The 111,094-nt window shown below is 47.0% G+C and overlaps 1 long non-coding RNA gene and 1 other non-coding gene across 3 annotated transcripts; one reads left to right on the top strand and one right to left on the bottom strand.

Moving 5' to 3' along the window:
• Positions 1 to 3,831: 3,831 nt before the first annotated feature.
• On the bottom strand, positions 3,832 to 79,624 carry LOC135918263 (uncharacterized). Of its 2 annotated transcripts, none has more exons than XR_011511713.1 (5): positions 79,495 to 79,624; positions 70,940 to 70,995; positions 55,259 to 55,336; positions 51,464 to 51,623; positions 3,832 to 5,347 (listed from the first exon to the last, which is right to left on the bottom strand). It is a non-coding gene; the product is annotated as an uncharacterized lncRNA (long non-coding RNA). The 2 variants fall into 2 exon arrangements; XR_011511714.1 differs by lacking the exon at positions 3,832 to 5,347 and adding an exon at positions 23,535 to 23,932.
• Positions 9,501 to 9,575, top strand: TRNAS-GGA (transfer RNA serine (anticodon GGA)). The gene has a single exon. It is a non-coding gene; the product is annotated as a tRNA-Ser (tRNA).
• Positions 79,625 to 111,094: the final 31,470 nt, after the last annotated feature.

Raw genomic sequence — 111,094 nt, 5'->3', positions numbered from 1 at the left:
GTGCAGCATTTATTTCACTACGGAAGATATTGTGCTAGCATAAAACGGAACAAAGCTTTCAAAGGTAATTAAATGGGCTGAAAAGTGCAGGGTACCCCGTGTCGATGCTCTGCACTATAGCTGAATGCTTCATAAAGAAGATGACAAGAATTATAGAAAGCAAAAGTGGAGCCGACGTTGGGGGTGCAAAAATGAATTATGCAAAACATCCGTATGTGTATGGACTAATCGACAGTTTCATCAGGATTGGTGAGAGACACTGCGTCCGAGTAGTGTGCTCAGCACGCAACAAGGCAAAAAGTATGTGCGCACGAGTAAACCCGGAAAAGAAAGCACAATGATAGATCGGGCACCAGACCCCATACTGCGACTTGGTCGAAGAAGTGGCGTAACCATCCCCCTGACCTGTGAAAAACAATACATAGACAAAGAAGAACATGTCTAAATGATCGGACAAGGGAGCACACATCATCACTTTCAGGGACCTTTGGCAGCAATCTAGCGTTGCACTGCAAACACTGCGAAATGAACAAGAAATTAAAAGATAGCCAAGTGCGCGCGTACACCACCAAAATGCATGATGTGCAAGCCCTTGAAAAGAATGACGATAGGCTAAGTCGGGAGATTCTGGACGCATTTTTACATAAACAATGAGGACCGCAATGTGCAAACACACCAGAAAAGAAGTCGCCTTTCTAAGAGAAGCCTCAGGTAGATGAAAAGGGATGGGATGTGATGATTAAATAAAATGAACAGGAAATTCGATAAAGACATTAGTCGAACGTGCAGCTGCGTGTACTTAAAGATTATGAAGTTTTACGTGCCAAAACCACTTTCTGATGATAAGGCACGCTGTAGGGGTGAAATGCGAAAATTTGGACCACCTGGGGTTCTTTAACGTGCACCTACATCTAAGTACACGGGTGTTTTCGCATTTCGCCTCATTGAAATGCGACCGCCGTGACCGGGATTAGATCCCGAGAGCTCGTGCTTAGCAACCGAACAGCATAGCCAGTAAGCAACCACGGCGCGTGGCGTCTACTTGTATTCGTTCCTTTCTATGTCGGTGTTCCGCACGTTCTACTGCTACAGTTCTCGTAGAACTAACCAACAAGCTCAGTTAAACACCCTTTTCTTATTGTAAAGTTCACAAGACCACCCATGCGGTCACACGACTCGCCGGCAGCATCATCGCAAGAATTATCTTTTTATCATCTGCTGCGCGGAACCGCCTTCACCAGGCGCTATTGGTGGACATTCACCATGAGACGGCGATGACATGGCAATTACTGTGAGCTCTGAAATTCGCCCAGAAAGCATATTGAAAGTTGCAATCATACATCTTGAAACAGCCCCAATCCGAGCAGAGCCGTGCGTCAGCTAATTACCGGTGCCAGGAGGGGCTTACTTCGACGACGGGCCATTCCAGTGCACTTCCCAGGGTGTTCTGCCTTAAGTCATTGCATTCAATGATCATTTCGAGAGGAGCTCTCCCTCGTACCGCTAAGACAGTGAGCACCGTGTCCCCTTTTCACTTTGTGATCGCGAGGTGCACGCCAGCTGATAGGCTGATTATTTCCCCTCGAATGCGGTGTCCTATGACGGCTTCGAACTCATCCTAAAACTTGGCACCAAACTGAGGGGACGAAGGGGCATACAAGGACGAGCGCTTTCTATGAACTGGTTTTATTATTAAGAGACATCAGACTTTATTACCGTACTAATATGCGCAGTATATCTCAGGATTCGATCTGAAGACCACATGGCGGTCACGTGAATCGTCAGGAATTTATAGATACGATTAAAGTAGCCACATATCTTTATCTAACAGTGCATGTGCGACTCACACAATCTTCTTTTTGCTTTGAAATGTGAAACGCTTCTACCATTTTCGTCAATGTTTCATTACAATGTCTGAATAGAGTGGAAGTGTTGTCAAAGCAGGGTGTGCACACACTCGTTAAAATGCAGGGTCAAATGTGTGCCAGTGAATCCTTATAAAACTTCAACAAGTGTTCACTTAATCCTCGTATCCTCGCTTAATCGTCCTTAATAGACGTACACGTCTCCGCATGGCACAGGGGTCGTATATACCACATTCTTTATGCATTCGAGAAACTGGTACTTGTGCCTTATACTAGTCATTGTTAAGATAATTTCTGCTTCAAACTTTTGTTCTACTTTTGAACAAGCACTTCCTATATTGTTTGTTTGCCCCACCCCCTCCCCCCAAAAAAGCACAAACACATTTTGTCCATTGTTTCCTCCTAGTTCTTTTATTCTCTGGGAGAGGCCATGTACATAAGGAGTAATAGATACCTTTGAATGTTCTTCATTATGCCTTCTTTTCTCCATAGTTCGTTCCTTTTGTTGCTTTAGCTTCTTCATTAGTCTGCCACAAGATGCCTGCGAAACTGTGTGTGGATAGCCATCATCCTGCAATCGGACAACCTGTTGACTGAATGCCTGGTTCACGAAGTGAAATCAAGAATTAAATAGCGCATACCGAATTCAAGCAACCACTATACCACTCTTGACTAGCCTTGAATTCCCAGAGGGGTAGTTCTGAAGTGGCTTTCCGGACCGGGGTCAGAAGGACCAGCAAATGTGATTTTTCTGAAATTCTAACTTTACATATCTAGGTTGTTGTCAACAGATGCTTCCGAAGTGAATGTCAGCGCTTCGCCTAATAAAATTAGGATATCTAGCACCCCTTCCTGAAAGCGTCTCTGTCTACGTTGGAATCCAAAATTAAATACTCGTCTACACGTCTATACAGCTTTGTAACTACACCATCTATTGCTCTGACCATCGCTCTGTCCACGCTACTCAGAAAAATGGTGATGTTGGAAGAACTGTTGCTGCCTTTCTGGTATCTATAAATTCCAGACAATTAGCGTGATCGCTGTGTGCGCCCTTGGCGGAATCCTGCGACGTATTTCGCAGATCTGTACTGTAATAAAGTCTGATGTTCCCAGAAACATAAAATCAGTTGTCGGGAAACGCTCGTTCTTGTTTGTCTTTCTTTGACCCCGTTTGTGTAGGACAAATTTTCACGCTGAACCAATTCCAACTAGGCAGGCTCACAGTGAGGCTCCCAACTCCAACTTGTCCCAAAATGGTATCGCAGATTTCGCTGATATAGACATCTTGCATAGACGAATGCTCTTTAAGAGGATAACCTGGCTGTACCGATGAGCGTTTCAGAATAACCCTGCAAATATATGTGCTCCAGAACGGTCCTATTATTGTATGCGCTTCAAAAGCCTCCTGTAGATAAGTAAAACAAACAATTTGTAGATGCTTCTTTCTCTCCGCTTCGGACTTGTCAATAGCTAGCCGCTCTCTGTATGAAGAGACGGATAACGGCGTAAGCTCAAAGCGTCACACGCCCCGGTAGCGCAGGACAGCCAACTTGTGCGGCGTCCTGGCGGCCTACGCAAGTGAGCCCTTAGAGTGACGCCTAAGTCATATCGGAGTCTTCTAACAATTTGTAAAGAACGTGTTTCAGCTCACCTTTATTTAAGTACGCACATCCAAAGCTGAAGAAGCTCCAAATAAAAACAAAAGAAACGTGGTTTGCTGCTTTAACATGGATAGAGCACCGGCGCTGCCGCCTGCTCGTCTGCCTTTATGTCTCTCGGATCTCCAGCTGCCTGTCTGGCCGTTCTTGTATGAGATTTGTTCGTAAAAAATTGAGAGCCGAGTACTTTTGTTTAGAGTGTACTTAGACACGCTTCCAATAAAATATAACGTAGGATTCATGTGGAAAACAATTGAAAACACAACTGCTTACGATTTGAAAATCGCTTTTATTTCGCTGCTGTGGAAACCGGCTGTGTTATACAAAAGAAGGAGTTACAACTTCCAAGACTAAGGGCATTCATGCTTTGTGTACGTCCTCAACGAAAGAGTGACGCTGAAATTAGAATTGACATTTACTTATCGCGCATATTGGTCTTGCTGTACTGATTGTGCATTCGGACACTCATGCATATGACTTCGCACTACATTTACTACTGTAGCTGCTCCGGAACTATTCTTGAACATTTGCTACTAAAGGTGAGTTAAAGAAAATTTGACAAACACAGCCAGTAATTGGCTAAGACCATGAGCAAAGCAAACGGCATAGAACATATTCCGGTGGGCACATCAGCGGCACTCAAGCTTGCGTTGCGTACAACATAATGACCATTTGTCATTTTAACCGACGTACTCTCGTTTTCGGTCGGAGGATGCGTGTGATTTGCCGCAAGAGAGCTTGTCAGAGGAGCATTTATTACCTCCATGGAGATTGAAGTTTCGCTTGGTTTAGTAACCTTTTCAGAGTATTTTGTAGTTGTGGCTTCAGGAGGCGCTGTGATATCAGGCACAGACGCTTTGGTTCTATTAAACCAGTTTTTTCCAGCACTACGGAGCGCCTGAATAATCGATCCGACATGAGCTGCAGAGAAATCGCTGAGGGCACTTCCGTAGGATGTTTGTTTTCTCTTCGAATCTGTCGAGACTCCTGCATTATTAGTATTTTCTGTTTGCCTTAAATGTTCCGTACTTGTACTAGCAGCTGTTGTTTCAGTGTTTAAAGTAGGCCTTCCTCCCGTCGTGGCCACTTTGGATGATGAAAGTGGGCTGTCACCTGGGATAGTGATATATGTTGGTTCATTAGGTGGAAATAGCGCCTGAGTTTTTGGCACATGGGTTTCTATTGAATGGGTGTCAAGATGTCGTGAGCTGTCACCAGATTGACCATTATTCTTGGTAAGCATGGTTGTATGAATGCCGCTAGTCGCTTTCCCATCCGTGTGTATATTTCCGGGTGCCTTTTCTAGGATGCTTGACTCCGACGTGGAAGCACTTGCTGCTACAAAGCGTGTAGAGTCTGTTTCATTTTGGTCCAGAAAGGCTCCACCAGTAGTTGGCTGACCACTGTACAGTATAAAAGATGGATACGGAGGCCCGCCACTGTTTGTGTACACGCTATGAGTGTAGCTTGTAGGCTGTGTCCCCGTTATTGAGGTGCTCGTCACTGGACTGCTTTCTGGAGACACACTTTGCGCGGTAACCGTTCCGTTGTGTGACGAAGGGTTTGTTGTTTTATTGAATATATTTGGTTCTTCTCCTATGGTCACTGTCTTCAGTTCTTCAACCTCGTGGGTAGGCGTCGATGCATCACTGCTACTTAATGACAGCGTCGAGATATTTTTCGTTACCTTTGAATGGTCAAGTTGGGCGGGAGACGTGTGGGGTAGTCCAGTAAGGGCCGTTGATTTCACGTTCAATTGCGGAGGCAAATCAGTGGAGATCGTGCTGAAATGTCCGGTTGCTTGAGCACCCTTCACGTGGACATCTGGAATAGTGCACCAAAAGGAAAGGATAACGTGAATGAATGGATGTGTGAGAAATTGCATTTTTGTCAGCTTCGTGCCATTATGAGAACCTAATAAGAAAACGCGGCGTCATTTCGCTAAACGTTTGCCTAAATGCGAATTTAAATCCGTGCATAAGAGCGCGTAATAAAAATTAGGTTTTTATGCGAATATGGCGCTGAGTGCTTGAGGCTGAAAAGGCTTTCCACGCAGATTTTACAGGAGCCATAGACAGCTATTACGGCGAACTGATATAATTAATTTTTTCTATGTCAGTAAACAAATCTGTTGTCAAGAAGTGGTTCTGTAGGCGACAAAACGACGGAAGCGTCAGGCATCAATAGCGGCGTTCGATTTGAGAACAGTGTACCAGAACTCGTGACGTATAAACTACCTTTCAGAACTTGCTAATTGTAGCTAATCGTCGATAGGGCAGTTAGCTAGGTTGCGTTCGAGCCTTAAGATGGAGTTTGATTTTAAGCTTTTTTTCAGTACTGTATGGCACTATGTCTTGACGCAGTTCATCATGTTCCATTTTCTTGTGCCGTGGCCTCGACTCTGTGCGGCACTGTGATGTATAGCTCAGATTTGTACGTAAGGAAATACATGGGTTTAATTATTTACAATCAATTACACTTCTTGGTAGTTTTGTTATTTGGCAATAACTTTGTTTATTCGGTAACACCCACTATATTTCAATTACTTCTTTTAATAATCAATTATATTGAATCAGTTTAATCAGTTACTTTATTGGCGAAACAAGGTGCAACAGGCAAAGCAGTTTTAATCAACTCAGGCAGAAAAAGTTTTATTTAATTCACGTCGAGTGGAAGTCGTCAGAATATGGCAGGAATATAGAAATAGGCGTGATCACGAGAAGAAAAGTTATCGAACAAGCATGCCTTGGAGAGCATACATCAGGCATAACGCAAATCATTATTGGAAGCTAACCAATGTCGTCGAAAAAGAAAGGGTACAATCAGTGAATTCTACCGATGCTAACGCATTAGGCAGAAACTTCAAGGTTAATGAAGAAGCTCGAGAACAATTTAAAGACCGCGAAATAGAAATATAAGGAAAATGTAGGGTTTGACTTGAAGAAGCACGAAGAGAGTGGTGTGTATCAGACAGCAAACGGCGATACCTGATCTCTACTTTACACTACGAGAAAATAAATGGACATGGGCATGCCATGTAATGCGTAGGGCAGACAACCAGTGAACAAATACAATTACACATTGGGTTCCAAGGAAAAGAAAGTGCAGTCGAGGACGGCACAAAATCAGGTGCACTGATGAAATTAAGACATTTGCGGGTGGAAACTCGATTCAGCTAGCGCAAGGCAACCGTAATTGTAGATCCCTGGAGAGGCCTCCGTCCTGCAGTGGATATAAAAACAGGCTGCTGCTGCTGATGATGATAGAAAATGACCATTATCTACAATTCCCACACTAAATGGTGATGCAATATGCAGATCAGTGATCTGCTTTAAACAACCAGCGGCTTGCAGGTATTGACACCTGTCTGGGAAACCGTTTTCAGTGGCCTTCATAGGTAGTGGCAGCTCTTGCTCAAATATCACCTTAATGCAGCCTATGTCTTCGCCATTATAGACAACAATGTTTGTCCGTTGAACGTGCAATTCTGAATGTGTAAAGTGTAGGACTCAAATACACCTTATTTTGCAAATGTAACACAGCAAGATCATTTTGAGGGATTAATACAATGCAGCGTTGTTTTAAACCATTTAACAGATTTGGTAACTCTGTAGAAGAACGTGAGGAGGAAACAACATTATTGAAGTGAAATTGCAGGGCTTTGTCGACAGCCGCTTGTTTGCGGCAACCTCCTCCACCCAGGCATTGACCGCTTTTTTTATTTTTTCTTCGGGGGGTCTCCCATGTCGTTTCTGAGTGAGCTGGCAGTAGCTCTCTGGTTGGGGGAAGAACCTCACATTCCCAGAGGATGTGGCTTTGGTTTGCTACGGCGCTGTTGTCGCAGTTTTTGCTTATTGGGTCAACCTCTCCGTTTGTGAAGGTCGCTAAGCGATGAGGAGTGATAAGGCAGTCAGCTTAAATACGGGGGAGGTGAGTGGCCTGCGCTTTCGTGAGGTTTCTTTGAGGTATAAGGTATGCTCTTCTGTCCCCTTCATATATTTTAGTAAGTTCGTTGTAGGAAGTCACTACTTTTCGTCTCGAGGGGGTCCTGTTCAACGGAGAAGCGCAACCCGGTTTGTCAACCATTGGGCCACTTTATACGCTTCCTCTGGTCGGGATTGAGCAGGGACCCAGACAAGCAGGGACCCAGACCCAGAAGTGAGCAGGGACCCAGACAAATGGAAGGTGAACACCTGCTGAGCCCGTTACAACTCATCGTTTAAGTGCTAAGTGGCTAAGGACCCGGAGTGAAGGCGCCGGTGAGGTTTAGCCCCACTAGTCGACAAATTGAAATTGCGGTTCTATGGCTCCATATCAAAGGCCAATTGCGGCATTAATGCCAGTAGATCGCCTGTCCTCTGAATTATTTTTTCAGTTTTTCATTGGACCCATCGGGGAGCGCCTTCCCGCTGCCTGAGCAACAGTGAAGCAACCCACGTAAGAGCACCGCAACCTCTAGTAAACACAATAACTTCCATCCAGTGCGCACACTGAGGGAAGTTTCAGTGTCGTTTTTGCAGGGTACGCAGAGCTGGAGAGGGCGCACTGAAAGTGTCAGACGAACCTCTTTATTTACTATATGTGTGCAATGGCAATAAAAGTAGGGAACGAAGGAAAGTGTAAGTGATTAAACCACTTTTTAGTAATTGCTCAATTACTTTCATGGGGCAATAATTGGTCATTGTAATCAATTGTCATTTAGAATGAAGTACTATTAGACACTTTTCTATCACATGTACAAGTCCGAAGCCGGCTCAAAGCAGAAGCTAAAGCACCGGATAGCATGTACACCCAGCATGCCTAGCGCAGCGTAGAATAGTGTTAAATCACTCTTTAGTCGCCGGTCTCTTGAACAGCAGAACAGTGTGCGACACCTATGAAAGTCTCTATGAAAATCAGTGATCTCTTGAAATGTAGGAAAGATTCCTGATTTACACCACGAAATTTCAGTGAAGAGCAAGAAGGGAAGACACGAGGGCTGCTTTTCAACTGAATGTCTATGTGTAAATGGCACACGTTTGCATTAAAATGTAACAAAGACTCTTCCGCCGCTATGGCTCAGCGGCGATGGTGCTGCGCTGCTAAGCGCGAGGTCGCGGCGGCTGCATTTCCCTGGGGTTGAAATGCAAAACGCTCGTGTACCGTGCATTAGGGGCACGTTAGAGATTCCCTCGTGGTCAAAATTATTTCTGAGTATCCCACTAAAACTTGCCTCATAAACAAATTGGGATTCTGAACGCAAGACTCCAGAATTCAATTCAATTTAAAGAAATAAGAAAAAGAAGACGTTCTTCAAAATATGGTGACAAAACAGAGGTCACAAGGGCAAGATCGGGTCATCAATAAAGACGAACTATTGATTACTTAGGACAATCGACGAACGCATTAAACAAGGCTGCTCAAGCTTTTTTTTTAAATTTCGGTAGCTGCTGACCCGTGTGCCACATGGGAATTGAAATGTGTACAAAGTAAGTGTGCCTTTTAACCAATTCAAATGTTTCTTTGGGTGGACATATTAAAATAGCGCCCATAATGCCCAGCGGCCTATGGACTCTTTACCGGAAGACAGTGGCACCTGCAAAACAAGATCATCATAATCATCAGCCTGGTTACGTCCGCTGCAGAGCAAAGGCCTCTGCCATACTTCTTCAACTACCCCGGTCATGTAATAATTGTGACAATGGTGTCCCTGCCAACTTCTTAATCTCCTCAGCCCACATAACTTTCTGCCGCCCCTGCCACGCTTCCCTTCCCTTGGAATCCAGTCCGTAATCCTTAATGACCATCGGCCATATTCCTTCCTCATTACATGTCCTGCCCATGCCCATTTCTTTTGCCCAACACGAAGCAAAGGCAAGTGTTCCCTTTATTCATTACTTCTCTCCACCTTGCGGGTTTCCGCAGAACTACTACGTCAAACACTTGCCTTTGCTTCGTGTTGTCGACAAATTCGACTTCGCCCTGCCATCTGCTAGCCGCCTGGTTAGCTCAGATGGTAGAGCGGCTGCCCCGGAAAGGCGGTGGTCCCGGGTTCGAGTCCCGGACCAGGACGAATTTTTCTTCAACTATGAGGCTTTTCTTTCGAGGAACCCGTACGGGTTCCCTTTGTAGCAATTGCTACGAACAGGTGGATGTCTCATTTTCCCTTTATTCAAATCTTAAATTTTGTGAACTTTCAGGAAACTAAACTTGAAGTATACAACCGTGTACTTCAGCAACTAAAAGCGATACCGCAATACTCTATGCTGTACTTTATATTTCATCTAAAGCGGAGAAAAATGACATATCATGCCTGAAATATACCACTCACTTCTGAAAATGACATTTGCAAAGCCTTCGCAAACATTGTCACAAATTCACATCAGTCGTAAATTCATACATAAAATTTGTTCGATTGAGATGCTCCAACGCACGCAGGTTATAAAATTGCGATATTTGCTTTTGGTGCTGAGTTACGCATTTGTAAACTTCATACTTCTATTTTCTTTTTAGGATTTACCGACTCCCATCAGTTCTTGCAAAACATGCCATTTCTTAAATGAAAATTCTGTTTGCTGCGTTCACTCTGATTTAACGTTATTTTAAACGCAATACTTCTCACTCAAATCGATTAAGCGATTTTCTCACAAAAGCATTCTTGCGTTTTAAAAGTATTTGAGAAGCCGGCATCGGAATTAGGCTCGAGCTAAAGCTTCCTCTTAATTCATTACGCTGGGTCTATAGGAAACCCACGAAACATTACGTTGCCTATGCGAAAGTCCGCGGCCGCTGTGGTGCACAAACAGGAAAAACAATCAACAAAAAAAATGCAGATGCTACGGACTGTGGGAATCAATGCAAGTAAAGCTTTTTGGTTGTTTACTTTGATTGACGATAATTAGCGGTGGGGTTGATGGCTAATGCTTAAGTTCATCAAGCTTCATTCCAACACGGGAATGGTTAGTTGACGTTTAACGTTACCTTGCGAGTACCACTGCTGTATCTCGGCGTAGTACACAGAACACGCAGAGCGACATGTTTGCTTGAGGCGTTGTTGTGTGCCATATTTTATGGCCTCTGAGAAGGTTGAGCATATTCATTGCCTTACATGGAACATCGCATCGTTAGAGGAGTATTAAACTTTAATTGAAATATAGAACTGTACGTGTCAAAACCATAATCAGGTGGACTCCGGAATAATTTTCACACCGTGGCGTTCTACAAAGTGTGCATAAACCTAGGTGCAGGAGCCTTTTTTTTTATTTGGCCCCCGTCATGATCAAACCCGCAATATCGAGCAATGCCATATCCGCAAAGCTACCGCGGCGAGCACAGAACTGTTGATTTGACATGTGACCGCTTGCGTTGTGTCGCCTAAGCTCTACGGTACGCTTTAAAACGGCTCTGCCTAAGTTCTCCGCTTGACAAATTTCCTCGGTTTTTATTTTTCATAAATAGCAGAAACGTGTCGTACCATCCCTTTAACTTAAGTTTCTCCGATTTGCTCGCAGCCGCTGTCGTGTCTATAGTAGTACCGGTTCCTTGCCTTCTCACGTTACTTTTGTCCTATCCCCGTCCCCCGTCTTGTACGGGAACTGCGAGAGCCTACTGGCAACGCTGTCATTCACTCGTATCCTTAAGCCGTAGGCTTTTGCCTAATCTCTACCATTCTAACTAGCTTCCCTTTGGACTTGCACGTTATTAGAAAGGTAAGCACTGCACTTTCTGCAAAGCTTTGGTGGGGCGGGGGGGGGGGGGTCACGGATAATTACAGCTGTCAAAAGGCTAATGTGGTGACGTCCAAGGAGCTCCAGAGGGCATCGTGCACATTTGACGGCGTGCAAACGTCCAAACATGTTTCTCGGGTAGCTTTTTCTATTTGCCGCGCCCCTGTCATCTATACAGACGCTCTGAACTACAGCCGACGCGGTGTGCCAGATAGCAGCAGCGGTGGGAAAATCGAAGGAAGAGACAAAGAAAGCGTCGCTTTGGAAACCAACGGAAGCTTCGTGGAAGCAGTTACCTCGGCCAGACATCTCATCCGGAATGCCGACGAGCTATCTTGTCTGGCCAAGTGCATAGCGAAATTGTGCATTCACTGCCTGTCGAGCAAATAGATGGTCATCTTCGAAATAAGGCTGATACAGAAGCGCGCTCGTTTTCATGTACCCAGGTGGCGGAACAGTTTCAGAGTGTGATTTGTTTAGTGTTTTCTTTGGTTGTGCGTCATGGCACACGTCACGGCACAAATTTCGAATTATTTTACGTTCATACGCCACGTAGTTGCAAGGAAATGTCCAGAATGCCTGGGTGTGAGCGCGCATGAAATCCTGAAGCGTGTCTGACAATGCCACCTTGACTACCCCGCCGAGCCCCTCCGACTTTGAACAGATAGTTCACGAGGAGCGCGGCACGATATAGAAGGGACCAAAGCTTCATTTAATGTACTAATTTTTCTTAGCTTCTAAAAGCGTTGCTGTTTAGGGGCATGTAATGGCAGTTGAGCGTGGTTGTTGTGAGCACGCGTCTGGCACGTCAAACGAAGGTTCCCCGCAGAGCGGACAGATGGCGCCACCGCCATGGAGAGCGTCCGCGAGGTGGCGCGCTGCTCTGCGCAAGCCACAGCGCACGCCAGGTGGTGCGAGTGGAAAGAGGTACATAAGAGAGAAAGGGCGCCCATCAAACGGCATTTCGTGCCATAGACACGGTCCATCTAAATAAGTAGTGAAGCTTGGAATGAAAAGCGTGCCAAAAGCTATCGCGAAAGATAGTTAACGGTGCATGATTGAAGCGCTGCTAGGTGGGGCGGGGGACAAACACTGGAACTAGAAAACCTATGCGTAAAAAATTCGCTAAAATGTTTAATCAGAGTACTGGCCTACGAGTAAATTTTCCGTTTGAGATATTCCTCTTGCACTAAAAGAACAAATGTTAATTTTTTTCTACTTCACATTTTATCAGTTCTTTCTTGACGACCCCTACCAACCAGTGATTCTGGCGCAAGACTTGGCAAGGCTGCCCAAACCAGCTATTGTGTCATGAAGAATGGCCTTGCTCATTTGAACGCCGCGGTTTCGTCCTTGTTTCCTTTTTATTAATTCCTTGCGTATTTCTTCAAAATGTGGCGTGCGCTTCTCTTCTAATTTTGCGTGACCGAGCGCGCTGCATTCGTTGGCGAAAGATGTGAATGCAGGTTTTTTGTTATTGTGCAAGTTCACGCTGTGGCATCCGACGCGCTTGTCTCGTCGTGACGATAAATGTGGATCGCCCCACGAAAAAACGTCGCGCTATGTTCGTTTACTTTCCGTAACACAGGCTCTGAGTGTTCGACGGGAAGCAAAATGAGAAAGTGGGATGCTATCTAAATCATAATGGGGGGCAATGTTGTCTGATAATTGTTGCATATGAATACATCGAGTCGCCAGGACTTACGAATGATTCTGTGAAAAGCATTCGCATAGATTGCTATGCCTTATGACTGTGCGGATCATAGTAACCTTCATTACTGAAAACAGGTTTTGTTTGGTCAATTAAATTGGTTGCATTATTCAATACGAATAAAAATGAAGTTGATAGTTTTCAAACTCTTTGGCAGTGTCATTTATTTCCTTCCTATTCGTTCAACTTCCTAAGGAAGCTACTGCAGCAATTGCCGTCAATAACAGCCTAATTACGTCCACATTAAGACATAGGCCACTCCAAATAGTTAAAGGACACGCTGGCTTTTCAACTGAGGCGAGTAGCAAGCTTGCCTCAGCCTCAAAACAAAAATAACTGCTGTCGTATCGGCCGTAATGCTGGAGGCTAAAGAAATTGAAACATTCGCGCAAATCAGCGTAAGATCTTGACGTCACTGTCATTTCCGGTTGTGACGTCACTTCTACCGTTACGTTTTTTGCTTGCTGTTGTCCCTACAATACGTAGATGGCGATGGTTACAACGAACCCCATTTGCTTGGCATGTGGGCTTCTATAGAAGCTTCGCTAGCAGTTTACATATACATTGCCATAGACGCCGAACGGTGAGGGGTTCCCAGTGCGCTCACCGGTGAACACCACCCCGTATCCGCTGCCATCATGGCTTCGTTGTCACGTTGCCACTATACCATCATAATTTCAAAATTGTTATCTCATTGTCGTCATGCCGTTGCCGCCATTCTGCCTTCACCTGCACCATGATGTGCTTAGAAAACCGACGAGCTCTCTAGCGTCGTAGAGTAACGTAGTTGTTTAAACGAGAAATATTTGTTGCTGAACCCTGGTGGGATAGCCACTGCCCGTCGATGGTCATGCTTCACAAAGCACAAATTGATGGCCTCCTGCGTTATAGCCTTCCTATCCTGCAGCAACTGTCCCCGACTAACAAGTAAAGCTTCGAAGTGGAACGCAACAATTGCCCGCGTGCCTGTCTCCGTCTGTCCAAGGGGTCATCTTCTACAGCAACAGTTGCTAAGGTTCACTGTTTAGGTCTTGACTTGCTTCGAATTCAGGAAACTACCTGCACACCTATGAGGCACCTCGTTCAATACAGTAATTATTGATTGAGTAAAACCAAAACACAAAACAATTCTGGATTCGGGCAAGCTGCTGGCAAAATTCGACTCACAATCCTCGAACAGGCGCCACAGATCCTGCCACTACAGTTCCCTCCGCGGATCCTACCTCCTTTGCGCATTCGGAAGTACATCCCTAGAATAAGTGCATGCCCCAAGCAGCTATTTTACAGGCAGCACTGGCCTCGATGTGCGTGAAGTGCTTTACTATGGCGCACATGTTTACTGACGGCTCCTCTACGCAACAGAGCTTTTCCTGTGATCTCGTTTGTGACGAGGGAGATATCTTTGTGGCGGTATTGACACTAACGTCATCAACATCGTGTGACCTGTATGCGATCAGGCGATGAAATACGCACTGCGGCAGCTTCAGCAAAAATGATGGATTCTGACAGACTCGAAAGCATCATTGCAAAGCTTTTGTACGAAAAGCACTCGCTCATGAAATTACACTTTGGTCCAGGACATAGCTTACCTACACTACTTGACATCTAACTGAACAAAATGGTAGCACTTCAGTGGCTTCCAGGAGATCGCAATTTAATTAATAGATAGTGAAAAGGTGGACGAAGCAGCCTGCAAAAGCTATATGGTAACATATGTAGCGTTCCTAACTAGAACGGAAACAGAAATGGCATAACTTAAGTGAGACGGGTGTCGTCCGCCATTTTATTCCAACTTCCTCCTTCTCACTTCTCCCCTAGCCCATTTATTCGTCTACTTTCATGCGTCCAGCGCAGACCGCTGGACGCATCGTGAGAACTGTATGCGATCAGGCGATGAAATACGCACTGCGGCAGCTTCAGCAAAAATGATGGATTTTGACAGACTCGAAAGCAGCATTGCAAAGCCTTTGTACGAAAAGCACTCGCTCATGAAATTACATTTTGGTCCAAGACAAAGCTTACCTACACTACTTCCAGGACATCGCAATTTAATTAATATATAGTGAAAAGGTGGATGAGGCAGCGTGCAAAAGCTATATGGTCACATAAAATAACAGATGCATTTTTTTACTAAAAGTCAGGCTTCAGTTTTTGCGATGCGCTATGCAATCAGAGAACGGAAAAGAAGATGGTCGTCATCTTCAGGATATTATATTTTTTGTTAATCGTTGACCCAGAACTCCAATAAAAACCACCACAATGTCTCCTACGGCATCTGTAGACCTTCTATCACCGGCTTTGATTAAAGGCTCCCAACACAAACACTCTTTTTTTTGCAATGACCAGGCTAGATGTCTACGTTGTGAGAAATGCGGTGCCGTGAAATCTCTAGAGCACATATTGCTTGAGTGTCCAGCTAACAGATAAGTGAAACGTCGATATAAAATGAACATGAAAAAGTTCGTCCGAGGCCCTTTGGCGTTGACACGAATGCTGAGTCCATGGCTTTGCCCATCAAAACAACGTAAAGCAAGGACTTGTGTTTGATTATTCAATAAACAGAGTTGCTCGCGAAACTATGAGCCACACACGCCATTTAATCAAGACTGCATCTTCACTTTATTCTGCATTAACCATCTTTTAACAAAATTACCTACATTCTTCACATCGAACACTTATTCTGCGGCCAACAAAATCACAAGGCCTGTACCTTTCTTTGTGTTTTATTTCTTCATTCTTTCCTTTTTTCTTTGTGCTGAACTAGTCGTAATTCTGGGTATTTCTTCTACATTCAATTCCCTGCAGAGCAGCATTTAGGCGAAAAAACGCTGGCGGCCCACTCCGCTTTTCGATGATCACCTTTCGCTCTCTCTCTCTCTAAACGAGAATCTTATAAAGCATTCTTTACACTGAAGTCTCAGTGAGAAAGCTCGAGAGAGAAACATCGAGAGTGAAAACACCTAGCCCACACCACACCCGTAACCCTCCTGTGTCTTTTCCTATTTTTTATTTCCGAAGTACAACAAATGATACTTTAACAAAGAACTATATGGTTACAAGATCGTTTAATAACGTACATGTTTTGAGCTGATGTACGATCGGCGTTAAATAAAACGCGAACAGCGGATCGCATAACTGCGCGTGGTCCAGTCATCAGCATTGAGAGGCGCGCATTTCCAGTTTGACTGTTCTGCGCGATGATGGTCCTCATGTACTGCCATATTTTCGTTTGTAGTCTGCTTCTCTTTTATTAGAAAATGAGAAAAGATAACAGCCCAGTAATCATGACTGGCCAAACTGTGCCTGGCGCACAACTGTTCGCTGATAGCACATACAATTTTGCTGCCCTGGGCGATAATCTTCGCCTTGTGGAGTGATAATTTAGCTTCAGTTTTCTTTGATATTTCGTTTCTAGCACTCAAATAAAAGAGAACCAGAACGAAAAGAAATATTCAGATCCCTTCCACCCTGTAAAGAGGGAAGCGCAGCGAAGCTTGGGCTATGGTTGGTTCTGCTGTGCAGGGATTTTCCTATGTTGCGGATCTGGCATGTGGAATTTTACTATGATAAGTTTAGTATGGGGCGAATAAAGAAACATCTACTCAAAGATACTGGTTGTCATAATTTATTTCGCGGCCATTGTAATCACTGTCTTCTGATCCCTGTGGTACAAGGTTTGCACTTGCACTGTGTTAATGTTCTTCTCGAAGGTTAGGTCGACGCACGATCGATGACAAGTGGTGGGTACGGCGGCATCGGTGAAACGCTTGGGGGCCAAAGCGCTCTAACATGAGGGCAAGTATCCACGCCCCGTCGAGTCTGCTTACATCGACATTGAAACCTCGCACAATGAGGATGGATGTATTGTCGGCGGGCTTAATCTTCCTGCTGGTGTGCCACAGTGGTGCCCGCCGAAGAGCGCGCACCCGGTATTGCGCAATGTCAGGAGGGGGACGGCGCTCGTGGCGAGGAGTGTACATAACTCGAAAAACAGGGGTTAGCGGTGAAGAGGAGCATAAATTGTTGGTTTATGCCCACGTAGACGAGGTCCACCAGAACCAAGTCATGAACAGCTTCGCGGTAAAAGAGAAGTGTCATCGTGCAGTACGGTCAAACTAGACGTGCGCGCCCGGCAATAGAGAGTTATAGCTCAGCGGGGCATCGTAGCCGCCACTGCGCATGTGCGGTACGCTGGGGCGACCAGCGCTTTCATGGAGCGCTTCGCTCGCTCCCTGTATTCTCTCCCCTGCGGAGCAAGCGAAGCGGACCAGCGTTGCTGCGAAGGGAATGGGGACCGTGCGCGCGAACACCAGTGACATCCCGTCGGCGTCGTCTTCAGACGTGGCGCTGGCTCACCTGCAGGCGAAAAAGCCCCGGAGGTATTGCACCACTGAGGAGGACTTTTGTGTCGTGGGAGAAGCTTCACAAACAAGTCGTTTGGCGGCGATTGCAAGCGAATGGCCGCGATCGAGAATCTGAAGGGAGCGCACGGATCTTTTCCCAGTAACTGCAACCTTGTTCGACAGCTGTAGCAGGTAAGCGCTCCGCTCGACCGAGCGAGGGATCGCTGAGCTAAAGCTATCCCTTTCGTGCGGCGCTTCGCTGCTCTCTCCGCTCGCCCACTCGGCGCGCTGGCCCGTAAATCCGCTGAGCAATAACACAAGTGCGAACATCACTGGTTCTACCATGACGTTTGCGCTTGAGAGCCAAGGGCACTAGTTTGTAATATAAGCGTAGGGCTGGTTTCACTGCCTAAAGAAATGCCAGCGAAATGAGGAACGACGAAAATAGTTTAGATGCTCTGCATTGATCGCGCATGTTTCTGCATGATGCTCGCCTTAATCAGGCGAATATGTTGCGCCTAGCGTCCACTCATCATGATATTGAGATGATTGAAATGTGAAGCTGCACAAGCTTGGAACACGGCAGTTGATTGGGCAGACGCAAGTACATATGTAGACACTTCGAGTGGCGCAAACACACCCGAGTTGTTGAATCAGCAGCTGCATACTGCTGCGCACACGCAAACGCATCGCCTTGAGCGTGTACTGGGAAAGCCTGTTCAGCAGTGAATAAAATACCTCGCGAAGCAGCTTGATCTGTGCAAGCCGCAGTAGTATTTTTTGCCTGCCGGTACAAAAGTCCTGGAGACATAACACTGAAATAAAGCTGTGGCAGATAGATGAACATCGTGTACATCACGCATACATGATTAGCGAGACAAAGAGTTCTAAATTTTGGGCTAGTACCCCACACTAAAAGGAATTTGTCCACCGAACCAGCCTCAAAATGCTTTCAACTAGAAGCAGGCCGCCAGCCCGAAGCGGCAAAACACGTGCGCAGTTACTCGCCGAAAGAGCACAAAAATGATCTGGTCCTGCCAGTTTCATAGCGTTCCGTCAGCGTTCCTAGCACAGCACACAATAATCAAGCCTTAAATACGGTAAAAATTAATGTGCAAGCACCCAACAATTTTTTTAATGTCTCACCTCGTGCAACTCAATGGGTGGCCCTGTTGGCGAACGACCAAACTGCAAAGCGTGCGACGACAGAACGAGCGAGCCCCGAGGAAGGCAAAAGAAGGAGAGGCTGGTTGAGGAGGAATGTCGCTACATTTAGTTCTATTCAGGGGTTTACTCCGCCCACTTCGCTCTTATGTCCCTTCGAACGAACGAGGGATCGCAGAACTAAAACTAGTGCGGCGCTACGCTGTCGTCTCTGCTCGCCCGCTGAGCCCGCTAGCCCGTAAATCCGCATAACTCTAATGTCAATGACTGGACGGCGGGCACTATGCTTTCACTTATGCTCTCCGCTGTTCCCGTTTCATTTGAAGCCGGTAGGACATTCGGAGGGTAAATATAACAGGACTTATACTTTTCATATACCTGTTTAATTTTTTTCGTTGAAGTACCTCTTCTTTAATTGAAGTTGAAAGATATTATTGATCACAACTGGAAGCTGATTTTATAGACATTTCTTTTGCGGTTGGATTGACAGTGAAGAGTTACAGTCAGCACGATGTCTTGCACATGTACTGCTTACCTCAAGGGCAACTTCTACGGACGTTCTTCAGATGCCCATATGACCTCGGTATAGCATCATTTCGTTACGCATCAAACTGTAACATAGCGCATTTGTTCCTAGCCAGCTTCAAAATATACTCCTATTCATTTCATTGGATGTGTTAACTGTGGATGACGAGATACGTAACCGAAAAACGCGTTGAATGTGCTATGACAAGAATAGTAATGAATAATAGCATCGAATTATTGCCGATTGATATACCGGCAACGCTGGACCGCAAGGCGTTTCTTTTGTCTTCATTGCGCAGTTTGGAACTTCTCATATTTTGAAAAAAGTCTGCAGAGGATCCCTCTAGTGCAGGGCGCTTCACTGTGTCCACTGACGCCGTAACATTGTCTGGCGCTGCAAAGTGCGGAGTGCTGACAGCAGCACTGGTTGTCTGTGCTTCGTGAGCCGAACTTTGCGTTTCATTATTCTGGTTTCCGGAGTACCCCTTAGCAACGGGTTCATCAGGATATGCTTCTATTTTTGAACCAGTTTCTTCTGCGAAGCTTCCATTGAACAATTTGTCCACAGTCTTATGGAAAGTGTCGCTTACTGATTCATTTTCAGTAGGCGGTGTATTTGCCGAGATTGAAGTTCTTGTTACATGATTTACTTCGGGAGGGGGTGTGAAAGTGATGACTGAAGTTATAATGCTTGTTTTCGTTTCTTCTGGAGTGGTTGCTAGTTTCGGGACCGGATGATCGATGGAATCTGTGCCGAGTGGTGTCTTCGCTTCATTGACGCCTCCTACCGCACTGCCTTGAACGGATGAAGGAACTACATGCTGTGGCTCGGGTTGCGTTGAACTTACAGGTCTGTTCGTGTCGGTGTAATTAAATGTCACCGTTGCATTATCTAGAAGTGCTCTGTCTGGGTGTTTATTGAGCGCAGCTGTTTCTATAAGAGGGCTGGGAGTCGTTACTAGATTGGTGACTGCAAGGGGGACGGCCGACTTTGTCGTACTTCCATGAGGAGAAATTTCCGCAGTGTGACTTAGTCCGACAGGTGGTGTAACGGCTGGGGCTGAATGTAGAGTACTCGTTTTTGTATCATTGGGAGCAGATGGTGGTTTCGGGACTTGATGAACACTGGTATCTGTGCCGAGTGGCGTCTTCGTTTCACTGGCGCCTCCTTCCACACTGCCTCTAATCGATGAAGGTACTTCGACGTTTGGCTCGTGTTGTGTAGAACTTTGAGGGGCGTGCGGGTCGGTGTGTTCAAGAGTCACCGCTGCGTTACCTACAAATGTAACGCCTGGGTGATCCGTGAGCGGAGCTGTTTCGGTAAGAGGGCCAGGAGTCGTTACTAGATTGGTAACTTCCTGGGGGACGGCCGACTCTGTCATACTTCCATGAGTAGAAATTTCCTCAGTGTGACTTAGTCTGACAGGTGGTGTAACAGCTGGTGCTGAATGTAGAGTACTCGTTTTTGTATCATTGAGAGTGGATGGTGGTTTTGGGAGTTGATGAACACCGGTATCTGTGCCGAGTGGCGTCTTCGTTTCACTGACGCCTCCTACCACACTGCCTCGAATCGATGAAGGAACTTCAACGTTCGGCTCGCGTTGTGTCAAACTTAGAGGGGCGTGCGGGTCAGTGTGGTTAAGTGTCACCGTTGCGTTACCTACAAATGTAACGCCTGGGTGATCCGTGAGTGGACCTGTTTCGGTAAGAGGGCCAGGAGTCGTTACTAGATTGGTAACTTCCTGGGGGACGGCCGACTCTGTCATACTTCCATGAGTAGAAATTTCCTCAGTGTGACTTAGTCTGACAGGTGGTGTAACAGCTGGGGCTGAATATAGAGTACTCGTTTTTGTATCATTGAGAGTGGATGGTGGTTTTGGGAGTTGATGAACACCGGTATCTGTGCCGAGTGGCGTCTTCGTTTCACTGACGCCTCCTACCACACTGCCTCGAATCGATGAAGGAACTTCAACGTTCGGCTCGCGTTGTGTCAAACTTAGAGGGGCGTGCGGGTCAGTGTGGTTAAGTGTCACCGTTGCGTTACCTACAAATGTAACGCCTGGGTGATCCGTGAGTGGACCTGTTTCGGTAAGAGGGCCAGGAGTCGTTACTAGATTGGTAACTTCCTGGGGGACGGCCGACTCTGTCATACTTCCATGAGTAGAAATTTCCTCAGTGTGACTTAGTCTGACAGGTGGTGTAACAGCTGGTGCTGAATGTAGAGTACTCGTTTTTGTATCATTGAGAGTGGATGGTGGTTTTGGGAGTTGATGAACACCGGTATCTGTGCCGAGTGGCGTCTTCGTTTCACTGACGCCTCCTACCACACTGCCTCGAATCGATGAAGGAACTTCAACGTTCGGCTCGTGTTGTGTCAAACTTAGAGGGGCGTGCGGGTCAGTGTGGTTAAGTGTCACCGTTGCGTTACCTACAAATGTAACGCCTGGGTGATCCGTGAGTGGACCTGTTTCGGTAAGAGGGCCAGGAGTCGTTACTAGATTGGTAACTTCCTGGGGGACGGCCGACTCTGTCATACTTCCATGAGTAGAAATTTCCTCAGTGTGACTTAGTCTGACAGGTGGTGTAACAGCTGGTGCTGAATGTAGAGTACTCGTTTTTGTATCATTGAGAGTGGATGGTGGTTTTGGGAGCTGATGAACACCGGTATCTGTGCCGAGTGGCGTCTTCGTTTCACTGACGCCTCCTACCACACTGCCTCGAATCGATGAAGGAACTTCAACGTTCGGCTCGCGTTGTGTCAAACTTAGAGGGGCGTGCGGGTCAGTGTGCTAAAGTGTCACCGTTGCGTTACCTACAAATGTAACGCCTGGGTGATCCGTGAGTGGACCTGTTTCGGTAAGAGGGCCAGGAGTCGTTACTAGATTGGTAACTTCCTGGGGGACGGCCGACTCTGTCATACTTCCATGAGTAGAAATTTCCTCAGTGTGACTTATTCTGACAGGTGGTGTAACAGCTGGTGCTGAATGTAGAGTACTCGTTTTTGTACCATTGAGAGCGGATGGTGGTTTTGGGACTTGATGAACACTGGTATCTGTGCCGAGTGGTGTCTTCGTTTCATTGACGCCTCCTACCACACTGCCTCGAATCGATGAAGGAACTTCAACGTTCGGCTCGTGTTGTGTCAAACTTAGAGGGGCGTGCGGGTCAGTGTGGTTAAGTGTCACCGTTGCGTTACCTACAAATGTAACGCCTGGGTGATCCGTGAGTGGACCTGTTTCGGTAAGAGGGCCAGGAGTCGTTACTAGATTGGTAACTTCCTGGGGGACGGCCGACTCTGTCATACTTCCATGAGTAGAAATTTCCTCAGTGTGACTTAGTCTGACATGTGGTGTAACAGCTGGGGCTGAATATAGAGTACTCGTTTTTGTATCATTGAGAGCGGATGGCGGTTTTGAGACTTGATGAACACTGGTATCTGTGCCGAGTGGCGTCTTGGTTTCATTGACGCCTCCTACCACACTGCCTCGAATCGATGAAGGAACTTCAACGTTCGGCTCGCGTTGTGTCAAACTTAGAGGGGCGTGCGGGTCAGTGTGCTAAAGTGTCACCGTTGCGTTACCTACAAATGTAACGCCTGGGTGATCCGTGAGTGGACCTGTTTCGGTAAGAGGGCCAGGAGTCGTTACTAGATTGGTAACTTCCTGGGGGACGGCCGACTCTGTCATACTTACATGAGGAGATATTTCCGCAGTGTGACTTTGTCCGACAGGTGGTGTCTTCGTTTCAGTGACGCCTCCTACCACACTGCCTCGAATCGATGAAGCAACTTTAACGTTCAGCTCGTGTTGTGTCGAACTTAGAGGGGCGTGCGGGTCGGTGTGGTTAAGAGTCAGCGTTGCGTTACCTACAAATGTAATGCCTGGGTGATTCGCGAGCGGAGCTGCTTCTATAGGGTGGCCGGGGGTCGTTACTAGATTGGTAACTGCATGGGGGATGGACGACTCTTTAATACTTCCAAGAGGAGAAATTTCGTCAGTGTGACTTAGTCCCACAGCTGGTGTAACAGCTAGGGCTGAATGTAGACTACTCGTTTTCGCATCGTTGGGAGTGGATGGTGGTTTCGAGACTCGATTATCAGGGGTATCTGTGCCGAGTGGCGCCTTCGTTTGATAGACGCCTCCTACCATACTGTCTTGAATCGATGAAGGAACTTCAAGGTTCGGCTCGTGTTGTGTCGAACTTAGAGGTTTGTGTGGTTCGGTCCGGTTAAGGGTCACCGTTGTTTTATGTACGAGTGTAACTGGTGAGGCAGATGGGATAATCGCAGGGTCTAGTTTTGGAACTGAGTGGGGCAAAATGTCGGTACTATGACGAGATTTCTGTGGGTTAATGTTGTGTGGTGGTGATTTTGTCATGTATTCTGTTGCTTTTTCTGTAACTGTAAGTGCTGCAGAACTCACAGGCGTTTTGTTACTAAAATCAGGAAATTTATCAGCTTTGGGGTTATGGCTGGAGCTTCCGAACGGAAGGGGTGGCGGTCTCAGACCTGTAGTCGTCGTGCCTTGATCGTGTGCGCTTGAGGAAATTTCTGGTTCTGCGTTGTTTTCTGTGTTTGTATATGTGGAAGTTTGTTTCGCAAGTTTTTTCTGAGTTTGCAATGATTGCACAGTTTTCAATTCCCTGTGGGGTAAGTCACTAGCTGTCTTATTTAGGACTGTTGTCTCTGCGTCTGCGCTCTCTTCTTCCGGCGGGCCATGGATACCACTCCCTGGTAGTTTCGTAACAGTGCTATGCGTGGACCCTACTGTGTTGTCGTCTGAACTATCTTTCCCAAAATTTGCAGCCTTTATGGAGTGGTTGGTGTGTGAATAGGAAGTTGATTCCGGTGTAGCAGTGTTTGTAGGCTTGAACTGTGACAGGTTTGGGTCTTCAGCGGTGATTGTCGTGGTCTTTTCGGTCCATGTATGCCCATTGGTTTGAGTAACATACAACAGGGTGCCTGCAACAGTGTTCCGAAAGGAAATGGTAAGTTTGATTAATACCTTTGAGAGAATTTATTTCTGTTAGCAAGTATCGTGAGGAGTCTATGAGACAAACATATAACGTAATCTCAATAAATTATATTTGCTCAATAAATCTCAATAAATTAGCAATAATGCTGCCTACACGCCCTTGCCTTTTATAGAATGTGGTGCTGTTTCCTGCGCGTTAAAACTTACTCTGCTGAAAACGTCAAATTGAAGCTCATTGAGACCCTTTTTATTGCGAGTGTTAGCCTTCTTGCTTCTATGGAACTTACGGACTTAAGATTACATGTATTAAAAATGGTACTTTTATATGGGAAATATAAGACCATTCCGTAACAAGTTCGTCTGATGGTTGTTTCATGAAAACCATTAGGAATAGCGGAGTCGGCTCTGTGCTGAGGTTTTCTCTTATGCAGTAGTGTTTCGTGCATAGCTTAGTCCTTCAACCCGCCGCGGTTGATTCGTGGATTTCGTGTTGCGTAGCTAAGCACGAGTTCGCGGGATCAAGTTCCGGCCAAGGTGGCCGCATTTCGATGGGGGCTAAAGCCGGGGGCCGATGGGGGCCGATGGGGCCCCAGGTAGTCAAAGTTATTTTTAAATTCCCCACTACAGTGTGCCTCATAGACAGATCGTGGTTTTGGGACTTAAAATTCAGAATTTTTAGTTAGTACGACGAACCTTGCTCAAGAACGCCGAAAAAACTGCCCGGTAGCGCTTCTAAACCTTGAAATGACGAAGTCAGAATAAACAAATAATCGCATTATCTCCTGGAGCAGCGCGACAGGCTCATGCAAACGGAGTGGTGTGATTAGCAAATCCTCTACTAAAAAAAGGAAGAAAGACTACTGAACAGCAACAACAAATATAGGTGTTTCTCTACACCTACATCAGTATTCGCAAGCGAACATTACCTTTTTTTGAGAAAGCAACTGTTATCATGACAGCAAATATTCTTCGCATGTGTTAATATTTTCACTAATTGCTTAATTTGTAGGAGCGCCGTAAAAACCTTTGACAATGTCTGACCCGCCCTGGTACAGACAGTTAACTATAAAGAGGGAAATCCTGTCTGACTTAAAGTACTAAAAGCTAACCAATGAATCAAATTTCTCAAAAAGGGTGCGCTTGAAAATTTCTTAGGTTCTGCGTGCCAGAACCCCAATATGATAGTGAGGCACTCCGTAGTCGGGCACTACAGTGTAATTCGGACCAATTGGAGTACCTTAACGTTCACCTACTGCACTATACACGACCATTTTGCGGGGTTTCGCCCCGATCTAATACGTTCGCTGGGGCCGATGTCGAACCCAGGTCTTCGAGCTCAGCAGCGCATGGACGTAGCGACTGCTCCAATGCGGCTGGTAGGACATCACAAAGTAAGTTTCCGTCTTGTAGATTGTCACAAAATGGGTTCACCTCTAGCCGTGCCCCTAGAGCACAACCCTCCTTACGCGCCCTTCCTGACGCGCCTGGGGTAAATATGTCCCGCAAGACAACCGACCGATTCTTGGCCTAATTGTCGGTCTGCAGTGAGGACAGCGCTGATTTGCGGAGATTAGAATAAAAATGTTGTGCGTCGGTTTTGTTTCCTATCATGAATCCAATATAATCAGCCCAATTTATAGACGCAAATAGGTTGTAAGCCTTGAAGAGTGACTTGCCTCGCGGCCAGTCAAATAGGCAAGTCAAGGCAGACTAGTTTCGCCAAGCCGGGATTCTCGACAAGAACGACGCGTGGCCAGAGGCCACCAGTGGCATCGGCAGCGTACAGCATCACGAAGAACTAAGAGCCCTATGGTATTCAAGCCGGATTTTCGATCGCATTCGGCACAGAAGCGCAAGAGCTCCAACGCTCGCATCGTTTTCATCGGTCTTCTTTTTTATCGCGTTTAATCGCTCGTTTATTAACTAATACGTATTTGTTTTTGTGTAATGTTGCAAGTATGTCTGCCGCGCTAATTGCCCTCTGTACTTATTAAACTGCCCCCAATTCTTACTTTTTTTCAATCGCAAATGTACACACCGTTTGCTTTGTTACTCATTTCACGGGGCAGTTTTACAACTAAGCTGTATGTCGCTAAGTTCTGGAAATATATGCATGCGTCTATCGAGTCGTGTAGATTAAGAGTTTCCCCCACACGTTCACGGTGCAGCCGCCGCTTCTTAGGGCACCTGTGTGTTGGCAGCGCTCCTTTACACCCATTGGTGGGGCGCAAAGGGATACTAAAACGTCACAGCCTACGCACCAATCGCAGTGTTTCGCTCTATCCTGCGTGCGTAAACCCTGGCGCAACGGAGTAGCTGATAGCGAGAAGAAGGAAGGGAGGGGACGAGCTGTCGATTGTTATCTCGATCGCTTGTTCGTCGCCGGAAAGGCTGGGAAAGGGCGCGTTCACTTCGGCACGAGAGCATCACTCTAGCGACGTTAACAGCACTAGCACTTTGGACTTGCTATTGGCAGCATCAGCGTACCTCGCTCTGAGGTAGAAGAACGTGCCCTCTAAGAGCGACAACGAGAGCAAAAGCGCGAATAGCCGCGATAGCGACGAGAAGCCGCTGTGGCCAAACGCGCAACGGTCGACGGGTCGGGACCACCAAGTATGTGCCATGCAGACGGAAGATGGGGCCGTCGTCGCGACAACGGCCCCGACTACGTAGACCGTCTTCGCGACGGTCTGCATTCCTCCGACTGTGTCTAAAGGAGACATCACGATCTTTCCGATAGACGCCTTTTGTTGGATCGCATCCATCGAAGGCAAGTCGATTGTCCTAGTGGGAGATTGTAACGTCGATCTAGCACACCCCACGGCAAGTGGATAGTATCCTTCCTGTTGGAACGGTGTATAATTCAGTGCTACGTGGACGTCAATGTGCCGACCATGCGTCAGCGGTGGGGTATATATTTAACCTTTGGCAAGAACGTGTCTGGCATAGAAATACAGCCGTTCGCGGTGTACTACAGTGACCACAGAACTATGGTCACTGTGGTAACAAATGAGACAAGATATAGACGATAACAACCACAAAGGTACGTGCTTATTCATTGAATCATTATGATAATAAACATGTCGATCAAAATACTTGCCAATATATTCATCCCAATACAGCTTCGCTGGTTATTCTTCACAGAGTGGACGGGCACTAAATTCTCTGTAGAAATCGTCAGCCACTCAAACTATCTTATCCATATTATTGATGGTATTTCCGGCTTTGTCTCTTAACGCATCTGATTGCTACCTATTCCTAGTTTCTTTTTTAGTCTTCCTCCGTTTCTGAGAGCATACTCAATTACATCCATATTTACTTCCTTATGTCCGCTGTCTTAGGCTTGTTAACTTGGAAAGTTCTGCCAGGTATATTCTAGCTGTAGGGTTAGAGGCGTTAATATTGCTACGGAATAGTATTACCGATGACGAAGAGGCGAGCAGTACGAAGACGACGACAACGATTGGAGGCGAGCGCGGGCTGTTGCCTCTTGGCCAAGTGCGGCGTATTACGTTGTAAATATACTTGTATATAGCTTTTCATTTGCGTCTTCTTACGTAACATATCAGTACGAAGACGACGACAACGATTGGAGGCGAGCGCGGGCTGTTGCCTCTTGGCCAAGTGCGGCGTATTACGTTGTAAATATACTTGTATATAGCTTTTCATTTGCGTCTTCTTACGTAACATATCTGGTGGAGGTGGACGTTCCCTGTACCTCGTCACGGAGCTTCGCAGTGGACGGTACGTCGAGCCTAGCTTCATGGCTCCCGGCGATGACAATTCGACTCAGCCGCCTCCGACCCCTCCTGCCACTTCGACGACCTACATCTCTCTCCCTGCTCCTCGTGATCCTGGCGTATTCTCGGGCAAAGATGGGGACGACGTCGACGACTGGATCAGCCTGTACGAACACGTCAGCCGCAATAACCGGTGGGACCCTACTATCATGCTCGCCAACGTAGTCTTTTACCTCGGTGGCACACCTCGAGTTTGGTTTCGGACGCACGAAGAGGAGCTCACCAGTTGGGATTCGTTCAAGCAAAAGCTCCGAGACTTGTTCGGCAACCCCTACGGTCACAAACTTGCCGCGCAGAAGGCGCTTTCCGGCCGTGTGCAGACGTCAACAGAGCCCTATGTCACGTACATTCAGGACGTCCTGGCTCTGTGCCGCAAAGTTGATGCACACATGCCTGAGTCAGACAAGGTATCCCACATCCTCAAAGGCATTGCCGATGACGCCTTCAACTTGCTCGTGTTCAACAACGTCGCGAAGGTGGATGCTGTTATCAAAGAGTGCCGCCGCCTGGAACTCGCTAAAAGCAGACGTATCGATCAGCAGTTTGCCCGTTTGCCCAACACCCCAGCGACTTCTTCCTGTGCCGACGCTCCTCGTCCCAACAACACCGGCGATATTACCAAGATCGTTCGGCGTGAGATTGAGGCCGCCTATCCGGCTGCCTTCGACTCCAGCCCCACCAACGCACCGGCAGTCACGGTTTCCCTGATCCAGGCAGTTGTCCGCCAGGAGTTCGAAAACATGGGCCTTCACACCATCTGCTCGGCCCATCACCCTGAAACCCATCCGCCTTCTTCGATTCCGCCCCGTCCCGCATCGTCTTACCCACCACGTTTCCGCAACCCAGCTGAATGGCGCACTGCTGATGACAAGCCCATTTGTTTTCACTGCCGTCGCATCCGGCACATTTCTCGGCACTGTCGAAGTCGCTGGACTTCCCCGACCCGGTCTGCTTATACTGCCTATTCTCGACCCTCGGGTGGCCCTTCTCGTCCTTATGCCGCACACTCCGATAATGCCGCCACTGACTCTCCTGCGCCGAACCGCCCCTATTCTCGTTCACCTTCGCCCCAAGAACGACAATCTCGCTCTCCCCAGCCCCGTCGCTCCTTTTCGCCGACTCCCTTCGGACGCCGCTCCCAGCCGGAAAACTGAATGATGCCGCGCCTCGAGGTGACGCTGCATTGCTCCCTACGCCGCCAAATCCTCCACTGGCGTTGCCCACTCATCTGAACCTTCTTGACGTGCAAGTCGACGGTGTTCCGGTATCTGCTCTTATAGACACTGGGGCGCATTTGTCGGTAATGAGCGCGGACTTTCGTACCCGCCTGAAAAAAAAATAATCACGCCCGCCACGACGCTTGTTGTCCGTGTCGCCGATGGCGGAACAGCCCCCGTAATTGGTATGTGTGCCGCCCGCGTCTCCTTCGCCGATCGCTCAACAGTCGTGCTATTCACGGTCATCGCCCACTGTCCCCATGACATCATCCTCGGCTTAGACTTCCTCTCCGCACATTCTGCTCTAATTGATTGTTCCGCCAGTACTCTCCGCCTTGACCTGCCTGTTCTGGATCCCGCTGAACCACACCCCAGTCGCCTCAGTTCCGTCGACTTTGTTCGCTTGCCGCCTACGGCACTGACTTACGTTGACCTAGTGTCATCCCCACCTGTCCCCGACGGTCACTACATCGCGGCTCCTATGCAAGACGTCCTCCTTACGCACGGGATCACGGTGCCTCATACCGTTTTATCTATTACGGCTAATTGCGTCTGCCTGCCCGTGGTCAATTTTGGCTTGACGACACAAGTGCTGCCACGCGGGATGTCTCTGGCCCAGCTTTGCTCATTCGAAGATCACTCAATAGCATCTATTGAGGTAGACAGCCATTCAGCCGATCCTCCTCTACCATCTCAATCGACAACTTGCACCATCGCCGACTTACAGAAAATGATTGCGCCCGACATGCCGTCCGAGCACGCTCGTGAGCTCTACCGCGTTCTGTTTTCCTACAACGATATTTTTGACTTTCACGATCGTCCTTTGGCCCAAACTACAACTGTTAAACATCGCATTAATACCGGCGATGCCCCTCCTATTCATCGCCGCCCGTATCGAGTGTCACCGGTTGAGCGTCAAGTTATTCACGCTGAAGTTCGCAAAATGCTTGCCAATAACATCATAGAACCGTCATGTAGTCCATGGGCGTCCCCGGTTGTACTGGTAAAAAAAGAACGATGGCTCATGGCGCTTTTGTGTGGATTATCGGCACCTTAACAGGGTTACCAAAAAGGACGTGTATCCCCTACCTCGGATCGATGACGCCCTTGACTGCCTCCATGGTGCTCGTTACTTCTCTTCTATTGACCTCCGCTCCGGCTACTGGCAGATTGCTGTGGACGATCTCGACCGCGAGAAGACTGCTTTTGTAACTCCGGACGGTCTTTATCAATTCAAAGTGATGCCGTTTGGTCTATGTAACGCTCCTGCCACTTTTGAACGCATGATGGACTCCCTTCTTCACGGTTTCAAATGGTCCATATGCCTGTGCTACTTGGACGACGTCATAGTATTCTCCCCAACGTTCGCTACGCACCTCGAGCGCCTCTCGGCAGTCCTGGACGTTTTTCGTCGCGCCGGTCTGCAACTGAACGCATCGAAGTGCCAATTCGGCCGTCACCAGATTACCGTCCTTGGGCATCTCGTTGACGCGAACGGAGTGCAACCGGACCCAGGCAAGATCCATGCTGTTACGCACTTTCCTTTCCCGAAGTGTGTCAAGGATGTGCGCAGCTTCATCGGCCTTTGTTCCTACTTCCGCCGTTTCGTGAAAAATTTCGCGGCCATCGCACGACCACTAACCGAGCTTTTGAAAAAAGACGCTCCTTTCCAGTGGGGCGATAACGAGGCCTCTGCATTCTCGCATCTAATCGACGTTCTCACAACGCCTCCCGTTCTGGCCCATTTCGATCCTTCTGCGCCTACCGAAGTTCGTACTGATGCCAGCGGTCACGGAATTGGCGCAGTACTGGCACAACGCCAGCGCGGCAACGACCGTGTTATCGCTTACGCCAGCAGGCTCCTCTCACCCGCGGAGCGCAACTATTCCATCACTGAGCGTGAGTGTCTGGCCCTAGTTTGGGCGGTTGCGAAGTTCCGCCCATACTTATATGGCCGACCCTTTTCCGTTATCACCGACCATCACGCGCTTTGTTGGTTATGCTCATTGAAAGACCCTTCAGGAAGACTTGGTCGCTGGGCCTTACGCCTCCAAGAATATTCGTTCTCTGTCACCTACAAATCTGGCCGACTACACAAGGACGCTGACTGCCTGTCTCGCTACCCGGTAGACGAGCCTGACGACGCCGACAGTAGTACCGCCGACGGCATTTTCTCTGTGTCTGCCTTCGCTAACATCGCCGATGAGCAGTACCGAGACCTATCGCTGCGAGTACTCATCGAGCGTCTGCGCTCTACACCTACCGACGCATCCGTTCGCCGATATGTCCTCCAGGGCGGCATTCTGTACCGAAGGAACTTCCTTCCTGACGGATCTGATCTTCTTCTTGTCGTGCCAAAACATCTACGACAGACTGTGCTCTTTGAGGTGCATGACGCACCTACTGCAGGACATCTTGGCGTAACCCGCACGTACGACCGCGTCCGCCGCCGCTTCTATTGGCCTGGCCTCGCTCGCTCCGTCCGACAGTATGTTGCTGCCTGCGATACCTGCCAGCGTCGGAAAACACCTCAGGTGCTACCTGCCGATCATCTCCAGCCGATCACTGTCCCTGTGGAACCGTTCTTTCGTGTTGGATTAGACCTCCTCGGTCCCTTTCCCACGTCATCCTCTGGGAACAAATGGGTAGCCGTCGCAACTGATTACGCCACCCGATACGCTATCACGCGGGCTCTCCCTACCAGTTGCGCCACTGACGTCGCGGACTTTCTCTTGCGTGACATTATCTTACTTCATGGCGCCCCGCGACAGCTGCTCACTGACCGTGGTCGTAACTTCCTCTCGAAAGTTATCGCCGACATTGTACGTTCCTGCTCCACTCAACACAAGCTGACTACCTCATACCATCCTCAAACCAATGGCCTGACAGAGCGGTTAAACCGTACTCTTACCGATATGCTGTCAAAGTACGTTTCCAAGGACCACCGCGACTGGGACATTGCCCTTCCTTATGTCACATTCGCTTATAATTCTTCCCGGCACGACACCGCCGGATTTTCTCCCTTTTATCTGCTCTACGGTCGCGAACGGACCTTGCCCCTTGACACGGCACTTCCTCCTGCTTCGATCTCAACAAGCGAGTATGCGCGCGACGCCATCGCTCTCGCCGACCATGCACGCCAGCTTGCCCGTGCTCGACTGACGGACTCGCAAACCACTCAGCAGCGTCAGTACAACGCCCGCCACCGTGACGTACAGTTTTCGCCTGGTGCGCTCGTGCTCCTCTGGTCGCCCTCCCGTCACGTCGGACTTTCAGAGAAGCTCCTTTCGCGATACACAGGGCCCTACCGCGTGCTGCGCCAGGTGACGCCTGTGACGTACGAAATTGCCCCTGTGAGCTCAACCTCGTCATCTACTGTGGCACCTAGTGATGTTGTGCACGTCAGTAGGCTCAAGGCCTACTACACTGTTTCCAAGTCCGGCCTTTAGTCGCTCCGGGACGGCGCTTTTGCCGCCGGGGGTAGTGCTACGGAATAGTATTACCGATGACGAAGAGGCGAGTAGTACGAAGACGACGACAACGATTGGAGGCGAGCGCGGGCTGTTGCCTCTTGGCCAAGTGCGGCGTATTACGTTGTAAATATACTTGTATATAGCTTTTCATTTGCGTCTTCTTACGTAACAATATATTGGCGATTCTTAATCAGATCTTTCATCTCCTGCGATGGCTTACAACCGATTTCTATTGCACACTCATTAATGATGCCTATAAGGTTGTCGTTCATTGCTTCAACACTAAGGTCCTCTTACTGAGTTAAAGCCGAATACTTGTTCTGTAGCTTGATCCGAAATTCCTATATTTTCCCTTTTACTGCTAACTCGTTGATCGGCTTATTATGTACCAGTTCCTTCCGTTCTCTCCTCAAGTCTAGGCTAATTCGGGATCTTACTATCCTACAGGTCGCTGCAGCGCACATTGCCGAGCACGTCCACATCTTTTATGATGCCAAGGTTAGCGCAGAGTATGAAGTCTATTTCATTTCTAGTCTCGCCGTTCGGGCTCCTCCACGTCCACTTTTGGCTATCACGCTTGCGGAAGAAGGTATTCATTATCCGCATATTATTCTGTTCCGCAAACTCTACTAATAACTCTGCCCTGCTATTCCTAGTGCCTATGCCATATTCTATGGAATATGGCTTAGGCACTAGGAAAGTGGCATAGGCACGAGAATATAGGCACTAGAATATGGCATAGGCACGAGCTATGGAAAGAAGAATGATAGGTGTAACGTTAAAGGGAAGCTGAAAGGTTTTCCAGAAAAAATGAGTGAACATGTGTACATAATGGTTTTCAACCCCCCGAATTCGAATATCGTATCGAAATTGAGCGAAAGAAAGCGCAAATATATTTTATTTCGACGAAAAGTGCAGCAGCGGACACGCCCAGCTCGCGCGTCTCGTTTCCGCCTGTGATTGGTCGGGCGACCCGTGACGTCAACTTTAGCGACCGACCGCTGCCGCTCCACATGAAGCGCGGTGCCAGGTAGTTTGGTGCCGTAATGGAAAATTAAGAGGTAATAGAAAATTTAGAGAGACTGCGTTTTTCTGAAGAGTTCGGCGTTGCTCCTTACATGTACGAGCCGATTGCAAAGAGCCGGCCTCTCGAAGAAGCAAACGATGCTGGTGCGAGCAGTGCTTTCGACGAGAACGAAAGCGAAGTCTTGGAATCTCCTAGTGTTGGAAATGCTCTTTGGTGAGTATGTTTTTTGCAAAGCGATCTAGTGATCTCGCCGATCTTTCGCCGATCTAGTGAGCTCGTTTCCGATCAAACAACTGCAGTGTTGTGTTCCTGCATGCCTCCTCGTGGAACGTAAGCGGGGATGCGATCGTCGGCATTTGTGCGCTGTCCAAAGCTGTCGGCAACCTACAAAGACGGTTCAAACGCGTGAAAAGATTCCCGGTTCATGCAGTACGTGTAGTGACCTTCATCTGTGCGCCATCCGCACACTACTCGTAACCGAAGTCGTAAAGGCGGCGAATTCCGTCGGCTACGTGAGACGGTCGGTTTCTCGCTGTGCGCGAGAGACGGGGGGAGCGTAGCGTCCTGGCGTGCGCCGGCTTTCCAGCACATGCAAACTCTACATTTGCACTGCGTTATGGTAGCTGCGTGCAGGCTGTTTTATAACACACGTGCAAATAGAAAATTCGCGGCGCTTTGCGACGAAACCTGCGTCGAGGGCGGGAAATAAACATGCACCTTACGTTCAGCGTGCTAACATGAAGGAGCTCGCAGTAAATCAAAATCCAGGTTTGGGCGAGTTCGTGTATTCATAAGGCCTTCCAACACCAGTTATCATCAGTCAGTCCGCACTCGTGCCGTCTTTGTTTTCGTTGCTCCGACCTTCTCGCGCTGCGTTTAGAAAGCCTGCTAGTGGAAATTCTGGTGATAATCGTCGTCACGGAAGTGGTTGGAGCACAGGTGTTGTTCTTGAGGCCTTGAAATTCTTTCGCTTTAGAGCAGCCTCCCACTTCCTTAAAAGCTTCTTGTCTTGTGGGAAGCAATGGAAGACAACATCGTCACGGCTGCTGGTGTTCGTGCAACCGTAGGCTGCACAGAAAGACGGCATGATCGGCCCACCACATCAGTTGATGCTGCGCACGTTGACCACCACTCTACATACACACAGACGCACCAACAAAGAAATGCAGGGTCGATCGAAGCAGATTACGACGGCACGCACGCAGAAACAAGCACGGTCAGGCACGGTCGCGCAGGCTGCGAAGGAGCAAAACACTAAAGTTGACGTCACAACACCGCGGTTTCCGGTCTCCGCTCGCATCGTCAGCGTCAGCAGCAGCGCGCGGCATTCGACGGGGGGCGGAGCTACAGCGCAATTTCAACCGACGATTACGTCGCTCCTATTGGAAAAAAAAAAGCCCAAATTTGACCTACATGGTTTATAAGGTTCCCGCATCCGTATATGAGCGTCTTATTGAATTCAACAGACTCTTCAGTTTCCCTTTAAGGGATAAGAGAAGAGCAGATTGGGTTAGGGAACAAACGCGAGTTAATGATATCTTAGGTGAAATCAAGAAAACGAAATGGGCATGGGCAGGACATGTAATGAGGAGGGAAGATAACCGATGGTCATTAAGGGTTACGGACTGGATCCCAAGGAAAGGGAAGCGTAGCAGGGGGTGACAGAAAATTAGGTGGGCGGATGAGATTAAGAAGTTTGCAGGGACGGCATGGCCACAGTTAGTACATGACTGGGGTCGTTGGAGAAGTATGGGAGAGGTCTTTGCCCTGCAGTGGGCGTAACCAGGCTGATGATGATGATGATGATGATGATGATGCCATATTCCCCCACTGCCTTGTCTCCAGCCTGCTTCGTGCCTACCTTGGCATTGAAGTCGCCCATCAGTATAGTGTATTTTGTTTTGACTTTACCCATCACCGATTCCATGTCTTCATAGAAGCTTTCGACTTCCTGGTCATCATGACTGGATGTAAGAACGTAGACCTGTACGACCTTCAATTTGTACCTCTTTTTAACTTTCTCAACTAGACCTGTCACCCTCTCGTTAATGCTACAGAATTCCTGTATGTTACGAACTATATCCCTGTTAATCAGGAATCATATTCCTAGTTCTCGTCTCTCCGCTAAGCGCCGGTAGCACAGGACGTGCCCGCTTTTTAGCACTGTATATTCTTCATTTTTCCTATCCTCATTGAGCCCTATTATATCCCATTTAATGCCCACTAATTCCTCCAATAAGACTGCTAGACTCGCCTCACTAGATAAAGTTCTAGCCTTAAACGTTGCCAGATTCAGATTCCAGTGGCGGCATTGAAGTATCAAAATCATTGTGAATGCGCTGCCAATACTGATATACTTTCATGACCCTGGCTGATGGGTTCTGCTGTTTTGCAGAATAGCTCACACGTAAAAAAAGTTAAAAAAATATCGTGACCGATTGTGGGATCGAACCTCAGTCGCGCAGCAAAGCAGCCTGAGGTTGGTTTCGAACCAGGGCGGGCAAACCTGATACGTATCTACTCATCCAAGTAGGTGCTTACGATACTGCTGGTCCATCTGCCCGCAAAACGGGAATTAAGAATACGCGCAGCTCGATCATGTAAAAAAATAGGAAACAAAAAAGGGAAACGAATACAACAGAGTTTTATAAGACACGTTTGATGAGAAGAAGCAAGAACACAATCTCATCACACACGCACACGCAAACACATGAATTATTTTTTCGAGTTTACCAGCTTACTCGATATGCGTTAATTGTTGTGTTTATATCACATTTCCTCAACCTTATTTCTCACTCTCCTTCCTCTTATTATCCCTCAAGAGAAAAGTGTATAACAGCTGTGTCTTACCAGTACTCACGTACGGGGCAGAAACCTGGAGACTTACGATAGGGTTCTACTCAAATTGAGGACGACGCAAGGAGCTATGGAAACAAGAATGATGGGTGTAACCTTAAATGAAATGAAATTGTTTATTTGCCATTCTGTACATTTACAGATGGAGGGACTGTAGATAAAAAGCTGTACTTCAACAGCTTGACGTGTCTACAATCCATGTTTCTGCAGGGAGGCAGCATAACATATGCGCACATACATACACACACATATATACAGCTGTATACATAACTTCAGTGACATGTTTCTCACTCACACTTTGCTTCATGTCAACAAGGAAATGCAACAACACAGATACATAACAAAAGAGCAGATTGGGTGAAGTAACAAACGCGAGGTAATGACATCTCAGTTGAAATCAAGAAAAAGAAATGGGCATGGGCAGGACATGTAATTAGGAGGGAAGATAACCCATGGTCATTAAGGGTTACGGACTGAACTCCTAGGGAAGGGAAGCGTAGCCGAGGGCGGCATAAATTTAGGTGGGCGGATGAGATGAAGAAGTTCGCAGGCACATATGGCCACAATTAGTACATGACCGGCGTATTTGGAGAAGTATGCGAGAGTCCTTTGCCCTGCAGTGGGCGTAACCAGGTTAATGATGATGATGATGTTTATCACTCTCCCAGATTCTGAGAAGCTGTGTATTCGTACTATCATTACTAGCCGAACACTTCCTAATGAAAGTAATATTTTTCGGTTCATTTCTTTTCTGTGTATTTTGTTTCTTTTCGCATGTTCGAATAGCATGCCTTGTATTTCCTGTTTCGCAGTAGGAAGAGCTTGCCGTATTGTCAGCGCCTGCTTGGATGTGTGAATCCGTTTCTATATTTGCATGCTCGAATTCTAAATTAACAGCAGCAACCCTACCATTTGTCTTTTTGTGACATGTAATCACATCTTTTCATATTCTCCTTTTTCCGCCTTTTTGAACAACTTGACTTCAGCTTACTCGGCGCACCCGCTTATTTTCTTCGTCGTCACGCATTGAGGGTGTGGAAGAGTGAGCTCCATGTACATAAACGCTCCTATGGATACCATTTGCTTGCCTGGCATAATAAAAGACTCTGATAAAATGCTGGCTTCAGCGACATTCCTTTTTCCACTACTGTTACCAAGTGAAACCCTTCAACTTTCACTCAAACGTTTTCTTTTGGATTTAGACAGAAGTAAAATGTGTGGGTAACGTGGAAGTCAAGTGTGCGCTACTAGGCAGTTGCATTTACGACACATGCAGCGTGGTTTACTAGAATGACGAGAAAATTGGTACTTTTGTCCTTGAAAGCACACAGCTATGCCATGCTACAACTCAAACAAGAAATCATCGACAACAAGACGCAAGACAGCAAAGTAATTCTGGGGCTCGATTTACAAAGCGCATTCGACAAAGTCAAACACTCAGCCATATTAGCACAAGTATCAAGACTCAACATGGGGGTAACGAGCTACAATTACACCCGAGACTTGAGCAATCGCACAGTGGAACTGCATGCCGGAGGCCTCGAGCTCCCCGAACGCGAGCTCGGCAGCACGGGTCCCTCGTAGGGTTCAGTCATCTCGCCGTTGCTCTTCAACCTCGTTATGATCAGGGTAGCGAGGGCAGTAGCGGGGACCGTGTCCGGCATACGATATACGTTGACGACATTACACTGTGGGCGGCCGGCGGCACCGACGCCAGCATCGAGCAACAGCTGCAAGCAGCGGTTACCGCCATCGAGCAGCACCTTGATGGCACAGGCCTCATGTGCTCGCCCCCCAAATCCGAGCTGTTCGTCCTCATGCGGCTACGACCGGGACGGAAACGTGCTCCCCCTCGAGAGTGCGATCACATCAAGATTGTGAATGCTTCGGGGCAACGGATTCCCGAAGTTCCCTAGATAAGGGCCCTCGGCCTGCTACTAAACAAGAGCGGCCGAAACGACAAGACTTTCAACAAGCTTACTACCAAGGCAATAGACGCCATCCGGCTCATACACCGAGTCTCGACACGACGGGCGGGCATGCGTGAAGACAGTCTCATGCGCCTTGTCCAGTCGTTTATGATCAGTCAGATCGCCTGTGTTGCGGCCTACCTTAAGTGGCAGATCACTGACAGGACCACGATCAACACGCTGATCAGACAGGCTTACAAGACGGCGCTAAGCTTAATGGAGACCACGAGTACGGCTCGGCTACTGCAGCTCGGCGTCCATAACACCCTAGAAGAAATAGCCGAGGCACAGCTCACCGCGCAAATTGAGCGCCTCTCTACCACCAAGAAGGGCCGCAGTATACTGACGTACCTGGGTTACAACCGCCAAGCTCCAAGCCGGCAACCGTGCGAGAACAATGAGGAGGCGCTGGCGCATGCCCACGTGGCCACCATGCCGAAGAACATGCACCCCGAGTACAACCAAGAACCGCGGCAGGCGCGGCCTACAGCCTTCACCGAACAACACGCCCAAGACCCTCACGCTCGGTACGTGGACGCAGCGGAAAACAAGCGGGAAGGCTTCGCCGTAGCGGCTGTCGCGGCGGCTGCCGGCACCACGACAACATACACTAGGAAGCACCGGCACTCCTCAAGGATCGGTCATATCCCCGCTCCTTTTCAACCTCGTGATGCTGGGTCTCCCGGCCTACCTCGACGAGATCGATGGCCTCCATCACGCCTTGTACGCAGATGACATCACCCTGTGGGTCAACAAGGGCAGTGATGGTCAGATAGAATGCACCTTACAAGCAGCGGTCTCTGCAGTCGAAACCTACCTCCAAGACACAGGTCTCCGACTATCTCCACTGAAATCGGAGCTTCTCGTCTACCGCTCGCGCCGCCGGCCCAAGCCTACAGCCGAATCGCGCCAATGTGACGACATAATCCTCTATACGCAAGACGGCTCCTGCATTCCCCGAGTCCCGAAGATACGCATCCTAGGCATGCATATAACAGCCAACGGGTCAAACATAGAAGCTATTCGCAAAATCGAAGGCAAGGTTACAGCGGCTACCCGCCTGATCAAACGCATTGCAAACAAGCACACGGGCATGAAGGAGGACAGTGTCATGCACCTCATACACTCTTTCGCAATCAGTCACATCACTTATGTGGCTGCCTTCCACAACTGGAATGTCACTGAAAGGGAGAAAATCAACACCCTTATACGCAAGACTTACAAGATCGCCCTTGGCCTACCGGAGTCCACAAGCACTGCTCGTCTGCTACAGCTGGGGGTATAAACACGCTTGAGGAAATTGTGGATGCGCAAAGAACCTCTCAACTCGAACGCATGTCTCTGACAGCCACGGGCCGCTACATCCTGCAGAAACTCGGCTTCAACTACCACGTCCAACACGTTCAGAAACAGGTCATTCAACCTGACCTCAGCGACACGCTGATTGTCGCCCCTATACCTCGAAACATGCACCCCGAATTTAATCGGGGCCGACGCCACGCCCATGCCAAGGCACTGCTGCGCTCCTTGGGTGGAAAGAGGACTACGCGCTTTCTAGACGCCGCAGAATACACACGAGAACACCGGTTCACGGCGGTAGTCGTAGACGTTAGCTCCCGGCTTACGCACGCGTGTAGTGTCGCAACAGAATACCCCGAAACAGCAGAAGAGGTAGCAATTGCGCTTGCGCTTACCGACCCCCTCTGCGAGGTAGTTTTTAGCGACTCACAATCCGCAGTTCGCAACTACGCGCGGGGGCGCATTTCCTCCGAAGCTCTCCAGATTCTAAGGAAAGCTGGTCGACAGCACTTAGATAACACCGCCATCATATGGTTTCCAGCGCACGTCGCCACCCCCACCGATGAGGGCCTCATTAACTTGAACGAGGTAGCACACCGCTCTGCGCGAGAACTGACCCGCCGCGCAGAATCGGAGACCGCCTCTTCGAGTTCAGAACTGCTGGCTCAAAACACGCGAGAACGGTTGGTCAGGTACAATGACATCACCAAGCACTACCAGCTAGACAGGCGGTTGCTGCCCCCACCTCACCCCATGCTGACACGTCGCCAGGCAGTCATCTGGCGACAATTGCAAACAAAAACCTTCCCCAGTCCGGTGCGATTGCAGCACATTTTCCCCGCGCAATACCCGACTGCTCTTTGCAAATTATGTCAGGCAACTAGAGCGACGCAGTCACACATGTTGTGGGAGTGTCGGGTTACATCAGCTACAATGGCAGTAGCTCCGGAGGCTCTTGCGTCGAAGTGGGCCGCCGCTCTGCGCAGCTCCAACCTCAAGACACAAGAGTGGGCTGTCCAGCAAGCCCGAGAGGCGGCGACGAGGCAAGGCCTCGAAGTCCCCTCATGGGAGACCTGAGCCCGGGTCGTCAAATTTGCCGGATTCAGAATAAAGTTGTTTCCACCCATCCACGACAACGGCAGCGAGCGTTGCATCGGAAGTTGCCGAGGAAGTTGCCATCGCTCTGGCGATTTCGTTATCAATGACTAGAGCAACGCCATGCGCAACTTTCCTAAGGGGCGAGTTTGCGCGCCGGCGGCCGCCATCATCGGCTAGCTCTGGCTCCAAGACCGCGGCAGCGCCATCCGTATCAAGTGGTTCCCGGCGCACGCCAGCGAGTAACATCCCCACCGAGCCACATCGAGCAGCTCATTCGGCGGCGCGAGTGGTTACCCTCCGCGCCCCCGAGAGTGACCGTTCCGTGTGGTGGTTCGACACCAAGGACCGAGGGACCAGTTATGGCGAACTCACCAAGTGTTACCGCTTAGCTCGACGGACAATGCCGACTCCCCACCCGGCACTCAGTCGGGAGGAGGCCGTCACCCTACGACAGATACCGACCGGATCCCTCCTCGCCCCCGCAGTACTACGCGTGCTTCACCCAGAACTCTATCCAAGTACTGTGTGCGGTGTGTGTGCAGTGGGTCCGGCGGACCATTGGCACATCATGTGGGAATGTGCAAGGTTGCCGACCGAAGCTAACTCCAGAACATACCCGCCCGAACTTCAAAGGGCAGTGCAGTATAGACAAGGACATTCAACTATGGGCCGTCCAGCAGGCCCGGGGTGCGCTTGAAAAGCACAAGCCTTATGACCCACCACAAGTGGGCCGAACTGGGGTAGTGCAGAGTAAGGCATATCACCGATCGGCGCTTGGCCCGCGTCACGACGCGTTAATCCGTCGGTTGCCGGCCCTTTATTAAAGTTATTCCTATCCCATCCTGTCCTAAAGCAGACTGCAATAAGACTGCAACCTTTTCGAGTTCGTAATGTTTCATGTTGAAATAGCTCGCAAAAAGGAGGGCAAATAGAAGTGACACACACCACAACCCTTCTTGTGTGCTTTGGGGGATGTTTCATTTCAAGATTTGGCATAGCGCTGAAAGCGTCTTGGAAAGCTAAAATGATGAGTTGCGCCACCACTGGCGTATACTGATGATGACAAACGGTGCTAACAAACCAACACCGTTTGTCAGCACCCCCGAAAAAAGCATTAGCTAGATTTATCTTGGCGCTTATTGTCATGCATGGAACAGCTGGGCAGTAGAAACGCTTGAACATATGTTCAGAGCGCTCATGCCAGAAGCAAAATCTAGGGGCGCGATCGGATATCGTTATTCGAAACGTGCGTTGAGTTTGCGTTCAGTTTTGCCTCGCATGAGTGGCCTAGCCCAATCGCGTGATGCAAAACTGAACGCAAACTGGTCAGTCACGTAAGGGAAAAGTGAACGCGAACTGAACGCACATTTAGACCAACGATTTCCGATTACGCAGGGTGTAATCGGAGATGGTGATTTAGTGCAGCATTAGCCTGCATTCACTTGACTTTGCGGCTTTCACAGCCAAAAATGCTACACGCCTCTGGAGACCTGATTCTTGCTGTGCGGCCCACGCATGCGCATAAATACCACGACGGCACGACAAAGGCGGACGCCTACACGCGCCTCCGGCGTCAGAATTATTGCTATCGCAATAAACAGCTTTACCTATGCGGTTAAGGAAAAAAAAAGCGTTAATCAGTACTCCGAGTGACGCTATACGCCTTTCTACAGCGTAGCTGTTAGCCTCTCGGAGGTCAGAATTTTTTGTGTCCGCATCCGTTAGGAAAAATGTGGGCCGATCACGGCGGCAGTGTAGGCCAGGAGCAGTACCTCGTACACGCGCAAGGCAGAGACTACAAGCATTCAGCAAAGTGAAGCCAACAATGCATACATTCTCTGAAATCACGCTTAGAAGATACAGAGCAGCACACGTTTCAATAAAGAACAGGCACAAAACAAGCATCAGAACCACATATATGATAATAAGGCGCTGATGACAATGGGAAGCACGTAGCGCTCCCCCTTTACGTTTCCCGGTAAAGATTACTGTTGCGACAACTGCCGTGCCGACGACAGCTTGCGACGTAGGGAGTGATGCCCTTAGCCTTTCGCATATAGAAGAGCCAGCCTAGCAACCGATTCCGGTCTTCTTGCAGCAGCATTAAGCGCTGCGGTGCGCTGTCAAAGTTACCAGTGCTTCCACTTCTCTAAATTAGCATTACTACCATTACTGTAAAGCAATACACAATTGCATAAACCCCGCAGCTGTTGTAATGGTAGTCTTCAAGAGCTTCGCTCGACGTCGTTATGTGCAAGGCCGGAATGGTGAGGCATTTTTTTTACAATGGCCCAAAAGAGGAAAAGATACCATACGACAGGTGCATTAAAGTGAAGGATAAGCGGATCCAAGAGTCCCGTTCTCTTTATTTACAACTACATCAAGGGAAAAAACAATGAAGTCAAGAACAGCACAGGGGCATATTTCCAGTTGTTTTTATTGAAATGAGAAATAAAAATGGTCAGGCTCCAGGTATATGCGTGACATCCATGGAATAACTTCACTTTTGTGTATCGCAACACTGCTCCTTCAGTGCACACACTGGCCCCCACCTTGTTCTCCTCACTTCTTTCGCCGCAATCGGCTGCTTTGGAAACAAACTTCCCTTTTCTGTAACCGATTTCAATTTTACGTGACCAGGTTGCTATTTTTGCCTATTGTCCTGCTTGTACATTCAAGCACCTACCTAGCTCGACGTATGTTTTCTGAGGAACTGGCCAAGAATGTTCACATACCGGGTGCGGCGTGCCCAACTGCCCATACCCGGTGGTCTAAGTTGTGCATTCAGGCACATATCCAGTGGCACACATACGCAATGACCTAAGTTGTATAATCGGCAGGACAGTAGCAGTCAGCATCGGCAAAGTGAATGGAAGAGGCAAATGAATTTCTTCGCACTGATAAGGACAGGGAAATCACAATGCAGGAACAGGCAACTTGCCGCATGTAGAAACTGCGTCCTCATCTTTAGCATTACGCGTGCGATGCTTTACGAGATGAGTTATCGGGGCGACCTTTGTACGTCCACTATTATATTTCTGTATACCGAATATATCTCGTCGTGGGAGTGTTGGCAACGCCAATCGTGGACATGGTAAGCTATGCGGTAGCGCGCGTGTAATCCAGTAGGTGCATGGGTTTCCCCAGGGATATGAAATTAAGGTGGGTGAACATATTGTGTGTGTGAACATACAGTGTGCAGAGGGTAGACGTAAATCGGTAATGATTGATATATTTTTTAATCGCGTTGTTGATGTGATGGGTAGAAATATCCGTATCGATGACTACGACACTCATAGGAATGGCTGGAAAATACAGGTGAAGGTTGGAGATGTAAATTCAAGACGACGAGAAAAACGAGAACAACCTGAAAAGGGGAGCCAACGTTCCCTTAAGTGGACTTTTTTTTCTTAGCGACATATGCTTTCCTACTGTGTATATACTGTACCGAGGAAAGCTTATATCGCCTTGAAAAAGACATGTCCAGTTGTCGAAGCGCTGGCTCCCGCTTTCGCCTTGTTCTCATTTTGCTCATCGCCGTAACAATGATTGGGAACGATAGCCTTAACATCAATAAAGCCGTTAGCAATAATGTTTTAGTGATCTTTTCTTTTGCAAACCATTGTTTGCTCATGATTCTAAGCCATTAATGTAAAGGGTATTGAGCTGATTAAAATTTGGGCACGGCTCCTTTAGCCGAAAGTTTACTAACACACATAAATGTAGAAAGTACGCAGTAGCCTTTTAGTCAGCTGCAGACCGGCTAGGAGCGTTTCCGTTGTTTGACAAGTAAAACTTCAAAATATTTTTTTAATGTTACGTTGCGTTGAATATAGCACTATTCGGCAAGAAGTTGTTGACATACGGTGAATATACCCCCGGATCACTATGTTCTTAGTATAAGTAGCATAAGCTGGTAAAAATAATTCAGTGTGCGCTAAAATCATATCTCATAACGGTTGCTTGTCTGCTAAATAAGCGTCACTCTCCCTTGATTATCGTAAATTTCTTTAAGTGATATCACACGGAATTTTCTTTGCCATTGAAAATCGTGATCGAACAGAAACCCAAGAATCTTTGCTGAAAAGCTCAAGTAATAATAGGCCGGTTTTAAGGCATTATTCGGGATCTCACACTAGGGAAAAAAAGACTTCGCTTGCTTACATCGGGTTAGGACACGATCGAGCCCTGTATGACCACGGGGTCCTGAACACGAACGTATTAAACTGAAAATCAGTGAGGCCGTCTCCTTGCGTACTTACGGCCCAGATCATTAACGATACGACTGCTGAAAGGCTAAGTCTGGACAGACATAGACAGGCTCAATGCTCCGGGGGTATCTAAGATTCTCAAGGGGACCATAAGGCTGTAGAGCGAACGAACACTGAAGTAAAGCCGGAAGTTCTGCGTCAGCAGAAAATTTGCACGACACAGAAGCTACTCGTAAGCGCTCTCGAAAACGCGCATGCAGCTAGGGCGCCGACAACACTGAAATATAGAATTGAATCTGATTAATACAAAGTACAAGATATAGCTACAGGCAGTTCCAAGTAAAATGCTTAGACAGCGGACGGTACAATACACTCATCAAACATAGCAACGCTGTGGTTGAGAGTCCTCAGAAATTGCACTGAGGGCGCTTAAGTCTTTGTCCGATCGACAATCGTGCACCCGAAAAAAAATCTACATTCGATGGCTGCTAATAAGAGGGCACAATTCCCCGCCCCTCCACACAAACACATCCACAATATTAAAAAAAATAACTGACCATTACGATACTCCCTAAAGCAAACTTTGAGCGCAGCTGTATACGTGTTTTCATTTCGCGATATATTGTCTGGTGAGGACAATCTGCCTCGTGCGACACGCTGCAAATGAGCGTAGTGTAGCGTGACTCTCTCGCTGATCGAGAGAACGCGAGAGGCAGCGCGCGGATAACGCGTCGCCGCGGTTAGGAGCAACCAGCGCAAACAAACCTCCGCTCGTGCTGCGCTTTCTTTTGACGCGCTGTCCGCATGCCTTATCGATGGTGTCTTCGGTAAACAGACGACGCAGGCTACTCTGACGCTATTTCGGAGGGATCGCCACCACAGAAAGCCCCATACACACTACCGGTAAAACACTAGTGCGTAGTGTGCCGCCGGCATTAAAACGGAGCTGCGGCAGAGCGGCCAAACCAACTGGCGGCGAGCCGCTGCGGCATTCACGTGACATCATGAAAATTGCGCCTCCTCTCTGTAGGTGGAAGATGTCCCATGCTTTTCCCTTCGTTTGCTGACAGGTCGGCGCTGTGTTTATGTTATTCTTCATTAACTCTTAACGCGAGTCATGTCTTACGAAGATGACGCCGTCATTGCCACTGATCATAGTGAAGTCGGTGTGCTCTCTTTTGTTGGGGCGTCGCGGCTTTCCAAAGTCAAGGAGAATGAGTTACTGGGTGTCGCCTCCGCGTCCTTGTACTCACGGTCCGTCTTGTCTTACAGAATTAGATATGGCGCACTGTCTCCAGAAACCTTATGTCTATTTGGACTCATTGTAATTCTTAAACCATGACAACAGAAGCATGCGCGAACGAGACCACACCCAACAAATCAAAGAAGTGCGAGCGAGAGCTGACGTGAGCACACAATAGTACGAAACGAGCGGTCCAGCTGAGACCAGACAGCAGTACACATCGAGCAAACGGTCGGGTTCGCATGACACCAGTTTCCCGCTCACACGCCACTAATGAGGACGCTCTTACTGGTTTCCACCAGTTCGCGGCTCGCGTCTTTAATGTCATGCTCCACGCTCATTCTTTCATCGTTCGCTATTGTGTTCGTTAGCTCGGTTACGCCGATCCTCGGCGCAGGTACAGGCACTTAAGAGCTGCGCTCTAAAAAGTCGCAGTTTCGCCCGAAAGGCGAAGCACCGATTGCAATAGCTAATGGACAGCAATACTAAGTAGGTATAGTACTCTTACAGACCGAACAAAATTGTAAACATAGGCATACTAAGTAAATCACCAAGCATGGTGTCACTCGTGCACAAACACAAATATCTCCCTCGATGAGCATGGAAACTGGCTGTCAAAACGCTGGAGTGAGGAAGCGTGGTAGCAGCAGGCGCGCGCGCTGACCATGACACCCCGAGTAGAACCCCCCTCTTCCCCCCATGCCCACGCGGACCTTGTCCCAGTCGCAGATGACATTCGAGATACAGAAGCCCGGGCGAGTTGACGAGGGTGCTAAGGCCTCCTGCAGGAGAACGCGTACTCTCGCCCCCCCCCCCCTCCCTCCCGTCCTCCCGGAACCTTGCTCGCGAAGGGAGACGGTGCGCTTCATGCCGGCTTTCCTCCCTTTCGTGCACCAGATCGAGCCGCGATCGCCGGCTCACCCTCGCAAGCTGTCACTCGCACATAAAGCATACGGCGCGCACCGACAATTTTATCGCCAATGAATTTTTACAGAACCTCACGGCGACACCGACGCCAGAATTGTGCTTGGAGTGTCTATACAATTCCTACCGCTACAAAATCTTCATTCAGGAATACAACATGCCACCGCTTGTTATACCCCTCGCGAGGACGTGCATTCAGAATTTTCTGGCGTTCTAGCAGCACACGTCAGGGATAACCAACCCATTTGTCTGTCAACGACTTTCAACTGCTCCTTCTAAAATGTCAAAGCGGCAGTTCATAGGTTGTTGCTGCACTGGCGATGTGATGGAGCAATATTTTCGCGTAGTCATATCAAATGTCAACTGCGAAGCTGCGTAAGCGTGCAGCGGCACCCACATGGTTAAAAGAATATTTAGCTGCGCGCGTAGCCGTATGTTTATTTTTTCATTTGGAAGCAGTAAGAACACCATGAAAGGCAGCAGAACCATGGGTAGTGCCTTGAAACATCGACACTATTACAAAATTAACCTATTCGTGAAGCGAAAGACGCTAAAGTGCTCAGAGAGGTTATGCTACATAGGAGCTGAAAAAATTACAGCGCAAGAGCGAGCACTCTTGCTAGGTTAGCTCGCTTGGCAGCGAGAAAACTAGATCAGATTTTGTCTGTTGACAGAAGAACAAAAAAACCTTTCAATGGTGGTTTTAAAAGAAAGAACATATGTACTTTACCGTAAATAGTAAAATCTTGTGAGGAAAAAAGCTGGTCAGACGACCACAACGTCGAATGAATTCTTTGGAATTCGTGATTTTCAGAACGCCACATTTGTGGACCACTTATTTAGGAGAGCGCGCGCAGTTGAACACAATTCTGAAAGTAACGATGTTTATGTCTTTGTAGAATCGTATATATATGGTAGTGCTTTTGAATCGAATAACTATAGAACACTTAAACAATATACTACTATCAATGTTGGGGTATTTAGCAAAAGGTACATAGAATACCATCAGCTCAAGTTTTCAATCTCTACGCAGTGGCGTTGCATAAGGAATCTCGAACCAATAGCAACACTTGTATGTTCTACCTCGGCAGTACATCTTTGGACGCTGTGAATTCTTATTTAGATCACCTCTAACATCACGTGGACTGGGCACACAGAACGTATCATTAACAATGATTACCGCATGCTCGGCTACATACGGCGTAACGTTCCCCAGTCCCCATCTTCTCTTAAGTCTAGACTCCATAAACCACTAATTCGTTCTAAACTAGAATTCGAGTCAGCGATCTGGGATTCTTTCTACCAAAACAATATTCCGTCATTAAAATTAGTGCAAAACAATTCAGTTCGTTTTATGTTTTGTAACTGTAACCGAACTACTATTGGGGGCGAGCTCTACCACTGGAAAAGCTGGCGCCACCGTCGGCGTGACGTGGCATGAAGGATCACGTGGACACAGCGGCCATGTCGGCTGCTTCAGAAGCGCTGAAGCGAGCTGAAAACGAAAGTTTTAAGTCCCATCTGCGCGGCGGTTCTGATTAAGTGGTGAGGCTTTACGGCCTTGGGTATCTGCTTGAGAACATTCGAAAGCACTATAATAGGTAGTGGCTGTCTTTGGAGGCGTGCAGCATGGTATACTGCTCGATGCCGTAGTGCCAGGCGCACGCAGCGGAAACCGGTGTCAGCCTTATTCACACGTAGCGGCAGGGCAAGGAGTTACGGGAAACTTGGCTCGCGAAACTTGGAACCGGCAGACAGCCATCGGCTGCAACTCGGGTATGCTGCAAGCGCAGACACGAGGAAGAATTCTGATACGGCGCCGGGACTGCGATGTTCGGTGAGTAGCAAGAAACGCGTACTGAGAAGCTCGCCCGCGGCCGCTGCTCGGCTAGTGTCATGATGGTTCGGTCTATGAACTTGTTGGTGCTAGATACTGGCAAGTTCACTGGAACGGAAAGGGATCGGTAAGACGCACTTAAACAATGCATGACATATGGTCATGTTCTTGTTATGAATAAATGCACTGGATTACGGAAAAGAAACAGAGGGAAATCGCACGCTGAGAACACCGATAAACATACAGTGCGACGCAAATTGAGAAATATTACTGAAACGTCCAAGAATTTAAAACACACACAAAAAAGATTGAATCGTTGCGACGGCACATCGCAGTCGCCGTAGGCGTTGAAGTCTCTATACCAAAATTATTTTTGAACAGTTCTGATAGCGTCCACGCAACAATGGTTGCTAGTGCACTGTCAAATGGTCATATGCTGTGGCCTAAAGCTCACGACACGGTGCGAAAACGCCCTCACAGCGAAAGCAAAACATTGTGCGCGGACATACGTGCAGACGCGCAGTCGGCAGCTGCGAGCCCGTGCGATCGCTGCATTGAGGCTTCAGTCTGTTATGCTCCTTCTGGTTATACAGACAGCCCACTATAAGAACATATTTCACATAGTTTTCTCTCAGCATTTGCCTACCTTTCACGCAAGAAGCCGGTCCGGGAGACTCCACCGCGGCTACCGCGGGCAGTGGCGTGCACTGTACGTATTCGGTAAAGAGATAGCGTCTGTAAAAGATGCTGTAGTTTAAATTTGCATAAGAATATTATATGGACTGTCAAGAACGTTCCTCGTTTTGAGAGTACTTACATAAATGTCTAGGAGGGCTGCCCCGTGGTGTTTTTATTGAGCGCCGTAAGCGAAACCTATGGGGAGCACGCCGTGTGATCCCTCATACTACGCAAGGGAGGCGCTTCCCACAGATGACAACTCCGTAAGTCTGCGCCCCCAACAGCTTCCACGAAAGCTAGCCTCTCCCTTTCTTCTCTAGATATCGCCGTAAACTTTCACGGCTTGCTTATCTTATAAGCTATACCATCACACCACCCTTAATTACTCGTACCGAATACGTACGTCGCACCGCATCGATCATCAGAAGGAAGTTGAAATTCAACCACGCAACCTTAAGTATTCTTTTCGCCTTTTATCGCACGCACTTTCCTGGATTGGAGCCACCTTCCTGCAGGAATTGTGGTAGTCTCTAGCAATGAAATTTTTTGAGAAACCTTACCTAGTATTGCATAACTAGGAAGAATTTTAATGTGTAATAACGAGACCCACTGTATTCGGTTTTATTTCTGTGTGTCTTTTGTACTACCACTCCCCTCTATATGTCGCATGGCCCTGGAGGTACATGAATAAATAAATAGAAATGTCTCGGAAGGGCTAATAAAAGCATGGCCCAGTGAAATAATTATGTTTTAGTGGGTCCAACATTTTCAGGAAGGCCGTGTAGTTCCAAGGGGCGATGCATGGTAAGTACGCCCCTCCACCGGGTACGAAGATGAAAGCACCAATCATTTGCGTCTTCTTCTGCTCAGTGACCGTCGAGTGACAGTTCGAATGGAATCAAACGCATTTGGTTTTGGACAGCCACCCGCTCAAAGAACGTTTACTGAAAATTTGGGATATAGAAAGCTTTACGCCAAGACAGTGCCTAGACAAGTTACCTTTCAACAATATTTGCGACAAAAAATGTTTCACTGATTTGAAAACTTCATACGACAGCGATCAATACTTGCGAAGGGACGTTGCAGACAGCGAAACTTGGATTTACAAGTAGGAATGACATCACACTTGGCCGCAAGGGTTTCCTTGACCGCAAGGATTTAGTAGTCTCGCATTCCCTTTAATGGCGCAACGATTCTATGGTTATCATTTCCATTTTGACTCTGCCGCAGTGCATGTGATAAACAAACTCTATCCCAATGCTAAGGATAATTTATTCTCCTTACTACCCACAATGCAGCTGCAGGTTTGACACTGATCAACGTAGTATATTGTTAAACAAAGAATTTGTGAATTGCAATGCTTCTTACGACGGCGTAGACTGTTGCATGTTACATGTCTCGTTTACAGAAGTGGTTTTTACGTAGCACCTCTCTGGTTTTCAGCAGGGGCCATACAGTGCAAGTTTGCTGCCGCAATGCGCTGTGGATACATTTAGTTACATGAATCCGTATTACGTGTAAAAGCCAAATTATTAAAGCAGCAATAGCGCTTTCCTAGGAGCAGAAGAAACAGTTGAACCTCTAAAAAACGCAGCAAAGCTTAATTGCGTAAGGAGGTATCATATCGCTCGCTTCCATACCTAAAGCAGGACATTCGTGAGATAGCGCCGCAATGGTCGCACGTTATAATTAGGCTATCAGTTAGTCTAAGGCTTTAAGTGTAGCATTTGACTTTCACTTCACGCTTCGATGCCGATGGTGACGAGTGTTGAGCATACATAAGGGCTAAAAAATAGGAGTCTATTTATCTAATCTTGCCAAACGACGCACAGCCGGCCATTTTTTTTTAAATAGGCGGTAAAGAAGTGACTGAAGTGTACTTTACCTTTTCTCTCTGTCTCGCTGTGCAATCCAACTTCAGTTTGGACATTGCCGCAGAGCTTCTGTGCATGAGAGCCTTCGTAACCTCCAGTTAACACTCTGAGGCACAAGCCTTGCTTGCAGTAGCCTCTTACCCCGAAGAATCTTCCGGATCCAGCAAGGTACTGAAAGGAAAGCTGCATAATTCTGAAAGCTGTCCAGAAGTAACTGTGGACTAGCAAACTCAAAATAAGTGTTACTAGTCGTTCACCGCGGTTCTACAAATATTTAAGGTGCGCAAATAAAGAACATCACAAGTGTCCTTTTTTGCGGATATTTTTTTATATCTAGTAATTGCGCATTGTTGTGCTAAGCACTGAGACGACCAGTCAACTTGTACTGTTCGTCTTCTGCATTTCTCACTATTTTTCTCTTCTCCTTTCTTATGATCATCTTTAAATCATTTCATCTTTAAAAATTACTTTCCTGCACAATAAACGCAATGTGGGTAAAGCTTCAATGAGAGTAATTATGGTACAGCAGCACGGGTTATTTTCCGGTTTTGTCACAGGTATGTTCTCTGATGATGCACTTAGCCGAGCTTTCACAATAGCACAGTGGCATTCCATTTATCAGTTTTGTATAGTTTGTGTTAGTTTTGTATCAGTTTCGTGGTGTTGAATAAAAGCACTGTCGCCTAGTCATAGCTAACCACTTCTTTGTCATTTTGTTGTTGTTGTCACGGTGACCTCCTACAGGGCGCGGTATTGAGCCATAATCTCTTTAACCTAACTATGGATGGCCTTGCTGAAATATTGCCCAAGACAATTCACCTATCAATGTCCGCTGATGATAGTTGTCTTTGGTCTTCTGCGGTTACTCGTCTTCAAGTGCGCGCAAGAATTCATCGGGCAGGGATCCGAACTTGTTCTATCTCCACAAACAGGGCCTGAGTGTGTACATGCAAAAATGCACGTTAATCGCGTTTACGCGCAAACCCATTGCACCGTACCCTGTTTCTCTCAATGGCCAGGGTATCAAATATCCGGAGTATCACAACTTCTTAGGTGTGATTATTGACCGGGGCCTTCATGGAGCTTCCACTGCATCTACCTGAAGCAGCGATTAATTTCTATTGTACTATAATGAGGTTCCTGTTCGGAAAAACCTGCGGCAAGTCGGTGCGGTCCTTGATGCAGCTGTATAGAGCACTGCTTCTGGTCTTTTTATGGTACAGCTTGCGGGTTTTGACAAACACATGTACAGCAAACATTTGTACCTTTGAAAGTTTGCAATACCAGGCTCCACAGACATGTCTTGGACTACCACGATGCGCCTCGACTCACGCAACAATCATGATTGATAGAGACTACTTGGTTCCGACATGTATAACGATTGACAGCCTTAGAGCCCACATTCGCCATCTGTGTCTCGTACCCAGTCACTATATTGCTACTTTGCCAGCAAAAAGAACTCAAGCCACATTTTCCACACATCAAGTCTATCTTCCGCCGGCCTTTACACCAGCAGCAAGACCACGGTTATCCCTCTCGTGCCTACAACAGCCACAAGTGCGCCTCACAATTCCGGGAATTACGAAGAAGCCCCGTCATTCAACAGTGGCTCTACGGCAGTTCACACTGTCATTACTGAACAAGGCATATGAACAAAGGAGGCGCATTTACACCGATGGATGTTTCTCATTCACCAGCTCCACAGGCGCTGTTATCATCACCGCCTTGCTAGTTACAATTAGTTTGAAAGTGTACCACAAATTATAAAAACATCTCATGCCAACGTAGTGAGAGAGAGAGAGAAACGTTTATTATACGAAACAGTGTCCCGAGCGAGGCCGGGTATCACGCTAAGGTGGGAAGGCTCCTTAGTCCACGTAGTAAACATTTTTTTTTCATTCATATATAGATATACAGCTTAAGAAAACCAAATTACATCAAATAACCACATACCCATACAAAACGGAAAACTCAAATGGAAGATGACATTTTATTTCACACCTTTTTTGACTGAACCGAAAAAATTTCGTCAGGTAGATCATTAAAGATTTTTGACCTATAGCCACATCGTCGTGCCTCACCATACCTATTTGATGAACAAGAAATATTGAAACGCTTGTTGTGCCTCAAAACTCGAGGTGCCACATATTTCTCTCTGAATTGGTCATTCCAAAAATGACGAAGAACAGCAGCTTGCTTAAATAACGACTGAAATGAAGGAAAACATAACGCTGAAAATAAATTGTCATCTCACATGTGGCCACAGCTATAGGCAACACTTTTCAATATATTTTTTTAATAAACTGTCAATTCGCGTTCGCCATCGCAATGCGCAGATAGTGAATTAGGTGATTCCGTATCGCAATATGCTGTATGTGAGAGCATGCACTATGGTTTCCTTTACCGATAATGGCGTGAAGCCTTTTATATTAAAAAAAACAACCAAGCGACATTCCTAAGTTTGCCACACAGATAAGCCAGATGATGCTGCCACGACATGCTGCTATAAATAAGTAAACCGAGATATCTCACACAGTCTACATATGAACAGGGGTACATGTACATGAAACGCAGTGCTGGTCATGCAAGAATACTGGAATGTTTGTTGCTATGGTGTTTAAGGGACTTGTAAAGCATATTAACTGTGGATTCTTGATATTTACATGAATAAAATTTTTCGCGCACCATTGCAATACGCTATGTATTTTATTTTGCAGGGCGCCCACAGCTTTTTCATAATTTATATACTTTGTTAATATTACCGTATCGTCAGCATACTGATAGATAGTGCCTTTAGAAATTAGCAGAGGAAGATCGTTTACAAATATATTAAAAAAATATGTGACAATATCGATCCCTGAGAACACCCGCTGTAAGCCATTGCTTAATACTGAGGGTTTCCTTGTCGGCCATAACAATCTGTGACCTACCACACACGTAGTTTCGCAGCACGTTGTGAAATCGTCCTCTGAATCCTATACAAATATGGTTTCGCTTGTGGAATGTTATGATTCACTGTGTCAAAAGTTTTTGCTATGTCTAGAAATAGGGCACAGGTTAATAAGTTGTTTTCAAATGCGGAATATACTTCATCTGAGAATTCTTCTAATAAGACTGTGGTACATTGATTCGCAACGAAACCAAGCTGTCTGTGCGATAAAATTGAAAACTTCAATAAGAAAGACGCCGTGCATTCATACAGGGATTTGTCGAGTGTCTGGAAAAGTACCGGCAAAATTGAGATTGGTCTGTAGTTTTCAACCTTATCTTTCCTACCTCCCTTTTATAGTGGCTTAACTATAGCTGTATTCAGAGTCTCGGGAATTACTGCAGTGTCTAGACAGCCATCAATTAAATATAGCAAGATGTTCGAAAGCACATCAAAGTTTCTTCTCCGAGTGCTTACTGATATGCCATTTATTCCTGGTGGTTTACTTTGGCAGAAACTGAAAATAATGCTTTTCAGGTCAGGCGTTGATAAGCTAAGCGTAAATAATAATAATAATAATAATAATAATAATAATAATAATAATAATAATAATAATAATAATAATAATAATAATAATAATAGGATTTGAAGTCTGGAAGGTTCCCAGTGGAATATAATTGGCACTCTTGTGCACTGCCACGGAATAACTTAGTTTTGACCAACTGGCAAATTGTAATATGCTTAGCAGAGTTCTTGGCCTTCCAGCGCCACCAGAATGTGGCGCCAGCGGCCGCCGAGCGAGCCCACTATCGTGCGACCAATATTTGCCAGCTGTGCCATTATTGACACGTAGAGGAACCGTGTATGTCGTACATACCCAACAAATGCTGCCATCGTAGTATTTTCCGTATCTTAGGAAGCCACATCTGTGCACGCAACTTTTCAGAGGCCTTTCCTGCAAAGAAAATGAGAAAGCGCAGGAGAAAAGAAGCGTAATTCAGTTAGCGGAAGTTGATAACTTGTATTGAGAGCCTGTTGCGGAAATTTAACACGTTAAATATACACTATACATTATAAAAGGACGATTCCGAAATCAGCATACCTTTTTAAAGGTACTTGTTAGGGAAACCACCAACTGCCTTTCGCGGCGTTGGAACTGCGTTCTCCCAACAATTTCGTGATACGTTTAATTATTCTCTTTGTAAAAACTAAAGAAACTAGAATTCAGTATTTAGATATTATTATAAATATCGAACGCTAAGTAGGCTGGAGCATATATTCGACAGCCAAAACGCTTTGCTCACGCACACTGTGGGAACCGGTGTAAAGAAAGCTTTGCTGAACCGACAATAAAAACTGTGCCTCACGAAAAGAAACATGCAGCGGATTTCGACGACGAACGCGTCTTTGTAGGGCCATTATCCATGTCGGCGTACCTTGTGGAGCAAACGTAAGTTTTGTTTCGGGACGATGTTCTTAAGCGATCGCTTTGCGTGCTTCTGCCACCTCTGTAAGCACTCTCCGACTAAGGCTTGCCAAGTTGATTAGTTCCGTTTTATTGCGACATCAACTATATGGACACTCCATGCGCATTTCTGCCGTCAGCGTCGCTGTGAGGTTCCGTATGAGTGAAAGCATATCAGGGTGAGCCGGCGAATGCGGTTCAATCTCGCGTGAGTGAGCGATGAACGCGGCCCGGATACGTGCCCTCTCCTGTCGGGCGTGAGGCAGGGAGGTCAGGCGAGGGAGGAGGGGCATTCTTCTCCGGCGGCTGCTGGTGTGCCTCGTCACTGCTTCGCATACAGAGTGGAGACAACCACGGCATCAACAAAGGCGTTGACCACGCATATCGCGGGTGCCGTAGTAGACTCCGTTGGCGGACGCCGTAGGAACGCGTTGTCGGCGCTCGTGTGTCATCAATGCAATCTGCGACGTGGCCGAAGTGCGCGCCCGCGCGGGCTTCATCTTCAAAACTTAGGACGAAAACTTTGTCGCCGGCGTTCAGCTCCCGAGGACGGCTCTTTCCGTCGTAGCGGACCTTCGGGCTGTTTTAGAGCGCAGCTCTTTGGCGTCCGTTCCTGGGTTTCGCGTCGTCGTCGTCGTCGGCGTTGTCGTCGTCGTCGTCGTCGGCGTTGTCGTCGGCCTCGTAACCAGCTCGCCGACGAATCTGCTGCTCCGCCGCCGCGCATGCGCGCTGTCGGCTCTCCGGGCGAGGGAGGATGATGGAAGGGAGGAGGAGAGACTGTGGAGGAGGGCTGGCTACACAAATGGCTCTTTGGCGTCCGTTCCTGGGTTTCGCGTCGTCGTCGGCGTTATCGTCGGCCTCGTAACCAGCTCCGCCCCCCTTTCATCCCCCCAGCGCTAGCAGCGACCGACTGATACCGCTTTCGTGAGTCCGCTACCGCACTCACGAAAGACGTCGTGCACTTCCTGCAACTCGCATTAACCGTCCATCGATCCACACCGATGTTAGTAGTGGGGCACTTTAATGTTGACATAAAGACAAACAGCAATTTCCTAACACTTATGCGGGAGAAGATCCCGTTCCTCTCGCTCGTAACGCGTCCCACGGCTGTGACAACCTCGCGAGGCACTTGTATAGATCTCGTCTTTGAGAATCAAGCATTGGTGTACCAAGTCGAACATATATCAGTCTATTTCTCCGACCACAAAGCTTCCTTCATGACTGTCAAGAACTGTTAGTGGAGTCTTTGTTAAAGGAATACGTGTGAAAAATAAAAAAAAATTCTGTGATAGCGCATACATGTGTTGCTCGATTTCTTTGCCTCAATCTATCGAAAAGGTGAAACAGCTTATTTGCTGCGCTCAAATTTCGCATTAGGAAGTAACGTAATCGTCGGTAATTTTTTTGACGTTTCTCAACTCTTCGTGTGGTGTTTTGCAGGTCTTCTCAAGGCGATTACGTAAGTCTACAACATATTTGTAAGTAGTTTTTGTTTCTATGTCAAGGGGCATATCTTTTGTCCATAGTTCTTTCAACACTGCACTAAGAAAAAAATGATTAAAAGGGCTAGGGAGGTTAGTCTTTTTGGGGACTAACAGACATGCGATGAACTGTTACTCCGCATGCGCTTACTCATTCGAGGACAAACAGTTGCCCTTTTCCGATGCTCCTCTAAGTAGTAGCGATAATTCTTTCCGATGTTCCGCTAAGGTTGTATTAATGAAATTAGGCATTTATACCCTGAATTAAAATTCACTTTGCTGAAAAAAAACAAGCGTGTCCGAAAGTAAGATTCAACTCAAGTCCTATCGCTCACAAGTCAGGCACTCTATCCCTTCAGCACGGTGGTTGGTTGACAGGACCGGATATTGAGACAAGGTTAAGCATCGTAACGCAAGTGCGGCAACATAAAAGCGACTCGGCATTTTGTGCATGCTATGGAGTGAGACTCTGACGTTGAGTGTACTTGCAACCATAGGCGACTGCAAAATCAGCCCGAGTGTTCTTAGGGTGACATAAACTAAGCCACAAAGCGACGTATACGTGTAGCACCCCAAACGGGGCACCCAAGACGACAGAGAAGGCCAATTTCTCAGTCGCTTAGCGTGTCCCGTTTGAGCTACATATCGCTTCAGTTAAGTTCGTAACCTCCTTGGAACGAAAGGAACTTAAGTACTAGTGACCAAGAAAATCTAGCCGTCTCTCAATGACTGGCGCGTTTAATGTGTATCGCTCACTTATGGTTTGCGCACTAATTAAGGGCATGGCTCTTCACATTCCAGCTTTTAAATTTCACGCAGTTTTCTCAAGAAGAGGCAAGGTGCTGCTTTGCATGTAGTTCAATAGACAGTGCATGAACTTCGAACTATTCACGATTTATTGACAATACCGTTCTCGCCGCATCGCTCCATGACACGGATGAAAACAGCGAAGTGCGTGCGGAGTAACTGTTGTCGTTTGTGCTCCCGTTGTTCTCTTTCTCACCAGGGGCTAAACACTTTCTCTCCGAAATTTGCACACGGCACGCACATTCATGCAGTTAGTCCTTTGAGGGACGAAAGCGCCCTTTTTAGGACTAACGGCCCAGTTACTCTCGTTTTCAACGGAATTTTTCTTAGAGTGCGTCATAGTACCTCGGACATGGCGGCCATATAAGAACTCGAAGGGCGAGAATCCTAAGTTCTCTTGTGGAACCTCCCAATGTGCAAAAAGAAGAGGAACCCCACAGAGCATTCATTTCAGTGTCGCATTGAATCTCTCAACGAGTCCATTGCACATAGAATGATTGGGGTTGTAGCAAGCTGATGAATGCAGAGTAAGCGGCCAATCTCTACCAATAATTCTGAGGTAAATGTTCGGCCCTGGTCACTCAATATTTCACGAGGTAAGCCAACGCAATGAGTCCCTTGCTCCACGATTTACCGGTCTCTGAACTTTGCAAGAGGCGCCCGCCCAGCTAAGCCTCGGGTACGGCCTAACCGAAGGCCCTGACCCAGTTCGGCGCACCAATGCCCAGCAATGATGGGACCGAGATGAATCTTGACCACGCACAAATCTCACTTCCTGATGAACCTGCCGTCGGAGACTGGCTCACTGTTAAGTACGGTCGGAAAAAAACATCGACTGCTACCAATGCACCCTTCCAACCCCGACTCTCACCGTTGCCCGAAACGACCTCAATGTAATCATCCGCCTCCGAGAGGGACTCAAGGTTGCCACCTAGACCACGCCTCAGGTTGCTGAAGGCATCAAGCTGGCATGTCAACGCCCCACCACTGAGCACTTACGGACCCGCACTGTAAGAATTGACCCAGTACAAAACGTCGCTATTGCTAGCACACCAAATGAAGAGCTAGCTATGAGCATCCCTCACGTCACTACAATTCACCTGGGCGGTCGAGAATTCGCAGTCACGGCATACGTGGCGGCGCCCGACAGCTCCGTCAAAGGGGTCATTGACGGCATTCCAGCAGGAACTCCCACAGAAGTCCTTCTTAACAGGCTCTATGCACCTGGCCGAGAAATATTACACGTCCGTATGCTCGGACAAACCGCTGCGGCAGTGATCACTTTCACTGGCAAGGCTGTACCCTTCTACATGCGATACTACAGCGGTGAAATGCGATGCAAACCATACCGACCAACCACGCATTTCTGCCGCATCTGCCACAAGTCAACCACCGGACCGATGTATGCCCAACTCCAAAAGCAAACGTATGGCCCCAGTGTGGTACACGGAACTCCACTCAAGACCACCCTTGCAACCCCCGGTTCGCCTTACGCCAGGGGCCTCTTCCTACGGCTTCCAAGGAGTGCCCTGATCTACTGAAGAAGGCATCCTCAGCATCCCAAAGTACCAGCCGCCGGGACTACTCACCATCCAAGTCTCGGTCATGTACAGAGCAGCAACGCAAGCGTTCCCGCTCCAGGTCTCGCTCCTGCTTGCCGAACCAACAAGGAGTGACCCAGAACCTCAGCGGACCTGCTGTGCTGGGATCACAAGTGCTGAGCTGGTCAGCACGGCTTTTCCCCTCTCATATAGTCCACCAAGATAACACCCTCTCATCACGTCTACACACACCACCCACTCCACATAATTCCTTACCCATACACAATACTGATATTCAACTGCAAATTCTAGCTGAATTACAGGCTATCAGAGAAGAAAACAAACGCCCTCATGAAGAAAACAACAAACTTCGCACGCACATTGCAGAACTATACGCCAATCCTACGGCCACTCAGCATTCCACACCAATAACCGCACCCTCAATGCCGTCATCTTCGCAACGTTCTCAACCCATTATTCTCGCGGAATCAGCAAAACCAAGAGAAATCGCACAAGTCGAGGAGAAAGTCAATGTATTGCAATAGCAGCTTCTAGCAATGCAACAAAGCATCCAGCAACTGGCAAGTGTAATTGAAGAAACGCGACTCGCAAAAGATCAGCGACGCAAGCAAGTGAGAGCACTTGCACAACAGGAAGTAGAGCATGGACACCCTGCCAATCCACCCGTAAGCCATGATGAATAGCAAGACCAACCACAGGAATGAAAACCCGCTCCTAATCGTGCAATGGAATTGTCGCAGCTACAAACGCAAGCAAGGATCATTGAGACTGTATATAAGTAATGCCAAAACGACACCAAGCGTAATCGCAATGCAGGAAACAGGCACACATCCAGCTTAAACTGGCTACAACACACATACCACCACGCCTGAAAGCCGCGTGGCCACACTTACAGTTAAAACGCTCACAACCACACAACACACAATAGACGGCAGTGACGTCGATCATAACCTAATATAGATCCTACCGCTCCAACGAGGCCGAAAAAGCCTTCTCATACTGAATATCTACAGCCCACCCAAGCAGAAGCAGGCCAAGTTCGACTACTTGATCACTAAAGCGATTGGCATAGCCGAAAACAATAGTCTGCTGATGGTAGGCGACTTCAACGCGGCTCACCAGGCATGGAGCAACACGACAGCCACATCAAAAGGCACTGCACTTCAGTACACGATACAGCAGCATCGTCTCACTATCCTCACCAACCCTGCTTGCCCCACACGTCTAGGAAACAGCGTCTCCCGAGATACATGCCCGGACCTCACCCTCACTAAAGGGAAACAACAAGCTACCTGGCACAACACGGATAAAACTCTGGGCAGGGACCAGTGCATACTTGCCACCACATTGAACGCTACGCATGCACGCCCCCCGATAAAAAAGACAACACTCACAGTTTGGACACCTTTTCGCAAAGAGCGAGCGGATGACTCCTCAACGGGCATTACGGATCTCGAGTAGTGGGCACGAGAGCTCCAACAAGACGTAAGCAGACATTAAAACCAGATCACACTCACCACAGACATACCGACCGCCGCACCTTCTTCACCTGTGGGAAGCCCGTCGAGGCGTTGTTAGGAGATGGAAGTGCCAAAAACATAATCGTAAACTGAAACTACGTATAGCGAAACTCACGGCAACCGCGGAATATTATACTGGGGAGCTCACCCGTCACAAATGGCGATAATGATGCAACAAGTTGCAGGGAAATCTTAGCACGGCCAAACCATGGTCGCTGCTACGCCATCTTCTTGACCCCACACAAAGCAAGGCAGTCAGCCAGCAAACAATCCAACTTATCCTCCACAACCATCAGGGTTCTGATGACGAAAACCTGGAGGAACTGCGGGCGCGGTACATAGGCGATTTCGAACCCGCACAAGGACAACCTCCAACGTATAGCGGGAGCGAGGATTTCAACCTCGACAAGCCGATCACTATCACTGAGGTGCAACAAGCACTCCGTGCACTCACACAAAACACCACCCCAGGCAAGGACAAAATAAATAACAAACTCCTGCGAAATCTGGAGGATGGCGCCATTCAATCTGTTACTGACCTCTTAATCATCATTGGGAAGCGGGTACGATACAAGCAGACTGGAAGCACGTGGACATCATACTCATTCCTAAGCCAGGCAAGCTCTCCAGCTTAGAAAATGTGAGACCGATATCACTGACTTCATGCCTAGGCAAGCTTCTGGAACATCTCATTCTGAACTGACTTGAACCTTACCTAGAATCCAGCGGTCTCTTTCCCGATACAATGTTCGCATTCTGGCCCCACCTTTCTACCCACGACATCCTTCTTCAGCTAAGGGAACAAGTCCTTCAACACATCTCACCACACAACACCGGAGCGATTCTAGCACTCGATCTCCAAGGTGCTTTCGACAATGTGGCTCACCAAACCATCCTTAAATATCTAAGTCTCACGAACTGTGATCGTAAAACCTACAATTACATACGCGCCTTTCTAATCAACCGCACGGCCACAATAGGCATTGGCTCACTCAGAACTCCGACGTTACCTACAACCCGCAACAAAGGAATCGCACAAGGTGCTGTTCTGTCACCCACCCTTCTCAAAATTCCTATGATGAAATTACCTGACAAACTCAACGCAATACCAGAAATCAGGCATGGAATATACGCCGATGATATTCCTAACTTCACCACCACTGGTGCAGAAGGAGTGAAACAAGACGCCTTTCAGCAAGTGATCGACGTCGTCCAGCAATATGAAAAAACAAACGGTCTTCGGTGTTCCCCCGAGAAGTCGGAACTATTGGTCGTTCGACAGAAATCACGAAGAAAACCCAATGAAATACCCTCCATCACACTTACCCTCGACGAAAAACAGTAAACCGCGTCCGCATTCTCGGCCTCCACTTACAACACGACTGTGGAGGCGAATACACCATCGAACGTGTCAGGCAGACCACCTTCTCAGTCATGCGAATGGTCAGCCGCATCACCACCAAACAATACGGACTGAAAGAAGACGACATAACACAACTCGTTCAGGCCCTGATAATCAGCCGCATTGCCTACGCTGCCCCGTACTTACCCCTCACTCCCAAGGAGATAGATCAATTAGATGTACTTCTTCGGAAAGCATACAAGCAAGCACTCGGCCTACCACCGACAACAGTGACACTCAAGCTTGAAGCCCTTGGAGTCCATAATGCAATACAATAAGAGAAATTATAGACGCCCACCTCAAAAGCCAATGAGAACGCCTAGCCCTGACACCAACAGGAAGAACAGTCCCAGCGCGCCTAGGCTACCCCCTACACGACAAAGGCCTCGAAAAAGCAATCGATCTGGTCCCCAACTTCCGGGAGCAGATAAAGTTAGCCCCTATCCCCAGACGCAGGCACCAGGAACATCATGCCGGTCGTCGCCAAGCACGTCCAAAGACTTTAGAGAAAAAATATGGAAGTCTCCCCACCACACTATACACAGATACCGTGCAGTACCCCCAAAAAGAAGCCATGATGGCCAGCGTTGTCGACCATAGCCTTCGAGGTGGTGTCGATGACGGTCCGCACTGCCAGCGCCCTCGTAGCGGAGGAGACAGCCATCGCCTTGGCCATCCCCTCTAGTCTGACCAACGAGTACATAACAATTAATACCGACTCCCAGGCAGCTTGCCGTAGCTACGCGAGAGGCAGAATATCTTCGATCGCCCACTGACTCCTCAAGCAAGCCTCGACGTTGAATTAGTGTGAACTCCAGGACACGAGTCCTTCCGTGGAAATCAGCGTGCGCACGCTGTAGCCCGAGCTCATGCCTCCCGGGCGCCACAAGAGAGGGGTACGGCCCCTTCTATGGAGCCCATACCTTTACAATACAACGCCATACTACAACACCACAGACTGAACAGATGACAATACCCATCTCCACACAAGACCCTCTCACGTGATGACTCCGTAACATGGCGATAATTACAAACCAATAGATATCCCCATTTAAGCAGACTACACGCAATACACCCTACACTATACTCATACTAATGTCCCCTTTGTAACGACTACGGTTCCCTGTATCACACCGCATGGGCGTGCCGCAACGTCAAGGCAGCCCCGCAAATACCCAACCCCACACCCGAGCAATGGGAGGCCGTGCTGACCAGCTGGGACCCTCGTAACCAGCAACAACCGGTATGGCGGGCACGGCAGACAGCAAGAGCCGCAGAGCCCTGGACTAAGGGCGCCTCCCGCACAAGCAGAAAGACAACTGCTTGTCCTTTCTTTTTTAAATAAGTGTTTCTCCACCTCTTCCTCTTCCAACGCTGGGGAACATTTCGAGCAGCGCTTCAGCTACCACTTTGGTTTCTATTGTTGGCAAATCTACAGCATCAGCATACCATGCAGCAAAATGCACCATCGTGAGAATATATTTGTTCCCGCTCTGAGAACAAGGCTTCAACGACCCCATGACATGGATTCCAACTCTTTGGAACAGGGTCTCAATAATAGGCATGTGGCCCAGAGGGGCCCATGGGACAAGGTGTTCTGGAATAGTTCTCTGACATATATCGCAGAACTTGACAAACCTCCTTATGTCTTCACTGATACCTGGCCAGTAGAACTCGGCGGTCACTTTCTTTGCCTGTAGTCCTTTTAATTCCCTGGTGACCCGCAAGGAGACCATGTCCTAGCTTCAGCACTGTCGATATATAGGGTCTCGGTACCACCAGCTATTTTGCTTCTTTTGCAGATGGAAATTTATGTTTTCTGTAACGCACATTGTTTTCGACTATATATTCGGACTCATGTCCAGCATGGGAGGCAAACCGTTTTCCCAATCCGTCAATGCACTTTCGAAGCGTAACATCTTGCATGCGGTGTTCGATAAACTTTTTTCGTTCCGGTTGGCTCATATTTGCAAAAGGCACAGCAAAGAGATCTTTCATTCCCTCTGGCTGTACTCCACAGGCCACTTGAGAAGGCTGATAAGGCATACAGGTTTCTCTTGACTGACAGGCTTCATCTTCAGACTTGAGAGGTTCTTGTGCCTCCTCCTTTTCCCTGACCGACAGTTCTTTATGTAGAAAATTGGGACTTCCCTCACAGAACGGCTGCCTTCCAATCCAGTTGTCTATCAGAGATACCCCTTCGATGTTTGCAAGGACGGGATCCCACAAGGGGTTATTCCTACATTTGGCAAATACATTTCCTGAGAAGAACGGTGTATCGATCTCAATTGCAGCCTCTGGAACGTATTGCATGGTTCTGTCCAGCAGGAACACAGGATTGCACTTACGAGTAAAATTTTCACTTGGTACAAGACCTTTGCGGACTATCACCGTGTTGCAGACTGTATCTCGAAGAACACTAATGAGTCTATCTCCCATTCGTCCCCTCCTCACCGGTAAGTTACCGATAGATGTGGCATGTTTCCCGAATGCTGCATTCACGAGCGGAATTTTTTCTCCCGTTTCCAGCGCGACAAATGCTTCCCCATCTTGAGGGTTTATGACGCAGGAGGCTTGAGCGGCCCCGCTTCTGGTCTGCGGACAGTTGTCAGTACGGCGGCGAAATCGTCCACTTTTTTTTACACAGGTCGATTAAGTATTTTGTTTGGTATATGGACGGCAATCCGCCGCACTATGTCCTAGTATGTCGCACAAGTACCATTTCTTTGTACACAGAAATCCGAACTTCCATCCGGAAGGTTTACCTTCTCTGTCGGTACAGACCTTCTCATCGGTGCCGGAAGCTTGCCTAGGATCTAGGGATTTTTGTCCGTGTGTGTCTAGGCAATTATCTCTTGTAGCTACTACTTCTTTAAGCGAAAAACATTTCCTTTCTTTGATGACAACAACGAGACCCTTGTGGCAGCGATTCATGTACTGCTCTATTATAATCTTCTCTCTCAGAGCCTCGAATGACATCTCAATTTTGGTTGTTTCAATCCACCTGTCGAAATATCCTGAGAGCCTTGCTGCAAGCTGGCGGGCTGTTTCTCTATCTTGCGGCATAACTCCTCTAAACCTCTCACGGTAGCCATCACTAGTCTAACAACGATACTCCTGTAGAAGGCTCATTTTCAGCTTTTCATAATCTAAGGACTCCTCTGGGGACATTCGGCCTATAATAGTTGAAGCGCTCCCCGAAAGGCAAATACTAAAAGCAGAAGCCCAGTTCTCTTTAGGCCACGCCTGAGCGGTAGCGACACGCTCGAATCTTTGAACCTAGGCGGCTAAGTCATCCCTTTTTTCAATAAAGAGTGGAATAAGCTTGTGAGGGGTGATTAAGTTTTTGGGCGGAGCTGCCACCTGTTCCTCAGCCATGGCAGCTGCACAGGACGGAGGTAGTAGCACGCGAAGCTTTTCAAGGTGCAACTTTTCCTGTAAAACCTCGCGCTCGAAGTCGACCTACGGTTATCGCCTTCAAGTGCCTGCGCTCTCTCGTCACGTGCTTTCTTTGCTTCCTCCTAGGCCCATACTCTAAGCTCTGCGCCTTTCAAACCAAGCGTTTCACCCACTGTAATTAATTTATCCATGCCCTTTTTCTCTGCAGCACTCAGCTGCTATCCCTGACTCTGCTGCTCCGACTTTCTTAATAACTCAGAAAGCCTCCGTCGCGGACGCCATTGTTAAGATGTGGTTCTGGGAGCAGGTTTAACATTCTGGGTGTCAGTGATGCCTCCGAGGGCAGCAAGGAACGAACGGCAACAATCGCCGCACACAAGAGCTTATTAAAACATCCAAACAAAAAGTACAGGTACAGGGCATGGGTCAAGCAAGATCAGCGTCCCTATACAGCGTTCATCGCCTCTACCTCCACGCACTCACACTTCGGGGTTGCATCGCTCGGACGCTGACTGCTTCCCTAACGGTGACGTCCGACACAAGCCAACGCATCTTCCTGGCTCCTCTTTTCATCTCCGTCTCCCTGCCGACGGTGTCTCTTCGCCTTCTCTAGGCTGCCTTAGCCACGCGTTTTTAGCAGATTCGCTGAGCGCTGTGTTCATGTACTTGCCGATTCGTCAGCGTTTTGCTTCTTTATTTCTCCTCACTGCACGTGCGACCCTGGCCATTTCGCGCTTCCACGCTCGAGCGCGTGCAAAACCACGCGGAAGGTTCACTCTCGGGGGTATGCCGTGACACTGGGTCCAGTTTTTGGCGCCGACTCGGCAGGTGCGCTACCTATTTCACCACAGTAGGAAACCAGAAGCTGGCATAGAGCTGCTGCTTGTTAAGAGAATAGGTCTGCAGTAATTATGCAAATAAATTTGCGTATAGACAAATTGTATCCGGCGGGCAAGCTGAATGATCAAATCAGTTGTGTACTGAAAAAGTCGTGACATGGGCATCTGCTATAGCACGCGGCCTGGCAAACGGTATGCCTTAAAGCAGAACTTGCTTTGGTAGGACACAATATCCATTGATGTTCTAATTGCTTTTTTTTGTTTAAATGCGTAAAGGAGCGTTTTCTTTAAAAAAAGTTGTAACTGGAATGCTAGCGAATTTCATCGGGCACTGAAAATTCTATCTTGAAAATGGTTCGCTCCTTAGAATTCATTCCAAGAGAATACCCCTTTTGAACTCACTATCTTTAATCTGTAAACTTAATTATGAGTTGTCAATTGATTTTATGAGAAGTTAATTGGCGGAATTGTGCTAATTAGTCAAATGAGCATTTCGTTTCTTCGTTGAAGTAACGGCCACCTCACCAAGTAATTTCGACGAAGGGCTAGAATTGTGCTATCTGCCACAGGATTCTTTTTAAATTTCTTTTGCAGCCCCCTAAAAATATTCTATATGTCGGCACGACAGTGAAACTCACATAGAAGCTCATAGGTCCTGCAATGGTGCCTTGGAAGGATGAATGAATGTTGTGAGCACCCCGTTTGAAACTAGGCAGTGAGTTGCGCCACCAAGCTCTTGATTATTTTGTTTAATGCCCTACTTATCTTTTTACAAAAATAACACACGAGTAATTCCCAGCATCAAACTTCCTGAACCACTGTTCGGAACTTTGTTGTTGCATACCTCCGCTGTTCGTGGCCTCCCTACTTTTCTGCTACCAAACCTCCAGTCGCTTTTAGCAATCTCTATAGCAGACATTTTGCTTTCCCCCTACTATGCCTAACTAAAGGACTTCAAGGAAGCCAGGTTAGCCTAAAGCGACAGCTGGGCAGATATCTTCATACTCTAATAAAACAAGTTCCATCGTTTCATTGGCTTTACCACAGCAAGCACAAGCTTCTTCTTCGTTGGTATAGCTCCCTTTATAACTTCATGTTCTAAGGCATCCTGATTTCGCGTCGAAAAGTGAAGAGCTTCCCTGTGAGTCCGCATAAAATGTTTCTTCCCTTATTTCGTTTTTGCGTCTTAGATCGTTACTGATGCAAGTTTGTTTTCCATCACCACCACCCATGAGAGTGTCTGAACCTTTCTTTGCATTTTACGACGTCCTTTGTTGCCGCGTTACTTACTATAACGGTCGCGTACTTGCTAGTAATTTTCCTAGTTTTTTTTTCTGCTGTGAGTCAATAGTTCTTCCTAAAAAATATTTATATACTGTCGCAACACATTTACCTTATTTCATTTCCCTCGATAATTTTGAGAAATCAATTTTACTCTGTTCACATCAGAACTTGTCGAGCCCACGTCACCCTGCACAGCATAATTTGTAGTTTTTCTGTGAGCCTCCAATTGGAGGCGTCCCACTGAACTTTGGTTGCTATCAAGTCCTGATTGTACCATTGACATGAAGCAACAACCGAATTTCCAAATATAAGCACTGGAACCGCTACGCGTTTCCATATACCCCGGACCACGTCGTACCTATCGTATCCCCACAGCGCTGCGTGTTTTTATTATAACCGTATTTCCCGTGCCCTTTACTATCATTTTTTTCTGTGTTTCCATACACATATTGCTTTTGTTGATCCATACACCAATGTTCTTGTGTTCTTTTACTTGAGCCATTTCGTGTCCCTCTATAGGCACTGTCTGTTCAGTGTTCTCATTCAAAACACGAGGCAGCGCTCGTCGTGTGTTTTACCCCGTCCGTCGTTTTTTCGCGCTGTTACCATTATCAATACCATAAAACCGGATTTTTGAACGCAACAATTTAACCGTAAACTGTTACCTTTCTGTCCGCTGATATTAGCTTGAATTTGCATATCGCTTAGCTTGTTATCAAGGAACAGAATGTCTTCCGAATAAAACAAACGTGGAACTGCTACTCTGCTCTGGCACCCTTCAGTTTGTATGAGCAATTAAAGCCGGTATTGATTCCATCTAGCGCCCTTTCCATCATTACCACACACGTCAAAAACAACAATGGTGATAAAGGGTACAGCTGTCTCAGACCCTTGTTGATATCAACTTTGTCCTTTCTCCTCATCCCTTCCCAAACAACGCAAACGGTAATTTCTCGGTAAATCTCCATCAAAAGCTGTATGTAGTTGTTTCCTAAGCGTTCCCCTTCTAAAATACCCCACAAGAAGTTGCGGTTCACGATCTCGTACGATCCGTTAATGCCTAAAAATCCGTATAAAACGACATCCTTTATTCTCAAGATATTTCAGCACGCTGAGTGAGAACAAACCAGTTATGATCTAGACGCCAACAGATTCTGAAGCTACTCTGAAGTTCTCCCGATTTGACATTATGTTCTGCACAAGCTTGCAGTTTTAATTTATTCGCCTGCATTGTTAGCCTGCCAATGGTTTATTGACTGGGAGTGAGAGAAAAGAGATGAGAAAGGCAGGGAGGTTAACCGGAAGAGATATATCCAGTTTGTTACCCTGCCCTGGGGAACGGGTAAGGCGAGACAGAAAGACCTTAAGAAAATAGTGCACACATATGTCTGTTGACTGAAAGGTCTATATGGTCCAAGGTCTAAATAAGTGAATTCTATGTTTTCCCCCCTACCTTTAAAGGTAGCCTGCTTTGCCGCCAACTGTGTGGTATTCGCTTCTGCTGTAAGCTTTTTTCTACTGCTTTCAACAGCGCTTTTTTACCTTTTGGTCTTAGTGTATTAAACTAACGGGAACCTAGCTTGACCATGTGGCTGTGCTTCTGTATCTGGTTTTTTGTTCATGATCATCACTTTTGCTAAAACCACCTTGTGTTTGTCCTGAAAAGATTAGGCTGTTACTTTGCCGATTTAATTTGTTGCTGCGTCCACTTCACGTTTGTTTCCATTTTCGCCTTTTATCGGACGGCGTTGGGAAATTAGCGACGGCAGATATTTTATCAGGGTCAGGTCGGACACCTTCACGACTAACAACGTGACCGAAGACTTGCACTTCATCAAAACCAAAATGACACTTGTCAGGTTTCTAAGTTAGACTAGCCGAGCGTATTGCTTCAACCATATAGGCTGTGGCATTATGACGCCCGTATCCACTGAGCACTTGATAGAGGGTAGAAGAAGAAACGGGCATCAAAGTGCTCGAGTTGTAAGAAAGGTTTGTTTATCAGAAAGCAAAACTTGGCCGCATGTGAGCCCCCGTTGCGATCAAGCAAGCAGCAATGTTTCGAATGTTCTGGGTAATAACAGCCTTAATGTTGTCATAAAAATCTACTATGAGAAGTCGAATAAAGAATTAGAAATGAAAACGTTACACGAATAATTAAGGCAAGTTTCAGCAGCAGAGAGTGCATTGAAGCATAAGGAAAGCGACTAGCCAGAGTGAAGAAAGAGAAAGAAGTCATAAGGGAAATGCAGCGAAGCGAACCTGGCTGAGCCCTGTAGATTACCCTCACTGGGAAATGAGGAAAGGGGATTGAAATAAAAGAAGGAAGAGAGAAGTTCGCACTTTGCACAGTTACACGGGTAAGAGTTCATCACTGAGTTGGTCACAGCCGGTCATGCAGGCTGGTGCATTAAAAAAACGCAGCAGCGCCTTTGTAGCCTTGTGACTAGCAGATGCATGAGGCCATGGGCCCAGTATCTTCTTCAGTTAAAAGCAGTCTGTCATCTCAGTGTTCCAAAGCAGTCCGAAGGGCACTTCTCTAATCTTGGTATGTGGGGCAGCCACACAAGAGTTGTTTGGTGGTTTCCTTCACGCCACATGTGCCGATATTGACAGCGTTCACCATTTAAATCAAACTAGCCAAAGTCTGGAAAGTAATAAAGTAACGCTAACGCTGACGTATAGCATGTGTTTCTGTTGGCCACGCGATGTAGTGTATACCTACGAGAGAGCGTATTACATCGCACACTCGTCTAAGAACACAGAGTGTAAAGAAATGTAACGTGCGGATTTGCTCACCGGCTGTGGGTTGCATAATGTAGGGCAAAACAGCCTATTCAAAGGTCCGCCGTATGCTGTTAAAAAAAAGAAATTCAATTAAAACATAAACGCCTCGGTGATTCACAAGCACGTTTTATTGTGTGCAGCAAACTTAGAAACTTGCATTTTGTACACACACTTCGATGCTGTGTTGCGTCCTTATGTTTGCTTGTTTTGCTCTACGTTATTTTCAAATATTGCTCATAATAGAGCTTGCGGCCGAAAATCGTTTTCTACGAAACGTTGGTCAGACATCAGGTTATCAATATATTTATTTGTACGAGCTTTCCTTGCTGTCAGTTGGTATCCACTAATATTGTCGCTGTCGCCAATAGTAATTCGCATCAACCACAAATCTTGCGCTTTCCGCCTACTGAGGTTTCATTGCGTCCCTATGGTTAAAGTTCACATCATTCCTTCTGGGCTCTGTGGGGTGGGTATGCGCTAGTGCTATGAGAAGCCTGCCGCGTCGAAGGAGTGACAATGTTTAACGTACTATGACGCTTAGCGATTTTCCATTTTGCGCGTTCTTCTCTTTCTTTCGTAGGGTACTGTGAAATGTGGAGAGTGTACCCCGGTGGTGTACTAAGCGTGAACTATTTTGACGGGTGCACACCATATTGCGGTTGACCGAATGAGGTCACTCCATCATCGTCACTTATCGCCAGTGTGCTTAAGTGGTGCCTCTCAATGTTGCTTATGCAACCTCTCAGCGTCGTAATGAATGTTAACTCGATGCTCAGAAGCTTCAGCTATGCCGAGTGTGTTGGTGTCACTGTTTACGTCTGTGCAGGACTACTTGCAACTAGTTGGGCATAAATCGTCATTTCAAGGTTAAACGTCTCTGGCATGGTATGTCCACGGAAAAAAAGGAGAGCCTTGCGAAGCTAACAGATTCTAGAAAATGTTTTTGCCCAGTTAGCTGACCACATAAGGTATGAGCAGAAGCGATGAGACTGTGGAGCACTGCCTTTGAAAGTGATTAGCTTTCTTTGGCTACTTTAGGCATAGAGCCTGCCTGCCTGCCTTCCTTCCTGCCTGCCTGCCTGCCTGCCTGCCTGCCTGCCTGCCTATCTATCTATCTATCTATCTATCTATCTATCTATCTATCTATCTATCTATCTATCTATCTATCTATCTATCTATCTATCTATCTATCTATCTATCTATCTATCTATCTATCTATCTATCTATCTATCTATCTATCTATCTATCTATCTATCTATCTATCTATCTATCTATCTATCTATCTATCTATCTATCTATCTATCTATCTATCTATCTATCTATCTATCTATCTATCTATCTATCTATCTATCTATCTATCTATCTATCTATCTATCTATCTATCTATCTATCTATCTATCTATCTATCTATCTATCTATCTATCTATCTATCTATCTATCTATCTATCTATCTATCTATCTATCTATCTATCTATCTATCTATCTATCTATCTATCTATCTATCTATATCTATCTATCTATTCGCTTAGGCTGTAGGCTGAGGTTGTGCCCAAACTGGTCTACCAGCTTAAGCCAATAGGCATGTTCTCCTGGTCGCGATGCCGTCGTGGTCATTCCGTCGTTGCAAACTGTGATTCTCGTCCTGCCGTCATGGTCATGCCAAGGTAAATATACCTGGTAGCGAAGCTTCCATAGAAGCCCATACGTTCAAAACATGGCTGTCCATCGGCGGTCCATGGGGCTTAGCGCCATCGGTATGTGGTGCGAGCACTTCCGGCGGAAGAAAAAATAATGTGACGCCATGTCCGTTAAAAGCAGAAGTGACGTCATTTTGTTTTCGAAGGCGCGAAATTTGTTTTCTTGTTCTTCCTTTGGAGCTATATATACAAATGCCCTGCCATTCGACTTGATGGGCATTTCGAGCTTTCAGCGTGGAAAGCGATGCAGGAAAAGGCCAGCCGTACGGTTTTCGAAATCGCATCCCTGCACAGAACATACTTTCTTTCGAGGCCGACGAAAGCTTTAGGTGTAGAGTGCTGATCCTATTGTTGGATGCCAAGCCCGTCGGCCAGCGCAGTCGCACGAAAACAACTACACAAATATCTGGCGGTCGTAACTCACTACTTTTGACTGAAAAGATTAAGAAGCAATGAAGCTACCCGCATCACCAAATTCAGACACACTTCGACAAGCAAGAAAGCACAAACTGTGAGGGGGGCGTATTTCAACAGGTGATACGAGTGCGCCTTTCTGCCCATTTCAAGACGTGCATTGCATTGCGAGTGATAGTGGTGTCAACGCCCCCTGTAGCGATGGGCGCTGAAAAGAAATGCATTTATTAATAATATTGAAATTAAAATTGTATTTTCTTAACTCGTCACGAATATATAAAGTTGACTAGGAATTTTATTTTCGTTGAATGAATCTAACTGCGTCTCGTTTGAATTAAAAAACGCGTTTTTCTTTCCCAATGTTTGTTCCCTCCAAACATAGTCGCGCTTCAATCGCTGCTCCCATAACCCCCCATGCTGATGTCGGTGTCAATCTGTACTGAACCACTTTTCGCCCGAAGCTTCGCGACCTATTTGAATCGACCTTGGTCATGCTTTCTTACACCGACCCAGAGCCAGATTTTGGCGTGACACACTCGTCCACACGCCGTCAATTGGCCATCGTCATCACTTCAGGCCATTGTCTACATGCCATCATCACTATACCGCCTTTGTCGTTTTTCCAACGTCATCTCTTCTTCCTCATTCTATCGTAGTCATGGTGTCATCACTGAATCGTGCTTGTGCCGCTGTCGCCATACCATTTCCATCATTTCCTCATCGTCATAAAGTCGTTGTCGTACAGCGGTTGTATCGTCGTCGTCACGCCGTCATGGTGGCACCATCGTTGCAATCCCATCGTCCTCATGCCTTCGTCGCCATGCTTTTGCCGTTACAGCATTGTTGTCATTTCAGAATCGTCATACACTTTTTGCCAGGTCCCCGTCATACGACGTCTGTCATTTAATCGACATCATTCCTTCTTCGTCATTCCATCGTCGTCATATAGTCGCCGTTATGCAGTCATACCCATGGATGACCTTGAGCAGCGAGTGTGGTACAAAAGGTATGCTCAGAACAGGGAAGGGATATCCCCTGTAGCCGAAGCAACGGTAGTCGCCGAATCACCGCAAGACACTAGACGTAAGCATGGCTTTAGGGATGCGGAGTGGTGATACATAGTTTAAGTAGTGATCCCATTGCCGTAGACAGTCATCATGAAATCGATTTTGCCGTAATATTAAACATATCTTGCGCCGGCCCGGTGAACCTAGTCGTCTAGCATCTTAGGTCACTAGGTGTGCGCTCTTGATGCGGTCGTGGTCATTTCATCCGTATTATTTCAGCTGCGTCATCACATTAGACTCTCGTCCCACCGTCGTTATCACGACTTCTACACCGACCCAGTGACCCACGTTGTCTAACAGGTCGGGCCACTAGGTATGTGTTTGTGCACAAGATGCCTTCGCAGTTGTGGCGTCGTAGTCATTCCAGCTTTATGATCCGACTCTTTCCATACCATCGTCGTCACGCCATCCTAGCGCATTCGCTGTCATACCGTCATTGTAACCCTGTCGTGGTCGTTCTACATACGGGACTCCAGTTACATCATCCAACTGCCGTCATGTTGTCACCGTCACCCCAGCGTTGTTGACGTCATCCAAACGAGATCTTCCTGGCTCAAACTCCACAGGTCCAGCAGAAGGTAGCTGAATTGGCATTGGAGGATCTCTCCGAGCAGTTGCTTTAAACAGCGCGAGCCTGGAATTGAATGTATGGCCTCGATTGCCGCCACACACCCGGGCCTTGGACTGTAAACGCAAGCAACGGCACTGAACCAAAAAATTACAATCGAGCTCTGTCATCCAAGCCATGCTATAACAAATAATCGATACCCTGCAGCTGCTACTGTCTGGTTTAAGTACGCCAGTGGCGCTAACACCTGCAAAAATTATGGAAGCTATAGACATTCTCCTAGCTACAGTGCAGTAACCTCTACATCTGCCCCGAGGATAAACCTCCTGTTCTGTGAAGTTTGGACGTAAACGTTCCACAAACATTGTACTCTTCATCGCTCATCATCGTATCACCATACTACTACTCTAATTCTTCTTCACATCCTATCTATGTGAATTTCCCAAATCCCTTCCCCAGCGTGGAGTAGCAGGCTAGATGCTCTAGACTCGGGGCGACCTATCTGCCTTTCCGTCATTAAAATTATGTATCTTCTTTGTTATGTTATCGAATTTATGCTGTCGCGATTCAATCATGATTACGGGGCCCTCGTCATGACATCATCGTCTATGCGCGAGACAGTGGCTATCATACATTCGTAGTCATACCGTCGTCATTACGTCGTCGTGGTCGTGACAGTCTTATTCTAGCTTCACACCACCGTCATCAGGTCAACGCTATCATATACTCATCGTCATCCCATAGCCCTAATGTACCCGTCGTTACGTTATCATCGGTACACCATCGTTCTCATTTAAGAATCGTCATCCCATTGTCGCCATGCCTTCGTTGTCATAGCACCTTTCTCGTTCTAACGACATCACTAGTTTGTTCAGTCGACGTCATCATCTTAGGTTGTTGTCACTCAATCGTAATTCTGCCTCCATTGTCAGGTCATTGTCGCCATTACGTCGTCTTGCATCATGCATCTGTTATCATACCATTCTCGGCATGCCATCGTGGTTCTGCCACGGTCATCGCTCCAGTTTCGTCACATGACTCTCGCCATGCTGTCGTCCTCACGTAATCGTCATCACGCTACCCTAGTCATGCACGATTTACCATACAGTCATCGTAACACCATTGTTCTTATATATTGATCGTTATCACACTGTCTTAGGGCAGGTAGTGACGGCGGATCGGGATCATGAGACGGAAATAATCAGAAGAACAAGAATGGACTGGGGTGCGTTTGGCAGGCATTTTCAGATCATGAAAAGCAGGTTGCTATTATCCCTCAAGAGAAAAGTGTATAATAGCTCTTTCTTACCAGTACTCACGTACGGGGCAGAAACCTGGATGGTTACGAAAGGGTTCTACTCAAATTGAGGACGACGCAACGAGCTATGGAAAGAATGATGGGTATAACGTTAAGGGATAAGAAAAGAGCAGATTGAGTGAGGGAACAAACGCGAGTTAATGACATCTTAATAGAAATCAAGAAAAAGAAATGGGCATGGGCAGCACATGTAATGAGGAGGGAAGATAACCGGTGGTCCTTAAAGGGTTATGGACTGGATTTCAAGGGAAGGGAAGCGTAGGAGGGGGCGGCAGAAAGTTAGGTGGGCGGATGAGATTAAGTTCGCAGGGACGACATGGCCACAATTAGTACATGACCGCGGTTGTTGGAGAAGTATGGGAGAGGCCTTTGCCCTGCAGTGGGCGTAACCAGGCTGATAATGGATGAATGACCAATCACATTGACATCACACGATTTCCATGCTATTGTCGTCATTGTCATCGCCGTTAGTAGTTATCATGCATAAGATTCCATACTGACGTCGGGACGCTATGGCAGTCGTTGCATCGTCATTCAAAATTCCACTTGCGACTCTGGTCATGTCATCGTCATCCTACCACTGTTGTCACGCCAACCTTAACGCTGTCTATTTATTATCGTCTTCCCTTCTGTACCGTCCTCCAATGGTCGTCGTGCCGTCGCCATACGACCTTTATTGACCTATCGACGTGATTACGCCTTCGTCATCCTATTGTGACGTCACTGTCGTCAATAAATCATGATTACACCGCCGTTGTGCTGTCGTCGTCGCCACTGCGTCGTCATGAGACAGTCGTTATGTTGCCATGCATCAGTTGTCATGCCATCGCCATAATTCAAACGTGTCCGTACCATCGTCGTCCCGCCATCTTCGTGATACAATCACCGTCATGACAGTGTCCTCGTGTCGTCGTCATGCTGTCGTAATTGTACCATGGTCTAATTTAAAAACCGTCCTCTCATTGTCGTGATGCCACCCTCGTTTTAACACCTTGGTGGTTCCATCGATGTCATTCCTACTTCATCGTTCCATCGTCGTCACTGCGTCGGCGTCATAGAGTCGCCGCCATGCAGCTATGTTCATGGGCAACCTCATTCAGTGAGTACCATAACAAAGTGGGGCGATACCGGAGTATGTGATATATAGCCGAAGAAATGAGTCACCGAATGATCACTGCGTATGTTAAATAAATGTGGCTCCGGAAATAAGGCATGCCGCTACATTAATCTGATAGTAATCGTAATACCGTCATAGGTATCGTGAGATCAGTTCTGCCGTAATTTATTTTCTCTTGTCTTCTTGGCGTGGGATAGCTTGGCCTTATGGCTTTTCTGTAGAAGAGTTGTCCATGCCCAACGCACCATAAGGTCTCTTTTCAACATTCTATGTGAGAGTGGCTAAGACGATCGCATCTAGAACCTGTGATACGAGCAGACAGTGCGAAATGTGTTTGCGCGATAACCTTTTTTGCGGAGGAGATGACTTCTGCGTGTATTTTATTACAGCGTGCATCCGCTTAATGCAAAAAGCATATATATAGCTTATTGTGCCATAAAATAAGTACCTACCACCAACCTTTCCCTCTATCTCCCACTTAATTCCCCTTTCTCCAGTGACGAGTTGCAGTCTAGAGACACGCTTCTTCAGGCTGGCCCCTCCTCCCTTCTCTTAATTAAAATCTACTCCGGCTCCTGTACGTAGTTCGACATGTGTTTTCTGCGAATAGAACGTTGTGCAGTTGGGCGCTGGTAATGGGTGATTTCTTTTGTCTCTGTCGTGCGCGCTTCCCTTAAACGTGAACCAGCTCCAACAAGCCCAAGTTTCCGTTATTTTCACTTCAATTATATCTCCACTTCCCGAGTGTCTTGCTCAAGCTTCAACATTGTACGTGTGCGATTTATAAATGCAACTTGAATGCCATTTCAAAGTACAATCGGAGAGAGGCCAAAAAATATGTGTATGCAGTCGACGTCAGGGCTGATGCCATATTTTTCTTAGTGCGCTATCCATCGCAAGTGCAGGGTATGCATATATCACCAAGTTAAAGGCATCACATTGCAGTGATTTTTTGTGTTCATTTGGTGCGGCGATTGATGATGCTTGACACTGAAAATTTTCGGCCGCCCTGCCTTTTTTTTATTGCGCCATCCTCGTCTTCTAAAACCAGTTGCACTGCCATCATAGGCCTTGCCGTTCCTCGTAGTGCGCAAGAATTAGAGTTATACTTGAAGAATAAATCCGCCAATACATAATATACAAACAAAACAGACTATGTCATCCAAGTACATCCCCCATAGCAGAAATATCAAGAAAAGCTTTAGCTTTGTGGTAATATCGGCAGGTACTTGTAAGACTCAACTTGTTGCTACTGCATTGTATCTCGATAGTGGGATGCCGGCAACCGCTTTCCGGCGCCTTATAAACTCGTGTCGTAACTGTGCTCGTGCTCGGGCACGATATAAGTGTCCCCTGTGTAAGCAACTCCTTTGTCCCGTCCTTTCAGCAGTAGAGCGAGAGCTCGACGTAGCACATGGGAAAGCTTTAGAATAACGATATTTATGTAGTTAGAATCATATTGACGAAATGTGAAGTTGCCGTTTGGAGTCGTCATAAATTAATGCCTTCAAAAGCTTTTACTTCAGTGCACAACAGTGCCGCTGCACAGACGAGGTCGAACGGTATTATTGCACTAGAGGCAAACCTGCACCTCTCGAGAGCAATGCCAATGTGCCTACAACTTTCTCCAGCTGTTTGAAAAAAATTCACTTCGTACGCTAGTCTGAGCAGCTCCGATTTCATATCTGTGAACATCAAATCAAATTTAATCAATATTTTTTACCAGTCTCGCAAACCAGTGAGCAGCCGTCACTTACGTACTTGTGGCAGGCCACGCGTTTTTATTAGGTCCTTAAGTACGGTGAGAGTTATAACTCTGAAACGTGTTGCAGTATCAGCCTTTGTCCGATGGTGGTAATGAGCATGCGCAGCCTGGGAATGCTCTGCAATCACACTAACATCCTCAAAAGAGGGCAAGAAACACATTTTGCGGCTTAGTGGCTCCAGTGTCTTCCTGCTGACCACGAAGTCACAGATTATATCCTCAGAAGTGGTGGCCACATTGTCTTACAGCTTGGAGGCGGAAATGCCTGTGTATTTAGATTTTGGCCACCGTTAAAAGGCCACAGATTAGGACGACGCGGCTTGCTGAGGTCCCTGTTATATAGTCCAAAAACCTTCACGAAGCGGTGGTGGCGATGTTGCAGCCCGGTGGTGTCCTGATTGGCCTTTCTGTCTCGCAATTTGAGCTACGCAATAGGCACAGGGCCTAATATGTTGTTCGGTTAGTCAGAGAAGATGATGAAGTGCTCCTGCGCGTACAGCTCTAATCTAGAGGCCACTAACCGTGACATGACTCATTGCGAAACTGTGTAATTGGAACGGTAAACTTAACCAATATAATCAAAAGCGCGAACAGTAGTACAAAGTTGTCGAGCGCACTTACCATGCGTGTCAAATATCACCAGGGCTGCGAAAACAGAAAGCGTGCGCATGTTATTGGCGCGTTCTGTTGAAATTCCTCATGAAGTGGTCTACCGCAAGGAAAGAAAAGGAAAGAAAAATATCCAAACTGGTCAAACTCGCGGCTTGAAACGTAGCAATTGTCCTCTGGGTAAACGTAAGTAAGGGGGCGGCGCTCCAGTTCTGCACCTGTAGGAGTTAGTCATTGTGCTGCAGCACATGTGGATATCGATCATTGTTTCCTTTTGTTACAGAAGCCCGCGTGAATCTGGCCACGTTTTGATTACCTGTTCATTGCACAATAAGAAGCTATGGTGACCCGCGGCGCCTCAGGTGCGGGAACCATAGAGTTTTATATTGCTATATATATAGGGAAATCTGGCGCTGCGATCGTTCAACTATCATGGGGATGATGGGAAGTACAGGCTACGGATTGGTATTCTGTTGACTGGCCAACTAGTCTACAGGCATTTTTTGGCAGTTATGGTCTCTCTCCAAGCGCACTTGCTATAACACGCAGTGGGACACTCCGCCGCAAAGCTCTCTTCCTTTGTTCTGTTGCTCGAAATAACGATAGCGCGCTGGACCAGCGGCTGGACCGATATTTGTGTCCCGATGTTGTGTGTAAGCCCTGACGAGAAAGCGCGGGGCATCGTAAACTCTAAACAAACGTGTTTTGACCATTTTGACCTTGGTTTGTTAAGTGTGTTAGGTTGGCCCTGTACCGTTACGTGCTTTATGAAACTTCAGAAAAAAAGAAGGCACTACTGATACAAGACATAGACAGTCATGCTTCTAGTGGCTTGACAATCAAGTTAGATTGAGGACTTTATTACGCATTGCTCGTTTACGTGCTCCTTCAAATGTATGTTTGAGGAAATTTGAGAACACAAACTAGGTTGTGGTAGGACAGGTTGCTGCTTCCTGGCTGTAGTCTGCTGTCACAAAATGGATAAGTGCTAAGCGACGCCATAACAACTGCTGGCGCACGCTTCAGAAACGGTACGTCGATATAAAATATAATGAAGCATACTCGTAGGAGGCCACAAGCGTCCTAGCTAGCACTGCAGCAGATGTGCTTAAAAGTACTTCAAGACGTTCAGCAATCGTGACAGCCGACGCAGCCTTTCGAAAAAGCGAGAGTTCGCAAGTGCCTGTCGTTAGCGAGGAAAGTCTCGCGTGAGCAGCGAGCAGGCGTCGTAGCACACGACACTTGTAGCATTCCTCTCAAAGGTGCAACACTTCCTCCCACCAAAAAATTTTTATTTCCATAAAAATTTGCTGAGTATTTTTATGTAAGTACATGCTGGGTTGATATTGCTGTTGTAAAAATGAATAAATAATTATTCGCTGGCGCTAAATTGGGAGCAGAATTGCAGAAGAATACATACCCTGGTGCGCCCTGGTGGTAAACTGTGCTTGAATCTCAAAGTCATACAATGTTTACGTAATGTGTTGTGCATTATATAAGATACTGCAGAAATAAAATTAGATTTTACGCGATAATATTTGAGTATAGCTTCATTTACTGCGCCGTAAGCAAGCAGCACTACTCTAAAGATCGAAGTCGAATCGAAGTCTTTACTTCCCATCATTCCCATGTACGTTGAGACAACGCTCAGGAGATGCCCCGTACGCACAAGCGCCACATTTCCCTCTAGGGTATTTATTTAGAAACTCTATGGCGGCAACAATAAGTACCTGGAGCCCATTTGTTGGCCTCTACCATTTCTTTCATCCAGGCGGGCAGTAAGGCGGGATGGGTTTAGCTGCTGCCTACGAGATAGGGGGTGGGAGGGTACAATGTCGCGCTACCTGTTTTGCAATCTTCAAAACACTTCCGAACATGGCTACGTAACACTCCTTACGAATCACTGTGACGAAACTGCGCTGTCACGAACACTAAAAGCTCCCCTTCACTACAGATACCGTTTTCTTGTTTCGAGTCATGCATAAGTGCGGTTCCGTCGTACAAAGCCATCCTTATATGGAAAGGCAGTGTCATGTGTTATCTTCTGAAACAGTTGTCCATTGTATGATAAACTTCCCGGTGGAATGAATGCAAAGCTTACTTCTGTGAGGTAGTACCAGGGGAGAATGGCAGCTAGTGTTCTTGATACGGTGCTCCCAGTTCTTGTCAAGGTTAACAAAGTCCGAAAGACTCATTGAATTGCTTAACTACGAAAATTGATATATCTCAATTTTGGAACTCGACAGAATAGGAATATTTGTAGCAGATTGCACGAGATACGGAATGATCGTATCTTTATTATATTTTAAGTGAATTACTGGAGAACCCATCAGACGACGAATACCTACAGAAGTTCGGTTTACATTTATGCAATGTAGTGCTACACCATATCGCTAAATACATGCTAATTTGAAGCCTCTAGTAGTCATTCTGAGATTTCGATCACTTCGGCAGCATACATCGTCTCTGGTTCGAATAACTGTGTATGAAACTAGCTGCCTAAGGTAGTCCATGAATATGACGGCGTGCTGGTGATTATGTGACGACGATGGAACGATGATGAAGGAATGACGTCGACTGAACGTCAAAGGCGGTATGACGACAGCATGTCCACACTGAGATGACAATTCTGAAACGATGACAATGGTATTGTCATCATTTCATCGTTGCAACGAGGACAGCGTGACGACGACAGCATTAGGACAATGGGATTGCGATGATGGTGCGACCACGTGGCACGACGACAACGGTGTGACAACGGCTGCACGACAGTCACTTTCTGACGACGACGAAATGATGATTATGGCATGGCAAGAGCTCCACAATCGCGAATGAGTGACGACAGCATGATTACTACACAATGAGGAAGAAGGAGCGACGTCGATGAAACGACGGAAGCAGTATGGCGATGATGGCATGAAGACAGTGGGATGACAATTCTAAAGTGATGATGATGGTTGACCACTTGAGGACGATGGCATCACGAGAACAGGACGACGGAGTTAGAATGGAGACAATGGAATAACCACGAGAAGGCTTAACGATATAGGTACGAGAACGAACAGCGATGCAGTGATGACCATGACGTGATAACGGCGCGAAGACAATGGGACAATCAGTGCATGACGATGACCGTATCAACTACCATAACGGCGATAGCATGATGAAAGGGGGTGACAAAGCTGGAGTGAGTGACACGAAGGAATAAAAAGCTTGATGGCACCTGTATGACAACGACAGCGTCAAGACAGTCATATGACGAAGCTGGAGTGACGACAACACAACTACCACGTGACATCCCGATGACGCTATAACAGCAGCTTATGACTACTGTATCACAACGATGGCGCGACGATGACCGCATGACGAGAGTCGGATGACAAAGCTTTATTGGCGATGCAATAACCCTAACAGCATCACGACCACGAGCAAATACAATGTGGCGCAAATTAGCAGACAGCCCACTGTGTTGGTCTAAAAGGCGTGTCAACAGCGGCCTAATGATAGCCAAATGACGGAGCTGGAGTGACGTAATTGGGCGACCACGACGGCATCACGACCACCATAGCATGCCAATTGGTTCAAGGTGGTAGAAAACTTGGCCCACTGCGTCGGTGTAAGAGGCCAGATAGATAGATAGATAGATAGATAGATAGATAGATAGATAGATAGATAGATAGATAGATAGATAGATAGATAGATAGATAGATAGATAGATAGATAGATAGATAGATAGATAGATAGATAGATAGATAGATAGATAGATAGATAGATAGATAGATAGATAGATAGATAGATAGATAGATAGATAGATAGGCTCGAAACGCCTAACGTAGGCAAAGAATAGTAAGCACTATAAAAGTGTATATTGAAAGAGTGCTATACTAGTTATTAAGTTTAGAAGCGCCACTTTTTTCCGGTAATTTAAATAAAGACCGTCGTTCTGGCGACTCGGCACATTGGTAATTAGAAATAAATGAAAAACGATTACTTCAGCGACCCTAATGAAATTGAAGCAGCATAATAAATGCCAAAAGATGGACAGAATGCACAAAAGCGACTGGTACAAGGCAGAAAGCGACGTGCTTCGTTAATTAACAATCAGCTAGATGAAATGTGGAGAACGCTAGTTAGGCCCACCAAAGTTGTTTCTAACAAGCAAATACAAACTAATTCCACCTAAACGTCAATAACAAAGGGAAGCAACATAAGGATCGGGAGTTTTTCATGTGAAAATTAAACAACTGACTGCAACACAGAGACAGCGACACGTTCCGTGACCGAAGCATGGGAAGCGACAGTAGTGTACCAAGTGATATGTCCCGGGCACCCGGCACTTGTGGAGGAGCGGTATGTTTGGCGCCCGCTTTGCTTGTGCCCTGGTTTGTGCCCTTTGAGTATGCATACTCAAAAACACTGTATTTAAACCGCAAGCAGCTGACAAATAGAAGAGCTTGCACGACTTGCACGTTTTCAGATGCATTGCTGCAGTTAAAGTACGATGCAGAGCTGCTGCATTGAGATGCAGGGCAAATCCCGCGAATTAAAAGAAAGAATTATTCGATCACAAATGAATTTTTTTATTGAAAAACACCGTACAATCAACACCCCAAACAAGTAGTCGCTCATACGTAGTATAGCAAGGACAACACGCTATTGCTCGATAGCCATCAACAACTAAGAAGAGCTGCTTGCAGCTAGCTCACCTGACGCGTTATGAAAGAATCAGCGAAAACTCTTTTATATGAACTATACAAGAACAGCACATTGGGCGAGTTGGTAGTTTTCTACATTACTTAAAAACAGCGCTACCAACGCAAGACCAAGGACGAGAATGAGGACACAGACGGCGCTGAGATGCGGCATGACTGGCCCGTCATATTTGGCACTGCACACAGACGTTGTGGTTGCTATGCTGCTTTTTAAGGCACCGACCGATAGTTCAAATGCATATTAGTAATGAGGGAAATTCCAATTACGCAGTACTCTGGAAACACTAGCAGCGCGTCCCATCTTGTAACAAAAAGCCATTTTTACACTAACAAACGCCATGTTTGTTACAGTGCAGTTGTGGATAGGCTGTAGATTGCCAGACTAGGCGATTGTCGTCGTGTGCCTTTTGGCACTTTAGCATGAAATAATTATCCGAATAGTGAAGCGAATTACAAAGGACGCGCGTCACTCTGCTGCCGCGGATCAATGGTGCACCCCTGGAAATCCGACGGCATTTTGTCAAGAGGCATGCTGCTTGAAACGAAAAGCTACGCCGAGTCGGTTTTCGCGGCCATGTACACCTAATACTTCAAGTTAGTGCCGCGAAAATGGCTCATTACTTCTCGAGTTTTCGCGTCAAGCCGATATAACAACCTTGTGTTGCAATACAATGCCCCAGAATTGTTCTCTCTGCAAGGAAAAGCGTCGCATGTGTGCAGTCAAAGCTGCCGTGCATGTACTGTTCGCCGAAGCTCGTAATAAAATTGTATGCATGCAACGAAGGAAAGCTGTGGTTGCTCTGTCCTTGTTAGCTTGTCGCTTCGAATGCGTGAAGTTAAATTCCGCATGCCAGGTTGGACACGCATGTGTTGTGAAAGCGCAGGAACGATGGGATCACCATGACGGATGCCTGGATTCGATTTTGTGCGTTTCTTTCTTGCGTTCGCCGCAGCACGTATGCAGTTTTGCCACGATGTAGAGAGTGGGATGTGTCCTGTGCACTCGCGGTATGTGCACTGCTTAATCCACTCACTGCGTTTTTTTACTTTAAGTTCAGCGTTGACGGACGCCCCGGCCACAAGCACCACAAATACTATGAGCAGCCTTACATACAGGCGGCTAGGACACTAGCATAGCGTATCAATAGCAGAGTTTAAAATGAAGAAACACACGGTGAAGAAATGGCAAAGAAGAGCACTGTAAACAAATGCACATAACAGTCAACAGCAACCTGCTTGATGGAGGAGTTAAAGCGCTAGGGGCACAGTGAGCGTGCCTTGTCTATCTCTATATGTTGATTCGCTGCTGTGGAGATGCGCAACAGCAACGTGTTCCGACGCTGTAATTGCTCTTCCATTTGTTCCATTTGCTTGGAAAAAACTGGGGCGCTATGATGTAAAGATATTCCTACCTGTTTCTTTTATATTTCTTTCAGCAGACCTCCGCGATTGCTCCAATATCTGGGAAGAAGTGCCAACTTCGCCTATCTATTAGGTGACGTCTCGAAACCGCAAAAACTCCCCATATGAAAACGACGTGTATAAGCAGATTATGCATGATTAGGCCAAACGAGGAATCATTTATTTCTAATTCTACACCTTTGCCTCCATTAGCCTTCCAAGAATGGTCCCAATGTTCTCGCTCCGCGTCTAGGGCGCCTATCGGTCACGCCACGCGACAAAACCGCGAAAAATCCCCACGTCAAATTGGCATATGCGCACTAAAGGCGCATTATTATGCTTAAGAGAATTGAACTTTATTTGGAATAAGCAGAGACTCTCTCGTTTCCAAAGGAACAGAATCGCTGTCCACCAATCTGATCGCTGATACAGGGTACTCGGAGCTGCCGGCGGTAATTATAATCTTGCTTACAATAAAGAATTTGGATGGCAATATAATGTTGTGTAGCCCTTTCGGCATGTGCACGACATAGTTCTGCCAAATATCCTTCACTGAGCAACAGTTGTGACGGTATATTTAACGCCCTGTCGCACGCCGCCGCACTCATCGACGAGCCGTCACAAGCAAAGGAAGGAGAATAGAGTTTTAGTTTAGGCGACGCAAGCCGCTTGCGTCCCCTAAACCAGAACTTTCTAATGAGACCAAAGACGCAGGCACCACTCTCCTCACACGGTTGCCTACTTTCACTGCGCTAGCTTGATGCAACAGAAATCCTCTCCTCGGTAGAGCGTTTCTGACATTTCATCAGTCGATGAGATAGGGAAAGCGTCTCATGGTAGACCAATGGCATTGGCTGTCAAAGCAAAGAAAAGTTACTTTCTCTCTTCAAGGAGAGCGCTTGATCGGAGTTTTGAAAGAGCTTTGCAGGTCACCGCCCATTCTCGCGTCCCCGGTTACGTAAATTTGACGTCAGTAAATTGAAACAAAATAAGAATAGAATACCTTTACGTTATAGCACATCCGCTTCAATGCACTTTGCTTAGCTGTCTTTAACTCTTGAGGTAATAAATGGGACTACATTTGCGTGGTTATACTAACGTGTATACTAACGGCTATGCTAACGTGTACTAACGCAGCAATTGTCCCTCCTTAATAGAGCGATGCATTTGGATAAAAGAAAAGAGGATTGCCCCGATCATAGGCTCCAAAGCCACTTTTTGTACAGAAGCTATCGTTGACCTTGAGGAAAAATGTCAACGAAGGTGACTGTGTAAAAATGTTACTAATTTTTACTCATCTGTATTCTTAGTAGGCGGCTGTGGAGAAGGGAGAAGGAGCTACTATACTTGTTGCACTAAAGACAGGAGAGACAGAAATGTCGGTTGAACACAGCCGTTAAGCGCAACCTGATCCGCAACGTCGTCCATCGGTAACTGATTAGCATGTGCACCTAATTTCATTCGCTCCCTTTGTTGTGCTCTTTTCCGAAGTAAGCAGAACTACACTGTAAAAAAAAGCCTTTAATATGCGGAGGAATTCCAGGTAAAATTACCTACAATGCGTCATTTTCAAAAATGCGGCATAAGCTTCGGGTAATATACAGAAAGTGCTCCCCATTTCAAGTTTTGCTAAAATTTCACTGTGATAATACACGAAATACACTGTTGTGCACAAAACAGACAGAATTCCGTATTTTTGTTGTGCGAACTGGCGTATTCTTGCGACAAAATTTGTACACGCTGTCAAAATGAGCGCTTTGTACTAACAAAGTCTCATCTAACAATATTTTATTGAACACACAGACTGTACGCCTTATAAAGATATGTACAACATGCGAACACTAGTCTTCTACGAAAAACCCCAGTAAGAGACCTTATAAATATATATAGGCACCCTCTATTCCGGTCGCAGTTGGCCGCGCATACAGGCCATGAGACGTTGATCATATGCGCAAATTTATGCGTGCGTTTGTGCAATTTTTCACATTAAACGCTTTGAAGGTAATAAAACAGCACATATATAAGCGAACGAAGAGCGGTGGACATACTTGCCGATCTAAACAAACTTGCGGCGCTCAGGCGCTGGTGCACTGCTAATGACATTAGTGCTCCACGTCAAAAATTTTGCGCACTATAAATCAATACTGAAATTCAGGGAGTGGTATAACGGCCGTAATTTTGTTTAAATTTAGCCACAAGTGGTCTTGATGAGGACTGGCGGCCTATAGATCCAAGTACTACAACCAGAGGAAGTTTTCGGATGGGGGAATTAATCCGAGTGAAAGGGCTTTGCTGAAGTGTAATGTAGTTGGTTTCAATGACTGCATGATATTTCCAAAATATCTCGTTTCTCTCAATAACTGTCCACTCACTGACATACACCTAATACACATAATCTTCACTGTTGATGTGCTGTCAATTCTTGCAGTAAGAAGTGAAAGCTAGCATTTGGCGCTGCATCTAGAAACAAGACCGGTGAGCGCGCACGTCCTTGCACTACGTAATAAAGATCGCTAACATGCACCGATATTTATGTATACTACGGGAAAGTGATCGAACATATGGGACCTAGTGCCGTGCTAGTACTGTGTGTACTGGAAGAACCATAAAGAAAGACACAAATAAATGACGCCCAGTGCCGAGCTGGCGTAACGATTAGGCCTTTATTTCTTTTCTAGTCGAAGATGCAACACCATTGGTTCCATGAGCTTTATCTATGGGTAAATGTTATGACACGATTCATTAGTTACTCGTTCATTGCATGCCCCAGCCGGCCCCTGTTACCGCTATACTAGAGCTTATTGACTCATCGTAGTGCACTGCCTTAGACTGCATTGCAACGCTTGACCGGACGCTCGTCTGGTTGACCTCCCTGCCTTTCCGCTACTTGTTTTTGTGACATGTCGAGTGTGCGAGTGCTGTGATGGAAGGGGGTCAGCCATGCAAAGACGACGACAGTACTCTGCAATGGTTGCACGAGTGCGCCGAAGAAATAACTCGAACAACAACAACAAGAAGCGAGCAATGGGAAAAAAAATAGAAGAAGCCTGGGAGACGTGGAACAACAAGCCTTGCTGGAGGAAGGAGTTCGCCAGTGCTCCAGGCGCAGGAGTGAAGTCTTCGGGCGTCAGGCCCGTTCTTCGTGCCTTCTATTGGACCAGGGCGACTTTGCAGGGCCGTGTCACCGCGTTATCAGGATCGCATGCAAGTAGATGCCGAATGACGTCGGGAAAAGGAAGCCCAAGCACCGTGAGCAGAGGCGATGCCATTGGACTTGGTCTCCGGCATCGACACCTCTTACGTGCCAAGGCCAACCGCCCATTTGGCCAACGTTGCAACCGGACTTGCTCCTGCATTACTGGGCTCCGGGTATTCGCCTGAGGGTGACCAGAATTTTTCTTCAACCGTGCCTGTCTTCAAAACTGCTTCTACGCTCCGAGGGTTGCCTCCATTGCTACCTCGAGTTCATCTCGCAGCTCCACTGGAGGCCATGAGACTGTAGGCTCTTTCTGGCTTTCACACTTTCTTTGGAGACTTAATTCCTTTGTGTGTGTGTGCGTGCGCGTGTGCGTTTGATTAGTTAATAGGGTTTCCGTTTTCCTCGTGCTGGATGTTTTTTAATGATTGGCTTGCAGTGGGGTAGCGAACGACTTCGTCACTTCATGTGCTGAGGATGTGTCTCAGCAACAATTAATTAATTGAAAGAACCTCATCACAGCTTTCTCTATCTCTTTGTACAACATGTACCACCTTGCGGGAGAGCCAGCGCTCTCTTTCAGAGAGCACGAATTGGTCAAGCCAATTATTTTTCTGTTCGAGCAACTGGAGCATAACTGCGAGAACGACACTGATTTTAAAGCGAGGGCCTTTAGTGGCTCACACCTCCTATTGTTTTTGGGAACCGCGGCATGCGGCGCAAGAAGTCATCTGAAGTCGCCTAGCGCAGACGTGCGCTCGCACCACTCATGATCGATGTTATCTGAGCACCACATGGAACGAGGACTGGGGGACGACAGACACAAGGGCTAAATTTCGGCTGGTCTTAACGATGGGAAGTCAAGTGGCGTATACACCTAAATAAATGTGGTGGAACATGCTAGACTTAATAAAATATGCATGTGCACTCAACAAGACAGACTTGCACACGTGCATTTGCAATAGCAAGATAAATTCTAAACAATACCTGTAATACCCAAGGCGCACGTGTCGAAGGCTTATGCATCTATCGCTCCTCTTTCGTACAATTCAGCACCGTCAAAATAACTATTTTCTTTTTTTGATAGTCCCAATGAAGCCACACTGGTGCAGTTTTTCCCATGGCGATGAATTCTTGGCGCTTTAATTATCCTAGGTGTCGTCCGAAGAGCGGCTTACAACCGCAATTCCCACTGTGTAAACTCGGCTGCCCTTTCACTGTCCTGCGTAAATTATTATTCTCCTGAAGCCTATCGTTCAGGAATCTGCCAGTTTGGTCAATTACTTTTTCCCGAAGTCAAGCGGGATCTTGTATACCACTTTCTTTTTGCGCAATCTACGTACTGGTTCCTGTGCTTTCCTGTACATGTCATCTTGCTTGCACTGCTCTACCCCCTTTTTTTTTTACATCGAGACACTAATTTTTGGGGCGCCGTAAAGAAGCACGTTTACCCCAACACGGCCCACAATCGTTTTTGGACGGTGGAAGACGTTATGAAAGCAGGGTATTACAGCAGTCCCTAGAGCCCGACTCTTCTAGGCCTCAGATCGTATCGGTCCGGTACTTCGCCCATACTCCCCGTCCTCGTTCCAAGTGCATCTCAATTAACATTGATCATGAATTGTGACCAACTGGCTCAAACCAGTAGTGTCGCGCCACTGCTCGCGTGTTCGTCGTTGTGTTCTTGCACACTGGCTCCGATGCCGCTCAATATGCAAAAAAAGACAAAGTAAGATGGAAGTAATTCAGGCACTCAAATCCACGACCTTCGGTGGGAGTCGAAACCTCGAGCTTATGTGAAAGTCGAATCTATTACATTTGCTGTTAAGAAGTTAATTAAAGCAGATACAATTATTACATAATTAATTAAGGCACTACAACTCACGATTTTTGGCGGTAGTCGCACCGAAACCCTTTGGTGGGAGTCGAACCAACGACATTGTTGTTAATTAAGGTCAAGTTTCTTAGGGCACAGTTGTTTAAGGTAGTGTCAATTAAGTCACTCGAGCCAGCCACCTTTGGTAGGTGGAAACGGGTAAAGTAACAACGCATTGGAATCAGAATGTCAAGTAATTTGATGAATGTCTCCTCAGCATGCAGGCTTTGGCCGTCACCCTCCTTGGCGTATGCTCAATTTTTTTCGCCGTGCTCACATCGTGCGGCACTAGGGGGCACCGTGCGCTGAGCTGTCGATCTATCGAACGGTTGACAAAGCTGAACATGTGTAGTCAGCCAGCTTTCATCCTTTTATATCCTAAAAAATGTTAGTTTACCGAAAATATGTCTCGATCTGTGCTCAAGAGTGGAGCAGGGCCCCGAGGAACAGAGACTGACGCGTCGTGAGCGAAAACAAAGGCGATAGATGGGTACACTGCTTGACTCTCGGCATGTTCGAATTCGTCGCTGTGTGGTGTACGCTTGCGTGCTCTCCACGTGCCGTCATAGCACGGGGTTACTTGCGCTGAATATTTTTTACTTCGTCTACAAAACTCTGCACGCTGCGGCATCGAATGAGCTGTCCTGGGTTCGCGTGCCCGTAAGTGCTTGGATACGCCATAGCCTTCGCTCAGCGGATGTTCAACATACCCTTGAGGTAAACCCGTTCAAATTTTATTTGTTTGGTTTGCATAGCGCAGGTGTTAAAATAATGTGTGGTAATCCAGCGTGGCGAACAGAAATATTGTTTCAAAAGGCCAGTGAACAGCGGCTTAGGCCGAAGGAGACCCGTGAATGGGAAAAAGGATCACCTATCATTTCAGGTCGATTTGAATGTTAGCGTGACCGCCTCGATCGCGATTGCAATTTTCCGTGCCACACTTACAACCTCTTGCTCACTTGCGTTAAAAGCGCGGAATAAATGTGCATTCAGTTGCGTTCACAGCTTGTATTGACGCTCTTGAGAGAATAATGTATCCAGTATGGGCAAAAACTTCCGTTAAGCTACGGAACTAAACGTTCGAATTAGTAGCAGTGACTCACTACGTGTGATTGTTGCTTTCTTGCTTGCATGCACTTGTTTAATGTAGTGAACAAAAAAAAGTGTTCCCTTTGGCTGCTCTGCTGTGTCTTTTCTTCGTGAAACTCCTTGTGGTGCAGCAAGAGGGTTTGGTTCGAATGATTCCTGCGCAGTTAAAGCATTCGTGCCAGTAAGTAAGCTGTAAATGTTCTATCAGTTGCAACAAAATTCGGGCATACAAGAGAAGCGGGTGCAATCCTCATAGACTGTATTTTACTGATAATTCACTTGTATTACTAAAGTAGAAAGTAGACACGCATGAAAATATGATAATTGTGTTGATACTTAGCAGAAACAAGGTAACTTGTCATTCCTAATTTATTATATTATATTATTTACTGAAAGACTAGATGCTGTGTTCTGCTGGAGCTGAGAACAGGTCTGCTTCTTGCAATGGCTCCATGTCTTTCAAGTTATCTCACTATAGTTGCTTTCAAAGCGAGTTTTTTTTTCTCAGCTTTTTTTACTACCTGAATCATATCCATCTACTTAGCTGTGAAGGTGATCACTGTTATTGAAATTGGAGTGCTGGTGTTTGAGCACCCTTTCAGTGTTACAACACGTGTAACAGAGTGCAGCTGTGGCAATAAGCGAAGGTGTTAATATATAAGCCAATTGGGTTCTGCGAGTTAATGTATTAATTTACTGATGTCATTCTATTGTGATTTAGCAAGCAAGAATGCCAAACAGGGAGATATAATTTTAATTTCCTCTTGGTAAGTTGTGTAAGCACACAAATTAAGTTGCCACACACGAAGTAGAACATTCGAAGATGTGTTCTATAACACTGCAGTCTTGAATAGCTTTGAAATTAAGTGCTAGCGCTACATTTTAGCTGTAAATCATGCAGCAAGGTTCAGCGTTGTAGGAGGCTGGCATCAGCCGCGGTCTATTTACTGTGAAGTTCAAATGAAAAGATGAAGTTTCCTGTTAGGGTGACTGTATAAAGTTATGCCTTCAGTTCTCATCTTTTATGAGGGAGATTTGATGGGAAAATTGATTTCTTTTGGACAATGGCAGAAATGCATGGGTAATAATTGGATACATAGAGATTACATCAGTATTGCTTAACCAAGTAGTGTCCATGCATGCTAAAATTTACAGGGCTCTCGTTGAAGAATGTCGACTTTTGTTGTAACAATAAGGCTACACATTTTATATTTTGGGAGCTAACCACTATTGCGTATTATCATAGCGTGACGCAAGTTGCGCTAAGTGATTTTACTGTCTATAAAACCGCCCACAATAGTGCATCATGAAAATTTATGATTATGTGAAGCATGTTATGTAGCTCACCGACTTGCATGAATAGATCGCAAGTTCTTTATTTTTTTTTCGATGGATCCGCGCCTCAGAATGCACTTTACGTTGTATTCTTGTCCGGGACTAGAGTATAATGCAGCCTTGTTTTTTATATTATCTGGCATATCGAAGTGTGCCGAGCTAAACCACAGGGCAGCAAAATTGGAATCGCTACCGCGTGGGGAGCCGTGTTGACGCACATACGAGTAAACACGGTGTTACGTTTCGCCTACGACGCGCGATATGGCCGGCGCGGATGCAACGGACGTCGGGGCTTCGTTCAAAGCGGCGGACATTTTGGCCCGTTCGGAGCGGCCGCGACGCATCCCCGCCGAGCGCGTCCCGGCATGTTCAGTGCCACGTGTCTTTGTGTGTGCGTGTGTGTGTGTGTGCCCAGGCTTGTCAAGGCGCGGCAGCCGGGGAGGGGAGCTCCCCCAGTGTGAAGCGAGGAGGTCTGACCGGCGCCGGCCCGGCTGATGCGTCACCTCCTTGTCCCAACGTGTCTCTCAGTCCGTCCGTCGCCGCTGTCACGTGGTGTCGTCCCGTGACCTTCCTTCTTGCCCGCGACGCCAAGAGTATAAGAGCAGCTGCCCCCGGACGCCAGGAGAGAGGCTCCGATTTCTTCTGTTGAGTAACGTGCTCTCCCGTCTCTCTACTTCGGTCGACCTGACCGCCCGCTCTTTGCGATGCTAGAATAAACAAGTTGTTCTGTTAGCAGTCGCCTCATGCTTTGCTGGGACCTTCGGATGCTTCCAGTGTGCCCCAGGCCGCCAGGCCAACGCTACCCTTGGGGCTTGCGACCCATTTGCAACAACGGGCGCCAACGGTCCGGTTGCAACAACGGGTGTCAGCATTGAGGATCCAACAGCTGGTGGCAGCGCTGAGATTCCAACAGCCGGTGCCATCGGTGCGGTTCCAACATCTGGTTGCCAGCGGTGAGATCGCGACAACGGAGGCCAGCAGCGAAGATATGCGGCTGACTGTATGCTGAGCAGCACAACGACCATCCGGGAGCAGTGCAACGAGCCCTGTGTGATGACTGGTTGCCTGCAGCGGAACGACTGCGCTGAATTCTTGGCTGCGAGGTTTGGTGAGTGCGGGACTTTCTTCTTCTGAGTTTTGCCAGGCTTTTGTTAGTGTCAGAAACAGAGCTGGTAATTGCGGTTGTCGTTGCTGCCGGGTTAGTTTGCGGCAAGACAATAGTAGGCAGTAGAGAAAGCAGCATTCAGAGCAGCCATGGATTTGAAGTCGTTGCGCAAACCGAAATTGTTGGAGCTTGCAAGAGAGTTGGGTCTGGATGTCTCAGACAAACTCAGAAAACCAGAACTGCTAAGGGCTATTCTTGAGTTAGGAGCTGAGGATGACGAGCTGTCGGAATGCCTTGAGACCATTGAGGAGAGGGAGACGGCAAAAAGACAGGAACGCGAACTTAAAGAACAGCAACAGCGAGAGAAACAAGAGAAAGATGAGCGTGAACGTAAAGAACAGATAGAACGAGAGCAACAAGAGAAACAGATAGAACGAGAGCAACAAGAGAAAGAAAAAGAGCGAGAGCAACAAGAGAAAAAAGAAGAGCGTGACCGTCAACACGCTTTAGAAATGAAGCGTCTCGAGGTAGAGATGGAACGCGCTCGTAATGGAAATCAGGCACACGGTGCAGGAGAACAAGTATTGTTTAAAATGACTGACCTGATGCGGCCGTTTAAGCTTGGAGAGGACATTGGTTTGTTCCTGGTTAACTTTGAGCGAACGTGCGAGAAGCAGGGGTTCTCTCGGGAAACGTGGCCACAGCGCTTGCTCACTTTGTTACCCGGCGAGGCGGCCGACGTAGTCGCTCGCTTGGATAGAGAGGAGGCAGAGGATTTCGACAAAGTGAAATCGAGTCTGCTAAAAAAGTACAGGCTGTCCGCGGAGGCGTTCCGTCGGAAGTTTCGAGAAAATGAGAAAGGCAAAAGTGAGTCATATACAGAGTTTGCCTACAGGCTAATGTCAAACATGCAGGAGTGGCTCAAAGAAGAGAAAGCGTTTGGTGACCACGAGAAAGTTCTGCAGTGTTTCGGGCTAGAACAGTTTTATAGTCGGTTACCTGAGAACGTGCGCTACTGGGTCTTGGATAGGCCAGACGTTAGTACGGTGGCTAGAGCCGCTGAGCTAGCCGAAGAGTTTGTGACGCGTCGGGCTCGCGGAGCTAAGGACGGTCAAAAGGGTGAATTTGGCTCCAAGTTTGAGAGGCCGAAGTTCACGCCCATGAGAGCAAAGGGGGACACACGTAGTGCGGATGCGAGTGAAAGCAGTCCGACCGAACGTAAGGAGATGGCGGCAACCGAAGCCGAACGCAGAAAGCGGTTCGAGATGAGGCAAGCGCGCGTTTGTTATACGTGTCAGAAGCCGGGTCACTTTTCGGCGCAGTGTCCAGAAACAAAAACAAAAGTCGTGTTTTTGTCATTATGCAGCACTGACGAGAACATGAAGCTTCTCGAGCCTTACATGCGAGACCTCCTCGTGAACGGGAAAGAGTGCCGAGTGCTTCGGGATTCCGCAGCTACGATGGATGTAGTTCACCCCTCTTACGTAGAACCCGATATGTTCACGGGCGAGTGCGCATGGATCAAGCAAGCCGTGGAAGCTCACAGCGTGTGTCTGCCCGTAGCAAAAGTGCTTATTGAAGGACCTTTCGGAGCGCTTGAGACGGAGGCCGCAGTGTCATCTATGCTGCCCCCTCAGTACCCGTACCTATTTTCGAACTGGTCCGATCACCTCCTGCGCGAAAAGGGGCTTTTGTTTGGTGAGGCTAGCGTTCAGGCCTTAACCAGATCGAAGGTTCGGGAGCTCGCTGCAAAGGCGGTAGTTGCGGGGCCGACGTTGTCGAACGATGAGAAAGGGTCAGAGGCGCAGCAAGCTGATATTCAGAGCACGCCCGAACTGAATAAAATTGAGCCTGTAGCGTTAAAGGCACCAGATACTGGAGAGGAAATTCTCGATGCGGGAAAGTTAGAAGAGCTATCTGCAGATTTGCTCATCGCGCCTACGTCAGACGGACTTAATAGGTTGCTAAAAGTCAGCCGGGCGGCTTTGATAGCCGAGCAGAAGAAGGATGGCAGCCTAGAAAACATACGCTGCATTGTCAAGGAAGGTATCGCCAAGAAAAATGCTCGCTTTGTGGAAAGAGGTCGGGTCCTGTACCGGAAGTATGTAGACCGCAGGGGAGTGGAGTTCGATCAGCTGATCGTGCCTCAGTGCTATCGTCAGGATCTGTTGCGCTTGTCGCATGGGGGTTCGTGGTCCAGACACCTAGGAGTTAAGAAAACTAAGAACCGTCTCTTGCAAGAGTACTATTGGCCAGGGTGTTTTCGGGACGCAGACCACTTTGTGAAGACATGCGACACCTGTCAGCGGGTGGGCAAACCAGGGGACAAATCGAGGGCGCCGTTGAAGTTGGTACCTATCATTACGGAGCCTTTTAGACGGCTCGTTATTGATACAGTGGGACCTCTGCCGGTAACAGCTACGGGGTACAGACACATTTTGACTGTGATCTGCCCAGCGACAAAGTTCCCTGAAGCAGTGCCGCTTAAAGAACTCAGCTCAGTTGAGATAGTCAATGCACTACTGTCCATATTTGCGCGAGTTGGTTTTCCTGCGGAAATCCAATCAGATCAGGGCACAGTGTTTACTAGCGCTTTGACGACAGCCTTTCTCGAAAGGTGCGGGGTAAAGCTGTTACACAGCTCAGTGTACCACCCACAGTCTAATTCCCTTGAGAAGCTCCACTCCGTCATGAAGCGCGTGTGGAGAGCATTGTGGTTTGAACAACAAACTGACTGGGAGCTGTTTCTGCCTGGGGTGATGTTTGCATTGAGGACCGCGCCGCATGCCGCTACGGGGTTTTCGCCAGCTGAGCTAGTATACGGTCGATCGCTGCGATATCCGCTTCGCATGCTTCGAGACGGATCACTGCCCTCGCCAATGGCTGCAGACCATCTGTTCCACAAATGGCCGCCTCCTGCGCTGGAGCCTCGCTTTGCAACAACATTCCTTTGAGGTGCGTTACAAAAAGGGGAGTCTCAACGGTAACGCCGATGGCTTAAGTCGAAGCCCTAACGTGGGAATCAGCCTCAAAATTGTTTGTTATTGATGTTTTTCTTCCTGAGGCAGGATTTTTAACATATTGCTTTTTTGTAGTGTTTCAAAGTGATGATGTGCTTTCTAGTGCAATTTTCCGATTTGTGGACGCGTTCTGAGTGCGGCTATAGACTACTGTAAGGAACTAGGCAGTAGTATAAAAGGGGAAAGAGCCGGGCATGGCTTAGTGAGGGTTGTGCCGTGCTTGCTCACTGAGCGGCTGAGTTTCGGCGCAGTTCTAACGCTTGCTGGGAAAGAGAACAAAAATGGCAACTCTCCTGAAGTCACTTTGCAGTGTCCTGTGTGAACCTGAACGTGAGAACGAGGCCTTCTCGGTGCGCTGCGCTCAAGAAACGCCGAGGGACGACCGACTTCGGTTATGAGCATCATCGAGCGACATCCCTCCGGACAGCGGATGCAGTCCCCTGACCATCGGGATCTCCCTCCCCCGGCGGGGCGGTCTGTTACGTTTCGCCTACGACGCGCGATATGGCCGGCGCGGATGCAACGGACGTCGGGGCTTCGTTCAAAGCGGCGGACATTTTGGCCCGTTCGGAGCGGCCGCGACGCATCCCCGCCGAGCGCGTCCCGGCATGTTCAGTGCCACGTGTCTTTGTGTGTGCGTGTGTGTGTGCCCAGGCTTGTCAAAGCGCGGCAGCCGGGGAGGGGAGCTCCCCCAGTGTGAGGCGAGGAGGTCTGACCGGCGCCGGCGCGGCTGATGCGTCACCTCCTTGTCCCAACGTGTCTCTCAGTCCGTCCGTCGCCGCTGTCACGTGGTGTCGTCCCGTGACCTTCCTTCTTGCCCGCGACGCCAAGAGTATAAGAGCAGCTGCCCCCGGACGCCAGGAGAGAGGCTCCGATTTCTTCTGTTGAGTAACGTGCTCTCCCGTCTCTCTACTTCGGTCGACCAGACCGCCCGCTCTTTGCGATGCTAGAATAAACAAGTTGTTCTGCTAGCAGTCGCCTCATGCTTTGCTGGGACCTTCGGATGCTTCCAGTGTGCCCCAGGCCGCCAGGCCAACGCTACCCTTGGGGCTTGCGACCCATTTGCAACAACGGGCGCCAACGGTCCGGTTGCAACAACGGGTGTCAGCACTGAGGATCCAACAGCTGGTGGCAGCGCTGAGGTTCTAACAGCTGGTGCCATCGGTGCGGATCAAATAACGGCTTTGCCTTGTTCGGTTCTGTCTCGGACACTTACGAAGTGCGGCTCTTTCAATATTTATGTAGCTTCAACTATGGCCTATGGGCCATTGCTTCTGCCCTTGGAAATTGAGGATGATTATCACGGCACTTCTTTTCCTAACTCGTTTTTCTTATTGCAGAGGGATTACTGCATCTGCAAGTAGGAAACGGATCCATGGGCAATCAAGAGCCAACAACTGCGTAATTTTGGAACATTCATTGCAGTGTTTTGAGGCTCAGAATGTGTAGAACTACACCATAAACGCTTGACAGCAAACTTTTACTTGACACGGGGCTAGAGCGTACAGTAACTGTGCTTGCCTACTGTGGCCCAGCGACAATCAGCATTGCGGAGTTAACACCTGGAATCGGAATGTCTTAGGAATCATTTCACATATTCCCGACTCCAGAACTGAATGATAATGGAATGGGTATAGAATTAAGCTCATCTTGCCCGGATGGGAAAGGAATTGGGTCGTGTTCCGGGAAAATAGCGCTTTTTTGTTTACGCGCTGTTTTTTGTCGATATGATCAGAAGAACCCACGTTCAAATATAAGTAAGTCAGAGGCTTGAATTTAGAAATAGAGCGGTATATTTAAAATGGCTTGGTCTATCATAAGCACAGTCAATTTGTAAGCAACGCGCCTACTAGGATTATGACCTAATAGACGGAGTTTGTCTCCGAAGTTTGTCTCCATTCATCACGTAACTGCGGTTCTATGCCGTTGGTATCCGTCTTGCAGAACTAAGGCGGTGGCATACCCGCCCCCCTCCCCCCTTACACTAAGATGCTAGACATCAAGGTGCTACCAAGATGCCTTTCCTACGTTGAGGAATTACAGAAATAGAACTGAACTGCCCAGCCATTCCCAGAGGGAGAATGGGCTGTTTTTTCAGCCCGTGGAATCGAAAGGAGTCGAACTGTCGCAAGAAGCCGTGGAAGCATGAAACGCTTCTCAAAATCAGTTTCAATATATGTTGTGTCTGCACGTCATAATTTCCAGGCTACATGAGTGTGCTCACTGTTTAAGACGTAAGAGTTACGTAACAGTAACACGTAACAGGTTCACGATGTTTGCCATGTATTATCCACTTTACCTACATGTCAACCTTGCCTTGAAAAAACTGACGTTGCCTTCATAGAAATTGTAGCTGTGAGCTTGCTTGCCGAGAGTCAGCTTTAGAGAATACAGACTGAGGTCATTACAATAAACACCAGAAAAAGTTGTTGAGGATTTCAGCTCGAGAAGGTCCTGATTCATTTAGAGGCGTTGCGATTCTGCTGAACGTTGTTGATTGTTACCTTGATATGGTGGCCAAGCATTGCGGTAGCAATATATTTCCCCTCGAGTACATAGCAAGGCTTTACTCCACATAGGTTGGTGGCTTTCTTGCTGGATATTCAAGCAGTGTTATCTTGTACTGCTGTGATTTTCAACTTGGCATTATTTAATAGGACTTGTGTCATATTTCCTTTTTCCACAACTTCTTGGTTAAACATCTGACTAGTGAAGGTAACTCACCTTTTTCTTAGGTTTTGTAGATTGCATGTCCTTGCTCTAAAATAATTTACTTTCAAAACTGCTTGCGCATTAGTGAAAGAATCACTTGAAGCAGCCATAGTCACCAATACCACTAGCGTGTCAATATTAGGAAAATTGCAATATTGTTTTTTTTATCTACAGGGTGTCGCAACTATCACGCACCGTGATTTAAAGATATTGTCACGTAATAGTGACGGTGAATGATACCGCTCTAAAACTGTGAATGACGTAACCTTCTTTCGGGCGAATTTATACCCTAAAAAGCAAGTTACACTCAAAGCACAGCAACCAGGGTGAACACGGTCGGCGATGGTCGAAGTCTGATTTGCTGGTCAAGCGCCTCGGCTTTTATACACGAGCCATCGAACATTCCAGAGAAATCGGTGGGGCCCGCGTGTTGCCCAGAAAGTTCTGCACCATTCGCGTCCCGCATACATGCCATGAGATTACACAGTGTTCGGTGACAACAGACAGCAGATAGAATCATCGATAACATTCCAGAAACTTTCGATACATGTGGGCGCGAGCCACGCGTAGCGGTAACATTTGTTAGATGGGGAAAAGCGCTCACCCGAAAAAGATAAACAAGTCCACGTATCAATATCAGTTAAAATAAAACCACTTCTTTCTAACAAATCCTAAACTGCGTCAAAACGCATAAGTTTGACATAAAAATCCAAACCTGACTTCAAAAAGTCGCTGTTATAGTGTATTTTTTTACCGATTAGTCAGTGCAATGCACAGAGAGGTAATGACCCGCCGTGGTTGCTCAGTGGCTATGGTATTGGGCTGCTGAGCACGAGGTCGCGGGATCGAATCCCGGCCACGGCGGCCGCATTTCGATGGGGGCGAAATGCGAAAACACCCGTGTGCTTAGATTTAGGTGCACGTTAAAGAACCCCAGGTGGTCTAAATTTCCGGAGTCCTCCACTACGGCGTGCCTCATAATCAGAAAGTGGTTTTGGCACGTAAAACCCCAAATATTATTAGAGAGGTAATGGCAAGAAACTAGATATGGTCGAAATGCCGGTGTCGCGTCTGTCACGAATACGGCGCGTAGAAGTATAACACTATGACGTGGGCACACATGACTACCTGACATTTCACTGCGTGCGCACATTTATGGCCAGAACAAATAGACCGACTGGGTCACAGATGGTCGGCAAATCTGTCGCGAGGTGCCATGGACAAAGCCCCAGCGCTTCTTCAGAGGTGCTGCGTCGGCGTGTGCTGCCTGAACGGGAAAAAAAAGTAAATCAGTTATGGGTTTTTACGGCCAAAAAACTGCGATTCCATTATAAGGGACGCCTTAGCTATCGACTCCGGAATATTCGCGACCACGTGGGGTTCTTTACCATGCAGCCAATGCGCGGAATGCAGGTGTTTTTTACATTTCAGCTCCACCGAAATGCGGCTGCTGCGGCCGTAATTCTCTCCCGCGCAATTGGGCTTAGTAGCGCAGCACCTATGGCCACTACGCCGCCATGGCGGGTAAAAGAAAATCATTGAAGGAGTAGTTATTTACCCTTAAAGAAACTTATCGCAGCAGTAAGTCACAGCGGCAGTAAATCGCCGTGCGTAGTTTAGATGAAACGGTGTTGTTAATGTTATTTTCATTAGCTTTATAAGCGCCTATGGCTATAATTTGGTGATGGTAACGAATTATATGCATCCCATTGAAAAGGGGGCGGAGACAAACAGTAACTTAGCCTGCAATTAAGTATACAGTACACGCTTTTCATTGTAGTATTTTGTGTACATTCCCTTAATCTTTTTTTGTATTCCTTAAAACTTCTATAGACCCTGTTCGCGGAGCCCTTTCCTCCGGTGGACGGAGATGGCGCTTTCGGCAGCACCAGTTGTTGCCTCAACGAAAGCGCATGAATACGAGACCATTACTTCGGCCCTCCTTCTGTGGAATCAGCTGCCGGAAATGCAACTGGGTGTTCGCTGACACACTGTGTTCGATTCACGCTGCAAAATGGGGAGCGGTTGAGGGAAGACTTTGGCTGCAGCTAGCTGCAAAAAATAGCGACTGGCGTTTTACGAAATGAAGTCATGCTGTGTGACCAAGTACACGGACAGCTGCTACATAAGGACTGCCTGTACTGCCCGCCGTATCTGTATACTTTGCCCGAGAATGCAGCAATTCACTCATTTGCCAGCATTGTGTCGCTAGCTTCCAAGGAAAAGACTTCAACCACGGAATGTCGGGCCGAGTGAGTGCCGTTCCTTAAAAAAAGTGGCAAAAGGAGTAGAACCGCCTCCTGACATCGTAAGTTTCACGCACGTTATCTGTAAGCATTCACCCCAACTGACACGCAAAGGTACGCCCACTCTGTCGCCAACTAATCAATAAATAAGTTAATGGGTGCATATTTGAATCGATGCGCCGAAGCGTTAGCGACGGCAACCACACCGACAGTACACGAATGTTCGAAGTTTAATGCTTCGTGACGATCCACACACTGACTGAGTGCCTTGCGATAACACGTCTTTCCCAAAAGCTATTACAAATTACAGAACTACAGAATTACAGAAAGGGAACAGACAAGTTTCAGAAGGGATACTCTACTATGAATAACATCTATGTCGTCAATCAGGTAATAGAGAAATCTGCAGAATACGAACAGCCTCTCTATATGGCTTTCATAGATTACGAAAAGCCATTTGAGTCTGTCCAGATACCAGCAGTGATAGAGGCATTACGTAAAGCAAGGTGTACAGGACCGTTACGTAGATATCTTAGAAAGTATATACAGAGATTCCACAGCTACCTTAATTCTCTTCAAGAAAAATAGGAAGATACCTACGCAGAGAAGGGGTCAGACAAGAAGACACAATCTCTCCAATGCTATTCACCGCATGCTTGAGAGAAATATTCAAGCTAATAAACTGGGAAGGCTTAGGAGTAACGATCAATGGCGAATATCTCAGCAACCTTAGATTTGCAAATGACATTGTCCTGTTCAGCAACACTGGGCACACGTTACAACAATTGATTGAAGACCTGAAGAGGGAGAGTATAAGACTGAGGTTGAAGACTATTTTGCAGAAGACAAAGATAATGATCAATAGCCGGGCAAGGGAACAAGAGTTCAGGATCGCCAGTCAGCCTCTAGAGTCTGTGAAGAAGTACGTTTACCTAGGTCATTTGTTCACAAGGGACCCTGATCATAAGATGGAAATTTACACGAGAATAAAGATGCGTTGCAGCGCATTCGGTAAGCATTGTCAGATCCTGACTGGAAACTTACCATTATCATTAAAAAGAAAGGTGTACAATCAATGCATTCTACCGGTGCTGACATATGGGGCAGAAGTTTGGAGACTGAAAAAGAAGCTTGAAAACAAGTTAGCGACCGCGCACACAGCACTGGAACGAAGAATGCTAGGCGTAACGTCAAGAGACAGTAAGGGGGCGGTATGGGTCAGAGAGCAAACAGGGATAGCCGATATCTTCATTGACATTAAGAGAAAGAAATGGAGCTGGGCAGGTCATGTAATGCGTAGGTTGGATAACCGGTGAGCCTTTAGGGTTAGAGAATGGGTGCCAAGAGAACGGAAGCGCAGTCGAGGAGTGTAGAAGGCTGGGAGAGGTGATGAAATTAAGAAATTCGCAAGCGCTAGTTGGAATCGGTGGGCGCAGGACAAGGGTAATTGGAGATCGCAGGGAGAGGCCGTCGTCCCGCAGTGGGCATAAAATACACTGTTATTGTTAGTGTTGTTGATGATGATGATGACGGCGATGATGATGATGATGATAATGACGATGATGATAAGTCGCATTATAAAGAACGGAAACAGCGCGACGGTAAAGAGCACAGGACAGAGCACTTGATTTATTACTACAAATGATTGCTTCAACTCGTCCAAAAGCATCAGACGCCACTACACCGTGCTTTATTCATCAAAAGGCCTGTGAAATTTTGGGCATGGCGTCTGCATGTGCTTGCGGGCCCTGGGACTCATTTCAGTAACCCATACCTTGCACGAGCAATTGACAGGGTTGAAAACATATAGGGTTGAAAACATCATCGTAAATTGATTCATTAATGAATTAATGCGGTGATCGAGTGAAATGTGATCATGCTTGCCTGAACGCAGACAACACCATGATTTGAAATTCAGTTAGTGAATATTCGAGGCAATTTATACGGCCGATGAATTTATGAACTTTATTTCATGTAGTTCTCTAATGCAACACTATCCCTATGTGTACTTCGCGTTTCCCGTAAAACTAAGACATCTTGTCTTCTTTGATGCTATGCAGTGACAATAGTTTTGTGGGCCCATCACCGCACAACTATTGTCGCAGTTACTTGAAGGTAAGAATAGCACTCAAGAATGGCGTGGTGACATCGCAAAAAAAAAAGTTTGTGCACTGGGTAGTTTGGCAGCAACAGCTTTTCAAAGCAAGCTGATGAACTTTGGATGCCATAGTAGGCGCACTGACCTTATCGTATTTGGTACTCAGGAGAATGAAAATGCTGACGACCTAATCGAAAGCGTTGCTAATGACCTATCCAAAGACACAACGGGGGTGAAAGTGCGTTCTATCGAAGTTAGCTCAGAATCGAACGAAAGCAACTTGGAAAATTGCGGCAGGTTACAGTAGGATTCCTGGGTCACCTATGAAAGTCAGATGTATTTCAATGTTGTGCAAAGCTAAAATATTCGGCTGTTTCAACCGTAGTGGATTACTCTGCGAGTACAAGGAATATCAGAAAGAATTCTTGGGACAACACATCTGAATTATGGAAGTGAGTCAGAAAAGATCATTTATTCCACGATATACGAACGTGAAGCAGAAAGGCCTTACCCCTAGTTTTTAAGACAGATTACGGCTGCAAGACGATATCAAAATATCCATTCCCAGCCGTGGACCCTTCTTGGACAAGCCCGGCCTTTTTCACCGGCAGCTCTACGGCACACCGCTGCTGCCCGTTGTTGAAAATGGCGGTGGTGCTTCACACGACCACAGCTAGAGTGCACTCGAAAATTGTAGAGTGGGACAAGTGGTGGGGCGGCGCACGCTTTGCAGTGAGGCGCGCGACGACAAAGAATGCAGTGGTGGTGCTGCAATCGAAGTTCATTCGGCCGCATCATGGTGGCACCTTTGAAAATTGCTGGCAATTCTGCTTGGCGGGGCCCTTACTACTGCTTCGTTCACTGCTATTTATGAACAGACCACTCAAATTGTGTTTATGATTGGATATGTCATGTATTTATGCATTAGAAAAAGATGCTTTTCTTTCGCATATTTATTTCATTTTATTAATTTTTAATGCTCTCGGTGGCTGCGCGTGCATTGCGGCCGCAGTGTCGGCTTTCATTCTACTATGTTATTGTAGGATTCCCTTTGGAGAACAAATATTGTTCTTGTTCTTCAAGCAGCACGCATCTCTCCTGTTTATTTTAGGGGAAAGAAACACATGCAAGCTTCCTGCTTGCTGCTTCAAACAAATAAATCATATTAGCCCCATCCGGTGCCCTGTACTCAGACTTACAGGAAGTATTCTTATAGAAAACGAAAAAAAAATTGCAGTGTGACATTCAAGTCATGTTTCCATCTTCCTCGCGTAACAGAACGCGGAGTAATTGGCATGGGTTCTTTTATTACAGTCAGCACTCTTTGGCTCGTAAGCCGTGCGAAATTTTTTGTTCAGCCCATGCTTAACAACAACAACAACAACAACAAAACAAAACACTCATTGCCATTCCAGAGCGTGAAGAAGGATGAACAGTGAAGTTGTGAATGTGAGCCTCTAAAGAGCGAACTGCACCCCCGCCGAGAATCGGCACGGCATGGCACTATCTTCGGGATATTTTCCACACGTGGACACGATAGTGGGAAAGTAGGCCTTAAGACGTTCGCTGAAAAAAAAAATGATAAAGCGGCGCGATAGCTTAATTAGTGGCAACATACTGGATATGGTGTTGTACTGCTGAACTCGAGCTCACGGGCTCAAACCAGCTCGCGGAATTCGATGTGTACGAAATGGAAAAACACTCCCGCATTTTTGATAGATGCACGTTAAAGAGCCCCAGGTGGTGAGAACTGAACAGGGTGCCTCATTAGCATATCGCCAGCTGTAAAACACTAGCATATGTTTAATTCAAAAAAAAGAAAGAAGAAAGAAGGTAGCTGCGTCTTTGTCTTTCTGTTGGGATGTAAGTGAAAGACATTATTCTCGGATTTGATTTCTGAGAAAAACACGTTACGTTTATCTTATATTTCATACCCAAATATAATGCCGGTCCCGATTGCACGTCCACTAAATTAAGCACTTTCTGTATTATAAACGGCTGCTGTCGGTTATGTGGTGCACTATCATGAGGACAATAACAAAGCGCTTAAAGGAACGGCATGCCTGACATACACGTAGAGATATTTGTAGAACTGCTGTGTTCGTTGAAGAAGATATGTGCGGTACCCTAATGGACACCGAGTTTTAATGCGTTGCAGTCTTGCAAACATGGTGAAACTGTCAAAAAATGTTTTCTTTGCCTGAACCAAACTTGCAGGTTTACAGGCTGTCCCAAATCGAGGCTACTATATTGAATGACAGGTAGGAACTTGTTCAGCAGAACCGATTAGCACCCGTGCGTTAATTCTGTCGGGAAGTGGTGCGCCTCTGCGCAACAGCCAAGATTCTCCAGCAGTACAATCATTCGGAATAAGAGCTCACATTCGCATCGACCCTCACCTTCGAGATTTCAAAAGTGCTATTATTCGATACATTCGAATGGAAACGGTTATTCAGTAATGTTTAATAGTGAATTCATAAGTCGAATACAATATGAATGGCAAATAACTTTCGATTAGACTATATCTTTCTACTGTACTTCGCCTGCTGGCACGTTGAAGGAGATCGCCAAACAAGCCATGCCGATTACTTTGGTAAAGACTAACCGGTCTCCCGGATTGAGTCTCAGTGCATAGGCAATATCTTGTCCCTAACACTGTTGTTCATATTAATGTTCAATAATTGCCTTGATTCGTTTTCTCGGAAAGTGGATTGGTTTACTTAGGGCTGGTGTAGCATTTAATGGAAACACGCTTTTACTCGCACTTTATCAATCAGTGTAGCTAGAATATTTGATAATTGTTTTCTTACATGCATGTCGTGGATATATATGTCTATGTACCCTTAGATTTACATAGAATGCATTAGATGCACGGGTAATATCCATGTCTTCGTGCCACGGAGCTAATAAACCTGGTTCGTCACACTATAATATTGTTTTCCTTGATCATAGTCCCTGATCAATATTCCACCAAGAAGAAGCGCGCGTAAACTGACACGATATCAATACAATTTTTTTACGTAGCTTGAGGTTATCAATAGGCGGCTTGTGTGGCAAAAATAACGTGCTACTTTTAGAAAACAGTGTTAAAAATAGTAGCTCACCTGACTAAAACTACAATTGCTAACGGCCGACAAGAGTCGCGGGCGTACCAAAACAAGCCCCTAAAACCGTAAATAATTTTTACTGCACAAGTTTTCTGCTAGAAAAACTGGGCTTCCACGGAACGAACGCTTGCTTGCTAGTAGACGACGCACTTGACAGCGACAGGAAAAATGGAGACGTCATGTTGTATAAACCCTGGCTCAAATATGTACACATAGCAAGAAGGTGTCAATATAATTTTGCTGTGGAAATAAAGCGATATTATAAAAGCGTGAGCGCGCCCTTGGTCTCGGGCCCGCAGCTAAATTACGTTCAATATGTCGCGAAGAACGTCTCTACCCCAATCCAATTAGCGCGCAGCACCCACGCAATATTTTACAGCAAAGCTGTATACCTCTGCCATCCAAGGTAATTTTCGTTTCGTTAGAGTAAGCAAAATACTCCCCATACGTGGGCCGATCCGGAAGATAGCAAAATGTGGGAAGTGAAGCAAGCGTTAAGCATTCCCCATACGTTCGCCGATACCGAAGATAGTGCAGTGCGGGGCCAAACCGCCGCGGAGGTGAAGAAGGCGTTAAGCACTCGCCATACGTGCGCCGATCCTGAAGTTAGTGCAATGCCGGACCAACCTGCAGCGGAGGGGAATCAGGCTTTAAGCACTCGCCATACGTGGGCGGATACCGAAGATAGCAAAATGCGGGACCGACCCACGGTGGAGTTGAAGCAAGCGTTAAGCATAACGCATACGTTGGCCGATCCCGAAGACAGTGCAATGCCGGGTCAAGCCGCGGCGGTGGTGAAGCAGGCGTTGAGCACTCCCTATACGTGGGCCGATCCCGGAGAGTTTGCCAATAAGGGGCCCACGTACAGCTTCACTGTTCATACTTCGCAGAGCACAAGGGCACTGAGTTTTTTTCTCACACGTGGTGCCTCAGCGAGAAGCGCCGTTCGGCCCTCTCGACCATTGCCTAGTACACTCTATCCACGGTGTACAAGCAGGGAAGTTTGATTCTTTTTCTGTGGAGCAAGGGAGGAACGCGCATCGAAATCCACTGGCAAATGCAGCCCACGCGGGTCAAAGGTGCCTCGCTTCGAGTAGTGTGAGTTCGTAAAAGGTCGCGAAGACTTGCATTACAATGAGCGTTTGGCGAGGTGGCGTCTGGCATCAGGGGCATCTACTTACCACAAGGGCATCTCTAATGTATTGCAGCGATGATACAAATGTCTGAACTGGTGTTAGGACTGCATACAAAAATAGTGTAAGGCACGCAGAACTGTACGCATATTTGTTATTACCTTTATCTACCTTATTTTGTCTAATAATAAATAGGCACGAAGGCTTTATGATTCGTCCTGGCAGTTCATATTCACAAAGTATGTGGAGCATTTTCAAAAAAAAAAAAGAATGGCTGTGGCTTAGCTAAGGTTAAGCCCAGGATGCGAAGCATACCAGCCGTTATTTTAACGCGACAGCGTTAAGGAGCTCGTGTCGCAGAAAAGCCGGTGTCGTCGGCGTCGGCTCAGGCGTGCGGCGCTTGCTCAGGCGCACATTTCGTTGTCGCGCCGAACGCTGTGTTGCTCGACGCTCACCGCGTCCGATGCGGGGGGCGACGCCGCGAGCGACGGCGCGAGATGGAGCGCCGTTTCTCCGCTGTCATGACGTCACGGTGTCACGTGGTATTGAAGGCGACACCGCCGCGCCTAAGGAGCTGGGTTGAGCCCTCGTAATATGCTTCGCATAAAATCCGATTGTACAGACATAATAAATGTGTATGAAATAAATATCTCCAAAAGGGGGGGGGGAGCCAAATTTTCAATTTCAATAAACCCTAATGCACGCAGCATTGTAAACTAATCCGAGGAGGTAGAACGCGTAGTACTATCATATAAGCCGTAGACTGCTACAAATGCGGAGAATTGGGTACATTACATAACAACACGATTTATGGCACCGGTTGCAGCCTGCAAAGCACTTTCTCAACACTCGGCCTTTTTTTCGTTATCAATAGTGCACTCTGCCAAATAATATTATAAATATAATATTGCCAAATATAGGTATCTGTCGGACCGAAAATTTTCGCAATTGCCAATCGAGCTCAACCGTGGTAATAAACATGAATGAGGACAGCGTGCTGTGGCCTACCTTTCCTCGTGCAAATGACATCCAAATATTGGACAAGCTTGATGCAGCATTCTCCGATTGTACCATTCTTTCCGAGTCAAGTTCATGCACAGTCAGCAATTTTTTGGTGCATGTTTAAGAATGTTGTGACAGGCTGGGTACGCGACTTATTTGCAATCAAATATGATTACCGCGTAGCCAGAGCCCATGAAAAGATCTTGTACGCTTGGAACAAAAGTGAATAAATTAAATGGAAGAAAAATTAAAAAATGGAAGACAGCAACATCGGCGGAATCAACCTCTTAGCTCAATGCAATAAGTGACAGGTGTATGGACAGAGTTGCAGATCAGCATGAAAAACGCGAAGAGCTATTACCACAGGATTGTGATGAAACTTCTGCTCTTTTCGTCCCAAGCAAAGTTTTGATCGTTAGTTTTCCCCAAGGAAAGACTATTTACTTGCTTTTGCATAGGTACCAAAAAAATGAGACTTACAAGCATGCCATAGGGGAATCAGTGAACTCTTTTTCTGGACTCTTTTCACAAACAATCACTGGAAAACGCCGTAGCCCATTACATTTGATAATAATCTTTCTATTCGCGACATTTCAATATCTAAAGAAGCTATATTTGCCCATTTCGTCAACATTGACCTCGAATCGACAGAATATTCGTCGCTTTCCTTGTTCGGTACGCGTAAAGGTGCTTTTCACTGCTAAAGGGCGGCAACATATCACTGCAGCAGTGAAATCTACGTAATGGCTGCAAATTTAGTAAGTTGTCGTAATAATTGACCACGCAACAGTACTTTCTTATTTCCACTGAGCTTCACTATTATGTTCACGCGCAAAGGCTCTTGAACATATTATACTAAAGGAACTTTCGCTAATTGATTAGCTTATAGCCTCGCTGATCGCGGGCAACACGTATTTCGGAAAAGCATATCAACCGCCACACAATTACTCGGAATTTCCAATTACTCAGAATTTCCAGGTCTAATTACTATTATCTTCCATGTGCGTCAGTTGAACATGTAAAATTATGGGACGCCAATTGGCAGATGAAAATAATCAGAAAATTGTGCCGATGACCGATAACGGGCCAGCTGAAGCTCTTATATGCACATATTCTATCAATGATCATTATGTATACACAGTAGACAAACATAAGTACGCTTAACGTTTAATCACTTTTGACTTAAAATGAAAGGAACACGTTCCCTAAATTAAAATAAAGATCAATGCCCAAGTTTGGCTACTTAAGAAATAGAACTATTTGCGATAGTAGAACATGCGTTGGCCGATTATGAAGTTTGAGTCAGTTGCTGGAGATGCCTAAAACAAACTAAATATAAAAAATTTTGAACATTGGAAGCGAGAGAGTAATATTTCATATAATTCTTAACCCTCTCATTGTACACTTACTTGTAAAAGACGGTCAACTTGAGCGTTTTCAATAACGAGAGAAACATGAAATATTAAAATACATGTGCCTGCTATACCACAATATAGTTTTCATACAGAAAACAATTGCATAGAATGCTTACTCGACGTCCTAGCCGATGCTCCCGCAACAGAAAGCTAAAACAACACTGC

Source organism: Dermacentor albipictus, chromosome 2, assembly GCF_038994185.2.
Source record: "Dermacentor albipictus isolate Rhodes 1998 colony chromosome 2, USDA_Dalb.pri_finalv2, whole genome shotgun sequence".
Lineage (NCBI taxonomy): Eukaryota > Metazoa > Arthropoda > Arachnida > Ixodida > Ixodidae > Dermacentor > Dermacentor albipictus.
The sequence above is the reverse complement of the archived record's forward strand: the minus strand, read 5'-3'. Positions and strand labels throughout refer to the sequence as shown.